Genomic DNA, 144179 nt, shown 5'->3' on the forward strand with positions numbered 1-144179 from the left:
TTTACTGGTGTGCAGGTGGTGTGATAAATCTCCAACCCCAGTGGACATTTTAAGAGCAGCTTGGCCTGGTTTTACAGACCCTCCACATTGGGGTCTTTTTTTTTTTTTTTTATACTTATAGTTTTTATTTTCACGTTTTACAACACAATCAGTAACAAAAGAACAAAACAGTGACAGGTAAGTACACAGGTTAATACTTATTTCTATGACAAGTTCTGTATATTGACCATTTTTCCCACTTGATTTCACATTTCGGAAGCTGAAGTCTAATAATATATGTAAGTTTTTCCATGTTATGAATTTCCTCCACTATTTCTATCCAGTTCTCCCAAGTGGGAGGGTTGACATTGTACCATTTTCGGGTTATTGCTTTTTTTGAGGCTGCCAAAAGAATCTTTATCAAATATCGGTCTTTGCTTGGGTAAGTGATTCCTGATAAATGTCCCAAATACAAGACTGTACATACTTTAGGTAATTCGTATCCCAATATTTCCTTTAATTGTTTCCATATATTGTCCCAGTAATCTGTCATCCTTTTACAATACCAAAAAACATGTGCATGACCTACATCCTGCTCACCACACAATCTCCAGCAGGGTTGATGTATAGACAGAGAGCTCTTCCTAATCTTTGGTGTAATAAAAAATCTGACAATATTTTTCCAACAAAATGTCTTCCATATTTTAGAGCTTGATGTACCTTGTTGCGTCTTACAAATATCATACCACATGTCATCAGTTATTTCCACCTTTAGTTCTTTTTCCCATTTATCTCTTATATATAATGTTGAAGTTTTCCTATTTGCCATTAAACCTTGATAAAGTTTTGATGTCAGTTTCTCAGTTATGTTCTTAAATGCTTTGTCTAATATTTCTGTAATTGTGTTTATTTCACCTGGGAGGTCAGGCCTTATTTCCTTATAATAATAGTCTCTAATCTGGAGATACATATAAAAGTCCTGCTTATCCAAATTAACTTCTTTTTGTAGTGTCTGAAAACTCTTAATTTCCCCTCCTTTTATCAATTTAGATATCATAGTCAACCCTCTATTTGACCATTCCTTGAATTTTGGGTTTATAATTCCTGGTTTAAAGCTTTCATCATATGCAAACCATCTGTAGATCTTCAATTCGTTTTCAATTTTACATTTCCTGACTACTGAGGACCAGGTCTCCAAGGTGAATTTGGTAATAGAATCTAATTCCTTTACGTTGTCTTTTAACATTTTCTTATTGGCAATCATAGCCATTACATTGTGTCTTTCAACATTTAATTCTATTTCTTTCCATTTAGTAAAGTAGTCATTATTGCACCAACAAATCAAGGGCTTTAGTTGTGCTGCGTAGTAATAATTTTGGAGATTGGGTAGAGCCAGTCCTCCCTCTGCCCTTGGTATTTGAAGTGTAGAAAATTTAATTCTTGGTTTTCTTCCATTCCAGATAAATCTTGAGATTTTTTTATCCCATTCTGCAAATTGGGAGGTTGGCAATGTTATTGGTAAAGATTGAAATAGATACAAAATTCTGGGTAATATGTTCATTTTAATTATTTCTATTCTTGCGTTCATGTCTAGCAACAAAACTCCCCACCTTTCCATGTCATTGTATATTTTCTGATTCAGGGGAGTATAATTTGTTTTATATAATTCGTTTAGTTTATTTGTAATTGTTATCCCTAGGTAGTTGATTGATTTTTTCCCCCATTTAAAGTTGAATTGTTTCATGATGTCTATGGTAGGATTATAATTGAACGGTAAGATTTGAGTCTTTTCAATGTTCAATTTGTATCCCGACATGTATCCGTAATTTTCCAAAAGACTCATTAGTTTAGGTAGACATACGTTTGGTCGTTTTAAGTATATTAAGACATCATCTGCAAATAACCCAATTTTATGTTCATTACCTTTAATTTCAACTCCTTCTATCTCCTCAGCTTGCCTTATCGCCTGGGCCAAGGGCTCAATAAACATTGCAAATAAAGTAGGAGAGAGGCAGCAGCCCTGTCTTGTAGATCTTTCCAGTCTAAACCATTTGGAGAGGCTGCCATTTATTTTAATTCTTGCCCTAGGACCTTGGTACAGCGTTGTGATACATGCAATTGACTGTGAGCTTAACCCAAATCTCTCTAGACACAGATACAGAAATCTCCAGCTTACACAGTCAAAGGCTTTTTCTGCATCTAAGCTCAAAAGAATTGCACCGTCCTCCTTTTTCTGAATTTCCTCAATTACATGTAGGGTCCTCCTAATGTTATCCTGGGTCTGTCGCCCTTTAATGAAACCTGATTGATCTTCGTCTATAATCTCTGAAATAAAAGTTTGAAATCTATTGGATATGATTGCCGTATATATCTTGTAATCACAATTTAGTATTGATATTGGTCTGTAGTTTTCACAGTATTCCCTGTTTTTACCCTCCTTGGGTATGACTGTAATTATGGCTTCATTCTATGATGGAGGCAATATTCTGTTCTTAAGTGTTTGGTTGAATGATGCTAACAACATTGGTTTTAATTCTTTTTTAAAAGTCTTGTACCATTCTATAGGAAAACCATCAGTACCTGGGGCCTTATTAGTTTTCATTTTCTTGATTGCATTGTCCAATTCTTCCTCTGTAATCTGTGAACACAACACTGCATTATGCAGATTACCTATGTGTGGGAGATCTAATGAGTTTAGAAATGTTTTTATTGAGTCTTCATCTGCAGTTGTAGGCTGTTTGTATAGGTTTGTATAGTAATCTTCAAATGCTCTCTCAATCTCTTTTGGTTTATACATTAATTCTTTGGATATCGGGTCTCTAATTTTGTAGATTGTATTTGACTGTTGTTTATTCCTTAATTGTCTGGCTAAAGATTTAGTCATTTTTGGGCCCCCTTCATAATATGTTTGTTTAAGAAACCTAATCTTTTTTTCCACTTCTTTCGTTAGAATAGCATCAAGTTTGGTTTTTACCTCCTTAATCTTTACCAATATATGCGCATCATTTGTCTTCTTATGCAGTTTTTCGAGTTTTTCAAGTTCTTTTATCGTTTCCTGATATTCTTTCAGTTTTTGTTTTTTATTGTATGAAGCTATTGATATTAAGTTGCCCCGCATCACTGCCTTCATTGCGTCCCACACTATTGTAGGATCTACTCCTCCCTGATTGTTTTCAATTTTGTATGTTTCTATGCCTTTTCTCATTTCTTCCACCAATTTTTTATCGTTTAATAGGCCAATGTTCAGTCTCCAATTTGTGATCTTAGTTCTTCTGTTTAAGTTTACTTTCAAACTCAGTGCACAGTGATCTGATAGATCTGCTGTACCTATCCTGCACTCTTTTACTCTGAACCCATCCTCCTTGTTCATTAGAAAATAATCTATTCTTGTATGAACTGAATGTGGGATGGAGTAAAATGTGTAATCTCTTTCCAACTGATGACTCTCCCTCCAGGCATCTATGATTCCCAATTCTGTTAATGTTGTGTTTATATAGTGGGCTATATTGGTTTTACTACCCTTTGCTTTGCTGGTGGAGTCAAGTGAGTGGTTTAGAGCAATATTTAGATCACCTCCACAAATCAGTATTCCATCAGATTCTAGACTAATTATATCGAATATGGTCTTATAAAAAGATTTATCTGATTCAGGGGGGGCATATACAGCAAACAACGTGACCAACTCTTCTTCCAATTTCCCTTTAACCATAACATATCTTCCTTCTTTATCCTTTACTTCTTTTATACATTCGAAGTTGATTTTGTTTGAGATTAAGATTGCTACACCCCTTTTACTGCTCCCTGTAAATGAACTGTAAACTGTATTTCTAAAACCCTTTTCCTTAAATTTCTCATGTTCTTGGTCTGTAAGATGTGTTTCCTGTAGATAAATTATCTCAGCTTTTTCTTTTTTAAACTTGTTAAGAACTTTTTTTCTTTTGATTGGATTATTTAGCCCATTCACATTTAAAGATATTATTTTTACTTCACTAAGTTGCATCTATAGTCAAGTAGTTTTCCTTGTTTGTCACCTTGTCGCCTTCAACACAATTAACTGTAAGAACAATAACCAAAAAAAAACATTTATGAACTTTTACCCAGTAAGTTCGAGGACCTTCCGTCGGTCCCCAGGTCCTGTTGGTAGGGGAGGGGTAGAGCCTCCTGGAAAAGGAGGGCCCCTCAGTAGAGGTGGGATAGTACTCAGAAGTGAGTCTTCCCTTCATTCTACACTTGTCCAACGGTTCACACTTTTCTCACCAAGCTTGCATTGTTAAAGACATCAACTTTGGTAGGGAGGTAGGTTGAGGCTGTCCTTAGAATAACTATTCCAAATGAGAAACAATGTCGTACAGAACTGACCAGCTATATAAAGTTTTATCAACTCACATATAGCAATTAAGCTGGTACAAAGGAATTAAACCAACAAAAAGTCTCAAGGATTTTCCGCCTCATGGTCTTGTTTTGATCATGTTTGTACTCTCTACCTCCCATCCTTCGTACTGACACCTCCTCTCCGAAACTCCTGGAGCCTCTGTTTTGCTCTCAGACTGGCCCCTGTCGATACCGGTGGCTCCCCGATCCTCTCCCATTGGAACACTTCTTTGATCCTGTTGTATACTGCGTCCTCTTGGTCCCCTTCTCCCATCTCCACCTCGAGTCCCTTCTCCTGCATCTCCTGCGCTGCATCTTGTGGGTTGTCGTATATTTTAGTTCCGTCTTGCCAGTGGATTTTGATTTTTGTCATCGGCGTCTGAAACTTTATCCCATTTTTCTTCAACACCTTCTTTATACCGGTGTATGCTTTGCGTTTTTTGACCACCTCACTGGGATAATCATGATCAAAGAACAGTGGTTTATTATCCACTTGTACGCGTTTCTGCCACGCTTTCTTGAGTATGGACTCCTTTGTATCAAACTGTAAAAAGTTAACAATGATCGATCTGGGTGCTGCTCCGGGTCCAGGCCTCCCCACTGTTGCTCTGTGTGCTCGTTGGATTAAGAGACGGGTCTCCTCCGGTAGCTCCAATTCCCTCCGCAGCAGATTTTCCACGTAGCGGGGGGTGGAATTTCCCTCTGCACCCTCCGGTATTCCGAAGATCCTTATATTATTCCTCTGTGATCTTCCCTCTAAATCAGTCAACTTTTCTTTTAGGGCTCGCTGTTCTTCCAAAACTGTTAGGAGGGCTCGTTTCGACTCAACGTTCCACTCTTCCAGTTCTCCTATTCGTGTTTGCGCTTCTGCTAGAGCTTGTTTCTGCTCTTGAAATCCTTTCTGACTTTCCGACAGTCTCTGATCGATTTGCTCTTTGAACGCGCTTAATTCTTGCTTAAGGTCAGTCTTCACTTCATCTTTGAGTATTGCCAGATCACTTTTCATTTCTTGTTTCAGCCCTCGTATTTCCTTTGTTATGTTATCGATCCCATCTTGCCATGCGGTAGGTGCTAGCATACTCCCCTGAGCATTAGCTGTTAGCCTTCGGTCTCCAGCGATTTCTCCTTCCATTTCCAAGTCTTTTTCGGTTTTGTTTTGGGTTTGTCGTCTTTTTTTATGTCTTCCGCTCATCCCCACATATCTTCCAGTGTAGGTTTCAAGTTAAGTTATTTTGTATGGGGAAAATTATGATTTTCTGGTGAGAGCTCTGATTCAAGCTTCCATCTCACATGCTCCCAAACCGGAAGTCCCCCGCATTGGGGTCTTTGAGAAGAGGTGGGCAGGCATTACTCTGTAGGACTGCCCACAGTTTAAGTTCCAACACTGCATACATATTTACTCAAATACAATTTTAATTGTCACTTTCCTCCATTTTTCTTTCTACATAAATATATCAAACTACAGTTTAAGGCACTGTTCTACAGACTTATTACAGTGATGTAAGAATATGGCACCATTGCCACCACTAACAATAGTTGAGCAAATTTTCTTCATAGAGTTTTGGACCCTGCCTAATGTAAACAAAAACATGCAGTGGAATGAATTCAGAGAAAGGTCAAAGGAGAGGATGCTAATGGTCTTTTAGATCAATACCGGCATTTGGCTCATAAAAAACCTTAAGTATTTTATGGAATAAAGAGATATTTGCTCTTTACAAGAGCTGGAAATGCCATTTGTAAAGGTAACAGCTTGATATTTGGTAAATAAATTTATTTCTAGAATCGATACAATATCAGTCTCTTGTTTGTGCTTGAAATGCAGAACCGCAGCCAGGTTAAGTTTTGCTTAAAAGACTGGAAGCAGAGGTGAAGCCTGCCAGTAATACCGTTTTTCTTTACCTGATTGTTTTTATAACAAAATATATATAATTGGTATTATCTACTCATTTGCAGATCTGTATAAATATAATATATTTTTTCATTGTTATTAATCTGAAAAGCAGGTTTTGCCACCTGCAAAGAAACATACTCTAAAAAAAGAAAATATTGAAAATAGATGAATGAATAAATGCAAAAAGAAGAAAAAGAAAAATAATAAAATTTCTTTCTTTCTTTCTTTCTTTTTTATTCCTGTTTTTGGTAAAGCACAATTAGTGATTTTTATTTTTCTTTGTATCTGTAAAAGTTATGGTGTATGGGTTTTGGTTTGGGTTTTTGTTGGATCAGTGTCTGTTCATAAGTTCCTATCCTGGTTTCCTGTTTTATTTTTGTTGGTTATTCCTTTTGTAGGTTAGTTTCTGTTCTTGGTGAGCTTGTTTCCTGTTTTATTTTGTAAAGTTCGTCCCCTATGTATTATTTTCGATTAACTTCTTGTGACACCTGGTTTCACGTGCTCGTTTGCTTCACCTGCTCCTCGTTTGCCTAGTTTACCTTAATGTATCTATGGTTTAATTTGTTCTCCGCCAGGTCATTGCTTTTGTTTTTTCAGTCTCATCTTTGTGTTCCTTGTTTGTATTAGTCTGTGTCTTAGTTTTAGTTTTCTAGCCTTGTTCGGGCCTGTAGTGATTGTCGTTTAACCATTAATTCCTACATCCGTCTGCCTCCTGCTCCTTCATTCTGTTATTTGGTCTTCACCCTCTACGCATCCTGACATTAAATGCCTTCTTAATGTTTTTTGACCTGAAAGTTGAGGTCTTCTTATTGACCTCAATGTTGTTCTTTGCAATTTTTCACTTGATCCATGTTAAGTGAGCTACAGGCATAAAAACAACAATGTCATTCATGGGTTTTAGTAAAGCCATTGTTTTTTTTCCAGGTGATAGACTAATGTACTTTTACACACAAACACACTGCATTAAGGTCTCACACGCATGGCAGCATGTGTCCTTCTCTCTTGTTTACCTCTGTGTTCTGGACACAAGGGGTAATCAATACTGCCCTCTGACAGGTTAGTAAACAGCCCGCATTTAGTATTTACCACTGGATTCAGAAACCCCCCTCTTGCTACTGTCGGCATACACCAAACCAAATTTAGATTTCTGCCCAGAAGAGTCACTCTATCACTTGACCTCCTTGTTGACATATCCCTCCTTTCATCAGGGTGGCTGTGTCTTTAATCAGTGTGGAACCCAGTGATTCCTGGAAAAAGCCATTTAGTCTGGGTTGTTGACACCGCTGCTCAGACAAAATGGTAAAGCTTCTTGTTGGAGATAAGGGGAGTCATGGAGGCCAGCAGAGACAAGAATCAGTCAGTAGACATAATAAGGGAACTCAGGGGAGGCCTGCACAGTGTGTTTTGGGACACATATTTTATATTACAGCCGGAGTAGATGCATTTCTGTCTATTCAAAGGCACAAACGAATATGTAAACACAAATTAATCTAAATTTAGATTAAGTTACGCTTACATATTAGATTCTAAATTAAGGAAATGAGCTGTTGTAGAGGGAAGCCTGGAAGCATAATTTTGCTAAATTTATTTGTTAAATCAATTATATGTAGTATAGCAGTGTCCAAAATTCTCATTAGTCACTGTATACTTAACTGCATGGTAAGCTGTCTTAATGTAGAGCCAAATTTTATGCACCGTTTATAGTTGATACAGGTGTTCAACAATGCACCACGAAAAGTAGGTTAGCATAAAAAAAGACTGTCAGACAAGCAAAGCTGCAGCTCCTTTAAATTTAATTTTCCAACCAGATTTATAAGAATTTTTGCTTTTCTAGGAAAGGAAAATGAAATAAAAATACTTTATTAATCCGAGAGGTAAATTGCAATAATATTAATATTAAAAAAATAATTATATATAATCACTTTTAACTGCATTATGCAAATGTGAAGAAGCTTGTATGACAAATACATAAAATGAAGGAAAATGTGTTAAATCTAAAATGATTAAGTGAACAGAGCAGAACTTTACAACACAATTAGCTCATATTTATTATTATTCTGGAAAAAAAACTTCTGCTCTGTTCATTACAGAACGTGTGCTTGTTACAGTCACTCAGCCACTCATCTGCACTTCCCTGATTCTCCACACCTGGTCCTGATCTGCTCATCAGTATTAACCCAACCAGTCACACCTGTTTCCTATTGACTCTCCGGTCCTTATATACTCCACCAGTTCGGTTACTCATTGTCGGACCTTAACCCACACACCTTATGGACTCACTCCCTCTCCATTCCTGGATTCCTCACCTCTGTATCGGTAAACAATATGTTTCTCTTCAGTATACCTGTCTTCGAATAAACCTGTTACCGTTCCCTTGTCTTCCTGGAGTCCTTGTGTAACAGTGCTGCTGGTGTGTTTAATTGTGTAACTGCAGTTGCATCAATCAAACAGCACAAAGAATGACCCGGTTAGTGTCTGAAAGCGTTGATTTCACCACAGTTTTCTACTTACAACCCTATGCTCACAACTCCCTAAGTAGTGAGTAGGGATTACTGAGCGATTGTGTGATTTTGGAGTCACAAACATTTGCATCACAGTTCAACTTGCAACACTGATGTTCTTCAGTCCAGAAAAAATAATGAAAAATGATTAAATCTGACCTCTCATGCAAAAGGGAAGCTGTTGTTCCTTTAGACTAGTGTTCCTGGGAGAATATATTTGCATTTATATGTGCATCTTGTTGATTGTTATCAATTAGGTCCTGATGCAGCATGCACACTTTTTGTTGTGCTCTATTTTAAATATAAAAGCAGTATGAAAATAAAGTTAGATTCTCCAAATTGACAGGGCTGAATGCTGTCTGCAGCAGGTGAGACACTGACTGCTCATAAATATTTTACACAATCCCACTCGAAAACAAACACATCCCTTTTTTTTTTAGTCAGATCTTTCCTGCTGTAATGTTATTTCATGGTGCACAGTTGATTGTTGCGTGCACCTGTATCACCTTCTGGTTGCTTTCAACCAGCTGACACCCACAGAAATAAATAAAAATCTTTGTTCCAAGTGAAACCCTAAACAGAAAACCATTAGCCAGTCCAAGGTCTTTACTGTAAAGCAGCTGTGGAAGACTATGTGTTTGCATGATTAGTGTGTAACACCAAAATAAGAAGCGGCTGCAGGAGAGAGATGATGAAGAAAAAGGTAACTGAAGGACAAACCCAGGAAACAAACACCACAGAGATGAACCGTCTAAACAATGCCAATGATAGACATCACCTCTCTAATGACTGAAAGTTGAACTTTTAAAAATAGCACCTTCTCTCTGTGCCAACTGCCGACTTGTTGATGTTGAGCCAGTGAGGTCATTGTGACAGCAGCACTACTCATGCTGGAGAAGGATAATCAGTTTGGCTCAGTTTGGGAGGAAGTATTAGTATGGGTCAGTGGATAAACCTCTGTAGCAAGGATGTAAAATTCCAGATGACCGTTGATATTTTTATGTTAAAAATAAAAATAAAATACCTCAAGTTGCCAGCAATGATGTAGACACAATATGTACCATTTACACAAAGTCAGCATCTGTATTCAGCTCTAAATAAGCAGGTTAGTGTCCATCTTTGCTTGATGTTAATCTGTAGAACAATCACCACTGTGTACACAGAACGGCTAACAAGATCTCAGTGATGCTGAGAGAAAGAAAATCAAATTGGCATGGCAAGAGCTGATTTTGGTTGTTCACATTACTCATGCATGGAAACTGATATTGAATATATCCATGGCAATTATATCAGAAGTTGAGGGGCCAAATGGGAGAGACAGAGCAAGCAAATGCCTTACTTAGAGAGAGATAAGACACTCTGTTGGGGGAGATTTCAGCGTGAAGATGGAGCATCTGCTCTGGCCCACTGGGCCTCCCAGCTAGTGCAAGCAAACACTCACACGCTCACACACATACACACTTAGAAACCAAACTGCTGCTGAATCTAATGAGGCCGAAGCCTGCTGGGCAGCAGGACGGCTGCTCCAGCTTGTCTCTGGCTCTCTGATTCTTGTCCCAAAGCTCCTCACACGCCATCCACTGTTTCACACCATCCACACTGTTTAAGACTTGACAGTGTTTCCTCTCAGCACTGGTTCTGCAAAGTAGTGTGACATTAATAGACCAGACTTAACCGAGCAACAATAGAACACAATACAATGCAAAAACTCTAGTCAAGTAAATAATTAGCATACTGCTATATTTGTACTGTTTTGCACATGTCTCCAATTAGATAAGATTTAGACTTACTCAAGGTTCAGTTCCAAAAAAAAAAGCCAAAAATCATTAAGAATTACTATAGTAATGCCTCAATTAGCTTAAAGTAAAGGCTCTGGTGATAATACACAATACATGTCTTCTGCTGGAACTAAAGGTTGTTTTCTTGTCCAATAACATTCGAACAGCCTCCATTCCAAAAGTTAGATCTCCATTAAATAAGTGGGATGATTTAATGCTAAATTTTGATTTAAATCTAGTTGGATTTAATGTTACCCAGATTTAGAGGGAGGCAGCAGGAGGTCAACCTCTTTGTGTTACAACCCCCTACTGCTTTAAAGTACTGCATATGCTCACTATTTTAGAAGGTAAAATAGTTCAGATGTAACGTTATACTTAGATCTCAATTATTATTCAGGAAATTTAGAAATTAGGGTTTCTTTTCCCTTGTGTTGTATAGCTCTGTACATAAAAATAAAGAATTTTAAATCTGTATTCAAAAGTTGACCGTGACCTTTAATTCTTGAATTTAAATGTTGTCTTTCTGCCTGTGTGAGACTCTCTAAAGTTCTAACACAGTTTCACACACACACACACACACACACACACACACACACACACACACACACACACACACACACACACACACACACATATACATATACATTATATATATATATATATATATATATATATATATATATATATATATACACACTGCTCACAAAATAAAGGGAACACTAAAATAACACATCCTAAATTTGAATGAATGAAATATTCTTATTAAACACTTTGTTCTTTACATAGTTGAATGTGCTGACAACAAAATCACACAAAAATTATCAATGGAAATCAAATTTATTAACCCATGAAGGTCTGGATTTGGAGTCACACTCAAAATTAAAAACATTAAGAAAAACACTTACTTTGATGTAATCTCCTTAAAACAAGCCAAATGAAGCTCAGTAGTGTGTATGGCCTCCACGTGTCTGTATGACCTCCCTACAACACCTGGGCATGCTCCTGATGAGGTGGCGGATGGTCTCCTGAGGGTTCCCCTCCCATACCTGGACTAAAGCATCTTTTCAGTGTAATTACAACCCAGTTGTAATTATAGTACCCTGCTAATCATTAGCCTTTGTTTTATATTGTGTTTGATTATGTTGAACAAATGTTAACATGCTAAACATATGATATAAATTAACATGTGTTAGTAATGTCACCATATTTGTAACAAAAAAAAAAAAAAAATCTCAACTTCACGTTCTATAGACCAGTATGTATATCCAAACTCCTGCTCAGACTCAGAAAAACCTTACCCACAATTCACTCCACTTCTCTTTCCTTCTCTGTGTCAGTGACTAGTCAGGGATAAGCTTCAACAAATCTGCCTAAGCTTTTGCAGGACCGATGCTCTCATGGGAATGACACCTATTCCCTCTTATTCCAAACGACACTAAAGGCATATTGACGTGCGTGTAGATTAACAGATTATTGCAGTTCTGTTTGTATGTGTGTATGGTGGGTGTTGAACACACATTTATATGAGAGTACTTTTTTAATCCAACTTGCATCATTTAAGGTCACTGAAGATTTCCAGCTGGTCTTGTTCCCCTCCGACAACAAACTGACATGCAGGAACGTGTTCTATAAACTCAGTAAAGGTGGTTTACACTTCATCACCACTTATTTACTCAGCTTTTAAGCAGAAGCATAATCCATTACATCACTAAGAAAAGATTATACTGTTTATTTAAATATTTACTTGTGTGTTTATCATGAGTACCAAATCAACACTTTCTTTTTATGAAATTAAAAGAAGTTTAATCTTGTCTTATTTACTGTAATCATGTTTGCTATGACACCTCTGTTGTCAGAGAACCTTTCATCTGATTCCTGCAGATAGCTGACGGGGTTTGGATATTTTTGATGTGATCATTAAACCACAGAAAAAAGAAAAAAAAAAGAGCTAGCACATCAATCTGGTGAAGAGTAGTAGAGGACAAAGTCATCATTAACATCCCCAAGAAGTAATCCTATCTATTATTTTAAGTCCTGTAGCTGAACTAATATAGTGAACGATGACTTTTTTCCCCTTTGATCATACTGGTGAATGCATGTGTGTTCATGCTTTTGTGTTTTTGCAGGCCCATTCAGTTCAGCTCAGTTCAGTTCAGTTTCACACACACTCCGATATTTACAAACATTCACCTTTACATAGAAATTTAGCTATGACTTATGTGTGAATCAGATCTCCCTGAGAAGCTAAGACAAGCTTTTTAGAAGGGAGTCTGAGTACATACAAACAAAAAGACTAAAACAAATATGTAATAATAAAGAAAAAAAGATAAAGCATGACACGTTACAACTTCCTCATACAACATCAACATACCTACTTACAATATCTAATAAGCACAAAGAAAAAAAGTTCCAATATCAAATAAACCTAGGACCATAATTATTAAAGTATATATAAACTGATCAATTTAGCCTTAAACATTTTTTAAAGGTGGAGATGGATTTCAACACTTTCAAATTCTCGTTGAGCCCATTCCAAATCTGTGTGGCCCTACATACAATACTCAGATTATTCCTTGTGTGTCGTCTTCTTTTACCACTAATTAGATATTTCTTCCTGGTGTCACGAGTGTAGCAAGGGCTCCAAACTGGAAGGAGCTCTGACAGCCTGATATTAATATTATTAACAGTTTGGAGCATCATGCATGCATTTTGAAACATGTTGCACTCTGTAAGTCGAAGAGTGGGGGCACTAAAACTGGACCAAGACAGGGCTTGCAATATTTTCTTTTGTATATTTTCTAGTTTCTTGAAATGACTGGGAAATGTGTTACACCATATGACATTACAGTAGGTCAAATGAGGCTCAATCAAAGTTTTGTACAAGGTAAGAAGAGCAATTTGAGGAAGATAGTATCTTATTTTGAAAAACAATCCAACATATTTAGATAATGTTGATATTAAGTACTATATATGGCTTTTAAAATTTAAGGGCTTATCAATGAGTCCATTGATGCATGTTTGTGCACAACTGATTACTGTGAACAGGTGAGATGAAATAGTACTCTGCTTTTTAAACATTCTACATTTACTGCTTCGGCCACCACTCCAGAACATCTCCACTACAATTCAGGACTCCAGTGTGGTTAAAATCAGCTTTAATGTATTATTTTTACATTATGTCCAGAATTCCTGATAGAAGAGTTACTTGTTTAGGTTGATCATTTGTGTCTTGTTTTTAACACATTTCCAGAGTTAGGACAAAATCTGAAGAACGTGTTGTTACAATTAGGAAAAGTGAACCAACCAGCATCTGTCAAGCTTTTAAAATGAGTGAAAAGCTGAACACCAAGCTGCTGCTTGGGAAGCCAATGTTCTTGTGTTAGGTCAAACGATAATTACATTACGTGTGTTTGTGTGTGTGTTTGGCTCAGATGAAGGGCTTATTTCATGCGTCATCAGTGTGGGAGAGACTGTGTTGTATTAGTTTGATCTGTGACAGAGATAGATTGAAAGCCGTAATGTTGGTCATTAGAAATTCACATTTTCAAAGCTGATATGTTATCAGCACAATATCTGAAAGATGAAAAAAACAGAAACCAAATTCATCCCTCCTTTATCAGAGAATTTGTCATTGTATCAGGTGCTGTTTGCAATACATTTCACGCCTTCCAGCAGTGGAGTGAATTCAGATTTACTACCTTCAGTAACCGAGTGCAGCTGAGGCTTTTCAGCCTCCTCTGCTCTAGTCTGCCTTCTGAAAAATGTTTTCTACCAACAAGCATTGTTTTATCTCTCGTTCTTCAGTTACATGTGGTCTTCTGCAGACATGCATGTTAGGTGGAAACAGGCAGATATGAATGTAAGGGGAAGGTTGAGTGTATTATATATTATGGTGTTGGGTGTATTATGGCCAGACTTTGCACATTCATCTGTGCTGTCCAACAGAATTTGTTCCAGAAATGTATCTAGAAATTTATCTAAATTAAACAAACCAAACATGTCATGTTTCATTTTAGAATCAGGGATGCTTTATTTTAATTATGCATACAAATAACAATTTCTGTTCAGAGCTCTCTGTGTCAAACACAATTTATAGATAGTTAGATATACTTCATTAATCCCCAAAGGGGAAATTCAGTTATCCATCACCTCACATTAAACGGCACAAATAAACAGTGCAATCAGACAGTAAATGTATAAGTAAATAGAGGTGCAGGCAACAAATGAGATAAAAATACACAAAGTAAAAGAGGATGAGAATGACTAAGACTGAAGTGCTTGATGGCAGTACGGACAAACGAGTGTCTAAAGGACTCTGTTCTGCATCACAGATAAACAAGCTGTCCCTGTGGCTCTGTTGACCAGCAAAGATGTTGTGGAGAGGATGGTCTCTGTTGTCCAACAGTGCCTGCACCTTACTCAGTGAGCTTTTCTCCACCACAGTGCACAATAAATCTCAGATCTGCCAGTGAAGCAGCTTCTTTCCCCAAGCCTTTGTCCAGCCTCCTCTTCTCCTTCTCTTTATTGCTGCCTCCCCAGCAGACAGCAGCATATTGAGCTCACTACCACAGACCACAGACTTGCTGCAGATGTTGAAAGACCTCAATCTCCTGAGGAAATGCCGATGACTCTGTCCCTTCCTAAAGAGAGCCTCTGTATTGCTAGAACAGTCCAGGTGGTGGTCTAAGTGGACACCTAGCTCTCCATCACCTCAATATCTGCATTTAAATTACACAACGGCTGACTGTGAGACCCTGCTCTGCAAAAATCTGCAAAGTAACTCCTCCGTCTTTGCAATATTCAGGAAAAGTTCTTGTTACACCACTCACTGACAGCCTCTATCCGCTGTCTGTACTCATCTTCCTCCCCATCTTTGATACATGCCTCTATCGCTGTATCATCCAAATATAAGAATATACTAAATATACACCACTGTAAACAATGAATATATAAGCTATAAGCACACCATAAATATGTGCAATTGTGCAGCTGCTGTTCTGTAGATACAATGAAAGTGCAGAATAATGCCAGTTCTTAGACTTTAAGACATGTTTAATATTTCTTGTGAACATGCAGGTGAGAAGATGGACTTCACAGCTCTGGGGTAGAAGCTGGCATTACGTCTGGTCACTGCAAGTTTTTATATTTTTACGCACTATTTTCCAAAAGGAAGCAGTGCAAACAATCTCTAGCATTGTGCCTGGCCTTTTTCTGGACATGACCAGATCTGAGACAGGACATCCCACAATTCCCTGGGCTTTTTTAAAAACCACATCAATTTCACATGTGGTTCACACGTGATCACATGTGCAAACATGTGGTTTTGGAATGTTTTCATTTGATCCACATGTGAATTAATATGTGGATTACATGTGGATCACATGGACATGGCCAGATGGATGTGTTAACAAAAACCTGAATATTCCAAGTTGATAAAACTATTTATCAATTATTATAATGTATTTGATTAGAAGCTCCTGGCTGCTACTTAGCCCTGAAGCTGTGTTTAGGTTTTTTTTATTTATTCATTCATTCATTCTCTGTACCGCTTAGTCCATTACAGGTCGCGGGTAACCTGGAGCCTATCCCAGGTGAGAGGCAGGGTACACCCTGGACAAGTCACAACCATTCACACTCACACACACTCCTAGAGAGAATTTAGAGTAATCAATTAACCTAACATGCAGGTTTTTTTATTTATTTTATTTTTTTCTGTACGTTTTCTTTCCAGAAATTATTGTTAATGTTCCCTGTGGGGTTGTCACTACAAATCACTCCTGTCACACGTAAGTAGTAAATTAAATGCTTGTTTGAATGATTATTCGTTCTTGTAGCAATTAAAGCTGCAGAGTAAAATAGTTTCTGGAAAGTGTTTTGTGGCTCCAGAATGAGGTCCACAAATTCTAATGACCTACATGTATAATTCTTAGGATTATGTCAGATAAACTGGTTGTTCACCTTTAAAATATTTACTGCGCAGATGGAAATTCAGTGTTAAAATGGAGCAACACTATATGTTTAAATATCTCAAAAAAATACACAATACTAATCCAGGAGCCAAAGTAGTACAACCAGTGCTAAAAATTCCAGAGGCTAAGAGTTAGACAACAAGAAATCAGGTCCAAATATTATAAGTGATATAGTAGAAGGGAAAACAAACAAACAAAAAAAAAAAAAACACATCTTTTGTCTGTATAGCAGGTGTAGAATCTGCAGGTATACAGGTGTAAAGGAGGAAAATTCTAATTAACTTTTCTGTTATGTAAGACTCTCTACGGTACTAGTTAGTATAAGCACATCATAAGAAGTGATTAAAAATGTGGAAGATAGCAGATTTGACTGAAATCCCATTGCTCAACTGCACCTTTTAAGCTTCCTTTATTTGCACTGCGCACTCAGTGCAGGCCACTGATTGCATAATTGCCTGCTGCCTTTAGTAAATCAGATGCTAATCACACACAGATTGCAACTGCACATAAATTGAATACTCTCTGGCACAAGTCCTCACACATCCATCAATCAGCACACCCGTCCCTCTGTCTGTATAATCAAGACACTCAAAGCCCTTAACCATGAGTTAAAGTGATGCATTTGCTTCTATATGGTTTTTAGGTCTGATAGCTTTAATGAATGAAAGATAATATTGTTTTAATCATTGTTTGCAAACTTCAAAGCTTTGCCTGTAAACACTACATTATATGCTTGATGATGCTTGATGTAAGACCTGGAAGATTCAATTTGCTTGTTGAAATTCTAGATTTTTATTGGGGGGGGGGGGGGTATGAATGAAGTTTTTAATGAACTTACCTGGCAAAGACACTTTCTTTCTTTTTTCTTTTTTTTTTGTTTGTTTGTTTTTTATTTCTTAAATATAAATAAATTGATTGAGAACATCCTCTTCCAATGCTTGTTCACAGTTTTCTGAAAACACTATTTGTCTCAAACAGTGTGTTATTTGTGTGTAACCATAAAGGAGACAAAAATTCCTTCTGCACAAGTTCAGGTGTGTTGAGTCAGGGAAACATCTAAAACCTGTAGGACAGTCAAACCAAGAGGCTCAGAGTTGGTGATCTCTGTTGTAAAAAATCATTTTGAGGGAAGGAAGGAGTTTTGAAGTAACTAACCCGAAGAGCCTGTTCAATATTAACATTGCATCCCCATAATGAAATGAGTACTCTGCAACCACAAGGTGTATTTGAATACTTTCATAGTCATAGTAAAGGGAGCACTTGTGAGATTCAGTAATATGTGTAATTCTCAGTACATGTGTTACTGGTGAAGATTAAATAAAGATGGCACATATCACACATGATGAAGTTTCAGGCTTGCCTTAAAAACACTTTCAGGATGGATATGAATATCTTATTTGGACTAATCCAGCTGCAGATCTACACTTCTATCAAATCATAGTACAGTATGTGAACATTTTCTCTGCAAAGATCAACTCTGAAAATGTTAAGCAGAACAAAGTTGGGTTTTAACACAGACAGTTCAGGTGAGTTCTTTAAAATGTGCATTTTGGAACCATCTGCTCTTAAAGTCCCGCAACAAGTGAACTTCAGGTTTTAACAGGTTAAGCTACAAGTTAGTCTGACTCAAGAGGATACTTGCATCGAAAAAAAAAGAGAAGAAAAACTAAAGACATGATAAGAAATGACAGTAAATGTGGCAGAAAGACTATTTTAGGCTATTTCCTGTGTTCCTATTTTGTCCTGTGCAACGGAGTGTCCTACATAGTCTGTACACTTCGAAGTCCACGTAACGTTCCTGAAATGGGACAGGCTGCCTACCTTGCCAAGGAGAATTTCCCATAGCAGAAACACATTGAGGACATTGAATCACTTAAACCTCTTAAATTGCTGTTTGTATATCAAAAGAAATTTTAGTAAACCTTAAAACTGACTGGGTAATAAAGTAAAAAAACCTTCTGAGGGTCTGTTGTTTTCCAGCCACTAGACACTTCATTAACCCCATAAAAATCCATGAATATTAATTATTACAGAATTTTAATGCCACCATTTAACAAACATGTGTATAATGTACTTGGTTTTGTCATGTTTCTACTAAAGTGTAGTTTTTAAAAAATGGTCAAAGGAAGTGTGGATTTGTAGGGTGGATTCGGAGGCTCCTTCGAATTTTGACTGTGTGCTTGCTGCACCACAGCTACTATTTTGTTTTTATTGCAGGTGTTATTGGGACACTGTAGTCAGGCAAACATATTTATGTTCAAAACACAAACTGGGTCAACTGCACAGCAGATTAAACTGGTTTTTAGTTCTGAATGCTCTTAGTTATGTCTTAAACAGGTGTGGATAACATTGTATGTCATGCACTCTTCCTAAATACAGCCTCTATATAGTTTTTATTCTATTTTCTCTATCTCTGGAATGGGAGTTTTATCCAGCCACATGCTTAGTTGGTGCATTTAGAAACATTTGTTTGTGTGCAGTTGGTCACAGAAGCACTGATGCAAACAGGATCATGTTAAGGAACTCACAAACACTGCAGCTGTACATCAGATGGTGGTCTACACTAACCTGAATATGAATTCTGTCTCATTTTCAAAGCTGCAATGCTCATTTTGCAAAACAACAGAGAACTTGAGACAATAATAAAACAAAAATACAGAAAATAAATTATTTGAATGGGTTAAAGTTCATTGCTAATTTATATGTAAGCTTGAATCTCCTCAGAAAGCCATGTTTGAGTCCCAGCCTGGGGCCCCTTTGCTGCATGGCATCCTTCTCTCTGACCCCGTTTTCTATCACTGTCAGATAAAGCCCACTAGAGCCTTAAAAAGAGAAAAAAAATCCATGACAATATGACATGAGAAAACAAGAGATGGTGATAACAGTTCTTAACTGAAAAAAATGAGGCAGAGGGCAGAAACTGTGTTCTTTCTATTGTTATTTACCAAGTAATATCAGACTATCTTTAATATGGTTTTGTCAAAACCTCAACAGTGACTGTAAGAAAAAATATCAACCAACCTTAGAAATCAAAACAAACAAAAACAATAACAAATTAGAAAATTATATGTTTTTATGTATGAATTAAACAAGGATCTCTTAGTTAATGGTTTTGCAGTTATTCTGCACCAACACTGTCGCTCCAGCCCCTAAAAGCAGAACAACATGCTGCCTTTATACTTTCTACATATAGTCAGAGGAAATCTGTACATCCATCAAATTATGTTAACACATGATGAATTGTAAATGTTCCCATGTTGTAACCCTGTAATTCTTGCTCATTCTGTGCACTTAATATGTAATGCCATGGTAAAGGGGTCATGGTTTGTTTCTATGAAAGCCCCAACATCTTTACCCTGCTGTGTGTTATAATTTAACCACATATGATAGATAGATAGAAAGATAGACAGAGTATCTGTCCAAGCATGTGGCATCCTTCTTTTTGAGGTAGGCTACACTACTGCATACAGGAGGTTACCTGCTTCCACAGACTGGTGGTAGACCTGCAGCAGCTTCTTGCAGATATTGAAGGATGCTGGCCTTCTGCTATGTGCAGGAAACAACGGCTCTGTCCTTCCCTGCACAGAGCATTTGTGTTGGCAGTCCAGTCCAGCTTAACATCCAACTGCACTCTCAGGCATTTGCAGGCGTGTACCGCCTCCACACTGTCACCTCGATGAGAACAGGTTCTGGATGTGGCGTACTTCTCCTAAAACCCACCACCATCTCCCTGGTCTTGGTCCTGGATCAGTTCCTGATCACCGTACAGGCCACGTGTTAAAAATGTTACTTCACTTGTTAAATGAGAGTTTTAGTAGCTGTAACACACTCAGATTACAACACATTAGCCATCTTTTCTAGTGGAACACGTATATCTGTGGCAAATGTTCTCAAAATGAAGTTTAATACGTCCTCTATCCGAGCCAAGATATGCGCAGAGTGGTAATGACGGATCTGTTATCTCTGTTGGCCATTGCCTTTAGTGTGTGAAGTCATTAGAGGATGTAATTAACTCCTATTGTTTTAGAGACAAGTCGTTAGCAAATGAGTCAAAGACGTATGTATTAGCCACTTGATTATGCTGCTTATTTTGGTGACCTACAAGCCATGGGATGTTAAACAAGCTGTTTTGTTAGACTGCAAAGGCAGCGCTGCAGCTGGGCTCACGGCATAACGTGTCATCACACACGCTATGTTTTTATGATAACTCGCAAAATGCAGATGAAGCACAATGTGTCCTCGGTGCAGATTTGAGCACAGCAAAAAGACATATATCACTTGTTTTTGCTGAAAAAACTTAGAGATTTTATGAGTCACAGATAATGACAAACGATAAAATGCCTCCAGTTTTTACACATGTTTGCACTTATTCAGATCAGTGCAGCCTGTCATTACTGTGTGATGCTCTCTGAGCACTTTGAACAGAACATTTTATACCAGAAGGATCACTGGGATGGCACAGTTAACAAAAGTAAACAGGTTTCTTTCATGCAGAAGAAATTTGAGAGTTTGCCGTGTTACAGTAAATCGCAGTTTGTTTCCCTTCCAACTGATAAATCATTGATAGCATTATTGAGAAATCCTCCTGGTGCAGTAGTAGTGCAATAAAAGCCCAAACATCCTGGCAGATGAGCTGAGGCTTAGCGTCTACCCAACAAGCCACTCCTCATCACGAACAGCTCCCTGAAGTCATGTCCATGGTGAAAGGGAAATCATTTAGCTGTGACAATTGCAAATAGCTCTTTTTTACATTCATTCAAACTTCCAATCATTTTAAGCAGGGTAATTACCTTTGCTAAGAAAAATTGAAGAAGATGCATTTGCATGCGTTTTCAATAAGTTTCCAAATTTCCAAGATCTGAAGTTTTTCTTTTTTTTTATTTGTGGCTGACAAGAAGCAAACTTAGAGCTGGGGTTCAGTCTTAGGAGGTAAAATGTCCAAGCAAAATTTGGACACCTAGAAGGAAAAAGGAGAGAGTAGGAGGAGGAACAGATGGATGGATGAAGAAAGATGAGAAGGGGTGGGGATGAGGTAAGGATGAATGGACGAGGGAAGGTAAATGAATAATGGGGCTTGGTGGGAAATTGGTAACGGTGGGGGTGAGGATAGGAGGATGAATGGATGGTAAAAAGGCCGGTTGAGAGGGAGGGTGGGGTTGAGAAAATGACCTAGACCAGGAGTGTCCAGCTACGGTCTTTGAGAGCCACAATCCTGCAGGTTTTCCAGTAATAACAGTGCTCTATCAGAGCAATTACACCAAATTACACATTTGTTCCTGATTGACTGCAACCCAAAGATCAGGAAAATTCTCCCAAATATTTCTTATGCTTATGTTTGATTCATACAAACAGAGTAGACTGAACTCTGTTTTTCAGATGTGTGAACAATTCAGCTCACCAGATTTTTATAGTAACATTGTTTCTGTGTGATGAAAATCATCTCATCTCAGTTTTGAACCAGAACGTTTTCATTTTCAGAGCTAGTACGGCTGTTTCTTCTGTAGAAAACAGTACATGTCTTGATTTTTACCTGAAGAATCGAGAGTTCAACATTAAAAAGAGGGTATTTGTTTTTACTGACAGCATATTAACGAATTGGGTTTTGTATTAGTTTGTCTTTGTGTTTATTTGCATTTTCTCTACAAGTCATGGCAGCAACATATCAAACAATAACATTCCTCTGTCGTGATAAATCAAGATGAGGTTGTCTAAGTCATAATTCACTTGCCCCTTGACAGCTGCCATAAGTCTTCATCTTCAGCAGATGGACAAGAGCTCCCTGGTTTAAATGCCACCCTGTCTAAGTTCAGCTGCATGCGTTTGCATGCAGAATATCTAAAATGTATTTGTTCTTTTTTCTGTAAATTGCATGTGTCCTTGTTTATAGATTCTTGTTACCATGCAACCTGAGTAAAGTAATCATCAGTGCTTCTCACTGATGTTTACTTTCGTTACCAGCCGGCAGATTTGGTGTGGAGTTTACAGATTTATTCTTGCAGCGGCTGGGTATGCAGATGGGGGAGGATTGACCTGCTGTGACCTTGGAAGAGTGCCCCGGTGGAGGACGACGGCGACCTCGGGATGGGCAGGATGTGCTGCAATGCAGCAGAGCGGTACAGGGTGCTGCACGCTCTCATTCACACACACGTACATAAACACATGAACTGCAGCATTATATCATGAAACAGCAAACACAGTGTGCGTACAGATGCACACAGATCAATTTAACCACACAAACACCACATCTTCCTGGATAAGCAGGCAGGGGTGTGTCCTGCTCTACCGGCTGCTGTCTGACTGGCTGAAAGCACACACCACCTACATGACTGTGCATATTAAACAACACACGCATGCCCTTTTTACCATGCATTTACATCCCTTAATAAGCTCCGACGTGACCACTGAGAAATAAAGCTCTCAGAGGCACATTGACTAAAGGGCAGAAATAATACATGAGCTCTTGTAAACCATTTAAAAACTTAAAAGAAATGCTGTACAACTTAAATTATATTGCATTTGTAGTGCACATATATACATTATTGTAACATCCTTGTTTCCCTGCATACACACATCTATAAACAGACAGTTTATCCACCTCACTGGAGCAGCATTTACTGCATTACACATAAAAAGCTCACTGAGTTCCATGAAATGCTATAGATCCCCCAGTCAGCCCAGCAGGGCATCCCATAGGAGCACAACATGCGACATCAGTGCCAAGATGTGTGATTTAAATAACAGCACAGCACAAACCCTCATTAAAGAGATTATCTGGGGCCAACAAACAAGCCCTAATGACTCTGAGCTATCAGATCAAAGCAAATCAGCATAGTTTAATTTCACTTGCTGTAGTGCTTATAGGGGGCAACCAAACACATACGTTTTATGATCTTGTGCTGTTTTCAGTGTTAGCACACCTGACCAGCAGCTTAGAAAACTTACTTCAACACTAATATGTAAGAATAAGTCTGGTGATATATCTAATTTATTTCTTATTGTTAGTAAATTCAAGAAAAACACCAAAATCAACACATTTGATGGAACCAGCTGACAGCTATATTCATAGTGGGAGGGATGTGTGTGTGTTTCCACGGAGCTTCTCTATTGTTTATTAAGAATACAGCACTGAAAAAAACTGCTGTGATGGCTGACATTTTCCTTCTTTGAACATGAGCACTGTAGTTTATTTGTGTCAATCCCACTAATGTTGTCATTCTTTGTGGATTACATATTGACATACACAGAGAGCAGTGGACAGTAAATGCACCACTACTACAAATTCCAGTGTGCATCTTTTTCTTTTTTTTTTTTTTGTTTGTTTTGTGTGTGTGTGTGTGTGTGTGTGTGTGTGTGTGTGTGTGTGTGTGTGTGTGTGTGTGTGTGTGTGTGTGTGTGTGTGTGTGTACTGTCACAGCAATCTGTTATATAAATATCAGTTTTTTATGGGGTAATACCAAAAAAGATTATGGAAATAGACTGCACATTTACAAATCGAATATAAAATAATATAAACAGCCTTTAACTGTTACACTACAGAAATTTTCCATTTTTAAAAATATAAAATGTAATTTTATTACATGTAAAATAATGTAATTTTTTACCATCTTTGTAGGTAATCTAATTATGTAATAATTACATAATTTTTTCCATAAACATTAAAAAGACAAAATAAAACAAGAGACAAAAAAAAAAAGCAAACATAGGGTCAAATAATATTAATTGGAGCACTAGAAGATTGTTGGTTTTGGTATTTTGTAGAATTTGTTTACCATAAAAAAAAAAGCACATGCATGGTATTGGTGTAGATCCTTAATAGTGCAGCAGATGTTGGTGGATGTGAGGAAACATAATGGGAGCAGAGGAAGGAAGAAGTAGTTGGAGCTTTTCCAGCAGGAAATTCTTACAGTGTGACGCTTTTGTTTTTCATCTGACAGGATGGGATGTAGCAACATCTTGTAGGTGTTGCTGCTGAACCTCTGTTGATGTGCAGGTGTTTTTTAATGGTAACTAATTAGTTTAATTTCACAAAACTTATTTTTCTGGGCATCACACCTATACACCAGTGACTTAAAGATCGGTTTGCAACCTAATAATCTGCACAGTGCCAAATGGAGACAAAAACAACAAACAGTGTACTTTTAAATAAAGAGGTCTGTTTATTAGATATATCATATGCATTTTCATATAATTGTTATAATACCAATAAGTCAAAAATAATAATCATATAATATTTGTATATAGATATATATATAGAAAACTAATCCAATAATCTACTTTTTACTTGGACTTTACTTCCTTGTAAAAAAACAATATGGAGAAATGTACCTTCTCACCTTCTCCCCAGCTTCAGTATAGGCGCTTGAAGGGAGAAAAGAAGATAATACAAAAAAGAAAAATTACACCTGAACATTGCATCTCATACAACTATAACATCTGTCAGCAGCTAGTAATGTTGACCATCTTGGTTTAAGACACAGGAAGTTTTTTTTTGTTGTTGTTTGTTTTGTTTGATTTTCTTTTAGAAATATGTTTTTGTTTTTACGTTCAGTTGAAATGGCAGAACTTTTTACGAGGAAGGGAGACAATGGCAATCATTTGATCATCTGGATTTGGAGACTGAGAGGCAGAACATTAGATTACACCAGTCTCATTACACACTTTGAAGATAATGAATAGCTTGGATGAAAGAGAGGAGGGAGAGCAGAAAACGGGGAAGAGAGTAGGAGACGGAACAATGACTGTAGAGGAAAAGAATTTCTGTTTTGAACAGTAGGGTATAGAAAGTTTGCTGTGCTTCTTCACCAATGATCTACAATTTGTAAACACAGGGTAGCAGCACAAACAGTGCAATGTCCTCTTATCTCACCAATCCCCAGTATCCCTTCCTGTCTGTCTAATTTCTCTCTGGGAGGCAGCAACGCCATAGCTGGCAGAGACAGATATCCGCTTTGATCCATTTAGCCACGGCAGTCCTCATAAGTCTTATCAACCACACTGCTCGCATTCTACCTAAAAAACTCCCACCCCATCCGCTCAAAATCTTGATATGTAGAAATGAAAACATGGAGGCAGGCTGTTTTTAAGGACTGTGGACATGGATGAGGCCAGGGACTACAGACCATCAGGAGTTATGGAGGGTGGCTTTCAGGGACCCTGGAGTCTGTCGAGGCCAGAGACGCAGGAGGATTGCCCCAATGCTGCACCTCCTCCTTTTGAGAGGTGTGGGTTGCCAAGTTGTCAAGAGGAAGCGTCAAAGCTGCAAGAAAAGAAAAGCACAGAAACAGGAGGTGTTTTTTTTTTTGTTTGTTTGTTTTGTTGTTATTTTTTTGTTTTTTGTTTAACTAATTTTGAAATGATTTAATAAACTTGAAAAAAATGGCTGACAACAGCATCTGAGCCTGCATGTTTGGTTTGAAGGGTAGGCAGATTTCCCAGCTGTTCAGCTCACGTTTGTTGTCAAATTGTCACTGGATAGTGGATAAATTTAGTATATATGAATCTATAGACATCAGTTAACGTCAGTGACACGCTGTTTCACCAGCTAGTGAATGCAGTTTGACCGATTGCTGGTCATTGGGCATGAACTGGTTGTGTATTGCCTGATAAACGGGAGAAATTATGTGTTATTCATGTTTTTCCACTCCAATTCCCTGATAAACTTTAATCATAGAAGACACTTCCCGTCTTATGGTAGGAAAGGCACAGATGACACTGACAGCATTAATGATGGCTTCACTATATGTATCCAACACTCCCAGTAAGCCATGATGGCATAAAAGTGACATAACAGGACCCTAAAGACGAGCAAGTTAAATGGAATGAAGCTATTATTAAAGCTGCAGTAGGCAGGAACCTGAAAACCCACTAAAAAGACCAACTTCTTTATCCATGGCTTTCCTGATTAGCCAACAACACATTCTCATTCCCAAGTCATCATATACTAAAATTTCATAAAGAGCCCCTCATGAAAAACATCTGTAGTGATTGTCATAATCAACTAAAACAGACTTAAAACGGAAAAGCGTTCTGGATATGTACTAAAATATAATATAGAAATAGAATACATTTCATTGCAGTAAACTTCAACATTTTCCACATGCACATGGTACGTATACATGGTACTCCCACTTCTGGCTCCATGTGCTGCTACATGCTTCAAATTCAGGAAATGTGGCACTTTGACTGCATCCTCTGTGTTGAAAACTGAGATAGTATCTGAGTATCTGGGAGTGAGAACTAGTTGGATTATCATGAGAATATTCATGTGCTTCATATGCCCTAAAATGAGATAACAGCTAAAGTGACCTCACATTGCAAAAGTCCTCAGTTTAACCCATAAGTCAACCAAAATTCTCTCCTTCTGTACAAATAATTTGCTGGGTTTGTTTATGTTTATTCTTTTACTCCTTCCCTTCTTTTGGGACTTCATTTAGGAAAAAGACAGTAAAAAAAAATCAGATGCATGAAAATCATTTAGGGAATGTTCCCATTATAAATCCATGTTCACCTGAGAACGTGTGCATGCAGATCAGCCCAAAATATTCAGTTTCCACAACTGTGCATGTTCTCCAAGTTCCATTAGGTTTGGTTTTACACATCCTAACTTTTGTCTATGAAGCAGCGAACACCTTTTTCAAGCTCCAGTTTGAGTCAGTGTTTTTAATCACAGACCAGAATTCCCAAATCCTGGCAGCAGACCAGAACTAAGGAAAGGTGCAAAAGTCAGATTTCCTCTCAGACCACACCAAGTGAATTATACTGAAAGGTTTTTCTGAAATTGGTGCCCATGGATAACAATCAGTTACTGCCTAATTTGAGATTTTTATTTTATTTTTATTTTTCTGTCTTGTAAAAAAAAAAAAAAAAGCCTTTTCTCTTCAACTATCTTGGTTTTTGAGTCAAATGCACCGCTTTAGTCAAACTCCCAAGTCTTTCTGAACATTCTAAAGGACCAGGAGGCCTGCAGTTATAGAGCTCAGTTTATTCTTTAATAACAAATTGGAGCTCAGGCCAGTCTGCTCAAATACAATGTTATGTGCAAAAACTAAGAAAATTGTTTCAGACTTCCTTGTGAAGCTAATGCATTTCCAGGTATTGTACCTTGCATAATTTCAATTGTTTTAAAAATAGTACACCTGGGGCAACATTTAGCTCAACTGGTTGAGCGGCCGCCCTGCACACAGAGATTACAGCTGCTCACTGCAGCCAAATCCTGGCCTGGTGCCCTTTGCTGCATGTCATTCCCTGATCTCTGACCCTCTTTCTGTCAAGCTGCTGCCAAACAAACAGAATCCTTTTAAAAAAAATCTATAGTTCACCTGATTCATCATCTTCTGCTGCTTCTTTTATGCTCCCAGCATGCAAGTTACATTCAGTTATGTCTATGTTCAATAACCACTGCTTGAAACACACACACTCATAAACACACTTACCTGTATTCTTACAACTTTAAATGGTAAAAACACTGAAGTCAGTTGCACATGCGCTGCATAAAGATGATGCATGAATCAAGCTTAAATGTGAAAGAATTAATGATAAGAAGCATCTTTTTCCTAACTCCCAGCATAAATCTGTTTATTTTGGGGTTTTATTGTTTTATTTAATAGCAGTTATTAACCTGCATTATGTTGTTATTATTGTGCTGTTTTAGGCTGTGCAGCTCTTTGGTCAACTTAAGTTGTGTTAAATGTGTAAAAAAATTGATTTGACTTATTTTTGAGATATCAAGCATTGGCAAGATAACCATTTATAAAATAAATAGTTACAACTTACAGTATGTCTTCTCATACATAGGTTGATAGGTGTATGAATAAAAGAAGCTGCCAAAGTCTGCAGACAGAATCAAATGAAAGTGTGTAAGGTGTTCATCTCTGCAGGCTTTTGTGTTGCTTATCAGTGACGGATCATTTTGTTCCTCCACGCGTCTGTCCTCTACAGCCGAGAGCCGAGGGACAGTGGTGGGACTCGACTTCAGTCTGCATTGTTTGCACATTCTTGTTTCTTTTCTCTGAGCTTGCAAATCGTCTACTGACACAGAGTACACTTTCTTCCTTTCCTCACCTGAGCCACTGATATTTTTGAAGAAGTTCAGAGGGAGCAGCCTGGACATAGTAATGGACTGACTGAGAAAGAAAAACGAGAATGTGCATGTTGGAAAAGGTTACCGGGCATGAGAAAACCATTTGTATGGCTTGAGATTACATGTGGATCTGCACATGTGCGCTTTTCAATGACAGGAATGGCTACGGCTTATTCCACTATCCTCCAGGGGCAGGTATGCCTTGTCTTGCAGTCATTAAATATTAACACAGCCATCTCGCCCTCCGGCTAAGGCCTGATGAAGATGTAGGATGGCACACAGGGACAGTAAAGGGTCACCTCTAACTCTAGTCCCACTGTAAACCCACTGTGATGACACCTGGGCCAGACCAAGCATGCAAACACATTACTCATCTGGAGGCGGCACACTGGACTAAGACTTACTATAACCCTGCAATGACACTGGATCACAACAGAGTATGGTTTGTTGATTACCTGCTTATTAGCATAAGAATAACGTGCAAATATTGCTGTATTCAACATTCTCACCACTGACCATATTTTATGTGAATCCTTCCAAGCCAGCATGAGAATAGGTTTCATAACGCCAGCTGAAGGAAGCACAGTGAATGGTAAAATAGAATAATGGGAGCTAATTACTGGATTATGCACCCCTGTGGAAAGAACAGACAATGACCTTCATTGGCTGTTCTTCTTCTTTCAAAGACTCCAATTAATACAAAATGGGTTCATGTAGAAAAACAAGGTGGAGAGAGGTCCTTACCTGTCCCATAGCTTGACATTTCTACAGTTGTTGCTGCAGCAGCCGGCTGATATCAAAGCTGTGGGAAAAAGAGAGGAGGAGGGAGACACAGAGGAAGAGACGAATCTTAAATGGGTTGTTGTGACAAGGGAAGAATGCCTCGTTAATCCAATAATTTAGAGCCCACGTCTGTTTATAAAGACAAAGAAAGAGGAGAAAGACTCATAAATAAACATTTTGATGGACTACCAGCTTTTGTTGTCAAACTGAAATGTATGACAAATAAAGGAGTGAGAAAACAGCAGAAACATGTGTCACTCACAACTCTCACAAAAACATAGCTAAAGATAAAGAGCCAGAAGACAAAGCTTAACATTTTGGAAAATACCCAAAATGTATTTATTATTACTTAAGAACAAATCCAAGATAAGAAGAAATTTTGTGAATGTCACAATATTTGTAAAAAATTCCTAAGTAGGACTTGAGAACAGAAATTAATCACATATTAATGCTAAATGTGATGCAACTTTCTAACGAGAAGAGATTTACCTCCATGTCATTACTTTCTAAAGGACTACTGGACTGTAGTCAGTTTTCTACCTGTGGTGATAAATTATTCACCATCTACACCTACAGAAACGGCAACACGTAAACATCATTGTTTCTTATTGGCTTTACAATGAACTCAGACTTTATCCAACTTTCAGACTAATTTTTAACTGTTTACTAATTTGGCTTCACTACATATCTATGCTTTAAAAGTACTTGCTTAAGGTTTGACTTTAGATGTATAGTTTGGCATAAAAATATTCAATGAAATATATTCCATTGCAGAAAGTTTCACCAATGTCATACTCTGCTCTGGCAACGCATCTTATAAATGACACCAACCGAGGAAATCCTGCACGTTTAAAAATTAAACATTGGGGGCACCGTCTGCATTAAGTCCTTATCAGAGGAAGTGTCTATACACACTTTACTTTAGGCATTTTCTAACATTTTCAAGAAAACAAACATTTCCCACCACAACCACATTCTTTTAGCTTTGAATTTTCCAACTTCAGTCTCTGCTGCAGACGCTGCAGTGACAATGGCTGTATGCTTGCAAAGCAATATTCTGATCATTCTAGAAAAGACATTATTCTGATCATACTATCAAAATGTTTTCTTGACAAGTTTAAAATTAGCACACCATTCATGGTTTAATATGATTGTTTATCTACATTGGGATAACGGATTTAGAGAAGGCTTTTTCCACAGCTGTGTTTTATTCAGAATTAGGTCTTGGTTGGGTTAATATCACAGTATTGCTATTTAAATAAATGTAGCCAGTGACGCATCCCCATAAGGAGGGCTAAATCAGATTCTCTTCAGGCGCAAATCTATGTGACGAAGACTGCTTTATATAAATCTTGATCATAGATGACAAAGGGGACAGCAATTACTCTCCAGACTGAGTGACAGACAGAACAGCTTTGTGCACTCAGCTAAGTTATGCTGTCACAAACCCATTCTGACATCACTCTGATAGATGTAACTCCTTTTTTTGAGTTTTACCTTTCTTAAACACAAGGCAGGGCCTTAACTTTGTCGTGACATCTCTGACTAAAGATTTCTGCTCTGCTTCATTTCTGCCTCTCGGGAAAAATGTTACTGTCAACCAAAAAGGTGTAAACCTAAACTTTCATAGTACAGGATGTTTACTGTCATACTTTTACAGCTTTGCACGTACAACTCTTGTACTTGATTTGGTTGATGTATGCAGTGAAAAGAGTTTTTGCCTCATAGATCACAGCTTTTTTAAATGTTGTCCCTCCATACCTCCTTTGCCCTTCAAAATTCTTTTATCGTCACCACCTTGCTTGATATCTGTATCTCTTTCTCCCTGAGCCAACAATCCCCTCCTCCCCAGGAGTCCATAATCATGTTTTCAGCACATTTCCTCTCCTTGGTGCAGTAGCATCTTACATTAAAGATTCATAATACTCTTGTGACCGCCTCACTGTGCCAAAGATTCCAGCGGCCACCTTTGCTGCTTTTCCTCCTTCTTTTCTTCTTTTGTTTATCTTCACAGGGGAAAAAAGGGGAGGGTGAGGCAAAAATACAAATATATAAAAGCTCCTTTAAAACATCGGGTGAATGCAGCAGTGAGCTGGAGGATATGTTCATTCAGAGGTCGGGGCATGTGCAGTGAGACTGATTTCATGGTTTAATTTCATTGGGTTGGAAAGGCATATGCACATTGTTTCCTCTTAGCACATGAACACAAATAAACCCCAAGAAAGTGCACAGACAGATTGCTGTTTAGATAGAACCTCTAAAAGCAGCAGTTAGACCTAACATTTTCTGGTCGATCAATACAGAAAAGGATTTTGCACCGACATCTAAACACTTTATGAATCATAGTGATACTAAAATTAAAATCAGCATCTAAAAATGTACTATGTTATCCCTTTACAGATTCACTCTTTGTTACATTTATTTGGCTACATGCCCACTAAGATAATGACATCTGGGTGATTGATAATCTTATAACATAGTTGGAGCTTCTTAGGTTCCTCAGCGCATACTCTTGTCTTGGACATCTTATCTCATTCTCAAACAGCACTAACTGATACTTTGATCAAAGAGAAACTGATGTTTGTGAGCAACAGGTTTGCACTGAAAACACCTTAGATAGTTGTACTCCAAAGCAGAATGCTAAGAATATTGTTTACTTTACATACTGGCTTAAAGAAAATAAAAAGAAACAATCACCTCAATGTTCTTGCAGAGTTTTTATCCTGTTCTCTGGACGGTTTGTGCATGTCCTCAACAGAAAAGGCTGACTTCTCACCAGGAGTGTGGTGTGCAAATTCCATGTGCATAAAGTCATGATTTTAATTCCAGCCCCGAAGTTAACAGAGAAGAACATGCACGCTGTTTGCATCTCAGCTGCAGCTCAAACTGCACTGTATCTGATTGTTGTCTAAAATTCTAATATTTTGCTTTTTTGAGCCTTCAGAAATTGGTTCAAAGCTAAATATGATGCTACAACATTTTCTGATTATCGACTTCATATCAGCAACAGAACACCTTTCACCTTACAATGTGAAAAACATCCAAAAACATATCTATTATCATTTTCTTTTGAATTCTACAGTTACATGTGAATGGCCTTTTTCTGGGTGTGTATGTCATTATTTCTGGAATCATGGATTACACAAAACAGTGTATTTACAGCCATATGTATATGTGAAAAACTCATACATAGATGTTGAGCTGCAGCAATGTGGCAACATGAAAACTGTACGTGCAGCAGCTCTACGACACACACATGCACACTCCATGTAGCTGGTGTAAAGAAGGTGGTGGTGTAAGTACAACCATTAATCTACATGACACAAACATTAGACTCTCAACAGCTACAATGTGCAAGTGTAGTTGAGCTATTGCAACCACTAATGCTAATCTAATCTATATTTACTGCGTGTTTACTGCTGATCACCCCCGCTAGCTGCAGCTGTGACTTTAGGTTTTGAATAAAGAAATGTTATAACGGATTGCACTTCACCGCTTTTCTCCCACTGCTGCTTGTTTTCACTGCTTCAGTGTTCACAGGGCATAAAACTGAGGCTCAAGTTTACATGAGAACCAACTCATGAAGGTCGTTTTATGTTTCTGTGACAGCAAAAGGAAAAAAAAAAAAAAAAAAGGTAAGAAGAACATAATTGTTTCATGATCTAAGTTGTGTATGATCATTCATGCCCTCATTTATTCGCGTCTTGACTTTTGCAACTCTGTTTTTACATGTTTAAGTAAAAAATCTCTGGAACGTCTTCAGGTTGTCCAGAATGTTGCTGCAAGGCTTAAAACAAAACCTTCCAAGTATTCACGTGTCACCCCTATACTAATCCAGCCTAATCCAGCTGCACTGGCTCCCTATTCTTTAGTGCATTTCAAATGCTGGTTTTAACATATAGAGCTCTAAATGATCAAGTACCAGTTTATATCAGTGACCTTTTGCAGCCTTATGTTCCCAGCAGCTCCCTAAGATCACGTGATCAGGGTCTGCTGGTTGTGAAGCAAATGTGACTGAATACTGCCTAAAGGTAACAGAGCCTTTGCAGCAGTGGCTCCCTCCCTCTGGAACTCGCTTCCTCGCAGCCTGAGATCTGCAGACTCAGTGATCTCTTTTAAAAAGCAGCTAAAAACGCATTTTTAAACTTGCTTTTGCTTATTTTAATTTGTTTTTAAGTCTTCTGTGTTGTTTTCGTGTTTTATTGTGAAGTATTTTGTTTTTTATTGACAAAGGTGCTATATAAAAAAACACTTACTTACTTTACTTACTTTAAAAAGTACAATTTCTGTGTAATTTTATGGATGCTTTATGGTATTTACAAGAGGATCAGCTAGCTAGCATGGCTAATAGGAAGCAAGAAGTGTAATATCACTTAAATACAAGATGATTAAAAATTGTATAATTTCTTTGATTATTTATCATTTGACAAGTACAGTATAGCATTTTTGTTATTTACAAATAAAGCTTTTAACGAGTGTAATGAAAAAAAAGGGCCTACAGGCTGTTTTGATCTGCATATCTGCAACATAGATCTGTATGGAAAACAAACTTCACACTGACACTGAGAAGAATATTGGGCCATTAAAGACCAATTAAAAAATCAGATAAAACCTGTGTTGCACCAGCAAACGTGAACTGTAGAACCATTAATCAGTGGTGCAGTGTCTATCCTCCTAAAAGGAGTAGTACATTCAGAATCTGTTCGTATGCAATAAATGGATAGTGCCTCAGCTATGGCACAGGAGTTATCAGTGGAGATCTGAGTTCCTGTGGTAGCTCAGACAGAGTAAAAGACAATGCACAACATCAACATCTGCAGACTTTTTACAAGGAAAATATTTAGAAAATAACCTGATGAGTATAGGTTCACCTTTGACATAACCATACTCAGGCCAGCTGCAGTGAAATGAGATGATAAGGTGCTGGGTAAACAGCAGTCATGACTCTCTGTCAACTAGTCTGACCGTGACCAATGTCAGAACAGCTGATTACTAGTCTCCCTGCAGGGAAAGGAGAAATATTTCAGCAGGATAAAGTTTCAAAGCATGCTGCAAAAATCACACAGAGGTTTTTATAGAGGAAAAATGTGAAAACTGACCTGAACATAAAAATCACCTGAATGCAGAATGGCAGAGCATCTTGAAAGGAATTATTCGTATCTTTTAGGTTGATTAGGAGCAACGCTGTTGTCACAAATAAGTAAATTTCTGAAAATAAAAAAAAAACTTATAATCTTAGAAATGGAGTACTGACATTTACTGCACTGATTTTACATTCATCTGACATTTAAGATATATTGAACAGCGGTGCACTCATTTCCATTACATACTGGATCCCCAAGTGTAAGGGAACCCTATGTTAAAGTTGGTGCAAAATATAGGTCAATCCCCACAACACAACATGATTTATTCTAAAAATATCCATTTCAGAGACATGTTTGCTATTTACCTTAAGAATCATTTCATACATATTTGTTATTTGCTTCTCTGAATTAATGTTTGAGTCAGTCTAGGAGACAGCATGGTTATTTTAACATTTAAAAGCTTATCAAGTGCATATATCTAAACAAGTGTGCATTTTTAGAAAGTATGTCACTAAACATATAATGCATGAAAGATTTTGAATCAAAATTTGGTGGAAATCAAGCTGCATCAGTTCTGGGTCTAAAACCATTTAAGCTCAAAAATAATTAGCCTGAATTGATTTTCTGTCTTGAGCTCAGCAGACAGACACACACTCAGGTCACAGGATTAACTGCCACATTGTGATGGTGCAGTTCTGTTAACACCAAAATCCAGAAAATCCCTTTACCGAGAACTTGATCACTGTCCAATGAAACCCACTTGCTGTGAATTCTAACCAGAGTCCCTGACCCCCTACAAAGGTAATTATAAAGTGAGCAAAAATACAATACACTTGGACAGTGTTTGTTGATTTAGTTATGGGCAGGGTGTTAAAACTAAAATTGGATTGAACAGGATATGAGAGATGTGTGTAGAGGAAAAGAGAGTTTGATGTGGGTCAGAGGAAGAGTATATAGATAATGTGATTACGCGAGAATAATGTGGGTGCTAAGCTTCTTAAATTCCACCCCTGTATGCCAGCGCTCAAGCGAAAGGCTCTAAATGTCCCCACAAAGAGATCTGTGAGATTGGTTTGGGAGGAGCTGATCCCATATTGAATAAATCCCTCGGGAACCCCCTTCCCTTTGCAGCTAGACACTGATTATTAACTCTGTGTAACGTATAATCTCACACTTCATAAAGCAGATTCATTCAAAACGGTGTTCAAATTATAAAGTATCTTTTCATTTGATGAAAAAGACTGATTAAATAAAGGAAAAATGATTTGGGGCGATTGGGTAAAAAGAAGCTGCTCTAAAAAAGAAAATTCTGAATGGCTGTTCTGTATGATTTGTCAAAAGCATTGATAAAGTTGATATTGATGTCTGAATCATGCTCTTAAACACACAAACCAGCTCAGCTCAGTGCTGCTCACCTCTCAACAGTCTTTGATCTGTCAATTTTTCCCCTATCTCCCTCTCCTCTTCTCTCAGTTTACAGAATCAATACAAGGTAATTTCACATGGCCATTCACTCCGATCTTCCCAAAATCAGCTGTATAAATTATTCAGGTCGACTGTGCAGGAAAGCCTGAGGAGAAGCTCGGCAGATCATTGACCTTCCTTTGCGCTGGCAGTCAGACAGTCAAAGAGTAGGTTCATCTGACTGAGGTTACACTGAGGGCGAGATATTTCTTTTAACATCCCTTAGGTCACTGTAGTGCAAAATGTCTTGGCCATTAGGGTAAGTTAAAAAATTCTTTGCAAGCCTGCCATCATGCCTGATGGTCTGGTGTACACCCAGTACTGAAGTGCCTGAGAGCTGGGAATGAAGGCTTCATCAAAGCTGATAAATGCATGTAAAAGAATGCCGCCACAGCAAAACACTCTCTAGACGCTGCACTCATGTTAGTCCTGTGATTTTACAGCAGCGACATGAGAACAAAACTGCCTCTGTTTGATCAGTATGAGCAAGCAAAGCTAATCAAGGACAGCATTGAGAGGATGGCTTCTTAGAGTGTGAAATGTGTGAGGCCATACTCAACTGGCTGCTACGCTGGTGTTATGAGAATGTGTTCCATGGCGACAACAAGAAATAACTAAAGACAAACTGGGTGAGAGACAAAGTACTGCAGGCAGTCAAAGCAGAATAAAAGGCTTAATAAAATTCTGATCCTGAAATGAGATCCAAATACAAATGGTAACTCTTTGAGCCCTTTTTCTATTTGTAGACATCTGCTTGAAAATTGCATACCCATAATGAAATGACCACACGGCCTATTTCAATACTTTAGGAATCATAACAAAGGGAACACTTGTGACGTTTATTATGATGTATAAATATCAGTGTATGTGTTACTGGTGAAGAATAAATGAAAGTGGTGTATAGCACAAATGAAAAAAGTTTCAGGCTCACCTTAAAATGGGAGTCATGCAGCTGTGGGTCTAAACTTCAATCAAATCATAGCATAATATGAACATTATCTCGCAAAGGATAACTCTGATAAAGTGGAGTAGAGCAAAACTAGAGAGGTTTTAGTACAGTTGGTTCAGGCTCCATTTTGGCCCAGTTTGGCACTATCTGTTCTGTGTCACTCTACTGGGGGACCTCAGGTTTTAAAAAGTTTACAGAAAAAAAAAAAAAAAAACTTGTTTTGAGTAAAATAATGACTAAATCTTCATACATTTTAAGTAATTTCCACAAACAAGACAAACAAAATTAAGAAAACACACAACATCCTTAAAAGTAAAGTAAATTAGACAGATAGTAAAAATAAAAACTAATAAACAATAATATTTGCTCTGAAATTTTGCATTATACCTCTAAAAATTACAAAAATGAACATCAGTCATTGCAGAGCTCCACTAAAGCCAAATAAAAGTTAATAATAAAAAAATGTTATCACTTCTAAAATAGGCCATGCTTCACCTTTCGTAAAATTAAAAAAAAAATAATAATAATTTTTTAGTAATCTTGCAAACAAATAGACAAACTCGTAAGACTTCACAGAAAAAGCATCCTCTATCAAGTACAAATATGGTCCAGATACACTCCAAAATTTAATTTGCTCTTCTCTGGTCCAGTCACCACCTACCCACCAAGTTTCAATTAGTCTTCGTAGTTTTTGTGTCATACTCCTAAAAGCTAAATAACAAAAAGAAATAGCTATAAAAATTTCTCTGCCAAGGCCAGAACTGAGCAGTGGAGATCATATAACCTCTTTAGCAAAGGTAACGTTACGCTGTTGACTAAATGGTTTCCAACTATAATATAACATCAGAAGGTCACTTCCACTCAGGGTTTTAAAATGGAACTGAATTCAAGAAGTATTTATTTTAGCTTGTCACAAGCAATTAAAGAAGATTAAGAAAAAAAACTGCCTGCAAAATACCTCAGTATCATTCATTAATCCATACAGAACAACAGATCATCTTTTCCTCATGAACTAACTTCACTGTGCACATTATGTGTTAGTCAAACAGTTTACGGAAACTACAGGCATGTCTTTATGTAGATTTGGTGAAATAAATCTTTCAAGCTTTTGTCACCCTTAAAATTTTTACCTTTGTGTTATGGCCTAAAAATATTTACATTTTCCTTTTCTTGGCTGTGTTATAGCGAAGATAAATGGCTCATTTATGTGATAAATGAGCCACTTTTCAACAAAACTTTAAATAGTGTTGCTTTAGCAACATTTATTTAATCTGAGCTGCCATTTGTGTATAAATAATATTTTGCTGAGTGGACAATCCATGAATAAGAAAAAGGAACCCTGTCACCCTGGTGTAATTAATGGGAAGTGTCTGACTAAGTCGTAAGAACTAAAAGAATAAGTGATGACAGCAGGAAGAAAGAGCAACTTGAAGCCTGTGTGTCAGCAGCGAGGCTCACTGTGTGGCTGAAATAGACCATGGACAGATGTGACCATGAACCTCAGTGGAATACAGTAGAATAATTGCATCTGAATAGACCAATGAAGATCTCTTTCTGTTTTTGTGGACACAGGGTGAAAGATCAGCATGTCTACTTCAAAGACAGTGTCTTCTCATGCAACCACATCTAAACACATGCAGAGACGTCTCATTAAATTATTCACTGTAGGCTCAACAAAATCTTAGTGACTTATATTTAACAAAAGAAATCAAACGATGAGAGAAAAAAACTAAAGTCTGTCTAAAAGACTTCTAGATACACACGGTGTGACAATTTTTCCTTCGTTGCTTTCGTGCTTCCTATTGAAGCTTAACATCGCTGCTGCATCCATTCTGCTATGATTCTCAAAGGTAAATAAAATATTTAAGCAAACACTTGCAAGATAAACTGCTGTTGTCCTATTTTAACATGTCACTACCCATCAGTCCTCAGTGCAGATGAATAATATAACAAACTAGGCATACAATGGAGTCTTGAGGATTGGAGTGCTTGAATGCAATCAAATCTCAGATGGGTGGGAATGATCAGATGAAATATGTAAATTTCATCAGCAGTAATGAATGGTTAGACTTTCAAACATCCCACAATGCTTTGCAGTTCTGTTTGACAGTAAAAAACCCATTCATGGACTTCTGTTTTGACAACTCCCACATGCCTTTGGAGCTTGATGACCTGTGTCTTAGGGCTGAAACTTGTTTATATTTTTTAGAGGGTTTTTTTTCTCTCTATTTTCCTGAAAAAAAAAACAATGGTAACCCTTTTGTGTTTGTGCCACATTAAGGCCTTTTGTATTTAGTCTGAAACAATGCAACACATTGCATCAGATATAAAAAATGTGTGGGCAGCTAAGCGAACAATGCAACAACATACAGCATGGAAAATAAGCTTGCATTGTCTAACCCAACATCTAGGTGTGGATAAAAATTTTCATTCTAGACTTAAAATAGTGCACACAAGTCACAGAGCTTTTCTCACATAGAAGAAGTGAAAACATGATTTTCAGTACTTAATTAGAAAGGGGCAAAATAAGACTGCATGTCCAGAAAATAAAGAAATACCAGCATAAAGGTACTTGTACTGGAGAATGAAACACAAATCCACCATTTAAAGAAATCATTAAACTATCTATTGCAGTTCAAGGAAATGATTTTTCCAATGATGTGTTTCCCAATGCAAGATGAAAATGTAATTAAATGTGCCTTTTTCAGTCAGATCTCATAGAACAAGAGCTGAAAGAAACCCTGTAAGCGATAATGGCATAAATATAATTCTGATCATCTCGTGTCAGTAGGCTCAGCCAATCCATCTGCAGTAATGGGAACATCTCACGTGCCTCACTGTCACTCTCATCAGGAAAACCATTACATCAAACAATGCACAATAAGGGCAGGAGATGAATTCATGCTCCGGGAAATGGATGAGTACATCCTTTATGACATGTTGTATTCCTGATGAGTTATCTCACTTTCTATTCTTTTAGCAGATGGTTGAGCTGTAACAGCCATCACACTGAAGCAGCAAAGCAGACCATCTGCTTCCTGACCAGTGATAAAAACACAGAACTGACAGGCACCGCAGACAAGCTAGCTGAGCATCATGCAAGAGTATCCAACTTTGAAAGGAAGCATAACACAATCTTTCTCTATAGATGAAACATTAACCGAGTGTTGTCAGGAGCTTTATTAAAGGCATTTCATTATCGAGAAAAATACTGCAGCCTTTTGTTTTGACTAAAACACCCGCTTATAACATTCTAACCAACACGTTTAATGTCGCAGACACCTTATCTGTAATTCTTCAGAACAGCTACCTACACTGTTGGTTCTCAAGTGTCTTTGAAGTGTTTCTGTCCTTTAATTCAAAATAGATTCTAAAGCTTTGAAAGGGTCAACAAGCAGTACTGCTAATATATTACATTCTGCCAAATAGCTTTTCTTCATGACAATGAACAATCATTTAAAAATGATTACTTTCACATCTTCATATCATTGCTGTATTAACTGAGAATTTGCAGCCAAGACAAGATCAAAGTACGCAGTCATTAACTGGTAATTTTCTGGTTTCAGTGGAACAATAAAGTCGTGCTGTTAAAATTGTACATGATGCTCACCTGCCTAGAAAAAAAGTTACATTAAGGAGCACACATATGATCTTAATCTTAATGTATTGTGGTGGGTAATGCAGTGGAGGAATGGAGCAACCAGTGACAAAAACAAGAAGAAAAAAAAAAGAAAAAAATTGTTTATCACTAGTTTATTTTTCTTTTCTTTTAAGGCAGACATCTGAGCACACTCCAGAGTGTGGTGTAAAAAAAACACACAACTGGCAGTAAATAAGCACTTTTCCCAATAAAATCAGCAACATTAATTACTTTCACAAAACCTAAATGTCTGTAACTTCAACCAACCCAGCCGGCCAGAATCATCAGCTAAGAAATAACAAGTAACTGTCCCTCCAACTCTGAGAGAACACACTCACCAAATATTTCATAGTTTAGGATTTTCTATCCTTCTCAAAAACCCTGAATTTGTCCAGCTTTTAAAGACTATATTGAGAATTTGACTAATGGTCATTACAAGTGAGTTGTGGACTTGAGTTGATTGACTTTTACAGCAGCACAGAGGCAGGACACTTAAACACTGGTGATGAAAAGATGGAGCTTATCATACTTACGACAGTTATCTGACTATTAAAAGCCAAATAATAATAAAAAAGGGAAGTTAGACATATCTGACTGCCTGTTTATTCAATTAAAAAAGTAGTTCAGTGCAGTAAAATAGTAATTTGAGTATGGAATAGAAACTTAGATGCACCTTGTGATGTACTAAATATTTCACACATGGCTTACTATTGAAGAAGATCTTGAGGGAATTCCCTTAAAACTAACACACCTACTTTTAAGACATGAAGGGTAAATGTTCAGAGCTCCTGTAAAAAAAAGAAAAGAAAAAAAAAACCTCAATATCCAGAGAAATTCAGAAGGCACTCACTCTGAAACACCTCTAGGGTCACACTCTTATCTGCCCTCCAGTGGGAGGCCGAATATAACTGTGCAGAGGATCTGTCTGTCTTTGTGTCTAGTCTGTATGACAGATGGTTAACTGTGACTCAACTGACAGTTGAAGTTAATGACACATGTCTAACTGAGATGTCTGCATCAACTGTCCAGAGACAGCTCCAGGTAGCAGTCCGCTGCGGCAGAGGTTTTCATTTTTTTGTTTTTTAATCTAAAAACAAGAGGATGAGACCAAAGTTACATTTACTTTGCAATGCATTCATTTAGCAGATGATAAATGGTTTAGACTGTCATTTCTATGTTCATCATCAGATAATGAAAGCATGATTTCTTTCCTGCTGTGCAGCACAGAGAGGATTAGTGACAGATTGGGGTTTTTTCCAGCAGGCAAAGTGGATAATCACCCTGCCTATCAATGTCACGCTGTACTTTGGAAAACTTGTTTGGTAGATCCCAACTTTGTCATGCAGCAAGACAATACCCTCAAGCAAGGCTTTCCAAAAACTGCTCATAGACGAAAGAGAACAATGGTGATTTATCAGTCGTGTCATGTCCACTCCAGTCACCCAACAGGACCTGTATGGGATCATTCTGACCAAGAGACAAAACCTTACAACCAAGAAAAGTGCTAAATTGTACTGGGAATGTCTTCAAGCTGCAAAAGGAGAGATCACAACAACCTTGATGCCTTGATGGGAAAATTTGGAAAAGTTGGGATCAAAACCACAAGTTGCTATTCTGTCAAATAAAATATTACTTAAAATAAACATCATTTCCTCAGAACTAGTGGAAGAATATTATGAAAATAGTATTCACTGCTGAAAAATGTAAAGTTTTGGGGGGGTATCTACTTTTGGATAGTAAACAAATTATTCATCAAGTTTATGAAAGTCAAAAGAAATTTAGTCCAAATCTGCCAAGTCTTCAGCTAACAGCCTGTAAACTGAAACGTTGGTCCAACTTAGCTCTTCTCTTTCACTCCCACATATTCACCTGATACCATCACACTAGCTGTTCTCTGCATGGCACAACTATAGCTAAGGTAAATGCAACATAGTAATGTGAATGTGGTAACTGCTAGTGACTTCAGGGCTGACAGAGATTCCCTCAGGCCCAGTTCTGCACTTGTGCATGGCAGCCACTCAACTTCCAGTTAATTACCTGGCCTAGCAAGCTAATTTCCTCTCAGCTCAGTGGGCTGTTCCCCACTGAAAGGCATAAGAGTACAAAGGCTGTTCTCCAATCCAATGTGTTTGCGTGATTCCTGCATGACTGGGGCTACTGTGGAACATTTGTCACATACCTCCGGGGTTTCAGCTGGAGCAATGCTAGCACATGCCAAGCAGCCTCCATCATAACTCAAATAGCTACTTTGAAGCTGCTGATGATGGGAAATGTTCAGCCTTTTCACTAAGTGTGACTGAGTTGTTCTGCATTGTGCATTACATCTGTAAATAATAACTATATCTGTAGTAATCATTCATTTGCTCTTACACCTTTCTCCCTTTATTTAGAACTGCTAACATGAGCATTTAGCTGAATAAATGAGGCCTGGCAAAAAGAAAATAGTCAAAATTGCTTGAGTAGGATTCCAAAAAGAGGCAATGTATGACTGTGTACTCCGTTCAGGGGGAGCTATCTTTGGAAAAAGAAGCTGACGGCGGCTTGATTAAAAATGACAATGATATGCACCCGGGGTAGATAAACAAAATGCTTAATCGTGCTCAGTTAATAACAACTTTGATAGTCTATGGGCAAAGGTGTTTGGGATAATTGGTCTCAGATGTGATTTTAAATTCAAATGCCATGATAACACTTAAATGCAGCATTTTACCCTTTGTGGGATTGTAATTAAGACATTGAACTTGAGAATTACATGTCCCTGATGGCCTCATACTCAAGGTAGCACTATAATGATCAACCAGATATTTTTCTTGAGCTTAAATTTAAATGATAAAACACCAGTTGGGGGGTTAAGTAGTCATATTTGACGTATACATTAGGATCCTATGATGTGTGTCCAAACAGGTCAGTACATTCAGCATCATGCCACTTAACTAAGATTGTGAAGTCATGAGGCTTTAAGCTGGAATAGGAGCAAGTCCAATAATATTACTGAGCACCAGCCCAATGCTCCACTAAATCCTTTGACGGCGAGCAGCTGTGATAAACATTCAAGCTCTCGTGTTGCTTAGGGTGTGAGACTTCAGTTTGTCAAGGGATGCTCTCCATCCATCGTATTGGCAGACAAGTGTGGAAGAAGAGGACAGAGTGGAGTCAAAGGAAGGAAAGAATAAGCATTACAGGGAGGAAGATAGAAAAGGCAAGAGACGGAGGGGAAGAAAACAGCCAGTAATCCACTCAAATACTTCCTCAACCTTTATTCTTCGACTCAGCCTGGCAAACAGCACATCCTCCAACTTCCTCCAAAAGAGGGCTTTGTAATCACAGCTTTGTCTCTGTCCGACAGCTGGCTGTTCACAGGGCCAGCCAATTGTGATGAAAGGAAAGGAAGACAGAAAAGAGAGAAAGAAAAAGAGAAAGAGATAGTCAGGCTCTCTCAGTGTCGACGGAGAAGGAAAACATGACCTGGAGCCACAGCTTCTGTGATGATTTCCTCCTGCACTGACAGACCACAACACTTCCAAACAACAGCCGGAGGAGCTGGAGGATCTGATCTGATGCTACATTTATAAATGTCAACAGAGTCACTGAGAACAGGGGGATGATGTTTGCTAATTCAGTCAAATGTTTTATGTTTAGGGAAGGGGAATGATGAGCCCAGAATTTCTGAGATTTTTCTGGGATCACAAATAAAGGAAAAAAAATATTAAACAATACACTAATACATAAAAAATGTGTGGATGAGCTAGTTAGCTACAAGAACACAGACATTAGGTTGTTTAACTGACCTTTATGATTGCTAATGTATGATTGGGCACTGACCTGAGTCAGTGCCCAATCATACATTAGCATTTACAACTTAACACAGCAGCCAACTCAAGGCTTTACACTCCACCGCATGTTGAGACATTGATAATTGGCCTGAATTATAGAGCCACTCTGCATTAAACCGTGTGGAGTGTCCTCTATCTTTTTAATCTCCCTCACAGACAAAAACATAAACATCAAACTGAAAGGAATAAATTAAACTGTTTAAACTGCAACTGAAACATAGTTTTATTTTCACAGTCCATCCATCTATTCAATAAAATACAGTGTCAGAGTGTTGCAGGGTACACCCTGGATGGGTTGCTGGTCTAGAGTCTTTTCCATTGCCTATAATATTGTATTTGTAAAACAATGGTTAGTTCTGAACCTTTAAATAAATAATAAGGCATATTAATTAGGACTCTACAGCCATTTTCTTATCCTAGAGTCCAAACTCTATAATGGACTGCATTTGGCCCAACAGACTTGTGGCTCGAAACTGGAAGCTTCAGCCAAGTTAAGTCAACCCAGCTGCACCTAGAGGAGGTTTCTCTGATGTCAGTGAATGTCAGCATAAGTTTATGCTGTATTTCTATGTGACAGAGGCTCTAATAGGTGTAACATCAATGAAAGATTGGGGGTTGGTGTGGATAATGTTCTGACTGAACGGGTGCAATATATAATGTGACATCCTGTTATATCTGACATTTATCCAATTAAGCTCTGCAGTAGTTAATTTGTTGGCCCAACAGAAAAGAAGACCTTATTACCAAATGTTTGTTTGCTTGTTTTTTTTTTCTCACATTTGACAAATACTTTGAGATTAGAAAAAGAAAAGACCAACTTCTAGATTTCTGTCATCTGACAAAGGTCAGTGCTAGATTTTTTTTTTTTAAGTAGTAAGTTAATCTTTCTGTCTCTCTCTCTCTCTCTTTTTTTTTCCTTTGGAGGGGGGGGGGGGGTAATTATTGGTGGAGCTAAAGAGCACTTCCCTGGTAGCAGAGATTATTTAAAGTGTAGGACGAAATGTGTGAAAAATGCCATGGCATTCAATCCACTTTCAGTGTGGTGGAGAAGATACATTTTGACAAAGTGTCTTTCTGTTCAGGACAAACACTGAACAGAAAAACACCGAACAGCTTTGTTCTAGCTTGATCAACTTCAATACTAAGTATTTGGGTACTCTGAGCATTGTTATATAGTTTATTTTCAACTCTACGTAAAAATCTTGCATAACTGAGTTTAAGTGTAATCCCTAAATGCACTCACCAACTATGACATGGTTTCTCCACATTATCTGAAAACTAAACTAGTGCTACCATATACCTGGATTAGCACTGCTTCATAGCTTTATGCTAACAGCAGGTTAATAGCCTTACATAACATTAATAGCTGTACTTGCACAGGGACAAAATCTTTTCTATGAAACGAACCACCAAATTTCAATATTCTTGAAGGATGACTAATTAGGAAACTATTTTAAACGTGGTGCAGTGACACTCGCGTTCTAAGCTTATCTGGAAAGACATTTCTGTCCATCTCTGCCAGTGACCTGTCAATCACCTAGAGAACCTGGAAGATTTCAGAGATGTCTACCCTGGCCATCCTCTAGCTTTCCCCTGCTTGCCATGGGCTCCATACAGCTCCTTCATCTGTTTATCTAGTGATAATCTACAGGGTGGATGTAGCATTTAAATCATATTTAAGCATCACATGATGGATACACTGCATCAGTTTTAAACACCACATCCAAATAATTGGTTTTCAAACCATTCAGAGAATTAGGCTTATTTAGCTAATTATGCTAGTTTGGCTAATTATGTGACCTAGTTTAGGATCCAGGGACTCAACCGATCAATAAAACTTTTCACACTAAAGATTTGCAACTCAACGTGTTTTCATCATTAAAAAAAAACAAAACAATTAGAGTAAAAACAGCAATGATGAAAAATAAAACCGCATCGCAGCCATGCTTTTTTTTCCCAACCTCTGTGAAAAATCACAAATGTTTAGACTAGCAGCCATTGTCACTTTAAACTGAATCCGCCATTCAAAGTAAACACTGTGCATGTACATGTGTGTACTGCGTTCATTAATCACTGACATCACAAGGGCAAAACCATCACAATCTAGTGTCTGTCTTTTCCCACAAGGCCTATTTTTTCTCCTTCCGATCATCTGGGCAGCTTAAGCTAATATGCAGAACTTGTGATTGCTAAAGCAGAAAATATGATTAAGTCTCTTCTCTTTCTTAAAAAAGACTCAGTGAAGAGGTCCTACGCTTAGCAAATATTCGGCCCCTCAGTCTGGGTCAGGAGACTACAGGGTTCATGGCCGATTAGAGGGAATTTATTACATAGAAAGACAAAATCATTAAGCACTGGATTTAAAGTGCCATAGTAAATTTAACTCGCTATATCACATACAATTTCTAAACTGGCTTTACAGTCCTAACACATGGGTGAGGTGGTACTGAAATTTTGTGCAGAGCTGATACTTGGCGAAGGGTGGAACACTTTAGTTTGTACAAATGTTCTACAGATCACTTAATTTAAAAGTAAAAACCGGTGCTATGGTATTTGTTGTGACAATGGCTTTGACACTGTAATTGCCCTTCTAGTCAAAATCATTGATAAAAATGAGGAAATACACATTTTTGAATATTTAATTCACCATCATGTTTCTACAAAGCACAACTAGACATTCTCTCAGTCATTGTGGGGTAATTCCTTAATCCTGCTTGCAAAAATGACAGAATGTGTGAGATAAGCTTGACAAAAGATGCTAAAGCAGATAGCATTAAAAGGCTGCAGAGGTCAAAGTGTTATTTTGCTTTTCTAACAGGAATTTGAGCATCTGGTCTTCTGAGTGGCAGGTTAACGGAAAACATTGATTTGTCAAAACATAAACTCACGCTTTTACAGCGTCCCTGGATGGGACACTTAGCACATTCCACATCTGACACATACCCACATACACAAGCATATAAAAAATGAAAAAATTCTGTGCAAAGGGCTTAGAGAGGATAATCCAAGCGAGTGGAGTGTACAACATCGTAACAGAATTTAATTCCCTCTTCTTTCAAAAATGGACAAGGTTGTAAGGTTAGGTCAATGGATGTCACACACAGACATGAACACAAATCTCTGTATTTTCCAATCTGACAAATGACAATTTATAATTAACTTCCTTCCTCTTTATTTTCTTTATTTTCCTCACTGCTTGTTCAGTATTTAAAGTAGCTTTCAGTGTGTATAAATCCATCAGCCACAGACAGATATTTTTATGTTAAATTCAAAAGATGAGAAGAATTTAAAGTAAAATCTCCAACCTCAAGCTACATGATGATTAAACATCATGCAGTGATACTAGATGTTAAAATCCGTGACAGGTCAGTGGAATTCTGGAGACCCCTGTGGGGACATGCTCATGATAGGGAAAAGCAGTCATTCTGACAGATAACAAGCTATCCAAACATGACTTCATAGTAACACATACATACACAGGCTAAATGAAGTTTTTATGGCTCTGGTTAAAGGCTATCTGGTGCATGCATTTCCCTCTGAGCTAAGTTCGTAACAGTTATGCCGCAGTTGGCAAACAACCAAGCCCAAGGGCCAGTGACTGCCCTGTGCACTCACAACATTTTCCAGTTAAGGATTTGTGAGGCATTAATGTGCTGTGTCTTTTGCCAGCATCATATGGGTTTCAGTTTACATCAAGACCATGCTCTCTTATAGCCACAGGGTGCGCAGTTAGCTAAACTAGAAACAGAATGACCATCCAAATCAAAGTTGTGGCTGTCTTTAAAATAATCCAGTGCAATCCAAAGAGATTATAAAATGGCTAAATGTTTACTACTAGACTTTCATTTTTGAGGCTGCAATGATTGTCCTAAATATATATATTTTAAATGCTCCAGCCATTTAATATTCTGGTTTGATAAAAATTAGAGTAATCTCTACAGAGGCACTTTGAATGTGGATTGTGCACAGGAGCAGTGCAACAAATTTTGAGTCACAAATGAAAAAAATAAGTAAAACAAGACTGTATGTAAAGTTTGCCCCTTTACATTTCTAAACAATCACAGCAGGAAATAGGACTGTCAAATCATCCATGGTAGTCATGGTGAAAAGCAACACAGATTAAAATTTATGACAGAAATGTCCTGCTTTCAGATACCATCTAACAATAATGTCAGCTGAGACAAGTCCTTTGGTCTCCATGATTTTTCAAATAAGGTCAAAATATAACATTTTCATGATGGAACTTTGATATATCTCCAAAGGCTTTTCCACACATTCACTACAACTTCCAGGAGGGCTGCACATCAAAAGGCAAATGCCTGCATTGTATATGATGCTGATAACAACACAGAAAGCATTATTATTATGGACACGAGCAGTAGATAAACTGCTGTAAACATAACACTGTCATTTCTGCAGCATACTTCTTTTTCTTTTCTTGCAAAGTTTTCCCTTTTAGTTGACATTCCAGAGTATTTCCAGTTGTGACCACAAATATGGCTTATCCAGGGAATCTCCAGTTGTTTGGCACACACACACACACACGCATGTATATATTTATATATGTATATTTATATATATTAAGTATGTCTGTATGTCTGGTACCCATTCATGCAGTTTTTGTCCAAACCCTGTCTGGTACATGCCCACATCCTTTTTTTTTTAACTTTCTATCTCCAAATCTCAGCTGATAATGATGATTGCACCATCTTTCTAGAGGTGCTTTCTCTAGTTGCACAGCTCCAGAGTATGCGCTGAATGTGGCTTCATGTGTAAAATATGTGTCATATTTCTTTAAACTAGCAAAGTCCACTGTGTATCAGTAATTAGGCCTTCTATAATTTCTATCAATGCAACTGATAATTAAATTATTTATCATTGGATAACAAAAGTACTTGAAATCCTTCCTGCACAGTAAATGTTTAGTCGACTTTATGTGCAGGCAGTTTGTATTTCTATTGTAATTTTAGTTTCATATTGCAAAGTCAGGCTGATATTTCACCTTGAAGAATTTGTCCTTTAGCATCTGAGAGCTCCGTCCCACTCAGCACTTTTTCCCCCGGACTCCAAAAATCATTATCAGCCACTGCTGGGTATTAAAACAGCAGCCAAGTTGGTTCTTTGATTTTTCTGCCTCCTCTCTGACATCCATAACTCCCACTGATCTCCCTGAGAAGGCTGTGGCTAGAGCAAAGATTTGGGGTAAATCATTGTCTGATTAGCACATATGTCCTTGTGCTGCAAGATCTGCAATAAGGGCCACAAATCACTGCATGGATCATTTGGATAATTTGTGCCAAGTCTTTTCCTCTAAAATACATTTTCCTGAAACTTTCATTTTATCTATCATCTCTTGAGTCAACCAACATTTCTCTTGAGAAGCTAAAAGAAATCTATAGTTTTGCAGAAGTCAGAATGAGAAGTATTAACTTTCTCAATCAAATAAATGTGTTTCCCAGTCTCATACTGCCAAGCAAATCTCTTTAGAAATGTTGTTTTTTAGAGAGGAAGAAAATATTTCTGTCCTTAGAAATGACTAGTTTGGGCTTTTCTATGTTGCTTGAACCTATGTGAATATATGTGTGAAGGATGTTGCACGGCACAATTACCTGCATATAAAAGTTTACATTTTAAGCTACTTTTTGATCATATGTTGACTGAAAGCAAAAAAACAAAACAAAACAATAAAAAAAACATACACCTACCATTCATGCCATTATAGATGCTCCGATGATGTGGAGACAGCTCATCACCAGCTGGCCTCCTCTGGTTCTCTCTCATAGGGCTTCCAAACTTCACATGGTCTGGGCTCATGCTGTACTGGTGCTTATGAGTTTCAGGGCTGCCACCCTGGACCATGCAGCCCTTTTCATGGTGCTCACTGGTCCCCAAATGTGCATGCCGGGACTCAGGGCTTCCACAGCCTGTACCACTAATGCTGCTCCTCTGGTGCCTCTGATAAAGCTCCCCACTGCCTCCCTGGCCCAGGTAGTGCTGCCTCTGGCCGAGGAGGAGATCAGAGCTGTGGTGCTTGGGGTGCTGCTCTGGACTACTTCGGCTTATGTTCCTTCCATATTTTTCTGGGCTCAGGCCCCGCATGACCCTACTGTGATCAGGAACAGAAATGGAGCCACATCGGGGCCGGCAGAGCTGAGGCAGCGTGTAGGGGTACTCCAGGCTTGTGCTCCGGTGTCGGCCAGCCGGGTGCTCAGGACTGGACACCTCCCTGTCTCCTCCACTTCCTCCTCCTCCTAGTCCACTGATGCTGCTGCACCTGGGCTTGTGGACAAGTTCTGGGCTTCCTTTCCCCCCACTACTCCCAACACCCCCCACTCCAACAGTGAGGTGAGCCTGCTTATGGTGAGGGTGATCGGAGCTGTCTGCACTCCCTGCGCTAGAGGTGCTGCTCCCGTCCCCCACATCCCTCATAAGCAGCCCCTGACCTGGCACCAGCAGCAAGCTATTCTGACTGTCTATGGAGTTACGGCACCCTCCCGTCCCTATACCCCCTCCACCGCCACTTCCGCCCATCCCACCTCCTCCAAGCACCCCACCCTTCTCCTCATCCAACAGCAGGCAGAGCTCCTTTAGCTCCAGGTTCTCCCGGACCACCTCTTCTTGTCGAAACTCCAGCTCTTTCAGCTTCTGGAGATAGAGGGTCACCTCTTTGCGCATGATGCTGGCACTGTAACGTCCAAGGCGCTGCCACTCCCTGGATACACGCTTTCCTTTTTGACGATCGTCATCCAAAAAGCAGCACAAGTCCCTCAGTTCACGATTGTCCTCTTGCAGCTTCTGGTTGATATCCTGAAAAGGAGAGAGGAAAAAAAAGATAAAATAAATTAGCTAAACAGGCCATTAAACCCATGAAACATCATAAAGCAGCACCATTTTGCTTATAAATTATTACCAAATAAAACATTTCTTCTATTAATTTGATACTGAATAAAGTGCTGCAGATATTGTCCAATTTGAATCTGTTTGACTGCTCTTCCAGATATCACTCAAATGATATGCAATCATAATAAAATGAAATCCTAATCCTTTCTGTCTTTCCCATAAAAGAGCAGAGTCACCGTGTTCACTGTGAAATACATAATGTAGATTAGAATCCTCTGTGAGTGACGGAGAAGTCAGGACAGGAATGAGGCAAGATTATGAAACATAAATGACAAAACCTGAACATTTTACACAAAGAAACATTAAACACCCATTTTTCACCTTTAAAAGGCTTCCCTCATTCTTTCTGTAACATTTTAACTCGCCCTGTCTTCCCTCTCCCGCTCCCTTTCCCTGTCAAACCCTCTGGCACTTTCTTGTGTAATTAGGCCGCTTGAATGGGTGGAGGTGACAAGGTCTTTGAGAGAGGCAAATGATCCCAATGTGGTGCTGAGGCTACCTCAGGCAGGGTCTCAACTTTAACTGTAAACACTGTCGACAGTGCGCCGTATTACCCTTATTAGAGAAGGCGGTGGGTAAAGGTTACTGATAGTGAGAAAGGCTGAATGCTACTTCAAAGCAAATGCTACATTTTTCTACAGGCTAATAGTATTTCACCAGGCTGTAGATTTTTGTGGAGGTATTTTCTAAGAATGTGACATGTGTGCAGAAAGAGGGAGATCTGGGTGCCAGATAAAAGCACTATGAACAGGGGTTTGCAGAGGGATATTGGCTCATCTTTTATACTGGAGGTTAAAATGATATTTCATTAAGCTTATTTAGACTAGACTATGTGGAAATGGCACAAATTGGAATTAATTTAACTCAGAAGCTCAAACTGCCCCATTCTTGTTATTTTAAAAGCCTTATTACCTCCAAACTAAAGTTGAAATTTTGACTCTAAGGTAAGGCATTTACACCCACACCACATTCTAACCTAGGCCTTACACAATGCCTGCTGAACTTAATCTTATCTGACAATGTGGTTGCAGTGGGGCTTTCTATAAGAGCATCCCTTCTGTCTTGCGCGTTCTCAGGTGCGCTCCAAACCTATGATCTCATCCTTTTCCGATGCGCGTCCCCTCACCTTCAGCCCCCTGATCTCATTTAAGTGCAGCTGGAGGCTTCGATTGACCTCTCGGATGAGATTCCCGTGGTCCAGAATCACGCTCATCTTGTCGGCCTCAGACCGCCTCAGCCGGCGCACCAGCTCCTCCTTGGTCCACTTCAGCAGGTCCTCGTCTGTCAGACCGGAGATGTCCTCGGCTGGACTTTCAGTCTTTGCTATCGACAGCTGGAGCTGGGGCTGGGGCGGTGGAGTCGCCTTCTCCATTTGCTCGGCTCCTCCGGCACCGACAAAGAGCAGAAAATACTTGGAGGTGCGTTAACAACCTCTGCTCGCATCCGCTCCCCGGTCGACTTAGGGGTGAAATACGGTTACCGATTGGATATCAGGGGCATAGTTTGGCCTCTCTGTTGCTCCCCACTCTTCCACTCTCTTCTAGAGCAACAGCTGACGATGCCGGCGGAGAAGATGCTGCGTCCTTTATCACTGCATCATTCTCACGGCCGAGAAGGACTCTGTGCAGCCAAATGTGCAGCGAGTTGATCTATTGTTCAAATTCAGCCGGAAATGTGGCAGAAAAAAGTAAAAGAAAAAAGATTCGGTGGAAACACACCTGCCGCTCTGCTGCGGGAGAGGAGAGTCCGCTGTGCACAGTAGAAACACACCGAGAGGAAACAGCTCCTCTCCGCCTTTCTCTAGCTCTCTCTCCCTCCAGGGGTTTGCCCCTCACCAAAAAATATAGCTCGGTTGCAGCGCCACCTAATGGCCAGTTTTATTCCAAGCAGGACTTTGTATCAGTTTCAGGGAAATAGGCTACTAATAAATGCAAAAAAAAAAAAAAAAAAAATGTGTGGGGGGGGGGGGGGGGGGGGGGGATACATTAATAATAATGATAATAAAAAAACAAAAACAAAAAATTGTTGTGTTTGAGGGCTTATTAATTCACTTAAACTTATCTGATTTCATTGTCACATATTGACTATTTTAAGAACAGCATTTCAATATGCAGGGAATTTAAATGTCCAAATAAATGTATCATGATAGAATAGTTTGGCTCCAGCACCATGGACGGGTACTAAATATAAAAATGTAAGAAATACTCTTTAAAACACAGATTTTAACTCAGCACTTTTTCAGTTACCATACACTGCTATCCTTGGCTAAGTAAGATCAAGCTTATCTTGAACTTAATGAAAATACTTGAGTTGTTGACTGGTAAGGGGGGAGAAAAGTACCAAAATGAAATACATAAATACACCATTGAATAATTCATTATGTCATTAATTTATCAAAATTGGAAATAAACATGTTAAATAAATAAAGCAATTTATCAGTAACTAATAACATTAACAAAAAAATAAATTTCCTCATATATAATGGATCAAATACATAATTACTTAAACATGAGTTACATAAATAAAAATAGGAAATAAATGAATAAATAATTTATTAAATTGACAATTTTATGTTTTAATGTTATTTAAATTCGACAAATGTTAAAAACATATATATTTCTTTCACTAATTGTTTCATGTTTCCTGTAATGCAGTGCTTTAACTTTAGAACTTTAACTTTAACTTTGGAAGCCTTAACTTCAGACCATGTAATCAAAGGTTAACACTCAACTTTAGTCCTTCGTGCAAGGGTTGGTGGGTGAGGCTGACAGATGGAATTAATTCATGATGCACTGCAGCATGGGGATCATGAAATATTTAAACGTTGAACAATATTATATATGTTTTTTACGTAAAATGAAATTATGTTTTAATTATTTATTTATCATATCCATTTCCCATTTCCTACCTTTAGTTTGTTGGAATATATGTTTGTCTTTATTAGCAACTTTAAAGAGTTTTTTTTGTTTGTTTTTTGTTTGTTTTGGAGTTTACTGTTGGTGGTTGTCATTGTTTACTGTAACTGCTGATTATGTCAATAAAAAAAAGGAAAAATAAATAAATACAATTAAATCTAAATACATGTATTGTATTTAATTATTTCTTATTTATTTCAATTTTTTATTACATTAATGACACGTTCCAATAATTATCCAGTGCTGCATTCCTGTATTTCATTGTGGCGCTTTTCTCCGTCCACAGGACTCGAGAGAGTACTCTTTATGTGTCAAATTTACATGTGTGTATTTTATGACTATAGTCATAAAATAGTCATTAAGAACCACCAGGAAAACAAACACGTGCGTTCTTTTTACAATATGATTAAGTTAAAGCAAGAAAGGGAAGGAAAAAAAGATAGGAATGTTTCCCTCATCATACTGTAGAAGAAAACAACTCAGACGTCTTCCTCATTAACCACTGGAGCACACGCACACAGTACCGTTGAGCATTAACGTTATGAACTACATTTCCCATGAGTATCCATTTCCGCTGCGGATGATGCTGTTACTTTAAATTGGCGTCATAGAAAAAGGAAAATTATCCAATAGCAAACGCCTGTACTCAGAGTAACACGTCACTCTTGTAAAGTGCAGAAGCCGGCTGACAGGGAGCGATCCCCTCACAGACGCCTTTTTATCTTCTACGTCCGTCTGTTTTTACATCCAAATGCTGTAATTTGTTTTCAGCTCAACAGTCTATTTAGTTCCCGTCAAGACCTGAGGCCAACTTTATAAAAAGGTAAGAGACTGGTTTAATTTCGGTCGAAAGTAGGTCGTCCGTTTTAGCTTCCATTTAAGAAGGGACAGGAAGTAGATTAATGCTACATTCCGTTAGCTAACCCTGCCAACTGTGCGAAGTGGCGTTAGCTTGTAGATTTCTAACTAGAGAGGGTTTCCCCCGCCATTCCGGACTATTGAAAGTAATGTTTCTGTGAAATTATTTTGGCTTTTTAAACCGCAACCATTATCTAACCGCCTTTGGCATTATCGCATGGCGTGTAAATAACCAGATTTGAGTGCTGTTAGAACAAACATTTTGTTCAGGAGTTTCGTGCTACGTGATTATTTCTGGCTTGTGGATTTTATCATTACTTAGCTCAGCGTTTCTCAGTCCATGTCCTCAGGACCCACTGCCCTGTATGTTTTAGAGGTAACCCAACCTCAACACGCCCGAATTAAATGAATAGCTCGTTAAGAGGCTGTAAAGAACTTGATGAGGCAGTTCATTAATCTGAATCAGGTGTATTGGAGTAGGAGGGCAGTGGATCGTGGGGACCTGGATTGAGAAACACTGACTTAACTGTAGCCAGGTTAATTTTAATATGCGATGGCACCTCAGAAGGAGAACCACATAGTTTTCTGCACTGTTGCATTTCACAGACAACACAGGCAATTGAAAGACGGAAATTAAATAGTTTAGATAATATAATACCAACTTCATCTTCACCCTTTACTCAGCTGATTTACTGCACTATCATTTAGAACAAGTTTATAGTTAGAGGATATCTATCTATCTATCTATCTATATAAAAAAAATTATATATCAGAATCAGAAATACTTTATTAATCCCTTTGGAATTCCTCAGGGGAATTGTGTGTGTGTATATATATATATATATATATATATATATATATATATATATATATATATATATATATATATAATTAGGGCAGGGCAATATGGCCTAAAAATAAAATCTCAGATTTTTTTATAACCAAATCCGATTTCCCATTTTAATCGATTTATTTTCTTTTCTTTTACAAAACATGAACTTATTAAAAACATTTATTTGTTTATATAGATGAATGCCAGCAATAATAAAGCATATAATGTCATAACTTTCCCACCATATAAACAACTTCATATCTTATATAGAAATATGCGACACAACTGCATCCGTGATCTCTTTCCATCTGGATCATTATCATACAGGATCCACTGTAGGAATAATTCCCCTGATGAAGGTTGTCTCTTAACGAGGGTTTGTGGGTTAAGTTGACTTCTGCATCTCGTAGAGAGCAGCATTTCTCACTGCAGTTATACACACAGCTAAATCCCAGGCATGAGTGAAGGGTCACTTCACTGAAAATCTGTCAGACAAACACCGTTCTGGTGTGGAGGGAGGGCTAAGTCTGCTGCTAACTAACTATGGAAAAAAAAATCCCAAATTTCATAAAAATACATTTTTGATTACGGAACATCATAGTATAGTAATATTTCTTGATTTTCCAGCAACGGAAAAATAAAGTTCAATAATAAAGTTGAAAATAACAGTTGTTTGCATGTTTATGATGTTTGTCAATATCAGGACATTCAGATTGATTGATTGATTGATTGATGAAATAATTATAAACACAGAGTTCATAATTATCTGACTGCTTACATTCATTGATGAAGAAAGTAGCAATGTGCAGTGATAAAGAAAATTGAGGATGCAACACAGTGAGGCATACTAGGCGTACCAGGCTGTGCTGAGTTAGTAGTTAATGCGCTCGCATTTCAGGACCAGAGGGAATCGTTCCTTTCAGGCAATGGCACCTAAATTGTGGATGTGCTGCCTTTCTCTTTGAGATTCTGTTTATTCTTTTAAAAACATTTTTTTTTGAAAACATTTTATTCAAGCAGATGTTTTAGTTTTATACCTGCTTTCTTATTTCTTCTTATTCTCTTTTATGTCTTTTATTTTCAGTACTTCTATTGTAAATCATTTTGTTTTTTATCTGTGAAAGGTGCTATATAAATTTTTTTTCCTTCCCATTGCAGGCTGCTAAGTGACGCTTTTTAATAGGCGTCACTAATGTTTCATACACAAATGCTGTCAAAAGTAAAGCCTAGATAAATGGGACCAGTCAACATTTTTATACACACCCACTCATTATTTTAGGGACGTCTTTGGGCTGCTACTGTCGTCATCACAATGTGCAGATCAGGTTTTATGATGACGTTTTATGCGTCATACCTTCGGAGATCTGTGTCCTATTTTAGCACAGAAGAGAAAGGATCATCTATATAAAGGGAGGATGTTAACTGTAGGAGAGACCAGTTAGACTAAAGAGACAGAAAAAGACGCGAGGAGCAGCACAGTTTGGACTAGCAGTGCCACGGGGATCATATCTTGTTCTATTTGACTGACGACTTCATTGTGGTGAACTGCTCTCTTGTTTTTTGGTGGGTATAGCTGCACGATGTCAACCTACCAGGAGTTCATCCAACAGAATGAGGATAGGGATGGTGTGAGATTCAGCTGGAACCTCTGGCCCTCAAGCCGTCTGGAGGCCACCAGACTTGTGGTTCCTGTCTCCTGCCTCTTTACACCTCTCAAGGAGAGGCCCAACCTGCCACCTGTCCAGTATGAGCCAGTTCTGTGCAGCCGGGCCAACTGTAAAGCAGTTCTCAACCCACTATGGTAAGTTTAACAGAAATACAAAGCCCTGGCCTGCATATGCTGGGGGTTGATTTACTCCTATTGGTTAGCCTTTAAAATAATTATTAAATGTTACCGTCCATATTTACATGTTGGTTGTGACAAATCATTTATTTCCAGTTCCGCACTGGAGCTTGGTTTTTCTTCTCTCTTTATAGAGAGCATTAAACATGTTTTAATATTTTTAAATGGGTCATCTTCCAAACGTTTAATCTTATATTATTTTTTATCATTTTAATTATTTATTTTTGTCTTATGAAGTACTTTTATCTAATTTTACATATTTATTTTTCATTTCATAGACTGTGGTACATTAGAACTGCAAACATGTTTAAGACAATTCACTGTCATCGACAGTTTTATATCTAAAACTACTTACAGCGTCCCTCTTTTTCCTCCCTGTTATAGTCAGGTAGACTTTAGAGCCAAAATATGGGCATGCAACTTCTGCTTCCAGAGAAACCCCGTGAGTACAAATCAGCTTTTTCTTTTATGCCACTTACTGTAAAATGTTGTACAACCCCTTGTCTTAATGTGGACTGACTGGTTAATCTGGTTCTTTGTGTCTCTGTGTGCTCGCGCAGTTCCCTCCTTCTTATGCAGGCATATCTGAGGTGAACCAGCCAGCTGAACTCATGCCTCAGTTTTCTACCATTGAGTACATAGTACAGGTAAATACCATTTTGTGCCTGCAATCTGACCTTAGCCATGTACATGAAGTACTGAAGATATGTAGTGCATAACCTTAATAATTTCTATTTAGTAATATATAGGTGGAGCAGAGTTAAGGGCCGCCCTTTGGCTCATCAATGTACATCAATGTATTGTAGCAATTTACAGCATATGTGCATGGAAACATCATTGTAAAGTCTCCTCAGACCTCTGTTTAATGGCGAAGTAGGCTGTATATTTTCTGCTGAGATAAAAGTTATAATCAAGGACAACTGATTTCACATGTTAATGATCTGAAGTGCTATAATGCAGTATGTTAAAGTACACAGAAGGATGTAATTAGCAATATTAATATAAAGAAACGATTGACTGCTGTTGTAGTCAGCAAGTGCAACTAAGTAAATAGTGCATACAGTTTCTTAGAGTAACATGAGATTCTGAAGCTCACATGGTGGCCCTGTTAGTGGCTGTTCTCAGCTTGCAGAAAACCCAGCAGTTAACAAGCTTCCTTTTTCTTTCTTTTTCAAAAAGTATAAATTCATTGTCACTATAGTGAGAATAAAGCTTGAAATATCACTTGTATTTAACCCTACTCTTTTTTTTTTTTTTTAACAGCGTGGGGCCCCAGCCCCTCTGATCTTTCTATATGTTGTGGACACATGTTTGGAAGAAGAGGACCTCCAGGCCCTCAAGGAGTCTCTTCAGATGTCCCTGAGTCTACTGCCACCCAACGCCCTGGTGGGCCTCATCACATTTGGACGCATGGTTCAAGTTCATGAGCTGAGCTGTGAGGGGATTGCCAAGAGCTATGTGTTCAGGGGGACCAAGGACCTCTCCTCCAAACAGATCCAGGTCAGTCCAAAAATATGAGGAATAATTTAAGATGATGATACAGACAAAGAGATATTGTGGGAATTTGTGTAAATTAGTTGCAAAGCTTCAGCATGTAGTACTCATGGTGATATTAAAGACAACTGTTTGGATCAGGATGTCCATGTTAATGGGCTTAAAATGGTTGAAAATAGTTAGAAATCTGAAACAAAGTTGCTGATTTATTTATTTTGAAAAACTATGTTCCAGGAGATGCTTGGTTTGACAAAGCCAGCAGCATCAGGACAGCAAGGTCGCCCTGCGGCCCCCCAGGATGCCGCTGCCTCTTGCAGGTATGGACTGACTTTGTTTCCTACTGGTTGTCAGGAGTAACTATTTTCAAAAGGGCCAGCAACAGTGTGTTTCTGTTTTTCTGAGATCTTTGTGTGTTACTGTCAGGTTCCTTCAGCCTGTGCACCGAGTGGACATGAATCTGACAGACTTGCTTGGAGAGCTTCAGAGAGACCCTTGGCCTGTCCCTCAGGGCAAACGGCCACTCCGCTCCACTGGTGTTGCCTTGTCAGTTGCTGTGGGCCTTTTGGAGGTACAACAAACACCCATACTGTGTGATAAGGGGATATAGATAATACTGGACAGTAAAATAAATTCTTTACACACTTTGAGTTTTATTTCTGTGAACAGAGATTTACTCATCAAGTGCATACAAATAAATGATCAGCCATTAAAGTGCTTTGTGGTGACTTGAACTTTATCCTCTTCGAGGCAGCCACGCCACATGTTAACTGTTCAGAAAGTCACACACAGCCTGATAATCATCTTCTGTGGTAACAGTAGATTTGCTCTGTCAGTTCAAAGGCTGGTTACTGTTGGCCTTCTGTCTCTTCCCTCCAACATCATTATCCTCTCACTTCTCCTCATGATAATCTGTGTGCTTATATAACTGCTAGTGCAGAAGGTCATTTCCATGCTTTACTTTTCCTCAGCCAACACAAGATGATTTTTATTCTTTCACCGACTCCAGATTTAGCTTGTGAAATTAGTTTTATACAGACAGAAGAGCAGCAAAAAACTTTCACCATCCAGTAAACGTTAGCTTATTCTGCAGTTGTGGACAATTTATCCCTTTGAATCACTGCTTACAGAGTACTTATTATTAGAGGGTTAAATAATATTTAAAGTTTGTTGTAGCTGTTTTGTTGGTAAATCGCTGTTTCCACATTTTCCATTGTGTTCTGGACTTTCCCAGACCTTTGGACTTTGGATTTGACTGATGGGTTGGATTGTGATGTGTACCCTTTGCCTAAACTGATTTGCTAAACACTTATCCTGACTTGTTGAGATATACACAGTTAAATGACATTTTTTCTTTAAAACAGTAATGGCAGGATGGAAATTATTTCAAGTTCACTGGATGAAGAAAGTTGGAGATAAATTTGTTTAATTATGCTTATTTTCTAATGTTAAATCCTTATTCCTTAACTTATTTATGTAAAACCACATTTATTCATTTTATTTGCTTTAACTGGTTTAATTACAGTTTTATGAGGATAAATTTTCATAAGTGAGATTGAGTTTTGATGTTTTAAACTACCAGGCTATTGCCTTCTTTCTCCCAACTTTACTGTTCAGTGAACATATTTAAGGTGTTTAATTGTCTGTTAATGCTCTTATCTGTATCTGGAAAATACAAGTATCATTAACACACATGCTATTTACAGATGTATGTTATTACCACAAATCAATATGAAAAGAAATTTGGTCTTTCTTACTTGGAAAGAAATAGCTACATGAACACCAAAAAAATTAAACCTTTTTTAAATGGTTTCTCCTCAGGGCACATTTCCCAACACAGGGGCTCGTGTGATGCTTTTCATTGGTGGACCGCCAACCCAGGGCCCAGGCATGGTGGTGGGAGACGAGTTAAAAACCCCCATCCGCTCCTGGCACGACATCCAGAAGGACAATGCACGGCATTTGAAGAAAGCCACAAAGGTGACAAATACATGAACTTCATCAAATCTTTGTATAAGTCCTCATGCCTGTGTGAAATATAAAATCTTCTTCATGGCTGTTTCCCTCCCAAATGTCTGTTAGCAGAGACGTGTATAATGTGCCAGGGTATATACAGATTTTTATTAACGTCTTTTAATCTCCTTATTTCCACAGTACTATGAAGCTTTGGCCAATCGATCTGCAGTAAATGGCCACAGTATTGACATCTACGCCTGTGCCCTGGACCAGACGGGACTGCTGGAAATGAAGTGCTTATCTAATCTCACAGGGTACGTCAGCAACATTCTGTTGATTTGGTTGAGGTTGTGATTTTTATTTGTTCAAACCTAATATGCATTAACTACATTTTGTAATGCTTTGCTGTGTTTCAGGGGACACATAGTGATGGGAGACTCTTTCAATACTTCCCTGTTTAAGCAAACTTTCCAAAGAGTTTTTAGTAAGGACTACAACGGAGACTTCCGCATGGCTTTTGGGGGTGTCCTGGAGGTCAAGGTAAAGAAATTTCATTCACTGGAGCACCAGGTTATGAGTTTAATTACTGTCTGGTGATTATCGGTTCTATTAAACTTGTCAAGTGTTAGTATGAGATTGTCTTTCTCTTTATCTGTAGACCTCAAGGGAGGTGAAGGTTTGTGGTGCCATTGGACCATGTGTTTCTCTCAACTCAAAGGGAACCTGTGTTTCAGAGAACGTGAGTCACTGTCCCAGATAAAACTGGGAAACTCAGATTAATTTCTCTCACGACTGGTAATCTGAACTATCATTCACTGGCATTCCTCACAATGTGTTCTCTGTTTGTAGGAGATGGGTATTGGTGGCACATGCCAGTGGAAAATCTGCAGTCTCAACCCCTCCACTACTCTGGGAGTTTACTTTGAGGTTGTGAATCAGGTAAAAGACAATTTTCTTTTAACTTAAATAGGAGCACAGAAAATCAACTAAATCAACTCAAACGAGTCATTATAATGGAGAAATAATGATGCAAATATTTAACAGAAACACCTAAAAGAATGGTTTATTGTGTTGTGGTTTGTTCAGCAAATGTAGAGTATGAATGAATGTTTTGTTTGTGTGCAGCACAATGCACCAGTTCCCCAGGGTGGCCGAGGGGCGATCCAGTTTGTGACCCAGTACCAGCACTCCAACACACAGAGGAGGATACGGGTCACTACCATTGCCAGGAAGTAAGCCTGATTTTATTGTTGATGTAGAAGTTGTGCAGTGATTTGAAACATCCTGATTTACTGGTTTCTTTTGCTTAAAAGATCTTGATGTGAAAATATTCTCATAGAGGAGTTCCTAAAGTAAACAAGTGAGCGTGACTTCAATCAATATTAGCTTCACTAGTGCGGATGTTTGCTTACCTGCAATTTAGGTTGACATCTTCAGAGACCTTTTAAATTATGTGTATGCGTCATTCACACCACACCCACACTCAGTTGCACTTCTAATCCTTTCCTCATTCTTTTTTTTTCCCCTTTTATCTTTCTTTCTTTGACTACTGAAGTTGGGCAGATGCCCAGTCTCAGATTCAGCACATCGAGTCTTCATTTGACCAAGAAGCCGCCGCAGTGCTCATGGCTCGCCTGGGAGTCTTCAGGGCAGAGTCAGAGGAAGGACCAGACGTGCTGCGTTGGCTTGACAGGCAGCTCATCCGCCTGGTGAGTGACAAGCTAATCCCCTGTTATATTTGTGACAACAATGGCCATCTGTAAGTGGTATTTTTAGGATTGTGTGATAAACAAAGTTCATGCGGCATTTTGTCTTCTCTTATTGTGACGTATTGAAATTCCATGTTGTGAAAGGTTCATACAGTGGTATGTTCAGTATTTAAAGAATGTTTTTTCCACCCATGTTTTCAGTGTCAGAAGTTTGGCCAGTTCAACAAGGACGATCCTACATCCTTCAAATTGTCGGAGTCTCTGTCCCTCTATCCACAGGTAAACCCGCCACCTAGTGTAAACATAATAAAAGTACAATTTACCTTTTACTTGTTTGACCAAATGGAATTAATTTCTAATTGTTATAATTTGTATGTGATAGATTTGTATATTTTTACATGTTTTTTATTATTATTATTATTATTACAAATTAAGCTGCATTCAACATGTTTTCTACAACTTTCAACAATTTCACAGGAACGGTAATGTGCTGCACTGTGGGGTAAATTGTGATCGGTAGCTTACTCTTTTGGTGATTTATGAAAGTTTTCCAGGCATTTATATACCATCAGGAGGCTTACAATCCTGCCGCAACATGTTGCATTTATTCAAAGACCCTGTAGATGGTAAATCCTCAATGAGTGACCCATGATAACACCATTATTTATTACGTTTTTATAATTTATTAAAAAACAGAAAAAGCTCACTATCGCTATGTTGCTAAGGTCTCTGTTTTGTCATGGAAATTCTGATGAAGCCACTAATTGCCAAACTTTTGACAAATTAGATTAAATTGTCAGTAATGTCCCATAAGGAGCAGCCAAAGATCAACAGGTGTTCAGAAAGTGGTTTCTGTCTAAAAAGAACAAAAATAATGGTCCTATATGGCTGGAATAAAACAAGGAAGACATTTTTGGCACCACTGTGTGGTTTTGTGAGGATAGTAGCCAAAAAATAAAAAATAGATATGCACATGAAAAAAGGCTTGGTCGCTGTTGATCGGTGTGTTATTTCTTCAAAGTACTGTTAGTAATATTTCTGTTTTGTGTTATTGGTCGGCCTTTATGCTGTTATATCTATCGATAAATTAATTTTACATCATTTTAGCTTCATAATGTGACAACTGGGGCTGGCCATGAAAAAAACATCTGTATGTTGACAGTTCTTAAAAGGTTAAGGCCTCTACATACAGTTTACTTTAAAAAAACAAAAACAAAAAAAAAACAAGGTGTTAATCAGAATTTTCTCCTTCACTTGCAGTTTATGTTCCACCTGCGGCGATCACCGTTCCTTCAGGTGTTTAACAACAGCCCAGATGAGTCATCCTATTACAGGCACCACTTTGTCAGGCAGGACTTGACCCAGTCTCTGATCATGGTCCAGCCCATCCTCTACGCATACTCCTTCCACGGACCACCAGAGGTCAGCCTTATTCCCTGCAGCCTGTTGTGTGTCACCCTGCTAGTACACCAGCTGTGCCTCTCCTAGAAGCTTTTGCAAAGCTCTTTTGATGCTGAAGTGAAGAAAGATGTGTCCTGAATGTTTGGTTTGTTACTCACAGCCCGTGCTCCTGGATAGCAGCAGTATCCTGCCAGATCGAATCCTACTGATGGACACTTTCTTCCAGCTGGTCATCTACCATGGAGAGGTAAGACAGCAGACCACTAGCAAGGAATGCTGTGAAAGAAGATGATGCATATCTATTTCAAAACCTAATTCTCAATATTGTAACTGTTGTAAAGGCAATATCACCTCCTTAACTGCTTTTGCTGGAGGTAAAACATTTATGTCTTTATTTTCAGACCATAGCCCAGTGGCGAAAGGCGGGCTACCAGGACATGACAGAGTATGAGAACTTCAAACAGCTGCTCCAGGCTCCGCTGGATGATGCTCAAGAGATCCTGCAGACCCGCTTCCCCATGCCGCGCTACGTAGACACCGAGCATGGAGGCTCTCAGGCTCGCTTCCTGCTCTCCAAAGTCAACCCATCTCAGACCCACAACAACCTCTATGCATGGGGACAGGTACAGTATTACAACTTGCTGTCTTTTTTTAATTTCATTTTATTTTTTTATTGTCTTTTGTATCATGTAAAGGACTATAATTAGTTAATTTGCATTTTCTAAGTGGCAGTATAAATTCAGGATGCATTCAAGTATATGATCAAATTTAGTAACCTTTTGTAACCTTCTTTCTGCAGTTATGGCACATACTGTCGTTCTAAAAATGGGATTAACAACTGAGGGGTTTTAGTGGTGCCTGCAATGAAGTTATCGTAGTTCAGAGTTACATCATAAAAAGATCTGTTTGTAAACTGAGTAAATCTTTTAATCATTGTTTTGTGTTGGCCCTTGTGTCCTCTGTGACTGTAGGAGACAGGAGCCCCGATCTTGACCGATGACGTCAGCTTACAGGTCTTCATGGACCACCTGAAAAAACTGGCTGTTTCCAGCTCGGCGTAGATGTTTCAGCTCTACCACGAAAAGGAAAGGAGGGTTACAACATTCCTGTAAAGCCACCGAGATCCATTAACATTTCTCATGTTTTTGTAAAAGAGCCAGACCCTTACAGTCTACTGCTTGTGTTTTCCTTTCTTTCTTTTCTTTTTCTTTTTATTATTTTCTTTTTTTTTATTTTGCTGTCTTGATTTGACATTTCCATTTAACAAAAATCTGCAGGGAGCAGCATGTTCCTGAAATTTTAACAAGTAGTGGTCATTTATGAGAAATGACTTCTTTAGATGATTTTTGTATTAGAAATGTCAACATTTCTATTGTTTGTTTTATATTAGGTATTAGCTCTGAAATGCAGAGTGATTAGACTAATTTAATTTGTTGTTTGTCCTAAAATGTGTCTACTGCGTCAGACTCAGTTGATGGTGCTGTGTAATACCATGCCTATATATACATGTTTGCTTTGTCCATAGCTAAAGATGACGTGTTAAGAATGTTTCACATAAATAACTTATAATGGTACCACAAATGCCTGCTATGAGAGGGGGTGGGGATTGCATGGCGAATCCGACTTACTGCTGATGGATTATTGATCAGTTTTACAAAGACTCCTACAAGGATTATGCCTCAAATGTTTTCCAAGAAAATTCCTCTTGTTAAAGATTGAGGATCAACGTTCTGAGGAGCGGAAGTCAATCACATCAGCTCAGCTGAGACTGGCTCTGTTTTCAATGATGAACAGTTTGCTTTATTTTTAACTTTGTAGGACACTATGGTTCTCATCTCGATTGTTGACCATCTGGTGTTTTTGCTGCCAATGGCTGCTCAAGTGTCAATGATCAAACTTTGATATGGTAGGAGACCGTTTAGAAGGGATGGTTGTGTGGTTTGAAACCTGTCTGGATTCCTAATACTATACATATAAAATATCTGTCAACAATGAACACTCTTTGTTGTCTGTCCTTGCTCCAGTATTCTATACAGATACTATTTTCACAGGAGATTTTTATAGTGTTTACACATTTGCTAAAACCTGTTTGCTCCATTTCACACATAAGCTGCTGAGACTTTAGCTGAGTTTGGTTAGTTTATATCAGTTTGGCTCCGTATAAGAAAAATTATAGGTAATATGAATGCAAACCACTGATCAGAACACTATGTCCTCGTTGCGTATTGTACTCGGCAACAATTATGTTTTTTTCCTCATTCATCACTATTGATGTAACAGTACACAAACCCAATCATAAAACCTCCCAGTCACCATCTACTGTTGCTGTAAGCTGATTTCAGAGCAGACAGTATGATTTCGAGGATCAGTGAATGGCGGATTATGAAGACTAATCTTCAGGGGCTACGTGTTAAGAGGCAAATTCTTATCAGCTTTAAGCAGACTTGCCATTAAAATACAAATGAGGTCTGGGTCTATCAAGCTTAGGGCGTACTGTGCTGCACTCTGAAGCCACATTTGCTCCAAAGGTATTCAAGGCTAAATAAACAAAAAAGGCTGTGCAAAAGTTGTTAATCTCTTCTGACATGGATACTCGAGCATGAATTTAGCTGTTTATAGTAGAGCTGGGACCTGGGATTTCAGGTCATGTAGGTGGTTATGATCCCTTGAAAAAAAAAAAAAATTGCACCTCCATTTAATCATTGTTTACTTGCATGGCCTTTGTGATTATGGAAAAGCTTTACATCCTTAATGAGGTTCTAAAAAACAACACATCCAAATTTCACTACTTAAAGAATAACAGTTTAGGGCCCAAATTTATAAAAGAAAAGAGCACAAAAAGGCCTAAAGAAGGAATTTAAGGCAAGGCTGTCCTGTAGGTTTTAGTTGTTTCCCTGCTCCAACACACCTGATTCAAATCAAATGGATCCAACAGCTTCTTGTCGACTTCTTCACAATGACCCATTGACTTCAGTCAGTTGTGTTAGAGCAGGAAAAGAACAAAAACCTGCAGGATAGCAGCTCTTGAGAACCGAAGTTTCACACGTTACATTACACTGAGGGTACAAAACGGAAGAAAATCATTTGCACTCCTTAGTTGTTCTCCACCAGTTTATTTTATCTCAAGTGATAAGAGTACAATACACATCCTGAAACCAAAAAGCACACTCAAAGAATTTCCTTTTCCTGAGAAGACACAACTTGGCCTGAAAACCACCACAGAGTATTATTATATTTTTAAGAAGCTTACATTAACTGCAGCACTTACAATATTCACTCAAAATCAGTAGATGGAGAAGATTAAACTGCTCAGTTTACAGAACTCTAACCTCTTTGATTCTCTTTAGCTTTGAGTAAAAAAATGTAATTACAGTAATGAAAAACAATGTGCAGACAGTGACAAGAATTAGGCTACACTTTATGGGAGTAACACTGATGCAAAAACAGACTGTTGTCAATATTTGACACAGTCTCCAAGGAACCTCAAATCATGTTTTCTGATACGCTTCATTTACTGTACACACCATGACATCAAGGTAAAAGACTCTTTGCTGGCCTGACTCTGGAAATGTACACATATCATTTCCCTGAAAGCGATAAAGAAAGTATTTTTTATGTAATTTCATTTGTTCCTTGACGCACAAATGAGCAAAAGGGTGCAAATTAAAGGGATCTTGAGCACTCAATATTATAAAACATGCCTTAGAAATATTCTGTCCTGTCTGTAGCTATAAATAAAGCTAGGCTGTTTGTATCCGATTAAGTTGTGCTTTTGCATCTGATGGCTGTGACCTCATAATCATGTTCAATATACTGCCTAAGCCAAGTTGCTTTCACTTACAACACCAACCCACAGGCTTCACTCCGTCCTTCGTCATGCCTGTCTATGTGCTCCCACCTAATAATACACCATGTTCATCCTCTCCAGGCTCTACAACATATTGTGTTGCATAGCTGACTTAGAAACTTAAGTCACTTTAAGTCAGCTTCCAGTTCTGCCATATGGAACAGAGACTAAGCTTTCAATCAGCAGAAACAACAGTATGACAAAGGTATCAGAAACACACTTCCTATGTTTCGAGAGGCCTTGAACTGAAGACCTCTGCAATAAAGGAAAATGAACAACATTAACTGGATAGTTCAACAGTACAATAATTCCTTTTATATCCTGAGAGCACTTAAACTTTTTTTGCTTCTGCTGGCATTTATTTCCGAGTGTGTTGTGTTTTCAGTAGTGTTGGCAAATCGATCCAAATAATGGTAACAGTATCAATCGATACCAGTGTGATGAGATTGATATTTTTCTTACAGAGTGCTTTGGGGGTTAAAAGCCAAAGATGTGAATGAGAGCAAACCAGTAGTAGGTTTTGCATTTGTTTAGCTAATTTGCACTCTTGACTTTATTTTTCTCAATTGTGTGTGATAAAAGGAAATAACAGAGCTATTTCATTTTGTTACGTTGCTGATGATGTTATTATGTTATATTGTTAACAAATAAAAAAGCTTAAATTTAAAATTTTCAGATCTGCCATTCAGTTTGGTAATAAAAATGTTTTATTTGAGAATAATCTTTATACTGTGTTTGATTCTGATCATAATAATCATCAATAATTAAAAGCAAAATCAGTAAATGATTTTGAAATTTCAAGCAAATAGTATCATATCAGTATCAGTGATACTTGCCCTGGATTTACTTGGTATCAGCTCGATACCAAAAATTGCAGTACCGCCTAGCCTGAGGTTTTCGTGAATCTGACCTGTGACCTGTTGTGTGTAGAGAGTAACTGTCAAAGAGGGGGGATGGGCCGGCTGTTCACCAAAGTGACGGTGGCCTGCTGAGTTGACTTTAAATTGTGAGTCCATGTTTTTCTGTTTAAATTGTGCTGCAACACATTCGTTCCATCTGAACCTAAAAGCGCAAATCATCTGAGTCTGAGGGTGAACAGTGTTTACAGTCCCAAAATAAATAGGGTCAGACAGGTCTGACATCTCAGCTACCACAGTAGCTTATATCTTCCACCCCGAGGACAAAACCATACTTTAACACGATTTTACAAACTAAATCAGGTCAAGGCTTTCTACCAAGGTGCCCCAAATCCTGAGGAAATAGCTTGTGGAAGAACTACAGGTATTAAAGACTCTGCCAAGTTAGAGCTGAATGCTCTTGCATTCATTTGATTATATCCCCAGAATGGTTTTTAAAATGTAAATGGCTAAATCATCATTCTCTTGTCCCAAGAAGAGCTTTGTGTCTTTAAATCTCCCAGTAGTTGTTCCCAACCGCTGACAAAAGTCTTATTGAATATCAACGTGGATGTCCAATGACTTTACCACGGTTTGGTAAATAGTACTTATGGCATCCATATGGATGGTCAACAGTTGTCTCCTGAGTTTATAGTAGGGCAGGGTATCGCCACTAATTCACTGAATTTGTTTGATTCGATTCACAACAGCCTGTTTCAATTCATTTACAGCCAATTATGGAACAATACCTATTTTTCTTGACTATTAAAGACTTTCTCAGATAACTTTTTTTTTTTTTTTTTTTTTTACATAAAACAGTTAATTTACTTCACAATCAAAATCAGTTTTCTGGGAGTACTCAGATTACTGTAATAATCTGATCTGACACGTCTACATTAATTCCTGAAGTACCGTAACATATAGTGTTGCTCCAGATTCAGAGCCAAAATAAACTCGACTTTATTTATTTAACACTTCATCATTTATTTACTGAGAGCTAAAGAAGTGGTCAAACAGAACTTATAACTGCAGGAGTCAATTTTAGAAAAAAAAATCCCTGACTGCACACAAAATTAGTCATGTTTATATAAATTACTGCAAACAAACAAACAACTTTAAATTAGAGAAGATAAGCCTATAGTTATCCATAATGTAAAGCATTTACAGTATTGTGAAGATTATTTAAGGTAGATTGTCTGAAGGATGGTTTAAAATGATGGCTACAGGACGTCATGAGAATGAAAATGAGAGGATATTTGAATCAACTTAAACTTTAAGAGAATTAAAATTCTTCCATTTGGTGATAACAGGCAACAATAACAATATTTATCCTGATGTGAAGTGAAATCAGTCTGCAGAGAGAACTGAAGGAATGCGTATTTACGCACATCCACGGCCTGGTAATCGCATGTTGCATGTGTGTGATGGATGGAGGGTGGGGATGCGTCTTAATAATAAAAACAGAAAAAGAGAGCGTCATAAGAAAATCCAATGCTTAATGGGAACGAGCATCAAATCCTCTGACAACGTGACGCACGGCTGGCACGTCGCTCATGGGTCACCGCGTGTGAATTGAATGGAAATGTTTCCTTTTTGAGCAAAGCTGAGTTCTGTGTTGGAGATGCTGTCTGTCAAAGGAGGTTTTTAAAAACTGAAGAGGTGGGGTGCCAAATGGGACCCCATTCTCACCTGGTGTGCTTGGACATAAGTCGCGGCTTGTGCGTCTCTTCCACTTTCCATCAATGAACTTTTCGGTACTCGGCGTGCTGCTGCAGCATCCTTCACGCGGACAATGAAGGCATCCCGCAGATCCAGGACCCTCCTGTCGGTCGGCTTGAACTTCCTCGCCCTCTTTTTCGCCATAACCGCATTTATAACGACGTACTGGTGCGTGGGGACACAGAGAGTTCCCAAACCGAAGTGCAGTAAGCTGCGGACGCACCAGTGCATCGACTACGGAGTGAACGAAACGGACCCCAACAAAGTGGTTTACAGCTGGGAGACCGGGGACGACAGGTTCTTGTTCCGACAGTTCCACACTGGCATCTGGTTCTCATGCGAGGAAAATATCCACGATGAAAGTAAGGGAAGGTGTGTGCGTTTGGTGCGTGTATGTGGCCCTTACTCTTACTGCCCTGTTAGTAAGTTAGTAAGTCATCTCCTAAAGAAGTGTTTTAAGAATAACCCAGTGTTTCTTTTATAATTTCTTTTTCAAAATATTTTCACTATATTTATTGGTACAGCTGTTTCTTTTAAATTTGTCTCAAATCTTAGGTTATATTAGAATATGTTGCTTTTAACTTAAGTTTTTTTTATTATTATTATCTTTAAGTCACGACTATTGCTATAATCACAATAACTGTAACAGACAGCAGGCTGTTGTATAAGCCTCAGCAACTGAGATACCAGTCAGAATAAATAAACTAAATGTATGGTCTGAACATATCTCAATTGATTCCCTTTACCTAAATTGTTGTGTTTTCTTTTGAATGACATTTCAAAACACTTACTTTGCTTTCACCATCTGGTTTATGCAATTTTAACTGGAATGAAAAAAGAAAAAAAGAAACCAGTGCTATTTATTATTAAATCAGTATTTCTGAGTGTTTCTACCAAAAATTAAATTCTGACACAAGCACATCTCAATCTGCTTTATGAGGACAACAAAACTAAAGTCTGGCAGAGGGTGAAAGCAACTTTGAAATCAAAGGATGGCCACAAACTCATCACTCAAGGCTGGAATGAGGCAGATGTTTCTTTGTGAATAATGCAATAAAAAAAAGCCACATACACGATTATCCTAGAAAGATATTTACTTTGTTATGCTAAAACTGTGCTCCCCAATTCAGAGGATCACAGCAGGACAAGCCGTCATGCCCCACAGCCAGGAGAACCAAGATCTGGATGGAGGATAACAACAATCTCCAGATGTGAACCCTGTTAAAAAAAAAACCTCTGCAAAAACATCAGAAGAAAGATGGATGGTCATAAACCATCAAGCAAATCTGAACAGTGTGATTTTTTTGACAAAAGAGTGGTAGAAAGTTACAAAACAGTAGTTTTGAGCAGTGGTCTCTTTTTTTTTTTATTTTTTCAAGAGCTGTATATATGAGAAAAAATGTGTATGAGAACAAAAGAACACAATAAAGTAAGATGAAGAAATGAAAATATTATACTTACAACATTAAATCAGTTATTAATAATAACGGCTGCATTGTACTTTACATGACATCACAGTCATTACTTAATTTGATTACGTTGGATTTTTGCTAACTTATTACCACCATATGCAACATGCTTGTCATGGGAAGGTAAAGTCAGAGGTGTGAATTAGCCATGCATGGTGCGTTAACTAGAGGCTGATAGTGCAACATTCATCATTCAGCCTGCTGAGCTAAAAATACTCGTTTCATAAGAAGAGACACAAATCACAGATTCTGATTTTCAAGGACTTGTTTAACATCACTATCTTATCAAGTGGTTGCACTTTGGGTAGGGGGATGGACTGAACGGCTTGAGTTAATATGGATTATGTAACTGGGGACTTGATGAGTTTTTCCTCAAAGCAGCTGTTGCCATCCTGCTTCCACCTGATTAAAGATTTCCAGTCACAGCTAATCCAGCAACAAGCAATGCTTGACAGATGACAGGAGCATTATTTATCAAGGGTCATTTTTCTGTCCAGTTGGGTAAACTGACACATGCGCTGAGTGCATGTAACAGCTTTTGGTGAGCATGACTGGTTTTAATGCATCAGTTTTGTTGTTGTTTTTTTTTTTTTAACCAGATGTTTTATCAGATTTACCAACTCAACATCTGGGGACTGTGTGAGTGGTCAGGCAAAGCGTATTTCTGGCATATGTCTCATATTCAGCATTGAATGTATTCATTTTTGAACTTATGAACGTTGCGTTTTGTGTTGCTGTGAGGATTAACCAGGTCATGCTAGGCTGATTCTGTTAAACACACCTGGAAACTGGGAATTAGTTAGAGATTACGGCTTGGACTGAAGCTTGTACAGTATCAATTAAGCACTTAGCATGTTTATCAGTTTTCTAAGGTAACCACAAATGGATATTCTTTAGCTATAATGAATTCCTTCACATAAAAACCCTCACACGTGTGAATGTTTGCATACAGAATTCCAAAGATAATGTGCCCTACTACCTTATAGCATCATTCTTTTTTCTGCTTTGCTCATAGGTGAGAGATGCCGAAGTTTTATAGATTTGGCCCCTGCATCAGAGAAAGGTGAGTATCATCACCTGGAGGCTCAAACATGATCAAAAGTTCTTCCACAAGCACACTGACAACATTTAATGTGGTAGTTTGTTGTTTGGTCCTGACAGTAAACCTCTCATTTCCCCTGATAAGCTCATCCAGTCCAGTCTCATCAGGAAAGTATAAGTAATATGTTTGTTTACTGGTCTAAGACTAACATGAGATCCGAAGGTAGTATTCATGTGACAAAAATCTCTGTGCATTATTTTTAAAAAATTGTTTTTTGCAAAAACATAGTAAATTATGAGTCTCAAACCAATTATTTCTTAGGACATAAACTGTAATCTCCATAAGCATTTGGCCAAGTAAACACTAGCAACATGTGGAAAGTGGTTATCTTTAAACAGGACATGTTTGGTGATGTCAGATGGTGATGTGTTTTTTTTCTTTTTTAAATTTAAAACTTAGAATAGTAGAATAGCGTGAGAAAAATGTACTTACACAAATAAAAATAAAATAAAATAAAAAATAATGTGCTATTTACTGTCAGTGTGCCCCATTAACAATTAGCTTTGAGATAAACCGGCAAACAAAATTGCATTAAAAAAGCTCTACATCATAATGCTTTAAGAAATATTACAAATAAGACTTCCTGATGTGTTTGTAAAATTTAAAGCCTGCTTCTCTCACTCTCTTCTGATGAGATCGAGATTTTAAGCTTTCTGAGGTGCTAAAGAACATATCAGATTTATTATGACCCCTGGCAGCCAATCCTTCGAACTTGTGTGGTCAACCTCCAAACTGACCTTCAAGGAAAAGTTCCCCTACACTGAAAAAACAAAACAAAAAAAACACATTTAATACTAAAATTTGGCTTCTGTCTGTAATTTAAAGAGACACCATTCACTTCCACATCAAATTACTCTAAAATGTCATCTACAGTACGTTATTCTTCACTGAGACTACATTAATTAAGTTTTAGTTTGAGATTGCCTCCAGGGATGAAAAAAAACTAAGAAATGACTTTTATTAGCAAGTCATGCTGATCACTAACTGCAGTCCAAAAATATTTAAGAAAAACCTATCGGAGCTTATTAGAGAGTCCCCTAGTGGTCAAATAATACAAAATCGCCTCCTTTAAATGGATCCTGAGTCAGCTAATGTGCCACTTGATACAACACATCCAATAATACCAGATTTGTTTGGGTTCCTGCATCCTAGGTTCCTGGATGGATGGATGGATGGATGGATGGATGGATGGTTGGATGGATGGATGGATGGATGGATGGATGGATGGATGGATGGATGGATGGATGGATGGATGGATGGATGGATGGATAGATGGATGGATGGATGGATAGATGGATGGATGGATGGATAGATAGATGGATGATGGATGGATGGATGAATGGATGGTTGGATGGATAGATAGATAGATAGATAGATAGATAGATAGATAGATAGATAGATAGATAGATGGATGGATGGATGGATGGATGGATGGATGGATGGATGGATGGTTGGATGGATGGATGGATGGATGGATGGATGGATGGATAGATGGATGGATGGATGGATGGATGGATGGATGGATAGATGGATGGATGGATGGATAGAAAGATGGATGATGGATGGATGGATGATGGATGGATGGATGGATGGATGAATGGATGGTTGGATGGATAGATAGATAGATGGATGATGGATGGATGGATGGATGGATGGATGGATGGATGGATGGATGGATGGATGGATGGATGATGGATGGATGGATGGATGGATGAATGGATGGTTGGATGGATAGATAGATAGATAGATAGATAGATGGATGGATGGATGGATGGATGGATGGATGGATGGATGGATGGATGGATGGATGGTTGGATGGATGGATGGATGGATGGATGGATGGATAGATAGACAGACAGACAGACAGACAGACAGACAGACAGACAGACAGACAGACAGACAGACAGATAGATAGATAGATAGATAGATAGATAGATAGATAGATAGATAGATAGATAGATAGATGGATGGATGGATGATGGATGGATGGATGGATGGATGGATGGATAGGCGTCAGTGCTGACCCGCTGTAGTGGTGCCAGTGTACGTACTGTAAGGTTCAGAAATGTATCTTTGCGTATAGAAGTCGGATGCCGTGCCATAATCAATATATCAAATATAAGATCATGTGGTGTTAACAGCCATCCTTTGAGTGTTTCAGTAGACTGCAAACCTGAAACAGAATCTTTATTGGAGACATAAATAAATTATGTGTGATTGCCAAAGTTAACTTAAACTAACATGACACAGCTTGTAGTCTATAAAGGAAAGTAGGGCAGTGGTACCACACACACTAAAATGAATGAACACAGATTTAATTGCTTTTGTGGAACAATATTATAATTTAATCTTTTTTTCAGGGATGCTGTGGCTGTCGCTCGTTTCTGAGATGCTGTACATTGTTTTGCTGGTGGTGGGCTTCAGCCTCATGTGTTTGGAGTTGGTCCACTCCAGTAATGTCATTGATGGACTCAAGCTAAATGCCTTTGCTGCTATCTTCACAGTCCTCTCAGGTAGCCTGATTTTATTAACTATGATAAAACAGGGCTCTAGCTGGTCATGATGTAGATTCTCATGCCTATTTTCTGCATTATTTTCAGGTCTTCTTGGTATGGTGGCTCATGTAATGTACACACAGGTCTTCCAGGTCACTGTCAGCCTTGGCCCACCTGACTGGAGGCCCTACAACTGGGACTATGGTTGGTCTTTCTGGTAAGATTCTACACACACACTCAGATCAACAGGAAATCATATGCTTTCCATCCTACATATTGCAGCTGAACGTCCAGCATCACTGTCAGTAATGAAAGAGGTCCAAAGCTCTCATGTTATGGTGGGATTACGCTTTGGGGTCCAAAGCACGAATGCAGATTTGATTAGAATTGCATAAGGGGATAATATTTCTCTTCAATAAAAGATGCTCAGTATGTAGAAATTCAATTTAAAGGATGTAAAACTCTTAAGATTTTGTTGAGGACATGTGTGAAATATACACAATGTTTTGATTGTCTGACCTGGTGTATTCACTCAGATGGCTTCATGGTCAATATGCACATTGAGTGATTGTAATTTGACTTTCATGTTATTCACAGCAGAATAACTACATTTGTTTAATCGAATAGTGAATCCTTTATTATTATTTACTTTATTGTGTTGTGTGTTATATCAGCATGGCGTGGGCGTCCTTCACCTGCTGCATGGGCGCATCTGTCACCACCCTCAACTCCTACACGAAGACCGTCATCGAGTTCAGACACAAACGCAAGACTTTTGAGCAAACTATTCGAGAGGAGCATGCTCGGGAGGCTTATGGATATTTCCGGGATCACTCCTTGCATTCAATCTCTAAATCTGTGGAGGTTTACACCAGCCAGTCCCTAAAATGTGGCAGGAAGACTCCCATACCCACTGATTCCTTGGATTTGAGTGACTTTGCAGCGTCTTTGGGGGAAGAACAGTGCTGAGTGAACCAGAACAGTAATGTTTCTCATGGTGTGGCATTTTGAAGGCCATGGATGCTTTTAATCATATTCACCTTTGCAGACTACAAGCCACATTGTCAGCTCCATTGGATGCTTTTCTATATTTGCCTTAACTGAAACTGGTTTTGGGGCGTCAAGCCACTGAGGTTCAAAGTTGGATGGTCAACTTGAGAACTGGAAAAAGTGGACATTCAATGACATGGATGGATTGCTGTTGTCTGTTTGTATAAGTTAACCACAGTGTAGAATTAAAAGAAAATGCTGAGTATACCCATATAAACAGAATGAGTGTGTCAGTTGCTCACAGCCTGATGAAGCGTTCAGTCAATCAGAAAATCAAAGCAGAAACAAAGTGATAGTTTAACAGCATTTTCATTGTTGTATAATAAAGCAACACATTTACTTCAATTGTTTGCCTAATATAAATTACAAATAAGCTGTGGAGAAGGTTTGTATGGTTGGGATAAATAGTGAAAAAGTGCATCCTGTTCTTTTTAATGTCAAAAGTGTTATTGTAAGACTAACTTATGACACAACAATGTGATACAAATCTACAAATAATTGATAAAATCTACAAATAGTTGTTACACAAAATGTTTTAGCATGAAAATGACAGAAAAAAAGAGAAAATGAAAATGCACATTGCATAACTAGAAAGATAAAGAGTTAACATATTGGCTCACACAATGTGTGTCTTTTTAGATGTTTCTGTCTTTATTGGAGTAAAAGGGAAACCAGCGCTGTCAAAGTTATCTTTTTAGTGTTTCAGACACAAAAATGTAATATTTAAAGGCCCTTTTGTTAGAAATGTGGTTTAATAGATTTGTACTTCATCGATCATGAGATGGCAGCACTTTAGCAAATCTCATGTCTCATCTTAAACCCCAGAACCCAAAATCAGTGAGTTTGTTTTTAACCAGGGAAAAATGTAGGTTGTTATGAAACCTTCTATAAAAGTACAAAAAACTAAAGTCAGACCTCAAATCTCTCGTCTCATTTCCCAATTCGCACAAATAATTCCCCTCTTTGTCTCCTCTCCTCACACCACCAGTAAAAGCGTAGAGAACAGACATGAAGCCAGAGGATACTAGATTATTTAACAACAATTTACTTCAGGGTGGTCATTTTAAACCAAATTTATTTAAATATGACACGTTATTGCCTCAGTCTTCTCTCATTCAGATGCATTTTAATAATTATGAAGATGCTCTTTTAAAATATTTAGCTGGAAATAATGGATGGGTCGCAGACAGGAGGACTGGGGAGGGAAAAGACTCAAAATGTGAAACATAATGTCAGCAGAGGGCAGCATTGCCTCATCAGAACATGTTTGCGAAATCACAGTCCCATTCGTTATTGGTAAAGAATATTTCATGTGTGTTTTTGTAACATTTTCTATCTATTAACGTTTTACAGAGATTACATAGTTTTGTTGTCTGTATTTCTTTTTTTTCCTTTTCCTGAAAAGTATCAGTGACAGGTTGCAACTAAGCCTCTGAGACGATGTCTGACTTCATTTTAATTTATTAACGTCGACAACGCAGCATTCAATTATTTTTCTATACAGTGTTTAAACTGATTTTACATGAAAGAAGCCTTTTAATTAGTAAACTTATAAAGTTTCTACACAATAGAAAAATAATATAAAATTAGATATATAAAAGATTGTTAAAGAGGTGTACCAGCACTCTCTTATCTCCTTGTTAATGCAATTCTTATCTCTTTTGTATGTACAGCAGAACTAAACGTGTGCAGTCAGAAAAAACACATATTTGAACAATGCAAATTAACTATAAGTGACAAAGTTTGATTTCAGTCTAAAACATCCCCCTCTCTTCAATAACCATCATCATATTCATTTTGTGCCTGCTGCCGGGCCAACATGGCCTGGATGAGAGCGCTGGATTGAGGTGGAGCTTGGGTTTGTGATGGAGCAGAGACCCACTGGATCCCATCCTCTTGTTCTGCTTTCCGCCTGGCTTCCATGACTTGAATCACGGTGCTCGACACTGGTGATGGTAGGTCATATGAATCATTTTCTCCATCCTTCTCTGCTTTTAGTCTGGCCTGCATGGCCTGTGTGACAGCACTGGATCTGTTTTCAGAGAAATTTGTTGTACTATAGTATTCATTCCTCTCTTCACCCTCAGCACTCTGCCTGGCTGCCATGGCCTGTGCAAAGGCACTGTGGGATAAAGGGTGTTCCTCAGGCCGCTGGTGAAACTCTTCATTTTCTCTTTCAGCTCTCTGACGAGCCAACATGGCCTGCATCAGAGCGCTGGAAGTGGAAATGTCAGAGGGACCAGGCACTCCACTGATGCTGAATCTCTCCTCCTCTTCCTCAAACTGTTGGCGAGCCAGTAAAGCCTGGATCATGGCATTTGAGGTGGACTGACCCCCTGAAGAGTGGTCATTAGACTGTGAATTTGTGTGCTGGAAAAAAAAGGAGGGTAATCAGAAGCGTTGCCAAGAAACTCAAAGACGCAAACATACATAACAACGCTTTGACAACATACCACTCTTTGTTTTGTCTGCTTGGGATACTTAGGGTGAGATTTCTGGAGGTTCTGTAGCTTGTCTAACAAGAAGGACTTATCTTTCTCCTCCTGATCAGAGAAGACATATCGAGAAGCAAAATGCAGATGGAAATATTAATCCAAGGTTAAAAAGGAAGGACAAAAGAGCGACAAAATGAGCTTAAAAAAGGCAAACAGATATTTAGGGCCTGTTTTCTGAACACACTCACATTAACAATCTGCTGCCTCAGGAGGAGAATAAGCTTTTTGCGACCATGAGTGATTTGCCAGAAGATGTATATGATGACACTGTGCACCACAAACATAAAGAGGGTTAAAGTTTATGGAACAAAAGTGCAAAAAGAGAAGTGTGAATTGTATGTATTCACATGACATTTCCTCAGCTTCATTGTGTGTGACATGAAGTGACGGTCAGTCTAGCTCACTGCAAACCAGAGTTAATGCGGCCAACTTTTTTCTGATTACTGGAAGCTTACATGTTAGTTTTTTACTGTTCCAATCATTCAAATCATAAAAACTGATTGAAGTCACTTTAAGTTTCCTTGTAAAGCCATAAAACGGGCGAATAAATAAAAAAATATCAAGAAAAGTATCATGTGAACCATTAGTTGGGCTCAAAAGACTGTCAGCCTGCAAAAGTCATGTGATTGAATACAAGCAATACAAACATCAAGAAACAAAACGTGGTTTTTAAGTGGATTTATCTGAGCAGCACAGTATTCTACAAACTAGTCGTACTATTTACACTTACAGGATGATGATTGTGATAAGAAAGTAGAAGATTTCACTCCTGATGACATTTTGGTAGATCCACACCACCCACTGAGAACCTGGAATATTTTCAAGATGATCTATCCAGACTCCGACCACACTGAAGGTGTTGTTGAGTCCCCGAAAAGGACCACACTGCTCTGAAGGAGTCAGACTAAAAGGAGTGGAGCACAACATGGTAGAAAAAAACAAATCTGAGGTCTGGTTTAGGGGGGATTGTTTAGCTATTGATAAAGAGTGCAGCATATATGAATAGATTTAGTTATAAATGTGTTAAAAAGAAGTCATTCTGTTAGCAAATTTAATTGCCTCTATGCTGTTAAAGTCATGTCTTGTTACCTCCAGGCAGTGAATGCAACAATTGACAGGGCTCCCACAAAGAAAGGGAAGAAGAGGAGAAAGATGAAGATTGTTTGCATCTGAGCTGCCCTGCCTGATCGCCGTGGAGGTTGGCAGTTCCGGGTCAGGCTGACCTGGGGCATGTGCAGAAAGACACCTATGAGTAATCCAATATGCACACATACAGACACCTGCTTTTCCAGACATTGTTCTTGTAATAACTCGTGTTATTAAATTGTCAGCTTACAAAACCACTTGCAGCCTAAAATCATATGTATTTCAGCCCACAATTGAAAAAAAATGTCAAAGCTCTGAATAGCTTTGCTTTGAAGGTCATTCAAGATGTTCATGAAACATTCAGCAACACCAGATCCACCCTGGATCACCTTACAAATCATACTGAGGTCATTTCATTTTCTAAGATTGACGGACCTCGTACAATTCAACCATAATGATTGCCCCATAAATCTGAAACCCCTTTCCATGACACAAAATAGAGAACTTGGTCTATGTAATGAAAGGATTTTAATTAATTATTGACAGAACTGCACAAATAGAGTAACATGAGCCTTAAAGAGTATTTGGAGCAGCTCAGGCAGTAACTAAATTATATTTGCCTGTGTCTCTATTATCAGGATGTTAGTCAGGCTGCAAACCCACATTTACCTTTTTTAAGTAAAACAAGATGAAGAATTTGAGAATCTGGATGGCTGGTAGCAGAGGAGAGAAGTAGATTCCAATCCTACAAAGGACAAAAAAGGAAAACAATCTAACTTTAAAATAATTGATTTCAATACCACTGAGCTGATCTTGAAATATGCGGTGAAGGAATTGTTTTTACCAGGCCAGAGTCTGTGCGTAGATAAGTTCAAGAACATTTCTGGCTATATCAAACTCTGGCAACCCAAGACGTGGTTGTATTGTGGTCCCAATCACACTATTATAGAGAAACACTGATTAATAACTGAGGTTATTTTACCACATTGTAGTGATTGTGGAAAATATTTTAAAAAACTAAAACTGTGGAACTGACTTGTGAAGAAACTCTCCAATGAAGGATCCCAACATCAGAAAAAGGAAATCAACAATGACCAGGCGGTACAAAGCCTGCCCCACCATGGACTCCCAGCACTGACAGGAAAACAAGCTTATCAATCAACTTATATTAGTGTATATAGAAAGGTGATGGGGTTATAAAATAAAATAAAATAAAATAAAATAAGTTACCGAATATTTCTGAGGCATCACATTCATCCAATAGTAACACAAAGCACCCAGAATGGACATCCTGAGGTAGACGTTTCTGCAGTTGAAAAAAAAAAGTAAAGTAAGGTCATTGAATATTTATTGACATAATAGTTTTTCATTTCTGTAAGAACTATGTAAGATCATCAATCTCCATAAATGTGAGAGCCCTTAGACCACTGAGTTAGGATTATATTTGCCACTGATTAAACTTCTGACATTGAACTTGTTGCCATCTCCATACAAATGACCTTTATTTTTTAAGTTGATAATTTGTCACTTAAACATACAGCCCTTTAAAATACACTATAAGCTGAATAATAAAGACACTAAGAACCCATAGTTCAAAGCTCGGAACGGCTTTCCTTCACATATTACAGTCCAGTTGTTTCTCCATATTTCGTGCCTTTCTGCGACTAAGCTGAGCTAAGCTAAGTGGGTATGTGCTCCAGTCAGATATGAATCTGTTCTCTTTTAAATAACAATATAATCTAAAAGTTAGTTATATAGATACTTAAATAATGATAATAATAATAAAAAAACAAAATCTGAAACCTTATGTATTAACTCTAAAGCTATTTTACCTGCCGACCAGGGCATAAATCTGCCTGCGCTGGCTGGAGTAGTGTTCAAAATTGTTGAAGAGGGAATACAAGAGTGGAATGACCAGGTTCATCAGAGACACCACAAAGGGAATGAGAAGAGTTTCTGCTTCCTGTTGCAGAGACCAGCTGGCACTGTCTGATGTCCTCTATAAAGATAACAGAGAATTAACATTGTGCCTATTGACGGCGTGTTTGCCATGACATAGTCAAATGCTGTACGGCTTGTAAATGACAATACGTTCAGGTTTATGACATATGCCCATAAAGATGAAATACTCTAACATGCCATAAAGTATAATGTACCATTTTTCTACAAATATTGTTCATTAAAATGCATCTGAAATTGTGCAAATTATTCTATTTTTCCTATAATATGGGTACAGCAAGAGGCAGAAATACATTTTCCAGTTCAATATTAAGTCTTGATTTGTGTACCTGCTCTTCATACTGGCAGAGATAGAATATGCTGGCTCCACAGCCAACAGCCAAGCTAGTGGAGAGAACCCAGGCGCCCAAATGAACCCCAAAGTAGCTCAGTTTTTTAGAACACGTCAGCTGTTCTCTCTGGGCTTTATCTGATAAAGACTCCTAGAGTGGCAGCACAAGATCAGACATGGTACTAACAAATATTTCAAACAAAAATCAAACTTTTAAAACTATCTGAAATTTGTTTACTAGTGTTTTGAGAAAGTGTTATCGACTTACCTTGAGTTGGACACCGAGGTTGCTCTTGCGCTGTCTTACTGCTTTCTCATTGGTAACACTGAAATCCCAGCTGCATAGAAGCTGCCATGAGCTGTGCGAAGCTGGATCTACCAGTACATAGTTTTTCTTAAATGAGCTTGCCATGCTGCAGAAGAATTAATACAGGTTTTAAAAATGACTACATACCAGGGAGAAAATTGTAAACTGGAGGTAAAAAAAAAAGTTACACAGAAAACTAAACTAACCTGAAAATAAGTGTGACTCCACACAGCAACATATAGACTACAATGGTGAAGAAATAGGCCAGTTGCATGTCGTATTCCATCAGACCCCCAAGAGTTTCATTGCTGTAGCCACCATAGTACATGACAGTATAGTTGAAGTAGCCCTAAAGAAGAAATTGTTGTTATGGCAAATAATTTTGTTGTTAATTAAAAAATCTGCCCTAATTAGAACATTTTAACTAGAATTGGAGATTAAAATCTTTTAAGGCCCCAGGACCTAAATTCTAAATTCTACAGTCATTTGGCAGATTCAGTCATTTGTAAGTGAAAAGCATCTTGCATATGAGAGTAAGAACAACACAAGCAACGGACATCATAGTTAGCTGGTAGTCAGACTGCTGTGAGTCCAGTTGGACCCAGGTGCTGTGGTGTCGTGCTAGAGGCAGTGCTTTTTTGTTTTCTCTCTCTATAATAGTCTTTTGTTTAGTTACGAGATCATCACTTCAACACGCAATTTTATCTTGGGTGTAAGTGCACGCAGCTTATTCAGTGATGAGTTGTGCCAAAGAGGTGGACAAATCTATATGATAACCAAGATGCCACCCCAAGAATAGACAATCAAATTTTAACAAAAAAAAACAGAACTTTACCTGAGTAAACCTCAGATATCCAAGTAAGAGTGAATGCACCATGCAATGTACTTCTATTTGTTGTTCTACATCAATGTGGCCATGTCAGTGATCATCATACAGCATTACAGACCACTTACTTTTTATAAAGAGGATTTTAAAAGTCATCAGACCACCAGAAATGACAGCTGAAGTTAACCTTCTAACCCTGAGGTTCATGGATTGGGAACGTTGAAAACAGATGGACAAACTGTGCTTCTCCTGAACTGTCTGTGCTAAAACCTCTTTAATTTAGTTATGCTTCACTTTATCAGAGATAATGTTCACATCTCCTACTATATTTTAATAAAGGTTGAGAGCAACAGCTGAATCATTCCCAAGAGATATTCACACTCATCCTGAAAGTATTTTTTTCTTTTATAGGCAAGTCTGAAACATTTTTCTTTGTCCTGTGTGCCAAATTCATTTATTCCTCACTGGTAATACTGATATTTACACATCTTAACAAATCTCCTTTTACTATGACTCCCAAAGTATTAAAATAGACCTTGTGGTTGCAGAGGTATACTCATTTCATTATTGAAATTCATTATTGAATTTCATATGCAATTTTCAAGCAAAGGCCTATAAACAGACACAGGGATCAAATTAAACAGTCAGTTATACTGAATAAACACTAATATAATTGTTGATATGGTTTAAAATTATGTGCAGCAGTGATTAAAGTCATACACACAGGGTCTCCCTAAGTAAACAATTTGTGATGAAGAAAAACTGGCTATTCCTTTCCTGTACAAGTTTTTTTTAAATTACTTTTAACATTGAATGACCAATTTAGTTCTAATATTCAGTTAAATATTTACTGATCTCTAAAAGAATCACTTACAACTCCAGTTAGTAGCTCCAGTCCTCTGAAGCTTACATCTGAAGGTATATTTGGTAACGGGTTGTGCACAAGCAACGGTATGGTGATGAAGCCAAAGTTGACCAGGAAGGAGAAAATGTTGAAAAACAGAAGCCACTTGAGAAACACAAAGTAGGTGAGAACACTGGAGCCAAACTTCCCACCAATGTCTTTCATGGTGCCATGCCACAGTTCCAGGGTCTGCCTGGTTGATCTTACACTGTAACCGCACCTTCGTAAAAACTGAGACAACAGATTGCAACATTTATATGGCATACACATATTTAGCATACAATAACAGCTTGTGAATTAGCTGAATAAACTCAATAAGAGTTGCTGCATATCATTGCCCCCCATTTATGGAACACTTACCAGTGATACATTTTCAGAGCATTCTGTAAAACATGTGAACTGGCGAGATCTTTTGGAGGACATGAATGCCTGTACTTGGCTCCTGTGGAGATAATTTATAAGATAAAGGAGTTTGATAATGACTTTATCCTTTAAAATCCACAGGTTAAGAGAAACATCTGTAACAATGACGGGACGCTTTAGTTTGCATGAAAACCTTTGGACTTTCATTTCACTATTTCTTGTGTGACGTCTTGAAAAAAGAGACCAGTGTGTGTGTGTTTTATCTTAAATATCACTGAGCAAAAATATTAAATCCACAGGTGACATTACTCGATGCAATTTTCTGCTAGAAAAAAAACAGAGTTCTGGCACCCATGTGAGTGAAGTACAAGAGTGGCTGCACTTTTGCAGATGATGCAATCTTGTTTTTCTCATAAAGCACTGGCTGCCAATTATATTAGACACAGCTAAGTGTTAAGCTACTGGGATAAGAATTAGCACCTTGTTTTTTTTTACTTGGTAGCCATGGCTCTTTACTGGGAAAGAGTTAAATGCCCACACTGGGTATAAGATTTTGCAAGTTGAAAAGTGTAAGAGATGGTTTAATAGTGGAGCTAGAGACTGTGAGGAAGATTAGTGCAATGTTTGCAGTGATGAGGATGTTTGATAAAATGGTTTTGATGAAAAGAGAATTGAATTTCTACCAAGGAATACACATTACAAAGAATAAGATTGGAGATAAGGGTGGTAGAGATGAATTTCCTCTAACTGGATGCAGATCTTTTGAGATAGTATGAGGACCTCAGTCATTTGAGAGGAGCTTAGAGGATAAGCACTGCTTTTCTGCATCAAAATAAATCAGCTGAGGATTCAGCCATCTGGTGAGGTTGTCTCATAGGACTTTCTTATTGTAGAAATGCTCCCAACATTTCTGCTATGACCAAAAAAAAAAAAAAAAAAACTATTAAAAAAAGGTCAAAAAAAGGCAGAGGCAGAATAGGACTAATCTTCAGACTGGAAGTTTCAGTGTGGAGGAAACTGAAAAAATTAAACAACAGTTTAGTTCTTATTGTCCTGTGGTTTGTTGTTGAATTTTAGTTGAGAAAACTTGCTTGAAGACCTCCCAGTACCAATTCACACACTACAAAAACAAAAGCACACTTAAACTGACAAGATTCAGGCCATAAACAAGTGAAATAATCTGCCAGTGCAGTAAGATAATTACACTGAGTAAAATTTCCTCAAAAATCTAAGCTTTAGACAACACACATTCAGTGTCTTTTAAAATGAAAATAAAGCAAAAAACTAGCCTGTCAATGTTTCTTTCAGTGGTGTGTCTCTCTCATGTGAAGAGAAAAGATCTTAAAACAAGAATAACTAAACAAGATGAGTCTTCTGAATTAAATAATAAATAGTTTTTTATGAGTGAAAAAGAAACACTAAAAGAAGCGTTAACAAGCTACTTCACCAAACTTTAATAATCAGACTGCAATGGCAGATTATTTCATTTGATTAGTGTCTCAGTTTTCTCAAGTTAAGTGTGTTTTTTCTTATATTAAGATAGCCTATTTTTGCAGTGGAAGTGTTACTCAAGTAGGTGAAAATTTGACCGTATATAAGATGTGCTGGTTTCTGCAACTTGTTGTTTACGGGCTCATTGTCAGACATGAGGATTTCCTTTTTAGAAGTCATTAGCATGAAGGCTTCTTGAGCCAGTAGGTCACTGAGAATAAGCAACAAGACCAATTGAGAGCTATATAAATAAAGTCTGGCTGATTGTCTATATGTACAATGGCTGATTCTTTAATAATCTATTTTGCTTGAACACTAGGTCACGCTATATATAACTCCAAATCTTTGCATAACACTTAATTTATGGTTCCTGGCAGGGTGTAATGAGTAACTACATGCTTTGGAATGACTCTAGGAAGGGATTGCTCATCACCTTTTACTATACCTCTCAACTTACCTGATATGTTTCTTTGCTTCAAAACTCATCGGAAGGTCACGGATGGCCTGGATTTGGTCCCGTGTTGACAAAGCAACAAGTTCCTTGACCAACTGTTGTTCCTCTGTCAGACACAAGAAGAATGACATGACAAGAATTTGCTTTTATCTCTCCGAGAGCTACCATCCAGAATGCATAATCAGTGTCACACTTCACACTGCATGATTTTAACAGCTTTAATCCGGCACCAGCGGGCACTTACCATTTTCCATTTCACTCCTGATTGCAACCTCTGTGAAAGCTGCACGGGCAGGATCTGCATTAGGGAACATACTCATCCTCCTCATTGATATTCCTCTCCATCTCATAGTCATGTTGCCTGGATAAACACAGATGAAATTGCCAGTGTGTTTTGATGCAAGTTGTGATTATAACAGCTTTTCTTTACTTAAAGAGCAAATGGGAAACACATGAGATGTGTGACAGATGTGAAACCCAGCTGGGTTTTCATGTCCTGTAGCAGTTTGATAGAGATAAGGTGGTTTTATTTAATACTTTCTGTTCACATTACTTGAGATATGAGTCTCATGAATAGTGAATAATTTCTGGATATTTCTTGGTAATAGATTATTTTTAACTTTGAACATTATTTGGATTGTTTGATATTCCACAATATCAGTAAATTTTATTAATTTTGACTGAAGGAATAATGAGTTTGTGTGTTCCCGATAACCAACATTATGAATTATCCATATTGCTCTTTTTATATTTTATATACCATAATGTGTCATATCTCAGAAGACACATTGTTATCACATCAGGTGATTATCAAAGGTAAGATGTGTGCTTTGGGTTATTTTCTCAGCCAGCTTCCTTGTTGTAGTTTCCAGTACATGTTTGGAGATTCCATTAATAATTATCTAATGAGATTTTCTAAGGGCTGCATGCTCATTACCCAAGACTGTCTTTTCATGCACTTTGGAATTTTATGTGTATTGACAGCAACATTCAAAGAAAGACTGCAAAGGGACAAAGATTTGCAGTCTTTCGCTTATGAGAGATCTGTTCAACCAATACCTGTCATTGAGGAAGGAAGTCGAACAGATGGTAATTGATCATGCTGGGAGTCGGGGTCGATCTGTAATGTGCTCTGATCTGAATTTAAAAAGTCAGGAAGAGAAAGAGAGGAAGTATCAAAACAAGTGCTATAAAGCAACTATAATGGACACTGTGTAACGACGAGTGTGATTGTATATGAGTCTGAGTCAGAGTAACCCTCCATTATTAAGTCTGACATCTTGTACTGCCACAGAGAAGAGAGAAACCAAATTCCGCCTCAAGAGTCAGAACCAGTCCATAGAGATCTGTTCAGCAATCATAGTTTCTTCTCCTGGCCTGGAGAATTCATTTAACTGTAATCTGCAACTTCAGAACTGTTAACTAATTCTCACCGCTCCTTAAAGTTAAATTTGCACTCTAAATGCCTCCTCATTCCCTAAAGATATCATGTTTAAATAGTCAGTAAAATTGAAAACACCTGCTAAAACAAGTCAATTAAAGTCTTTAATATTGTGTAGTAGTGGGTTAACCATCAGTGCTTTGTGGGCTAAAACTTAGTGGGCTAATGCATCTCTGCGTCCCTGATTTGCATGTCACTAGACAGCATGATGAGAAGGAGTTACTCTGTATTCTACAGGCTGTTTCTGATAATCATAATTAAAATAATCAAGCTAGCTAGTTTTTACTGGATCACAGATGCCAGCATCACACAGCAGGACAGACCACATCTTGACTACAGGTTAAAAAAGAAATAAAGAAAAAAAAACTCAGTCTCATTTTTGTCCACGAGTTATCAGTCTCAGAGCCCTCAGGTCAGATCTAACAATATATTTGTGTTTCTCTGGAGAAAAAGTAAGCTGTGTCCATTTTTGTTTCCCTAACCACGGCATCATCAGGAAAACTTAGCATGTACACCTGGTTTCTCATGTTCCCTTTAAAGCCAGGCTAAGCTGGAGCAGATTAAAACCCGCAGCTACTGGACAGTCATTTAATATAAGTCCGTAAAACAGTTAACATTTTTCCCGTTGCACTCAAACGCCAGATGTTATCTATTTTCAGTCCAAATGAACAAATCCTCCAGCTTTCACTATTTTAAATCGACATTAAAATCTGGAAAAGTTAAGAGTTACTCGAATAAATAAATACATAAGCTATATGAGCTTATGTCTCCTAGTTATGGTCATCTCACCGAGGTTATGCTGCCACGAAGGACTCCCTGGGCGTGTGGTGATGAGGTCCATGGGGATGCTCTCTCTTCCTCTCCCGCTTGCATCCTCCCATCCACCTCGAGGTGCTCCCAGTGCAGCATCATGTCTCAACTCCAGTCTCTCACCCGACAAGGCTGGACCCTCCCTGGCGTATGGATTTATGTGGTTGGTTTTGCTAGAAGACCTGAAAGCCAAAAAGACTAAATATTATCAGATTCAAAAGAACTTTGTGAAGGAGATCTTTCTGGATTCAGCACAACATTTATCTGAAGTGCACGTTGCAAAAACTTAAATGCAAAGATAAAAAAATCCAAGGTACTCTCCTTTAAAGACAACTTAAAATGACTCAGTTTGAGCCGTAGTGACTCCTTAAACACCACTAAGGCTTGTTAGCCTTCTTCAGTGAATCAGACAAGCTTAATGGAGTCCAAGCTTCTATTTATAGTAGAATTCCAGCAATAGGAATTCTCTCTCTGTAAGGAATTTCTCATCAGTAGCACTCCTCCCTTACTTAACTCATAAAACTACAAAGAACTACACAAAAATGGGTGCATAAATAAGCAGGAGATGGCATCTTTTGACCCACAACATCCCCACACTAGTAATCAATGACCGAATGTTGTGAATGTCAAATTACAAAACTTATCATAACTGACTACAAAAAACAAACAGTAAAACCTAAGTTCACTATTAGGTCTGAATACCCTAAAAATGCATAAAAATACACACCTGGGTGTTTATTTTACTTCACTTTATACCTGTATGTAATACTTTCAATATAAGTCATCAGCTGAAAAACAAAATAGTTGTTTATTTTTCTTTGCTCAGTTCACTTCTAAGTGAACTGGGAATAAAACAAGCAAAGCTGCTGTGGACTCGTCATTCTCTAATGGGTCATGTTAGGAACTCACAAACCTGCAGGGAGGTGCAGGATTAATTTTGTGAGTAAAGTGCAGAAACCGCTTAATTAAAGGCTAAGACTTTAAAGTATACACTGCACACAAAACATTTAACATCAAAATGTGCCAGCATGGTACAAGCCAGGATAAAAAGCACATCTATAGTTGTTTCAGTTCCTTGCGGATATTCTGTTCATTCTTTCAGAGTCTTCATATGCAAACAGGAGACAAACATCCTATTAAAACTATACTGATTTATCAGATAAAATGTTGCTCTGATGCACATTAAAATAACTGAACAACTGGTACCACAAACCTTCTATCAATTTCCAGCGTATCACTGTCATGGTAAGCAGGGTTGAAGAATCCTCCATTACTGTAAGTTGCCATGAAGTCCTTTAAGTTGATCCTTTTGCTCTTCTCTGAAGATGACTATGATATTTCAGCTCACTCTGCTTCGGTCTCTTTTAAAAGTCGACCTCTCAGTCCACGTCTAACTCACTGTGAAAAAAAAGAATAGACAGTTTTGACTGCATGAACAAAAACTTGTTTGTGCCTAAAATTGACCTTAGAAGTGTTTAACCTTCAATGATTTGCCCTTTCATTCAGCTTTGCTAGAGCCCAAACATTGTGTGTAGGCAAAGTGGGTTTCAGTAGAATGATAGCTCTATTGTTACAGGGAAGCAGGTGTAATTTAATCTCTTGCTCTCATCCTCACGGGTTCATCATTAATTTATTAAAAAGATTTGGTTTCAACCACATGTAGTAGCAAACATAGCTTTGTGGGTCCCTCAAAAAGTCAGTAGAGTCTAACAATAAACACAGAAAATCAATCTTTCATTTAAGCTAAACACAAAGAAAAAAAGTCAAATAGCCTGGATCTTTGTCAGATAGTTTCACATGCCATGTTACTATTAAACTGCTTACCTTACTGTGTTGAAATGAAGAGACAAAATAAAGATAGATGTCCTGATTAAATATTAGAGGACTTGTTGTTCATATAGACCAAGTGTGATAAGCAGCTGTGAATCGGTCTGAGACATACTGTGCCAGTGAGATAACTCAAAGGGTTGTCAGCCTACGAGGAAGTAGGAGCTAAGCTCATAAGGTAAAAGTCCACTTCTTCAGAATGAGTCCACAGTGTAGACTTCACAGTGAACACGGCCACTATTATATCCTTGTTAAGATTGAAGGAGGGTATGTGAGACTTTATGCTGTGCTAAATGGATAGTCACCAGTAGTGACGCAGACTGATAAGACTGCTTTACAGATAAAGAAAATTAATTAATGAAGAAATAGCAACAAAACACTCTACAGAAAGTGGACGTCAGATTGTGCAGTTTGTTTTATCCAATACATATATCAAAATCCCATAGTTCTTTATATTTTCATATATCTTAATTTCTTTTATATTACTAAACTGCTTGAACTAACAATTAAGTGGTTTATCTTTCCCCTTTGAAGAACTGGTTTTAATAAACGCAGTCTTTTTACTGGCTTGTTTCCAAGGGGTTCCAACAGTTTTAAGTTTGTGATTTATTTATTTATTTATTTTTTAACTTGTCCTGTCCAACATGGTGGCAGCAGAATGATGGTCTGGCTGCTGTACTGTGCTGCACAAATTTGCTTTGTCAAGAGAAGCTTCATGGCTATAAAGCTCCTCTTGATAATCTTTTTTTTATTATTTATTTCTTTATTTAAATATATTGTTTTATCTTATTTATTTGGTATTATGGAATTTATGTAACCTTGCTGGACCTAACCAGAGGAACAGAAAAAAAGGACAGTAATAGAGAATAGTAAAATATAAAAATTAAAACATGATGCTGTCACTAAATTCAAATGTCCTGATTACTCATAGAATATTGACCATTTTGACAACCTGACAATTTTCACGCTGCCAAAAAGTTTTTTTTTTTTTTACCAATTAGGTTAAATTAAAATGTGCTGTCTGAACTTTGATATGGGTTTTGTTTTGCCTTAAATCAAATGAAGAGTTTATATTATTTTCAAGTGACTCCACCTAAATTTTCTGTACATTAAAAAAAAAACACTAATACTTTGTGTGAAACTGGGCTGGTATTGAGACTATAGGCAGTCTTGGCCTGAACAGCGTAAACTTTTAAAGTCATTTCTAAAACACAGGCTTAAGCTTTTATTGCTAAATAATGTTTAAAAATTAATTATCATTCTTACTTCTACTTCATTATACTCAAACCTATACATGAATTACTTAAAATGATCAATTTTATCATTAATAGTCATGAAAAAATTTGCTTTCTGCTGTTTAAAATCTACATGACTGCAAGTTTAAAGTTATATGTATGTCAAGAAATGTGCATCAACTTTCTTATCAAAGTTACAAAGTTGCCCACATTCAGATTAAATACAAACATTTTTTTTTTTTTTGGTGCATGCCTGTAAGTTTGGACACGCTTTCCCATTAAATCAGATGGGAAAGCGTTTCAGAATCACCCTGTCGTTGGGCTGTGCTGTACAAATAAACTTGCCTTGCCTTCATAATTTTGACTGGTTGTATATTATACGAACATATATCTATAGTTCTATGAACACACGGGTTGTGGCTGGCTGCTTCTTTGGATCCTCTTTCAGGAAGTGGTTTGTGGAAACAGGCTGTTGTCTTCCTGACTGCTGGAGTTTCACCTCCAGGATACTTTTATATTCTGCTGGTTTATAGTTAGCAGCAACTATAATCTTATAAATTGTTCAGTTTTTTCCATCGGATAAGGACACGATGGAGGCCGACTCAGGTAACTCTGAAAGTCTGTTTAGTTGTCAACTTGGAAACAAACTCTGCCTACTTCGGCACTAGCTCACCGGCTAAAAACGCTAGCTTGTGGTTTGAGTCCAGGCTAACAACAACAAGCTAAGTTTGTTCTGCTAGTTAATGATTTAGTAAAAACTTTGACAGACAGCACGGGGTTTGCAGTTTTTTCCCCCCATTGATTTGCTGTTGTGTCAGGTAATGGAACAAATACAAGTAAACAAAAATACTCTTTTTTTCTTTTGTCAGTTTATGTTGCTCCTTGGAATAATGATTGGCTGCAGTTTCATCCTGACATGTATGATTATGCATAATAATTCTAAATGATAATTAGGAGCAAATGACAGGAAATACGAAGAAGAAGAAATTATTGCCGACTACTATGTACTTCTTTCTAGACCAGGGGCCGCAACAGGCTCTTTGGACCTTTCACAATGGCTCTTAATACATGGCTAAAAATTATAAAGATCCACCTAATGTTTTTAAATATATAATAACAAATGCAGGTTTTTAGCCATTTTTCTTTCTTTTTTTTTCATGGAATAATTGCATTGACTCCTCAAATCATGACATTAAAAAAACAGTTTAAATATATATATATATATATATATATATATATATATACACAAATATGTCCATCCCATAGAAGAAAGTCTGTCTGTCCTCTTTTAGGAAAAGTTAGATGTTTTTCTTTATTTTAAAACTTAGAAATAGAAATAAAAATGTGGTTCTTCAAAAATGACAACAAATTTATAGCAGATATTTATAAAAAAATATAAGTTGTCTTTTTTTTAAAATGAACACACAAGTAGTTTTCAGAAAATAAATTCTGTTAAATTTTAGTTGAGCGCAGACCACAATGTTATTTTATAAAATTAAAGATTAAGCAGTACTTATATTGGGTGAAGCTGCATTTTGTTGTAAAAAAAAAAAAAAAAAGGTTTCAGAAATACATAACAGCCACAACTACACTAAACCAGATGGAAAGGGGCAGGCCATGTAGAGGACCTGGGCCTCAGTGGAACTTTTTTTTTGACACCTATAAAGCTTAATACATATTGACATAGCAATTATTTAGATGTAAGAATTACCACAAACAGTTGCCTCAACATTTTCAAACTTTATTTTGTCTGTCTTTCTAAGTGTTCTTCACTGATCGGAGCGGACGAATCACCTGTAACCCACTTCTGGACCAGCTCCCCAGCTACCAGTCCCTCCTCTACCGCAGGAAGTCTTCAACCAGTGGCTCCAAACGGAGAAACAGCTCCAGATCAAGGCTTGGCTCCTCAGGCAGTTGGGGATGGGGCATTAGCACATTCAGGAGACATAAGGACAGACAAAACAGTCAGCTGGAACAGCGAGCCATCAGAGAGCTACCCAGGCCCATGGCTGAGAAACGTAGAAACAAGTAGGAACCAGAACTGTTAACATGCTAGTTACACTTCATGATTGCTGTGTATCATGAGTGTGTTTGACTGTATCACGTCTTAGAGAGCAGCGTCTGGAGGAGGCCCAAGAGCTCAGCAGCTGGAGACAGTGGAGGAAAAACACCGGCAGGTATCTGAGGAGGCTGAGGGATGATGCTCAGGAATGCCTGAGGTCTTTGGAGCTCTGGAGGGGGGACATCCACCAGATAGAGGGTAAAAGAATGAAACTTTATTATTTAGACCAGTGGTTCTCATGTTTTTTTGCATCATACCACCCCACAAGATATCAGGCTCTCCAAGTACAATTTTTATGACGAGTATTACAATAAAATAGAAGAGACTTATCCTTTTTCCATCAGACACACTTAAGCGGTACAGTAGTTCCTAATGAAAATATTACTTGTTGAGTGGTGGCAACCATCATTGTTTAACTCAAAGGTAACCACTCAGTATAGACCTGACTAAACAAATATTCACCACATCCTGTTTGATATCTTTTCCCTTTTCAGCACAATCTTGCCTGTATGATGATACAGTATATATGATCATCATAGGTGAGATATCACATCAGAGGAGTGGTGGTCTAGTCCTTACAGAGGTTGACTAGGGTCTGGAGGATCTGGGTTGAAGTCCCTGGGCTGTATGGTTAAGAGATTAAATCAGATCTGATACTTATTTTTCTCTTTAATCTATTTTTATTAACATATTGGCCCCAAATGCTCAAAAATGATCAAAGCTAAATTGAAAAAAACGCCTATTCATCCCACTTTAACCATAATTTTTGTATCATCAAATAAAAACCATCATATCCATATAGCGCGAGTACTACCAGTGGTATGCGTTCCACAGATGGAGAACTGTAGACTTAGACATTTAGAAACTATAATAATTGTAATATTACCATCAGTGTTAACCTCTCCCTGTTTCCCTTCTATTTTCTTTCTTTAGGGATGTTTGGAACAGGGATCCTGTCTTACTTCTCCTTCCTGCGCTTCTTGGTCCTGCTCAACCTGATCATTTTCCTGCTCATGTTTAGCTTTGTCATGTTGCCCATCATCATTACCCCTTACGCTTCGGGAAATGCTACCTTCAACCAGGATGATGGTACGAGGATGACGTTTTTTTTTTTTTCTTCAGTTTGAAATGTCAAGTAATGCAAACTGTATCTTTCTGTGCTTTACTACAGGACGCGTGTGCAGCCAGTATCGTAGCAGTGCTCGTCAAGGTCTTGTCGTCTTTCATGAGCACATTACAGATCTGCTTTCTGGGGAAGTAGGTCCTTATTTATTTGATGGCCTGTAAAGCTAATCCATATTTTTTCTGAGCTCAACTTTTGTGGTTAATTTGCAGGGCTTTCTGGAACAAACCTACCTTTTCTATGGATTCTACAAGGTGGAAAAAATCCACTTTCCGAACTTAACATATAACCTGGCGCTGGCCTACCTGCTCGCAACCATAGCGTACCTCTTCCTCAGTCTTATATGGATTGTTAAAAGGTAATGAAAAGGTACATTTCTGAGAAATTGAATGTGGCATGTGTAAGCTATGTGTAAGTGTATGGCATCTTTAAGGTCTGCTACGGGATTTAAACGTAACCTGGTTAAGGATGAAGATCGTTTTCAGAGTTTTTGCAACAAGATCTTTGCTGGCTGGGATTTCTGCATCACCAACGAGAACGCAGCCAAGCTGAAGAGGAGCAGTCTGCTCTATGAGCTCAAGGTTAGTGTGCCAATCTTGTCTAGACCAGGCCATTCAGCCAGCAGAAGACCGCTGACCAGAAAAAAGGGCGGCACGAATGAGACCTTTTATTAGGTCTTGATTTTATGAAATATTTAACTGATTATTAAAACTGAAGTGATCCTCTAATGTAAAAAAATGGGTAAAATAAACAGCCAGTGTTCTATATTATCAACAGGTGTTTACTTTGGGTGATGCTGCTGTAGGACTTTTATCACTGCTGCACAAACACTCAAACTTCAATGATAAAAGGAAAATCGTGTTTTTTATCTAGACCATCAGTTTTATCAGAATTTCTTCATCAGTGTTGACTGTTTAACTTCACATCTGCTGCTTTTATGACAAAAATTATCACCATGGAGATGGTTGGTGAGATGATGCTGTAGGATTTATGAATTATGATCTAGACCAGTGGTTCCAACCTGGCGTCGGGGTCCCCCAAAGAGCAAAGGGGATCCCTGAGGCCTTGAACATTAGAGTCATTGTGACTAAAGTCCACAAATTGTTTCACATTTTTAGGAAAAAAGAGTAAGGTTGTATGTTGTTAATTTAACTTTGGCTTTATCCAAGGACAGGACTCAACCACAATACATTACATATGGTGAGAATCTAACTTTTAAAAGCCTAAAACCAGCATGGTTTAAGCACAGGGTGGAGCAGGGGGTCCATGGCATTTTGGTATATGCATGAAGGGCGTCCCCGAGGGAAAAAAGTTTGGGAACCACTGATCTAGAACATGGTAGAGACGATGCAGAGCAACATATAGAAGTAAATTACGTGCTGCATTTACTGACCCTTGGACATCTGAAATTTACCCAAGGGAAGGTCAGTTAACACTAAATATTGGCTCGTTCTGTTGATAGAATACAGTTAAAAATGTGCAAATTTCAGGCATATAAAAACTCGCCAGTGGTGATTAATCATGATTAATTAGTAAGCTGTGATTAATCTTATTAAAATTTTTAATTATTTGACAGTCCTAATTTTTATCTAAACTAAAAGTTGGATATCTTTACATCCTCAGACTGATTTGGAGGAGGAGAGGATCAAAAAGAAAATAGCTCATCGCACTCGGAAGGAGCGCTGTCGGATTTACCTCATCCGCCTCATCCTCAACCTTTTCGTCATCGCTGTGCTGGCTGCTTGCTTCTACAGCATTTACGTAGCCACCATCTTCTCCCAGGATGCCCAAATGAAAAAGATAAAGGTACTGGTGTGTTTCTAAAGCACTCTCTGTTGCAGGTGTGCCATTTCCTATTATTGAAAAAGGATTTAATCTCATTTAAAAAATCTTTTCCCCCATGTGACACCTACCATTATGTTTTTATTTTTTGTCCACTCTTCACTGTTAGATATCTTCATTCTTTTTTAAAAAGCCTCATGAAAACTCCACTGATGATACTTTTCCCACTTTGCAGATTAATTTTGTTTTGGATCTCATCTATGAATATCTGCCCTCCATCGTTATCACTTTGGCCAACTTCATCACCCCCCTTCTCTTTTCTGTCATCATCAACTATGAGGACTACTCACCTGCATTTGAGATCCGTTTTACTCTCATGAGGTACAGTGGCCCATCCTGTTTACAGATGCTGATATTAACTTGAAAGATGGCTGTAATCCCTTCCTTTTTCCTATTTTGTCCTCACAGGTGTGTCTTCATGCGACTGACCAGTATTGGAGTTTTGCTCTTCTCTCTCTGGTCTCGGATCACTGAATGTGAAGGCACGGAGTCCTGTGTCTGCGGCTACAACCACGAGCTTTACTCTGTAAGTTCGTTTCTTACACTCACCAAAGAGGCTTGTTCTCCGAGCAAAGTAGGATGTAGACCACAGGACATCCTGTTTCAGAAATTACAAAAGATCTATTCTGAACTTGCTTTGTTTAAACATTTCCATGCCTTTAATGTTGTCTGCAGTGCTGGGAGACCCGCGTGGGTCAGGAGATGTACAAACTCACCATTTTTGACTTCATCATCATCTTTGCAGTCACAATCTTCGTAGAGTTTCCTCGAAAGTAAGACGCCACTTTTCCAAAGTAAATTAAAAAAAATCGGACTCTGTAGAAACTTGTTTAGGGTGGTGTTAACTTTGCAGTTCTCTGTTACATAATACTTCAACACATTTCAGAGGTAATTACTTTTCTCTCAGCTACATTTATTTGTTCAAACAGCATCAGTTGAATTTAATTGAATATAGTTAAATGCAATTTATATTACTAATGTAATAAATATAATTTAACAGTTCTCAAGAAGTTGCATTAACCAGTAAATTATAAAAACAGAACATCATCACTAACAGTAGCATCATCATTAACCAAGACATCGTCATATCTGATAGGCTGCTATCATCATGTGACATGGAAGGAATGCACTGCAATTGATTTTTTGCATGTAATTTTATTGTCTAAAAATCTCAGGAATAAAAATAAATAGCATGTTTTGTATCAGCACACTGGTGTCTTATGTTCATAATAAGTTTTAGATCCGATATTTTGACTGATAAAATATTGAAGTATCAACTCCAGGATGTCGATACGCCCATCCCTAGCATGCTTGGAAAACAGGGGTTTGTGTTTGTTTAATGAGCTACTGCGTGTGTCAGAGGGCCATTACTACCTTCTCCTTGAGTTGAATTTCCTCCTTGTAATGTGATTTTTGATCGGTTGCATTGTCTTTTCCTCTTCAGGTTGATTGTGAAGTACTGCAACTGTGGGATGGCTAAGATGTGGGGCCAGCAAGAGTTTGCTATTCCTCAGAATGTGCTGGAGATCGTCTACGGTCAGACCATCTGCTGGATCGGCACTTTCTACTGTCCGATTCTGCCCGCCATCTGCACCATCAAGTATTTCTTCATCTTCTACATCAAAAAGGTGAGTTCTGTACATTTTCGTTATTAAAATCATTTTAAAAGCCTTCAGTTGAAGTATTTTCTGAATCTTTGCTAGGTATCATTAATTCACAACTGCCGCCCGGCAACGCGTCCTTTCCGAGCATCCAGCTCCAACTTCTTCTTCCTCGCTGTGTTGCTGATTGGTCTGGTTCTCGCTTGTGTGCCTGTTTCAGTCAGTGTGGCACAGTGAGTTGTAACATCAAGTCATTTTTATGTATGCATTGCAGTCCTGGAATTCTCTGGAGGAACTGCTTGTTGGAAAACAGATATTCCTTAAATTTGATCTGGAGTATGTGGAGTTTTCTCTGTCTCCGGTGATCATTTGGGAAAATGTTAATAACAATAATATCTTTCTCAAAACTGATATCTAATCGAGTTCAGAGGGCTTGTTGCTTCATATTGATAATTATCTTTTTGCACAGGATCAGCTGTTCCCAGGCGTGTGGACCGTTTGTTAATTACAGCACCCACTGGGCAGTGGTACCATCTACAGTGGAGCAGCTGTCACCTGGAGTCAAAACCTTCCTTTGGGCTCTCTCATCAGAGGCATTTGCTGTCTCTTTCTTTGTTGTTACATGGTGTGTTGCCAGTTTGGTATTTTAGTCCTCAACACATTTCCAATTCTCTTGTCTTGCTGCATTTTATATCTTCATTTACATTTTTCTTTCTACAGCTTGGCCATGTTTTATGTGATTGCACTGGCTGGGGCTCATAAGCGCGTCATTAACCAACTAAGGGACCAGCTAGCCATGGTGTGTTCACTCCTAACAGTCTGCACATTTGATTGAAATCATGTTTTACCCCCCCAAAGCAGTGCGAAATTAAATCTACTTATCTTGTTGCCATTTTGTTTCTCAGGAGGGACGGGACAAACGCTTTTTGATCCGGAAGCTGTACCAGGCCCAACAGCACTTATCACCTAGATCCCAAGTGTCCAATTCCCAGTCCCGCAGAGGTGGCAGCAGAAGCAGCCCGAGCTACCACACCAGCTTCTCCAATAACTTCGATGACGCTGTGTTCCTGGCACATTCACCTCCACACTCCTCCACACACGTGTGAGGCAGAGACCTAATATTCCAGCACAAAACTCAGATGAAAGACTGGAAAAGTAAAAAGAATATCTGTAAATTATTATTGTTTTCTCTTTTTTCCCCTATGTTTTGTTAAATGTGCAAACACTACAACTTGTGAGCTCCTTTGGACATCTTGCCTTTGACGTGTGGACAATGGAAATATTGCTAAACTAAACAAAATTCTTTGTTTTAGGTCAGATGTCGTGTTTTTCTACTTTTCCTTCTAAGAAGGGCTTCAATTACTTAAACTACTGGACATAAAAAATGTTTATGCACTTTTATTGTATTAACACTATCTTTTTTTTCTTATTATAGTAACTATTTGCATTGGCATGTATTTACTGGTTTTACATTTTATAATAATGCTGATATTAATACTTTTTCCACTACCAAACTGTAACCATGGCTTTTGAGTAACACTGTGAAAGGAAGCTTTAAAATATCGTTTTGTTGATGGATTAATATAACTAATGATTATATTTTAGTCATATTTGAGAGGAAATGCTGTTTTACATTATTATACTTTTATATAACTTCGGTGGCTTATTTTAATAGGAAACGTTGCATTGAAATAAATAATCACTTCTATCGGCCCCCCAGTTTGTTGTGTGTTGGTCCACCTCCGATCCACCAGAGGGCGCTGCTGTCGGCGTTTTTGACAGTTCGATGACAACCGGACACAGCGTGCTGTGCTCGGTTCAGCGATAGATCAGTCATTCAAAATGTTGAGAATTACGATCCGGACAGACGTAGGATCCCTTTGGATATTACTCTGTATTGTATATTCACAGTTCCTAGCTGTGTCATCCGATGACATTGTGGTGGCATGTGGCGGATTCGTAAAATCCGACGTTGAAATCAATTACTCTCTGATCGAGGTGAGTGCTAACGTTCCGGTTAGCCAGCTGGCTAACAGCTAGCTGGTTGATCACAGTGAGCCAAAGGTTAGATGGGGGTACTTTGTGAATGACAATTTGAATGTAACCTCATAAAACATTTTTGACTTAAGTCTGTAATTGCTTGTGAATGAAATCTGGTACATTTTATGTGGTTTGATTATGATTTAGTAAATTGCCATTTAGCTAATTTAGCTTTTTTCGTTTCAAAATATACATATATAAATATAGGGGGATTACTTACGATTACTGATCACTGATTGTAAAGTTAGCGTTGCATTAACATACATGTATTTTACACGTGGCAGTCACCCCTAATCCTAATATCTGCGTTGATGAGGAAGCCCTTAAGTGTTCCTCCCCACCAGTCTTAATCCTGTCTCATTCAAGGCTCCAGGAGATTAGCCATTTGGTTACTTATACAAGCAATATGAACAGTCCCAAGAAGACTGCTGTGTTATTTTATTTATTTTTCATTTATTTATTTTTTTTAATTATATGAGTTAACTAGTTAGCCAAATAAGTCTGTTCGAATGAATGACACAAACTAAATTATATCTCAGCTATGGTAGCCATAAATATATTTACTCCATGTGTGTTCCACTTCTTTGTCACCAGATTAAACTGTACACAAAACAAGGTTCGTTGAAATATCAAACAGACTGTGCTCCCATCAATGGTTACTTCATGATCCCTCTCTATGATAAGGTATGATAGCCACCTACATGAGTATTTCTGAACACATTTTTTTACAGATTGTAATGTACAAATATGCCTTCTTCCCCCCCACAGGGAGACTTTGTTTTGAAAATTGAGCCCCCTCTTGGGTGGAGCTTTGGTAAGACTCAGAAACACCATCAAGATCCACAATCCATCATTTAGGTGTTAAAATATAAAAACTGACTGTAAATTTTCTTTATCAGAACCTACCAGCGTTGACCTGCATGTGGATGGAGTCAGTGACATCTGCACCAAGGAAGAAGACATCAACTTTGTTTTTACTGGGTTCTCAGTTTCTGGAACGGTAAGAACTGACTAGCTCAAATCTGTGGTGTGTAGATGCTGAAATCCTATATGAAAAAACACTTTGCTTGAGTTACAACCAAACCTGAAGCCTTAAAGAGAACTTGAGGAGCCTTTTAAAACTTATTTTGCTTGTGAAACGACAGTCTGACTCACTCGATGCCGATTGTTGGTAGAAGTCTACAGTTGGTTGTAAATTTCTTTAAGGCAACCCTCTGGTGGTAGTGTATGGCTGTTTTTTAAAATCCTCCTCACTGTGGGTAATAAAACATTTTTTTTCTCTAAAAGCTGTATGTTTTGATCAAAATCTGAATTGTGTGATATTTCTGATGTGCTTAGCTCTTTACAGTATGTGCTGACTAACAGAGATGATTTTCTATACTTTCTCAATATTTTTATCAAAACAAGCTCCTTCCCGTCATTTCTCAGGAAAAAGAACTACTGCTACATCTTGGTCTTGAAGAACCACTGTTGAACTTCGGCAGAGTTTTTCAGTAAAGCTTCCCCAAACGATCGCTAATTTGTTATCCATTTTGATCCCACCTGTCCTCTCCAGCGAGTATAAATTAGTCTGATGTTGACCCTTGTCTTCGCTTTTGCTGTCTTTCTTTTACTTAATTCCTTCAATAATGTTTTCTTGTGTTTCTTTGATGAATCAGCCAGTGTGCATTCAAAATAGCCCGTGTTTATGTTGACTTGCTGGTGTGTGACGTGGTGCATAAAGCCAAAAACAGCTGAAAAGTGATGCAGTGTCCCAGAAGACAAGGTTGTGAAGTGTGGTTTCTCAGCCTCAGGACACTGCTGGGCAATTACAGCTTCAGAAATGTTCACAATATACGTCACTGTGCAACCAAAATGAGTCAGAAACATGTTGTCAAGGTTGGAAAGTTACATAGTGCTACTTGAACTCTGCCTGAGAAGATTGTGCATTTCTTTTTGTTTCTGTCTTGACTCCCCATTAAAAAAAACAACAGCTTTACCACACTATGCAAGACTTGCTACATGGATGTGGTGTCTTTCATGTTTATTCGTTTCATATAATGTGGATTTTCCAGGTTCTGAGTAAGGGCCATCTCCTGGGCCCAGCAGGAGTTGAAGTCAGGCTGAGCCGAGCGGGAACGGAGGAGAAGCTCCAGAGTGTGGTCACTCAGCCTGGAGGAAAGTAAGTGGCTCTTCTCTGTTCTGGAAAGTCTCAAACTGGTGCCTCTGCAGAATCATGTGGTTGAAATTGGTCGCTGGTGAAACGTTTTCTTCCTCCTCACACAGGTACACCTTCTTCAAAGTGCTACCTGGAAGTTACGATATCACAGCCTCCCACCCGTCTTGGACTCTGGAACAGGTTTGTTTATTTGTCAGAAACATGACACGGTTCACACTGCTGTAAGGGAATGTTTGGACTCTGTTTTGATTCCTGTCATTTATTAAAGCAGGAACGTGTTGGAAACGTGTTGGAAAAGTAGCATTAAATCTGCGTTGTGTAAATGAGATAAGACAGTTTTTTTGTGTGTGTGACTTTTGAAATTCTAGAGTGACAAAACTGGGTTGAGACAATTTTTCTCCTTGTGTTTGTCTAAAGTTGTGACTTTGCAAGATGGGATTAGAATGTAACTCATTATTTCTTAAACAGACAGCTTAGATATATATTCAAAAACTCATTTTGATCAATTTCCATTAGCAAGATGAAACAACACATAACTATTTTAAAGGTAAAGACTGTGTTGTTGTAGATAAAAAGTCAAAATAAAGAGTAGATTTTGATGAGTGGGGGCTTCTAAAACAGAGGTGGGAATGATCAGCAGGTTTGTAATTAATGATCAGAGGTGTGTGAAATCATTGTCACCCTCATTACAAAGCATAAAAATCCTGAATGCCGTCACAGTTCCCCTCCCAGTTACAGTCATCAGTACTTCAGGATCTCAGAGGTCTTATTAATTCTGTGTCACTTGAGGATAAAAAACTTCATTATTCACTTACTTGCTCAGCTGATAAGGTACCTTGTCAGGTCAGCAGGGTTAGAACTCATAATCTCTGGCAGTAATCACATTGCTCCTGGTAGGGCAGTTATTCCCGCCCTCGCGGCAGCTTTCACAGAAACCTTTGCTGTCTTCCTGCAGAGCACCACCTCAGTGCAGGTCTCCAACGCCAACGCCCCGGCCGCCGACCATCTGGTGGTTGGAGGCTATGATGTCTCAGGGGAAGTTCGCAGTGATGGAGAGCCCATGAAGGAGGTCACCTTCCTACTGTACTCCGCTGCAGTCAAGAAAGAGGTAAAGCAACTATCTTTTGGAACAGCGAGGAGATCCAAACGTCTCGAGGTTTCAAAGGCTCCAAACATTTCACCTAAAATGCTCCTGTATCCCTTCTAAAACTATTTACATAATTCCTTTTTGCATTTCCCGTTACAGTGATTAGGAAAAATGAGCAGGTGAAGTTGTTTGTTCTTTTTTTTATTTGCAGGACATCAGTGGCTGTAACACATCCCCTGTGGAGGGTACGGACCCCGGGGACAGCTCCCTCGTCTACCTGTGCAGCGCTCTGTCCAGGGATGATGGCAGCTTCACCTTTCCCTCTCTGGCCAGTGGCGAGTACACTGTTGTAAGTTGGAAAATCCATACGGAGATCTCTATTTGTATTCTCACTGAAAAGTTCATTTTTCAGATTTCACTTCTGGTTTATTTAACAGTGCCTCAAGTTACCATGGTAACAGCAAATTATTTCTTTTCTATACATACTATAGTTCATCAAAGCTGTGAAAACCTCTAGTATGTAAGACTAAACGTAGTCTAATAAATAAATGCCAAAAAAAACTTTAATAGTATGTTTTTTTCCTTTTAAAATATTTTTTTATGAGTTTTTATGACTTCTCATGATTGTGGGTTTCTTTGTCATATATTTTTTTTTTATTTTACCACCGTGTACTGCAGAATCCCAGAATGGCCAAACCAAACACTAGACCAAAGGGGAGGGGTAGGGCCCTGTGATTTCTGTGAAAATACATAAACGGAATCGAGGGATTTGACAATGAAACTGGAATCAGTTATAAAACATGGAATATGATGGAATTTGCTCATATGTGGGTGTGATCTGCTACCCTCACCAATCCTAAGAGTTTTACACGGAGCCTGAGCCAAATAAACAAGGAAGGCTGGATGAAAGTTGAATGAGTTTTGACACCCCCACCCCATCTTTGTGACATCACCTAAAGTGATGAGGATCAAATCTCCTCCAGATGTTCAGCAGTGGCTACGAGCTGGCAGAAACACAGAAGCTGTCGAAAGAAATGAAGAAATTCAGCGTTACGCGGTTCTAGGAAATGTGACAGCTGTTGCTGGAGAAGCATCAGGATGAGAATATACTGGCTGCCAAACGAGGAGGAGTGTCAGCAGAAAACAGGATTAACCTCCATCAAACTTACCCTGTGTGTTTGAGCTGCACCTGGAGGCTGCCCTGAAGAAGGACTGTATAAAAAAAAATAACCAATGCCGACAAATATGAGCAGCTAGTGTGTATTTACAAAGAAAGAAAGAGAACGGCTGGTTGAGCAGCCCACTCGTATACAGAGGCTACAGCTCCACGATACAGCCGGCCTGGGACCTTCTCTGATCCCCCTTTCCTGTCAAGCAGCTGTCTAACAAAGACCTCTAGAGCCAAAAAACAAAAAAAAACATTAGATAAAATATTCAGTATCTTTCCTTATGAAACTGTATAGGTTTTATACACCAAACACATAAGACATCCTCCCCTGAGGGGAAAAAATAGCTCAAATATTAAAACAGTAATTTCAGAGGAAAAAATGGAAAACACAGAATTTGGGAAAAATATAATTGGACTCTGGGGGGAAAGGAAACATGTCATGAAGCCTAAGAGGGAGCGGTGTTGGGGATTGAACTTATTATAATGTGCTGCTAAAACCACTAGATGCCACCACATGCCAGACCCATGAAAAACTGTAGATATGACACCAAAGAACATGGTCAGAAACTGGGTTTGATTGGATCATATTCTAGCTCCACATCAGAATAACTTGACTCTCATTTTATTGCTGTTCTATTCATAATAAATTCTACTTCCTTTGCTCCAGGTGCCTTTCTATCGGGGGGAAAGGATCACTTTTGACGTTGCTCCTTCTAGGATGAATTTCAAGGTGGAACACAACAGCTTGAAACTTGAGGTAAAGAGTTAAATATTAAATTTAATTGTTAGGTAACACGCTCCATTGTCTTGACATGTAAAGTTGTTTCTGTTTCTCTGTTCAGCCCATCTTCCGTGTGATGGGTTTCTCTGTGACGGGCCGGGTTCTCAACAGTGCTGGTGGGGAGGGTGTGCCTGACGCCGCCGTCTCCCTCAACAATCAGATCAAAGGTTAGCAAACCAGAAGGCTGCGAGTTTTCTATGAAGTGTGCTTGAAAAGCACCGCGGTGGAAGTGTTTCTATTATAAACACATTCTGTACTTACAGTTGTCAGCAAGGAGGATGGTTCTTTCCGGTTAGAGAACATGACAGCTGGTACCTACACCATCCGTGTCAACAAGGAGCTCATGTTTTTCGAGCCAGTAACTGTGAAGATTGCCCCGAACACGCCTCAGCTTCCAGACATCATCACCGCAGGGTATGTTTACTTTTTAAGTAAGTTACAAATATGTAGCATGAGTGTGGGGAGCTTGGTCTTACGGTACATTTGGCCTGATAAATTCCTAATGTTGGTCCATCACAGGTTTAGCGTATGTGGTCAGATCTCCATTAGTCGCCTCCCTGAAGGAATGAAGCAGCAGGGCCGCTACAAGGTGACTCTGATAAACCAGAACCAAGACAAGGCTTCCAGTCGGACCGTCGAGTCAGACCCTCAGGGGTCTTTCTGCTTCCAGGCCAAACCTGGAGACTACACCGTCCATGTGAGTCCCCCGCAGCATTTAGTTGTTTTTAAACCTTTAAAAGGTTATGAAAAAATACAGAAATGATCATCTATTAATGAAATTGATTAATTTGCATTTAGAAATATTCACCCAACACATATTTATCCAGGTGGGACATGTCTTAAAACAAAGTGTTTAACCAGCAAAAACAATTAATAAAATAAAGTAAAATTAAATCTAATTAAATTAACTATGGTCCAGAATAGTTATCATCAGCTAATATAAAAGATATTTATACTCTACGTAATAAATAAACCAGCAGGATTATAACTGACGTGGCTCGCTGGCTGCTTCTGGTCTGAGTCAACAAACACTTTTCCACATTCCCATTTATTTAATTTCTACAAGCTAACTACCATTTTACCTCTACATGTTTAGGTATCGCTTCCTGAAGCGGAGGTCAGTGCAGGCCTGGCTCTGCAGCCTCAGGCCCTCCAGGTCTCCCTTGTGGACCAGCCCCTTACAGACCTCCTTTTCACCCAGTTCATGGCCTCCGTCTCCGGAAAAGTCTACTGTCTCTGTAAAGACTTAATCAGCTAAACTTCATAATCTATGATAATACAGTTTTCTCTGTATTTTCTGTTATTTGCTGATATCTACGCTTACCTTGTGTTACAGCTTCCTGTGATGAGCTGTCTGTAACTCTGCAACCGGTGAATCGGCAGGGAGAGAGGAAGATGGCGGCTTTGTCTGGCAGCAGCGACGTCCTCAGCTTCTCTTTTGACGACGTTTTGCCCGGGAAATACAAAGGTTCCATATGATGTATTTGTTTTTCTGTGTGATGGGTCCTTTCTTACTTTTTTAAGCTCTAAAACTAGCAGAGTTTTAAGGGTTAAATCAACATTTCTGAGGAGCAAAGTTTGCATTTCTTGAAAAAAATCAGTGCTTCACTGTGTGTAAGCTGTTTTAGTCATAGTATAATAAAATATTCTAAGGATTGGAGGACTAAATTTGTGATTATCAGTTGGTGGTTAATCATAACTCATATATAGTGCCTGCTGCCTTTTTACAGACAGTGTTTCTGTGCCTTCTGCTGCTTCATCTATCTACATCCTTGCTTGGTACTCACAGTCTGTTAGTTTACTGCCAGCTGTCCAACCAAACAGCATCTCAGAGGCATCTTTCTTCAGCCTGTTGAGCTGGTCCAAGATATTTCTGTTTTTAAGCTTAGAAAATATAAAGGTCCCTTTGTACCTTTTTATTTTTAATCTTTCATTATTCTCCCATCTCATCCCATCAGTGGCTATTTCTCACGAGGAGTGGTGTTGGAAACATAAGTCTGTGGAAGTGGAGGTTCTAGACTCGGATGTCTTGGGGGTGGAGTTCAGACAGATTGGCTACATCCTCCGCTGCTCCCTCTCCCACGCCATCACTTTGGTTAGTCATCACTTAATACCCAGTTATCTACTTTATAAGCTGCATTTCGTTGCAGATGGTGGCCCTTCAATGATTATTTCGCATGTGATGACAGGTTTTTAACCGAACAAGTTCTTCTGTGCAGGAATTCTTCCAAGATGGCAGCAAACCCGAGAATGTTGGCGTGTACAACCTCTCTAAGGGAGTCAACCGCTTCTGTCTGTCCAAACCTGGTGAGTTTCACACTCTTGACCTTCTCATTAGCTAAACACTATCAATTAGCATATTGAGCAAATATCAGAGTGTAACAGTTATTCTCTTGTGAATGTTTGGAGTACAGCGTTAGTGAGTACAGTGAGTAAAAGGTCTGTGTCAGACTTGGCTAAATATAAAAGTAGGACAGACTAATTAATCAACTAAAACTGGCTTGTCCAGGTGTTTACAAGGTCACCCCGCGCTCCTGCCATCAGTTTGAGCAGGACTTCTACACCTACGATACGTAAGTAATGAGGTGGAGTGTGTGCATCGTTCCAGGGTTAAAATAAAGTTATCCTCTATCCAAGTCATTCTAATGACTCTCTGTGTGGTACAGCTCGGCCCCCAGCATCCTGACCCTCACTGCGGTGCGGCATCACATGACAGGACTCATCACCACCGACAAGATTCTAGACGTCACAGTCACAATCAAGTAATTAAGACTCAGCGTGGCTGGGCTCATTCAAGCCCCAGTAAAGCTCGTTCAGGCTCATTCAGATGATCTTCTCACCCATCAGGTCGTCCATAGAGAGCGAGCCAGCGCTGGTTTTGGGTCCCCTACGAAGTCTGGAAGAACAGAGGCAGGAGCAACAGCTGCAGGAGATTCAGCTGCGCCGTCAGGAACGAGAGCGTCGTGCAGCCGAAGAGGAAGGAGGTGCCAAAGACGACAGCCCTCCAATCCAAGAGAAGGCTGACGAACTGACAGGCCCCTTCCACTATGAGTTCTCCTACTGGGCCAGGTTGGTTACACCACTTTTTATTTGAGCTGCCCTGCAGCAGAAAAGCTGCAGTGCTCAGATTCTGGTTGCATCAGCTGCTGGTTTCCATTAGTTTGTTTTAGAATTTATGAAAATGTGATTGTAGAGACTTCCACAATGTTTCAGGTCATTGAAATGATTTTTTTGTTTATTTTAAATGAGCCAAAGCTTGAATTTTCTTTTTTTGTGCTTGTTATACAGTATATTGAATCGGACGCTCGTTACTGAGAAAACATCTGTTTGAAAGTTTAGTTAAACTTATCAGGACATTTTAAAAAAGGAGCAGATATTTTGATGACTTAATCAATTGTTAATTGTTAATCAATCTAATTGTTTCTTTGTGCTGAACTCAGATTTTTTTTTATTAATTTTATTTAATAATAATGGCCAGATTTCAGGAGCTTGTTAAATGGTGAACCCATGTTTTCGAGCAGTTAGTTGATCTTTCCAGTGTGTCTGTACAGGGCTGGTGAGAAGATCACAGTGACTCCTTCCTCCAAAGAACTGCTGTTTTACCCTCCTGAAGTGGAAGCAACTATCACAGGAGGTAGGAACCTTCTCCCACTCTGCACTTTTACATAAATATCCAGTCTGTTAGTTTAGACCCACAGACCCTAACATTTGGAATGAGGAGGTAGATGCAAAGTCTTGATTGCTTGTGTGTTAATATTTGATTTTTTTATAGCTACTCCATGCACTCTTATTTGCCTGTGAGTGAGTCATAGGAGGGGAAAAAAGGAAAAAATCTGTATGAAATCTACAATAATCAGAGATAAACTCTAGACTTTCTCTCCTCACAGAATCGTGTCCAGGTCGGCTGGTGGACATTGTTGGCCGTGCGGGTCTATTCTTAGAGGGTAAGGTGTCACCGGAGCTACAGGATGTGGAGATATCCATCACTGAGAGAGGAGCTGCTGCACCGTTCATTACCGTGGCAACTAATGAGTTGGGAGCCTATAGGTATGAAAACCCAGATACAAGAATAGCGTTCATAGAAGTTGCTCAAAGAATAATCATGACTTATTCATTTCGGGTGATTAAGCCTTTGGGTTTGGGTTCTAAAAGTTATGATCTCACATGGAGAGGTTAGTACCAGGTCAGTGAGTGTGTAAAGCTCAGGTGGGGTCTGCATAATGTAAATGCCTTCATTGAAGGTATGCATGAGGCGCTGCGCTGATAGTCGCTTACCTGGAAATTTGATCACATATACTTGTGTGTTTAGTATAAACGGGTTGCTATCCAGCCTGGGTCTGCCTGGGTCTGCCTGGGTCTGGAAGGTTTCCTAAGTAGACGCTCAGGCTCCTTCCAATGTGTGTCTCAGCTTCTCCTGATGACCAAGCTCCTCAACCTTTCCCTAAGGGTCAGCCTATCCACCCTTCAGAGGAGACTAATTTTGACCATTTGCGATCTCATTATTTTAGTCACTACCCAGAGTGTGTGACAGTCGAGGAACTGGTAAGTCACCAACTTTGCCTTTCAGCTTAGTTCTCTCCACCACACCAGACCCCCTGCCAGCTCCTTCACTGTTCTACTGCGTGTAACAAGACCCCCAGATACTATAACTCTCTCTTACAACTAATAATTATAAGCAGCTGGTATCCTCTTTGCACCGACAGAATAAAACATCACATTGGGGAAGTTTAACGAGCTCAGTGCAGATCAGAGAAAGATGATTGTAGATTTGCACGAGTGTCTCACAGCCATTTCTAAACGACTGCAAACGGAAATGTCATTTATTGCAAGTTGTAGTCATTTTTGTCAGCTGCAGCATCCCAGTTGTCAGCTTAGCTGAGAGGAAGCTGGTTTGGAGGCTCAGGAGCAACCCAGGAACCGGTGATGCTCAGGTCTGCCATGAAGTGAAAGCTGCTGTAGTACCAGCGTGAAACGAGAGGAAGTCAGAGAAACTCTAGATGCACTTAGACGCTGTCAAAGAAAGAATCTCCCACTCCTGAACATTTTCTGCTCAGATGAGACAGTAACTTGAGTTCCCAAAGTGACCAGAGGTTTATTTGGAAGAGTAACTATTAGTCATGAAGGTAGTGGAAGGAACCATGTTCAGAAACATAACTGCAGTCAGTGGAAGGTAGGCTACTTCAGCATCCCACATAACCTCAAACTACTGGTTAGAAACTTGGAAACTGTTTGTTCCAACAAGCCAATGACTCCAAAAATCCACAAAAACTGATTGTGGAATAGATAAAAGAATCTAAGTATTAAGCTTCCCAAAGTCCCGACTTTATCCAAGCCCCTGCCAACAAACCAAGAACTATAAACAGACTCTACCAGTTCTGCCAAGAAAAGATGTGAACTATCCAACCAGAATTCTGGAAGCATCCCAGAACCATATTTGTATTTGTCACCTTGTGCTGATGGCAGGAAAACCAAAATAGATTTAAAGCTAAGCACTGAATTCTTGTTTTTGTTTTTTTGCGTGGAGGATTGTACAGTGATTGGAAAGGGAATTAAAGATGGCCCAGATCCATTAGATGTCTCAAGAGGGTCAGGACTGTAAACCAGCAGGTGCAAATGCAGCAGCACCATCAAATGAAAGCAAATTTTGCCATGAAGCATACCGGTTTTTCAGTAAAGACAGTTGCCTTTGTATGTCAAAAGTGTACATGTATTTCTTTAAGATAATAAGTTTTAATGTTAAATGCTAACTTAGAGTTGAGGCGTAATATTATTATAAGATCATCAGCTTTCATCTGGCCTTATTTTTTCTAAGTTTCTAAGTTTTGATCCCAAAAAGACTTGACCTGCACCTCATTTCTCCTCTCTTTCCCTCAGCGTTGGGCCACTCCACAGCGACCGGCAGTACGACATCAGTGCCAGTAAAGAGGGTTTTGTCCTGAGTCCAGTGGAGGGGACCCAGGGAGATTTCAAGGCGTTCGCTCTGGCCGGTGTCACCTTCAAGGTACACGTGACTGTCGTCCTCACATGCCCACTCGCAGCATCACACCCCAGTCATTAACAGCCCCTTTTATATTCACACTATTTAGCTAACTTTTTTATCTTCAGCACACTTCACTGATGATGATAGTTTAAAGGGAATATAAAATGACATGATAACAAGCTTTTTGGTTCCTACTGAATGTATTTTGTAAAGTGTAATTAGAGGAGAAATCATTCATGGAGTCAGTTCTGAGCTTTTCTGCTGCTCTCATCCTTTTGTTCTGCCTTCATTAAAAGGTTATGCTTTCACCTACTGTATCATCAGAACTTTGCACAAATTAATCTTAGTCTTCCTTTCAGACTGAGCGATAATTTGCTTTGAAGTTTTTAGCAGAACATTTACGTGTCGCTTTCTGCCCTTGTTTATCCTTCACGAATCTGAAATGGAACATTAGAGACCCCAAACTCGCCTGCCAGTCTGAGTACCCCACATTATTCCAGTTTCTGGTCACTTCTGACAGATTTTTTTGGAGTTCATAGACTTGGATGTGAAAGGATTACCGGGTGGGGGGAGGGGTTATCTGCTTGTCCAAACAAAAACACAAGCATTCTGTGTGTGCGGTAGATTAAATCAGAAGATGGCCAGCCGCTGTCAGGCGTCCTGCTGTCTCTGAGTGGAGGACATTTTCGTTCAAACCTTTTGACTCAGGACACTGGCCTCCTCACCTTCAATAACCTGGTAAGAAAGCAACAACCCTACAAACAGTCAGCTTGACATTTGTGCATGCTTTGACATTTGTTTGCTTTAGATGATATAAATGTTTTTTCTTTCTTAAATAATAAATATTAATAATCTCTGCAGAGTCCTGGTCAGTACTATTTCAAGCCCATGATGAAGGAGTTTCGCTTTGAGCCGGCATCTCAGATGATCACAGTGGAGGAGGGTCAAAGCCTCAGTATTGATATAACCGGCATTAAGACTGCATACAGGTAAGGAGTATGTCTTGTACCCTGTTGCATAAAATAATCTAGTTTCGTGCTGATTGGAAGCACTGTTGAACAAACAACAAGCTCTACATGTGTCTGTCGTACGTGAGCGTTTTGCACCTTTTGTCCTCAGCTGCTATGGAGCGGTGCAGTCCCTGAGCGGTGATGCAGAGAGGGATGTTGCTGTGGAGGCGGTGGGACAGGGGGAATGCAGCCTCTACAGCGAGGACACCGTCACTGATGAAGAGGGCCGATTCAGACTCAGGGGTCTGCTGGTGAGATGCTAATCTGTTAAAACAGGATTCAGAGCTTTTAAATGATCACATAAAACACACACTAGATGCTGCGCTGCATCACAGAGACACGTGACCTGAGCTCCCAAAGCATAATGTGGAGGTTGCATTTGAGCCAGCATGGACTATATGATTGTACACTATTTTATCTGTATTTTATCTTAAATTAATTCTTAATTAAATTCTCCTGATCCTTTCTTGCAGCCGGGTTGCAAATATCTGATTCAGCTGCGAGCTGAAGGCAATGACCACATAGAGAGAGCTTTGCCACAGCACAGAGCTATAGAGGTGGGTAACATCTAGATTCCAATAAAGGTAGTTATGGATTCTGAATCAGAAGCTTTGAGCAACATGTCAAAGTGTACAGAAATCTACAGACTAAACAGCAGTGTGTATAAGTCCTGAGTCCTCTTTTATTTCTTTATACATTACCAGGAAACGGGGGCAGTGATTTATGTAGAACTTAAAAGAGGAACACCTTCAGTTCTGTTTCTGCTGTAATGAGGGGGGGCTTATTTATACAAAGTCTAACATGACCTGCTTTTGTAACCAACCTCAGGCCTCCAGTTAGCAAGTGCAGTTTTTTAGCATTTGTTCATTCATGTTTTTTTCTCAGCCTGCTGTTTGAGAAACACTGTGGCTGGGATGTAACTGGGCAGATCTCAGATTTCAGTCGGAGTCTGTTTAACATGAAGTCAAGCTTACTTTTTAAAAAAAAAATGTATGTATATATATATATATATATATATATATATATCCTTCAAATTTTTAGTTCTTGTTTTTGAGCTAGTGTTACCTTTTTGTTTTACAAGAAAAATATACAAGAGAAAAGGATTCATTAAAGCATTTAAACTAGTCTTTATCTAATTATAAATAGATATTTATTAAAAGCTTTCATTCTACCACAATGAATGCAATACAATGCAACACGCTTACTTGTTTAATATGAATTTTTATGTCAAAATGACAAAAGAAAACTGTAACTTGAAGGACTTGCAGAGATTTGAGCAGCTTCTTTTCTAAAAGCATTGGTCAACTGCTGATAAATGAAAGTTAGCTTGAGCCAGCTAACATCGTGCCAAAATGATTTGTAGCAAAGAAGCACAGGTTAGAAAAACAGCCGCTCTGATCAGTATTTATTATCTGAACCTTCCACACTACAGAGCCAACAGATAGCTCAGATAATTCTCAGTCTGCCCCATGGTGGCAGCAAAATCCTACAACGTGCTGACATGTGTCTGGAAGATGCCAACAGAGAACATACAGGAGCTATTTTAGCTTTATGGAACAGCAGTGACCGCGCTGGAAACATTTCCTCAGATCAGCTAAACGTCACATATTTCTTGAGTTACTGTTGTGCCAGTACATCCACAGATGTATGACACTGACTGTTGGAGGCTTGAACATGTTGTGGAGTTATCTTTTCAGCTTCACCAGTTAGCTTGAGATGCAAAGATGATGCGTTATTTTAATATGACTTATGAGAAACTGACCTAAGGAATTCAGTGGTGCGCCTAACTTAGTTGCCAATCTTCTTTGCTTTTATTGGCAAATGCACACAACACACTGCATCCTTTTGTCACTTTCAGAGGAATGTTGGAATGAAACGTTGAGGAACTTGATGGAAAGGTGACCAGTGTGTGACTGTCTAAAATCCTTGGCTTTAACGGAATGACGAGGCCTGAAATGTTTGGCATCTCATGCCCGAAAGAGTATTTGTGTCCACGGTTTAAAGCTCAGTCTTTTCAGGGTCAAGCTGTTCGAACTCATTCTCTTGTCATCCTTTTCTTCCATTTATTTCCCCCCCCCACTGTAACACAGTTATGGAAACCTAAAATGAAAGTACAGAAATCTTCTGTAACTGAATTGTTGAGACGGCTGTGAGAACCCTGTTATTATGACTTACAGCAGCCTCATCACATGATTCCGCTCTATACAAAGAACAAAAGCAGCGATAATCCCAGCACCAAAGTGTAAACCTCTCTGTTCATAATTTGAGCTCGTCTGAAAAGTTCACTCCCCTTAATCTCTCTAGCGAAGCTGGAAATGCTTTAATTCTACTAAATTCCCTGTTATTATCACACCGTGTGACTTGAACCAAGGCAACTCCTCATTTGGTATTTTCATCACCAGGCTGGGCTTGTGTTGTCAGATTAAACTCTGGTTTCCCTCTCAGGTTGGCAGTAGTGACATTGAAGGGGTCAACATCATCGCCTTTAGGCAGATCAATCAGTTCGACCTCAGCGGAAACATCATCACGTCTCCTGAACATCTCCCAACATTATCGGTATGACGTATCCTGCAGTTTTTACTGAATTAATCTACTGTAAACCTGCTCAGTTAAACTGTAATGAAATGACCACTTACTACTCTTTCTTCCTTCCTTTTTTGCAGGTGAAATTGTACAAGATTGATAATCTGGACAATCCGATCAACAGTGTCTCTATGGGACAGTCTCTTTTCTTCCATTTCCCTCCTCTGGACAGGGACAGCGAGGTGTCTGAACTGAACTTCTAGTCTGAAATAAGATTTTAAAGCAAATTTCTAAATGAATGTTTATTTAGTTTAGTATTTAGTTGCTGTTGTTGTCCCTGCAGTCACATGCTACTTGTGTGTCCTCCAGAACTACGTGCTGATACTGCACTCCACGTTGTCCCGCTCCCAGTATGATTACACCCTGCCTCAGGTCTCCTTCTCCTCCACCGGCTACCACAAGCACGTTACTCTCACCTTCAACCCCACCGTAAGATGCTTTTATGTTTGGGTTTTTGTTATTTCTGATATTCAAAAAGGAAAGATTAGCTTATTTCTCTGAAAATCGTCTCATAGAGCACATGTTTGTTTCCCACAGCGTAAAGTGCCTGACCAGGATGTCGCACAAGGCTCCTACATCGCTCTGCCTCTCACCTTACTCCTACTACTAGCAGCATACAACCATGAGAAGGTACATAACAAGCTCCAGCTAATCCAGACAAGACATATAAAGAGATTTTCTTGCTCAACTTTTAAATTTCTGAATCCTTTTAGTTGAGATAAACCTCACTGAAGTTTGGCCTTGTCAGAACCAAGCCTCAAAGTCTGATTGGCATTAAGAAGCAGTCTTTATATTCTGTATTTAAAGCCATTAATCATATTATATGTTGCATGGATGGTTTTAATACTTCACATTTATTTGACACGTCCTGCTGACTTGTTTTGCAGGTGTTTCCGCTGGTGTTGCAGCTGTTCAACCGCATCCAAGGAGTGAGGAGCATGGCCCAAACCAGCAGCGACAGCGCTGCTTTAGATGAAGCCAAACGTCAGGCCAAGAGACAGAAAGCCAGGCGTACATGAGGCACAGTTCACATCTTCGTACACTAAGCTGAACGCTATGATGACCTCAGCCTCGGAGAAACTGGGGTTCCATGTCATCGAGGGTTACAGCTGTGTGTTTTGAGTGTTTTCAAAGCGTGTTTGAAGCCCAACACAGACCACTCGACATGCATTAACACCACCTCATCAGCCATTCTTTTTCATTGGACTGATAGCTGGTATTTTATAGATGAATTCTTTTTCTTTCCATAACAGTCATGTCCAAGATATATGTTAAGATTTGTAATAGATTGTTTTTTTATACATTTGTAATTTATCAAGGTCAACTTAAAGGTTTTTTGATTGCACTTACATGCCTCATATGTCAGTCTTAACACTGCACATCATGCCAATCAGGACTGGGGTCAGTTAAAAATACAAAATACAGGATTTTTATCAGGCTGTGGTCTGAATGTGATCAAACGTCACCAATCAAGTGTTTCTAAAATGCCTACCAGAGTTTCAATGACCTGACATCATTGTGACCCCATGTGTTATTAAACCAGTCTCATAATTCCATCAGAAACATGGGATTCACTGTCACTGTCACTGGAAGGCAGCCAAAGACACTTAATAACTGCATTTTATTGTAATAAGTCATCCTCTTACTTAAACATATGTTACTGTAACACACCCCTCTTCTGATGGTCTTTTACAATCTGTAAGTGTGATGTAAGACTGACAATGTCAGTTTATTGGCCGAGGAAGGTGGTGATGAATAGGATGCTGGAAATTTGGGTTTGAATTCTGTCAGGACATTTTTTGTTTTCTTTAAAGGGTGGGCAGGGGCAGTGGGGTCGAGAGGTAGAGGACTAATAGCTGATTAATTTATTAATATGTTTAATCAGATGTGAATGATTACCTAGTTTGTGTATGCAGTTTTAATTTACTTTAATTTGTCAAAGTGTGATAAACTATGCAGAATGGAAAAAGTTAGAATAATTCATGGGAATCAAAGGGTCTGTTATGACCCTGAGCCAAATTTAGAAAGATAAGGCAGCATTGTAATTTCACAAGCTCAGCGTCTTCCCACAGAGCTGTGGAAATATACTGTGAAAGATATGGAGCCGGATTATTTTTCTGTGTTTAATCTAAATGCTCTCAGTTGTAACACACTTTAACTGGACTGAAATCTGTCCTAGTTAGGACACAATTAGATAATTCAATAGTTTTGTTGGGGTGGGGGGTGGTTTGTCCATGTCATCTGGTCCCAACCTGTTTTTGACTAAATAAAGTTTGAGTGGAAGGACATTGAGTGTTTTATGGCTTTGCCTGTTGGGGGCAGTGTTATTCTAGACATTGATATGAAAAAATAAAAATGATAGCTTCCTCTCCTCATCGAGTTAAAGATGCATACATTATTAAATGAATTTTGAAAAGGAAAGCATGAGCGACTTTGTAAAGGTAAAATTCCTTAGGAAAAGCAAAGGCAGGACAAGCTGATTTAAAAAAAAAAAAAATCTGTGATGGCAAAATAGTTTTTTAGGGTTCGTTCTGCTGATTATTAGTCTGAAACCCAAAATTCCTCAAGTCTGCACCTTCTCCATTCATTCCCTTTTTCTCTGCTGTCCAACAGCTTCGTGTAAAATCTGCCAGCAAAGATCTTCATAAACTATGCTTGAAAACAGTAGAACCAAAAAAGAAGGGAGAAGTATTCCAGAAATGTTCCTGACTTGGATACTGCTGCATTCAATCAGAAACAGACATCAAATCCCCCTCGTCAGTGCTACGTAATATGAGGTGGTGCTCAACTTAGCTCATTGTAGACCAGAGCTTTTTATGGTGAACTTGTTACAGTTTTGTAAATCATTTTACTTTAGTTGGTTACGATCCTCTGTTGCTGATATACTGGAGCTCCATTAAAGCTCTCCAAGGAGTGCTCTCCAACATTCCATCCAAGGAGTCCATAAGGGTAGGTATTCTGAACTGATGTTTGGTGCACAAACAACAGTAAAGTCAAAGCCGTGCTTTGTCTGATCCCTCCCCTTGAGACCTGTTTGCACGGGTAACCCTACCAGGGGCATAAAGCCCCCGACAACATAGCGCCTAGGATCATTGGGACAAGCAAACCTCTCCAAAATAATTTTTAGCTCTATTTATCTGTTAGATGTACATTACAACTTATGGATCACAGAATCTACAAAATCTCAAAACATTAAATCAGAGGCATTTGCAAGTGAAAAATACAGAATTTCACATTATGATTAAAACAACTTTTAGAACTAGAAGTTGTTTTAAATATACATCCCTGTATATACACCTCATAATACAAACTAAGGTCAGATCTGTTAATAAACATATAAAATAAGCGACCCCCTTGCCTTGTAAATGGTTTATAATTAAACATAAAAAAATTGCAATTTCATTCGGACAAATTAGGAATTGCAGTTATTTTTTTTCACAAAATTGCAGTTCAAGTCTTCATTGTCATTTTCACATTTACTAAATTCATCCCATGGGCCAAATTGGACACTCATGCAGGCCAGTTTTGGTCCCCAAGCCATACATTTCACCCCCCCTGGTTTAAAGAGTGGCTTTAAATGAAAGTGGTTCCCTTCTGCTGTAAATAAAACTCAGATCCACAGCATGACTTCGCAGCTGTTTCGACCAGCAAGAGCAAAAAAAAAAAAAAAAAAAAAATTCTTCTGGTATCTCAAATCAAAAACGCATTAAATTGCAACTCAAACTGTGTAATATTAGAGTCACACACAAAGACATGAACATAAATGTAGTAACATATTTTCACTCCTGCCTGCATGACAAGAATAGACAGAGCAATGCCACGCTGCCTGATCTGTCCTCATCATGTTTTTTTTTTGTTTCCTTCTTCACCAGAGTGACATCAGTCATGAACTGGTTTTTACTTTCCAAGAGAACTTTTCCTCCATTGAGAACTTCTCATTTCTACAGTGAAATCCTCTCAAAGTTTTGGGTTTGGCAGCTTGGCGAGGTTGGCTAATGCTGGCTCACAATCAGCATTTCAGGGAGTGATTACAGTCGTTTAGCAAAACCAAAACTCTGCTCCTCCATAAGAGATAAAAGGGATGCAGTTGTACCTCTGGCTCCATAGCTCAGACACTAGTGGATGGAACAATATTTGTCTCCATTATACTGCAGTGGAACAGCTCCAAGGCTTTGGGTAATCTCCATGTTGGCTTGGTTACAGGAGCACTAAAATTAGCAACTCCTGTACCTTTTCTTATTTTAGAATGAAGGGAAAACAGCCACCTCTTAGTCACATGTGTTGAAATATTTAAAGATGCACAAGCAAGTCCATGAAGCCTGTAAGTTATGGTTTCAAATTAGTGATTTTTATATATTTATTCTTTATAAGCTGTTTAAACAACATAGAACTTGTTAGTGAGAAGTACCGCACACACACAAGTACTATTCACATTTCACTGACTGCACATGCCATCATCTCATCAATTTTCTGTCCAGATACAGATACAAGCTAAAGGATAAAGTGTGTGTGCACATGAAAATAAAATGTTTTTCAGTTAAAATAATAAATCTTATATACTCTATATTGGCCCTTTATTTTGCTCTTGTGTTTATCAACCGTTTGAAACAAGGTGTTAAGTTCTGAAAGTTCTTGATTTAAGGTGGCAACTCAAAATCCATCCTTGCAAGTTTGAAACAGTGTCTGATGCAGAACATGACTGGGCAATGCAAACGCATACAGCCGAACAGATTGCACAGTGACTTATGAAATATAAAACATATAGCCCGGTTGATATGATACTTAATTTTTCAGCTAGAAGCCGTATATAGGCCATACAAGTTTATTTTGTACATAAAAGCAATTCAATCTACTTTACATAAAAGAAAATGTTGGCAATGCAGAAAAAAAAAAAATCAAAATCATGTTAAGAAATAATTAAAAGGGTGACAAAAAAAAATAAAAAATAAAAATATAAGAATCATGTAAATCAGCTACTAAAATTATAAAAAGCAAAAAAAAAAAAAAAAAAGTGTCAACACTTGAAAGTTTAATTTCCACTGACAACTTGTTTACAGCATAACAACTAAATGCTGTTTCTCCATGTTTAGTGTGGACTCTGCTCTCGACTTTGTTGATCTGGACACTGGTCCAGAATACCTGACCTGAGGCCTTGGATCTAAGAACCCTAATAGGTTTATAATATCTGAACATATCACAGATTTATTCTGGGCCTAAACTGTTCTGAGATTTGATCAGAAGAAATACATTTAGACTGGAAATCAGTCTAAATATATTAAAACTGGTATGATGTGCTTAGATCTTTTAGTCCTGATTAAAACTCTTGCAGCAGCGTTCTGGATGAGCTGCAGCTGTTCAATAATCCTTTAGGTAAGTTCTATATAAAGACCAATTCAGTAATCGAGTGTAATTGAGATGAATGCATAGATGAGTTTCTCCTGGTCTTTCTTGGAGATAAAACTTTTTATTGCGTTGATGCTTTTGAGTTGGTAAGAAGCTGCCTTGCTTTTTGATGTTGCTGCTGAAAGTCAGATCTTCGTCTATTAACACACCAAGGTTACCAACTTGATCGTGATTTTTAGAGCCCAAGTCTCAAGGTGTTTACCAATGCGAGAAAACTGAGAATAATCTCAGTTTTCGCCTCATTAAGTTGAAAACAATTCTCTCTTATCCAGTTGTTTATTTGTTCCAGACACTGACACAGTAAGTCTACTGTGCTGCAGTAGTCTGGGGACAGAAACACATAAAGCTGTGTATCATCTGCATAACTTTGATAATTGATGTTTAAGTTCTGTAATATTTGACCCAAAGGGAGCATATACAAGGCAAATAAAACAGGATCAAGAACTGACTTCTGAGAGATGTCACAGGTCATAGCCAATCGATCAGATTCAAAGATTCCTATCAAACAAAATAACTCCAGCCTTTTGATTAGGACCAGATCCAATTGAGAATCTCTCCAGAAAGTTCAACCCAGTTTCCAGCCTGTGCAACAGTGTTCTGTGAAGGTTTGTCATGTGTGCATTTTTGATAAATATCCTATTTCATTTTTAGTTTATCCGAAGGCTGCAGGTCTAACCTAATGCTGTGCCATTAGAACATGATCAAATGTCAGCAAAAAGGTGGAGAAATTTTTTGGTAATTTGTTTAAGCCATATTTTCTTTTTCTTTTTTTTAATTTTTATGCTAACCACATTTTGATTGTTTAGACAAAAGCATATTGTCCTTTTTTGTTAGTATTTGTGCTACAGCCAGTTTGAGCTCTAATCATTGAACTTTTGTTGATCCTCATTATTTTGTATTCTTGTCAGAACTGTCCATTGTTTCCTTTTTCCTACACAGACACATATGACATAGTGCTTATGTGAATCTCACACAGCAAAGGCTTCCTCCATGTCTACTGTCCGTTGTGTTGAAACAGAATGTCGGTGTTGTTTCGTGTTGCACAGCCTGTTTGACATTAGCTGAGACACCACACTGGGATCTTCTGCTGGCATTTTGACTTGATACGATTGAGATATAGCCAATTAGTGTGAGCCACGCTGCTCTGCGTCTGTCATGAGCAGCCAGGGGAATGGAGGTTGCAACAACAATGCACACCGGTGTCAGCAGCTTGATCAGATAACCTTGTCGCTCAAGTTCATGGCACATGGCAGTATCTTGTAGAAATGAGACATAGTTGTCCTTTTTTCTCTAAAAAAATGTCTTGGAAAATTTGTGTTACTGGCAGACAATTCTGCAGGAATGCCAGGAATCATTATAATGCAGTCTGTTGACATTCTGATTTTATCTGCTGTTTTGATTCATATCACTCACTGTCATTACCTGCATTCATAAATAATTGGATGTGTATGGCACTCATCAAATTACCTTCCAGGAATTCTCATTAATCCCCGACATCCTTGGTTACTTAAACTAAATTTTTATCAGAAACCGGCAAATGAAGATCTCTTTTCTTAATCTGAGTGAATCTGAGTAGAGAAAATACTTATTCAAAATCGTCACACAATCCCAAATGGTCATATATCTACTGTATTTTTGTCACCCAACATAACCCTCCCCAATGATGTTCCCGACAGTCTGAGTCACACCACTGATAAAGCATGGACTAGGAGACAAATCATTGCCAATCAGAGGACAAAGGGAGGCAGTGATGGGCAAAGCACATCGTCTGTGGTGCATTAATACCAGACATTTGATGGGAAACAAGGGGAGGAGTCCTATTAAATATTAGATAAGAGGATGATGACAACAAGCACAACAGTAAAGACAATGTGTAATAGTATCTGTTGAATGATTATTTTGGGAACTAACATATATGTGTATGTTTGAACCTAACCCATGCTGACTCTAAGTGCCAGCTTCCATCAGCGTAGGATGTGTGTCATGTCATCCTTTTATCAAGCATAATGCCTAAGTAATGTTTGCCAGATGTGATGACAGCTGACATGGATGTCTCATTACTTATGTAATCAGAGAGAGCAGGAGTTTGTAAAAGCATTAAAAATTAAAAGTCATTCATAATTTATATATATATATATATATATATATATATATATATATATATATATATATATATATATATATATATATATTGTATTAAACTAGAATAAGGTAATGAGGATTCAAATAAGATAAGGTGAAGTGCACACCAACACTGTCTATTATACCTTTTTAAATCTTTCCTATATGAACCTGTGAGCAATGACCAATGCCATTGGATGTCCTCAACATATTGCCCATTCCTCTTACCTTTATCCTGCAGCAGTGATGCTTCAGTGCTTAGTGGATCAAATCAGTGTTCAAACCCAGCCACCATTCAGCAAGGTCTCTTCACACCTGCTGCCCCATTGGCTCTAAGTGTTTTTTGGTGGCGAGAGTGGTGACAAAAGCACAGACATCATCGTAATGAAGAGGATGACAGGCCCAGGTAAGGACTAATGCTCTCACCTCCCCTTTATCCGTCTAGCATTGTCTCATGTCTTCAGTTCGTTCCAATACACTGCCGTTGTACTTAATACTGGCATATGTCTAGTCTTCAGAGCTTGACAAAAGGGAGGAGGGGTGAGACAGATGGGGCACAGAGAGTAGTTGAAGGATGTCTGGTGTGTAAACACCAAAGAGGTTGATCGGAGTGCAGTTGTAGAAGTCCTTGAAAGTAATAAGAGAAGGACAAAAAGAGGAGGGCACGGCTGCTGACACCCTGGAGAAAGCTTCGACCGAAAGGCTTCCATATTAAGATTTTTGTTTAGCCCATCAGTGGGACGAGCACTGAATTTTAAAGATGTAACATCAGCTCACAGCACCACAAGTATCGATTAGTCCCCAACTTGTCATTAAAGTTGCTCCTGCAGGACAAGTGTGGGCTGGACTTAATTTGTACATCAGCAGGCTGCATTTTGAATGAAAAGTTTATATAAAAGGTTTGCTTCTATATGTAAAGCATTCATTATATTCAGCTGCGTTACACTTTACCTTTAGACTCTCAGTAATGTCCTCTGAAATTTGATTGTCCACAGAGTGTTTCACACAGCCCTTGAACATGAAAATATTATTCTGATGAGGTTTTTATTAATTACCTTCAACATAAAGCTACGTCTCATGTTAAACAGAAAATGTATTCGTGCAACTCTTGGGAATGATTGAGGTTGAAAATGTCTTATTATCCTTCACACTTTGCTGAGTAATAGTGGCAGGATACTGCTGACACTGTCAGATATGGCACATGTTTTGATAAGGCTGATAAACTTTTTCTTATTGATTAGATTAATTAAGTGTGTGAACAGTTTGCAAAGTAATCACAATGGAGTGTTATGAGTACAAATTTAATTAGATAGGTTTTCTGTCCAAACAATTAAAATAGCATGTAGATGTGGGTGTGCAGCAGAGAGGCGGTTGGGAACTAAGAGTGAAACATTGATAGTGTCTGTACATAGTAAATGTTATGTTGGAGTTTAAATAGGGTTCTGCTGCCTGGTAAGAGATTACTTTACAGTATAAAAGGGAGAGGTATAACAGCAGATGGGGAAATATTGGAAAATCCCTGTTGACGCATGTTCAGTGGGGCGAGGGTTGTTAAAATACTGAGACTTAATAAAGAATTTGGCAATCACACACAGTTAAAAATGAGGCATCTTCATTAAGCAATGGCCCAATAGGACAGGATTTCCCATGGCAAAACACAAACATTCAGCAAAGTGTCATTGTGAGTAATTACACCACATTACAGTTTTAAAAGAACAGTTTGGAAATGTTTACTCACTTTCAATTAAAGATCAATATAGTGTGTGCTAATAAGCTACAGATATTAGACAGCTAAGAAATGCTTCGGTAAGCCAGACAGGTAGCCAGATAGAAGGTATAAACTTCATTTGCAGAGAAGTTGGGAAGAAAAAAATAAAATAAATACATAAAAAAGATCTATAATTTGTTTATTGTTTGAAACCATATTTAACAAACACAAGCAGAAATGAAATAATTATTATTGTCTTCACTGACCAGTTTAGTTAGGCTTTGTTTCTCAGGACATTATTACAGAGAATTTGGTCTTTCAACATTAACTGTGTACAACATGATGAAATAATTTTGAGAGCCTCAGGAAATCTTAGTGTGTAAAAGCTGACAGGAACCACTTCAGGTTGAAGACTTTGAATCTCAGGTGGCATGGTATAGATCCATCATGCCACCATTATCAATACAAACATCCATAGTCAGTGTGTGTGTGTGTGTGTGTGTGTGTGCGCTTTACTAATAATTCAAAATATATTTTAATTCCAGATTGAGTATTGACTACGAGAGAATGCACCCAGATAACTGACTCCAAATACAATGATTAAAATATCAAGACAAGCTAGATTATTTTAATAAATCAATTCCCGACATTTCACATAAAATCTTTGTCAGTCACCAAACTTTTGATTATTAGCCTCTTTCTTTTTTTTCCACTTTAAAGAAGCACTAGTGAACTTTGACAGATTTTCACACTGTGGCAATTTCTTTGATGCATCAGTCACAGTGTTTGATCAAAACAGCCATTGTGTTGATACCCAGTTGCTAGCATGAAATGAAATAAAAATGCTGCTTCACAGTGGTGCAGGATCTTTGGGGAAAGAAAGGTGTGAAGTGTGGTTTTTCTCAGTCTTGGGATGCCTCTTCACAAAATCCCCCTCATGAGCACCTGAGGGGGATTTTATTTTGATGTTCAGTGCACCAATGACATGGGGAAACACAAGCAACGAGTCACCTACGATGACTGTTAACACTTATCCTGTAATGGTAATTTTAATCTTAGATGTTGCCATGGTAGATCAAAACAGAAATGTTTCTGCTTGACGAGAATATTTCCCATAAAAAGTACTTTGCTCCAATATTTCCATGTTGCATCATTAGTTTTAATAACATTATTTAACATGTTGAGCGCTCAACCCTGCAAGGCACATTGCAAATGAGCAGAAGAGAGAGAGAGAGGGAGAGCAATTTTTAACGTCTCTCCAGAAATTACCCCCAATTAAATTTATTTACCTTGTTTGTCCATGTTCCTGTGTCCTACAAGACTGAGCAACACATCATGCATGATGTGGCTACAAGGAGGAAACATCGTTATGCTAGCTACTAACAACTAATGCAAAAAGTCTACAAACAGAAATAAGTGTAATGTTTTGATTATTAACGAAACTTGGGTTCGATTTAACAAACTTTATTTGTTAGCATGAGCAGAGGTAACAGCACTGTACACGTCCACATTAGGATCTAACATCTCCCATTTACAGTGTGACCTGGACGTTAAATCTCGCTTAGAAGATGTAACTGGTTCTTATGACGTCAATAAAGGCGGATTTATACTTGTGCGGCGGCTGCGTCACCTCCATGGGCGCCGCGTAGGTCCACAGAGGCTTGATGCACACCTCTGCCAGACCTGACGTGCACCCCTGCTACGCAGATGGTTATGCAGAGATACTTTCTTGTAATTGGTCAGTTTGGGATCACGTGTTACTGGATTTCTGCATCTTCTCCCTGAATTTGTGTGATAACCACCATTTTCAAAAACAATAACCAGTGGATCAAGTTGATGAGAGGCTGATCGAATTATTTCTTTCTTTTTATCCACAAGCTAATAAAGAAACTGAACCATACTGGACGCCATTGCTATTTTAAAACATAAAATACCCACCGAACTGAGATGAGCCATTAAAAGAACTCCCACCTGGTGAGTTTACAGGCCGATACCACCCCTGCTGCCACCTTTAGATTAGAAGGAGAAACTGTAACATGACACCAAAACGACACGTACCCCCTACGCTCAAGTGCGAAAGCACACTCACCAGTGTCAGCTTTGCCATAACCGACCGCACGCAGAACCCACGCGAGTATAAATCCGTCTTAAGCATGCACAAAGAGCTCCCCTTCTTGATCCCTGCAGGCATAACCAGTCCAATCTGAATCATGACTCAGACTAAATCAATAGATCACTGATGCCATCAACATGATTTACTGTAACAGATATATCAAATGACAGTTTTACTGATCAAACAAACATGAATTACTTTTAGGCCCTGTTTACATGACGACTCTCATTTACACAGTAACAATTTTGGGTGGACAAAATCGCAAATGTTTGACAATGGGTTTGAGAGTGAAATTTTTTTCAAAGACAAGGCAAATCTTGTCCATTTAAACATGAACTGGAATCTATTGACAGCGATTATGTCCATTTTGCATTTGCACACTCGTGCACTGGTTACTTAATGGAGGTTAATGGAGACAGTTTTCATTCTGCTGTTGTGTAAATGTAAATCTTTTTGAATACACAATGGAAAAAATTTGGGGATTTGCATAGAAATGTCTTGTTTATAAAGGTGAGGTATCAATCTTGGCTCTTCCTGATGCAGCTGGGTATAATCATACCCCTTCCCCCTAACATGTGCAGACATTTTGTTATACTTTTTAATAATATTGTTATCAGCGCCACTGTATCAGGGGCGGCGTGGCTCAGTGGTCGTCTTGTAACCTGAGGGTTGCCGGTTCGATCCTCGGCCTGTCGAGCTCTTGTCGAGGTGTCCCTGAGCAAGACACTGAACCCCTAATTGCTCCTGATGGGTTGTGGCTAGCGCCTTGCATGGCAGCTTCCACTATCAGTGTGTGAATGTGTGTGTGAATGGGTGAATGTGATGTATAATATAAAGTGCTTTGTGTATCATTCCAGGTACAGAAAAGCGCTATATAAATACAGACCATTTACCATTTTATCATTTAAAATGTAACTGAGCAGCAGCATAAACAAAAAGAAAAAAAAGTTGGTTTCATGTTAGTGTTTCATGTTTAGAGCTGAGTCTGTGTTGTTACACAAGATTTTGTTAGAGCAGATGATTCATCTGTTCCTCTCATCTTACTGAAGTAATGCTTATCAGTGACAGCAAGCACTCGTGTTCTATATGTGTGGCTCTCAGCAGCACACAACTTGTTGTACCATCAAGCTATTTCCATCACATTTTTTTTATCTTGTGATTAATTTTCTATCTGCTATACCATCAGTTTATCTCTTCCTCACATGTTTCTGTCCCCCAAGTGCTGTTATCTTCACATCTTGCCTGATACTGTCCCTCCCTTCATCTTTTCCTCTCTTTATTCTTGCCATCCCTCATGCTGAGTTACATCCCCTTGTCTTCTTATGTGAATAATACATGGCTTCTGAGGCTTTGGTTGGGGAAAGAGAACTAGATCCCTGGTCTGAGCTGCTTTTCTGTCTGCTCACCGCCCAGGACCTCATGCCCACCCTGCTGCTGAGAGGAATACTGAGAGATCTAACACACTGTTATCAGCAGGTTACAAGCATATACAATAACACAGAGGTAAAACGTTTTGTGCACACAGAGTGTGAATAAAGGTGAGAACAGAAAACATTATTCTATAATAAATTCTGGACCCTTTATTGAATACAAAATAACTAATTTATACATAGTTCCCTTTACAAAAATAGTGTCTTAATGGGATCACCTGTATAAAAAAGGTTAAATAAAAACATCATAAAGCCTTTTTAAACACAAAATTATTCATCTCCCACTAACTGATGACCTAATTACCTGACATCTACCAAGCTATTAACAGCCCCCTGCTTTGTCACCGTGTCACTACTGGGACTCTCAGATGAGGATGAGAACAGCAAGCATTGAATTCGCACATGCTGGCTTTATCTGTAGTGGTCTGCTGTCCAACAGCACCAAAGGAGGGACATACATCTCGACGGGACGTGGCCTGCCATCAGCTGCTCTTTGATGATGCAAACAGAGAAAAAGACTCACGGGAACGTAGGATGGAAGGATTTGGCCATGAAAGTGTTAGGTGTCTGAGACTGTCATCACCAAAGCTGGCAAAGTTTCTGTTCTTCCACCTTGTGGGATTCTGATGTGTTTCGGGGAAACGTTTGAAAAATAAGATTTCATTAAACCCTGCTTTAATTTATTTATTTACTCAGACTACAGGAGGATGATGAGGATGAGGGTTTTAGTTCAATGCACTAAGCCTATAGACCACTGGGGATGCATGCAGTGGCACAACTAAAGGGATAACTAAGGGTCACCCAACAAGATGGTCCTAACTTTAAGCTTTATCAAATAGGAAGGTTTTAATTTATAGGTAAAGATGGTGTCTGTTTCCTGAAAACTGAGAGCTATTTGTAGAACCTCTAGGAACCACAAGTAAACCCACAGTATGAGTGAAACGCTCTGTTGTTTAGATCCAATAGGGCTTGGCCAATAAGAGCTTTATCTGTGAGGAAAGGGATTTTTAAATTCTATGCTGCATTACCAGGAAGCAATGAGCATTTTTGGGACAGAAAAATAATAATGATATGAAAATATCTATAGAGAAAAGGATAGAAAGAAGCTTGCAATCAAATTCATCATGAATGCATGTTTTGTTTAGTTTTTTTTTTTTTTTTGTAATACTTTTGTTTGCTTCTTTTTTTAACCAATCATACTTAAAATGTGAATGCAGAGAGGTGTTGTTAACAACACAAAAAGAACAAAGAAGACTCGTACTTTGTGGAATGTGAAAAGGTAAACTACTGAGCCATTTAAACAGAAATTCTAAATGTCTATCTGCAATACAGTATCAGGTAAAACAATGTCACTTGTGTGGAGCCCATTTAGTGTTGGAGGAATTGTTATCACTCAGGGACTGTCCTCTCTGAAATTATAAAGGGCGTTGTATCCTTTCCCAGGAAGTAGGGCAATGATTTAGTGATCTTGCTATGCAACATCCATGTCTGCTTTTCTTTTATTCATTGTTTCAAACAACATTAACTGACCTGAATTTCAGGCTCCTGCTTGCTCATTTGCCTCATGCATAACTAGTGGAAAGACACTATAGTGCTTTCCACTAGTGCTATGATACACTGAATGACATAAGAGATGCAAATGTAACACTTCCTTTTTCAGGGTTGGCAAATGAACTTCACTTTACTTGCTCTGCTGTTGAGAAGTTTCGCAGGATAATAGCTGCAGAGGTGGATCACCAAGTTGGAGGTGCTGCTTAGCTGTTCTAATGTGCAAACTTTAAGAAAATGTGTTTGTTTTGTATTTTCTCTAATAGTTTCTGAAATAAGCTTTGGAAAAAGAAAAAAAATGCTGATTTTATTTTAGAAACCTTAAACAAATAGGTTTTTAATTTTCCATTTTCAGAAATGGCTGCTGTTGTCTAAAAAGGATATAACAGACAGGGAGAACTTGCTAACAGGGCTAGTCCCTTCAACATTCACTCAGACATGCAGGTAAAAGGTGTTAGTAGATACCGTATATCCAAATGAACTGATCAACAGGATGCTTTGCGAGTGTTTCCTGATGGAAGGCCACAGGGAGGTGGACGTGAGTGACAGCTTGGCAGCTCGCTCTGGAGAAATCCATCATGTAATGACAGGGGGGGATAGGGCTCTGACGTCTTGCCCTGCCCTGACAGGCCACGGCCTGTCAGCTTAATGAGGCTCCCAGTGACAGGTGATGTGGCTGTTAGATTGTTTATGTGAACGTACGTGCATGGGTGTGGATTTTCACAGACTTTGAACAAGTGCCTTGTTAGCAACCCACTTCTTGAAGGTGTTACTCTAGCCATTTTATTTCCAACAGCCTTAGTACATTTGCTTTTGATTTGATTCCCCACTAATATATTTTGATTTATGCCATTTATACTAATTATATTTCATACATTTAAGACATGAGCAGGGCTGTATTTCCCTCTGCATTTCAGGAAAATAAAGGTTTCCAGAAACCAGAGATTGTGTGGGCAATCTGAACTGGGTATTTTTTCTTTTTACCTTACCTTTTTATATCTCCCAGCAAATGGACTTATGGTTAATTACGTTATACCTAACCTGACTAGACCAAATATATTATTACTTAACTTAAAAAAAAAGACACATATTATTTTTCCAATGTAACCAAGTAGTTGTAACAGATGGGTTAAAGAAAAAAGTAACTCACCACAGGTTTGAAAAAGAATAATGAAACAAAAGAACAAGAACACATTTATGCAGGATTCAAACTAAGTTTTCTTAAGGCGGATTTATGCTCGTGCGGCTTCTGCATGCAGTCGGTTACGCCGTAGCTGATGCTGGTGAGCTCTCGTTTTGGTGTCTTGCTACGTAGTTTCTGTTTTAAAAAACAACAATGGCTAGTATGGTTCAGTGTCTTTATTAGCTTGTGGAAGAAAACAAAGAAATAATTCGATCAACCTCTCATCAAATTGATCCATTGGGTGTTTTTTTTTTTTTTTAAAAATGTCGATTACTGTAACAGTTCACTCCAGATGACCCTGGAAAGCCGCCACGCACACTAGAATAAAGGTAAGACCAAAAAGAGGGTTTATTGAGCAACAGGGATGCAGATGCAGTCTTTTAGTGGTTACGCAGAGAGGGGTAGAGTCCTGTCAGTACTGGAGGGCATGCAATCCAGAATCAGGGGGATCCCAGGAGGAAACAGTGGTGGTCCACAATCCACAGAAAGGCGAGGGTCAGGCAGGCAATGGTCATAACAGTGAGGCAAGAGGCAGATACTTATCAGGGCAGGCAGTGTTCAGTAGTCAGTCCGAAACAGAGGTTGTATCCAATAAAGCAGCAGGCAAAAAGATCTAACAGGGGAACAGGCGACAGGAGGTCCAAGGTACGTATCAGGGTCGGCAACAGGAATCTAGAACAAGACAAGAGGAAGGCTGGATATCAAGAGGGCAAGAGTAGTGGACCATCTGGCAAGGAAGCCTGAACAGGAGAGGGTTTAAAAGGAGTGGGGAACAGGCGACAATGGTTTAGCAATCAGGGCGGCTCCAGGTGGAGCAGATGAGCCTGATTAGTAGGGAAGTGCAGGCAGCAACCATGACAGATTACTACACAAATTCAATAAGAAGATCCAGAAATCCGGAAACTCGTAACTGTCTGCGTCTGTGATGCAGACACAGACGCTGCGCGAGTATAAATCCACCTTTAGGTGAAAGCATCAGACATGTTTGATGGATTAATGCTATCTGTCACCACATCTGTCTCCTAATAAGTGCTTGTTTGTTGGTTGATAAGCATTCATATGAATTGAAAGTCATTTGTGCATTTATTCCAGGAATAAATAAGGATGCCTATCCATACAACATACTTGTTGCATGTAACTGGGTTCCAGAAACATAAAATTTCAAAGCATATTCCTGTGGTATGGATTGTTACTAGTGCACCAAAATTATATGCATAAATAATCCTCTGTCCTCTCCATTCCAAACTTCATTTTTCCCTTTAGTGCATCTCCCTGCAAGTCCCTCACCTCCTACCCGCAAACCACCCGCTCATCTTCCTAACCCCATGTGAGCGTATAATGTTCACACAGCAGAATATAGATAAATCCAGAATGGACACCTTTATCGATTTTTCCCTCACCACAGACACAGGAGATAATGAAAGGGTTTTCCTGGCTTGCCCCAAATAGCATTGCGTCATCTTTCTTCAGGTGGTCTGGAAGTGAAAGACAAATTGAAAGAAGTGGACTCTGTCCCACTGATGCAATCGCCAATACAGTGCTTGTCTGATATCTTCAGTGTAATCAGTATATATGGGAAGTTGTGTCGTTTATGTTACAAAGGTCAGTGGAGAAGCAGATGATGAAACTTTACAAGAGAATCCATCTTGCCAGGATTCCACACTCCTAACAAAAATGGAGTCCATGGTGTACCCGTCCTTTCACCTAGCAGCTGCTGCAGGCGTCTTGAAAGTGATTCGTTTGTTTGTCCAAGTTCTCAAAACAATGGTTGTCTTTTTAAACCAGCTGTTCATGAATCAGTTAGGTTAAACAGACGGCAGATTCCCAAAAGAATAAAAACTATTCACCCATTTTAATTATCTTATTAATTTATTTGTATTCCAACCATTCTAGCTGAACTCATATGCTGCTGGATGTCTGGAATTTAATCAAGTATAATGTTTTACAGGAGCTGGATGTTTTCATATAAAAATTTAAATTTTGTTTCAAGTTGTAGAATTTTGGAATTTTTTTATTTCCTGTAGAAGGATAAATTGATGTGGAAAAATAACATTGACATATAGTCCTTAAAGCTTTTACTTAGATTATGACTAATGTTATAATGCAGTCTATTCATTCTGTTTTTAGCCTCACAAGTAATGCTGTAAATAATAAATAAATAAATAATACTGCTGGGGTAATGCATCATAGTTTGTTCATGTATAGATAATGGCATATAATGAACCGAATTTTATATCTTTGGCTTTTAAAAGTTAAAAATACATTACCCAGAAATTAGAGTCTAAGCATTGTTCTCTAAAGACACCCTTGATGATGCAATATGTTTTCTAATATATTTATCACCACATGAAATCGACCCTAAAGTTGATAAAATACATTTCCAGGTAAATTTATGGACAGCTTGGTGTAAATACAGTTTTATGACTGTTGCTTAGCAGCCAGCTAGGAACTCTTTGTCACTTTTATACTGAATGGAGGCTGATTCAAGTTGTATGCTGTAGACTGATGGGCTGCCCAAAGCAACAGTGGCCAGAAGCAGCAAGGGGCAGATATCCCCTCTTTCAATCCTGCTACACAATTTCTCCTCATTTGGTTGCTCAGAGGTCTAATGGCTCCAGCACTCTCAAAAACTTAATTACTACCAAGGCAGCATTAGGAGACATGGTTGGACCTGTTAAAGAGATTCTCCTTTTATTTGCAGCCATTCTTTCCCCTTTAAAAAAATAGAATGATTTAAATCTTCCATTTAAATATAAACAATCTCACAGTTAGTCTTAGATCTGTGAGAACATTTAATTTCATTTCCTGGATTTTGAGAGTGCTATTATGTTAGTGAATGATAGATATCACTTGAAATTTCCCTAGTTTGTTTAAATAGCATTTTTACTTCACTATGCTCTGTTTTTATTGATTTTCTCTGAGACTCAGCCCAGATGGAATAATGAACTATTCAGCCTGAGTCTGTATTTTCTCTGCAACCAGAGGGGTGCCTAAATTTCTCAGCTTTAGAGGAAAAGAATATGGTAAAGAGCTACCTTGAGAGGGGGGCTGTACAGTCCTAGTCATGCTATTTATGTCAGCTTCTACAAAACATCCCATACATGGGCATATGCAATACTTTGAAGAGGTGTGGATAGTGGTCACTTTCTACCCTCAAAATGGACATTCATGCTATTCTACTATCCCTTGTCCTCTTTGTCTGGTTTAGTTGTTTTCTGAATGGAGACACATCCCAGTGAATGTGTTGTTGATGCATTCGATGCAGTTTCAAATGGTTAGGCAGCAGAGGGACTCGGTGGACCCTCATCGACTGGTGATGATGACAGAATTTGCATCACAGGTCTCTCACAAAAACAGGTGCAGAAACCATGATTTGCCTTTAACTGTTTGGTAACACCTCTTCACAAAGGTTGCAGGTTATGAATAACATAGCTGGGCAAGGCCATCGATATGGGCATTAATACTAACCACATGGGTGGAAAGGTTGAGACATTTAGTCAGCATAGTTACCAGTGAACAGATGTCGACAGCCTACACCCCAACACAATTTTCTAATGTAAAATAGTAGAAAACCACAGGGGCTTTAAAATAAAGGCTTGGTACATCTGAGGTGTTGGAAGTAGGCTATGTATTTATCCATCCATAGAAAGGCTGCAAGTTCCATGCTACCGTGGAATATATATATATATATATATATATATATATATATATATAAAGAAGAAGAATTAAAGAGTAGTAATACTCTTACGAGGGTTGCCCAAAATCATTTCTTTGAAAGTACTTAATAAAGGGTTGCCACATTGAGTGGAATATATGTTCTTTCTGTCTTAAAGAGTATTTAATCTTTTCCAAATAAAGGCATTGCATTATATCAATAAGGACGTTGTGATGGGACGGAGGGGTCCTACTTTTCCAATTCAGTAAAATCAAGCGTCTAGCTAATAACAGTACAAAGCACAAGGCTTCAGTTTTTATAGGTTATCTAGATGCATATCTGAGGGTATGACACCGAACAGGGACATCATGGGATCAGTCGGTAGCTCAACTTTCAGAATGTCTGACAAAGTTTTTATAGTTTGGGAACAGTAAGGTGCGATACTAGGACAGTCCCAAAAGGTATGAGTTAGAGTGGTCTGAGCATAGCCACAGTAATCGCAGGAAGTATTGACACCAGAAAACATCTTAGACAATTTGTATTTAGATAGATGCAGTTGGTCAATAACTGTTTAACAGATTTTCCAACTTGCCTGATAGTAGGCCACTCTTGTTTATCTTCTCTCACGTCTCAGTCACTGTGCGGTGGCTGGTAGGGAAAACGCATAGTTGGTGCTATTTGTACCTTGTTGGTGGCTGTAGTGACAAGGTGCTGCCTTACTGGCATACCCATCATATGTATGAACAAATCTAAAATTCTTTGCTTACAAGAATGTATCAGATCATTGCGGAGGTAAAAAAAAAAAAAAAAAAAAACTCCAATGATAACCTAAATACAAGCTGACATCAAGTTTGGCCAGTAAACAACAAATGTTACATAATGTCCCTTTAAGCTGCTGTCATGCCCTTTTAAATTGCCCTGTAGTTGAATTGGGTTGACTGGAATACCCTTAGACACCAAGATGAAGCAAATATGTATTGAAGTTATTCAATAAATTTGCATTGGGTCAGCTATTAGTGTATTTAACATCTACCATGATGTCTCTCTATTGGAGAGAGGATTTGAACCAGGAATCAGCAAAATGAGAATCCCAGATGGTTGAGAAGAAGGATGTGGTTGATGGTGTTGAAAGCTGAAGTGAGGTAGAAGATTCTTTGATATTCAAAAAGCATGTAAATGAGTGTAATGTGATTATTGCTGTCAGTGCCTGCAGGATTTTGGGGCCTAGGCAGATTCTACCTTCCTCTGTCTGGTTCTACTAGATAATTTCCTTCCTGTTAAAAGAGATTTTTTCCCTCTCCACTGTCACCCACCACCCCATGCTGATAATGGAGGATTGAATTAAATTTTTAAGATTATTTGAACACACATTAAAGGGGTAATGCACCCTAAAATGTGTTTTGTAAGCCGTAAACAACACAGTATTATTTAATAGTAATGTAAACCACCTATACTGTTGATAGAATTTTTTGTTTTTTCATTTGATTAAAAATGTGATTTTGTGGGTAACAAATGGCTCAAAACGCCCCCTACAGGGTAAAAGCGGGTTTTTCATTATGTAGAGCTGTACTTTGGCTGTACTTGTGGCTTCTCTGTGTCATGAGAATTTTTAAAAACCTCACAGCCTTTCCCTCCAGATGCAGATAGGGGAAAAGTCTTCCACCTCAAAGACTGCTCTGTAGCGTATATAGGTGCTTTGTGAAGTTTGCTTTCCATCTTGCTAGTGGCCGCTGCGCTGCTGTCTGTCAATCATTTCTACCTGTGCATCCCGATCCGCCCACTCTTCACTCCCTGATCACTCCACACCTCCCACCCCAACCCTGCAGTTTCTTGGAATTTTTTGAAATTTGGCAGTGGGTGGAGTGATTTGTTTTGTTTTTGCCAGATTTATGAAGGTGTTTATGCATGGTTCTTTTGTCTGGAAAAAATCTCAGTCATCTTGAAACTGTAAGTTTCACTGTTAACCATGAGTGCAAACACTCTCCTAATTAGTCACATATCAAGACACTGTTTGCACAACATTTAAGAGGGAAGGATAATGGAAGCAGCAGTCTTATTTTTAAAACCGAGACACTCATTAGTGAGGTGGAAAAAAAGACGAAGACTGTTTTATTTAAAACGAGTGCTGAATTAAAAAAGAAAAAAAAATCTGACATGAAGAAAAAAGAAAAAAGAAATGATCAGATTATCAACCAGCAGTGACGCCTGTACAGTTTACAAGGGACACGCAAATACTTTGATAAAACAAATCATGGTAGGGTTGCTGTTTCTTGAATTGCACTGTGGAAGTGTGAGAAGCAATTATATGCCAGAAAGTCTGCAAATATTTTTTCTTTGTGAAAATCTCATTAGAGAAGTCTTCTGCAGCCATTATGGATGTTGCAATGCTGCAGTTATTTATAGCACAAACATTTGCTGTAAATACGAATATATTGTGAAAAATGTCGATGAAGTAAAATAAATAAATAATGATCATAATGAATAATGTTATGGTATTTTCTGTTTTGTTTCATGATGCATTGTTAACCCTCTTTTTGCTCCCACCTTGTATCAGGATTGCATTGCTATTAAAGTTTGTGTGTATATGATCTAACAAATGCATAAGTTGTAAACATTCTCAACCTATACTAGTCCCTCAGTGGGGAAATCCAGCTCATACTGTCTCTTTTGCCATAACTCTGCATCAAGCCCCCAGAAATGCGCTAATCAGCCCTAGCAATGATAATGCTGATCTGCTCAGATTAAATTATCTGATGCACATTAAATCTCTTAATCACCTGGTTATTAGTCAGGGTTCAGGGTCCACAGAGGTGTAGACCAGAACAAGTTGAACCTGTTGTTTCTTCTTACCTGACTGCGCTGCATTTCAAGGAGAACCAGAAACTTCCATCCATCCATCAATTTTCTGCCGCTTATCCGGAATTGGGTCGCGGGGGTAGCTGCCTAAGCAGGGAAACCCAGACTTCCCTCTCCCTGGCCACATTCACCAGCTCATCCGGAGGGATCCCGAGGCATTCCCAGGCCAGCCGAGAGATGTAGTCCATCCAGCGCGTCCTAGGTCTTTCAGTCACTACCCACAGCTCATGACCATAGGTGAGGGTAGGAACGTGGATCGACCGGTAAATCGAGAGCTTTGCCTTTTGGCTCAGCTCCCTTTTCACCACGACAGACTGATGCAGAGTCCGCATCACTGCAGACGCCGCACCGATCTGCCTGTCGATCTCCCGCTCCATCCTTCCCTCAGTCGTGAATAAGACCCCGAGATACGTGAACTCCTTCACTTGGGGCAGGACCCTATTGCAGACCCGGAGAGAGCCCTCCACCCTTTTCCGGCTGAGGACCATGGTCTCGGACTTGGAGTTGCTGATTCTCATCCCAGCCGCTTCACACTCGGCTGCCAATCGCTCCAGTGTGAGCTGAAGATCACGGCCCGATGAAGCCAACAGAACACATCATCCGCAAAGAGCAGAGACCCAATCCTGAGACCCAATCCTGAGGCCACCAGAATCGTCCGGAAGTCATTCTCCATGGCCTTGCCAAACTCCTCCCATGCCCGAGTTTTTTCCTTTTTCCAACCGCCGAAGCTGCGCTCCGCTTATCCCGCCAATATCCATCAGCTGCCTCTGGAGTCCCACAGGCCAAAAAGGCCCGGTAGGATTCCTTCTTCAGCTTGACGGCATCCCTTACTGCCAGTGTCCACCAACGAGTTCAGGGGTTACCGCCACGACAGGCACCCACGACCTTATGGCCACAGCTGCGGCTGGCCGCCTCGACAATAGAGGCACGGAACACAGCCCATTCGGACTCAATGTCCCCCACCTCACCCAGGACATGGTTGAAGCTCTGCCAGAGATGGGAGTTGAAACTCTTTCTGACAGGGGACTCTGCCAGACGTTCCCAGCAGACCCTCACAACACGCTTGGGTCTGCCAGGCCTGACCGGCATCCTCCCCCACCATCAGAGCAAACTCACCACCAGGTGGTGATCAGTTGACAGCTCCGCCCCTCTCTTCACCCGAGTGTCCAGGACATGTGGCTGCAAGTCTGATGACAAGACTACGAAGTCGATCATCGAACTACGGCCTAGAGTGTCCTGGTGCCAAGTGCACATGTGGACACTCTTATGTCTGAACAAGGTGTTCGTTATGGACAGTGCATGACGAGTGCAGAAGTCCAACAACAAAGCACCACATGGATTTAGACTAGAGGGGGCTGTTCCTCCCAACCAAGCCCCTCCAGGTCTCACTGTCATTGCCCACGTGAGCATTGAAGTCCCCCAGCAGAACGAGGGAGTCCCCGGAAGGAGTGCTCTCCAACACCCCCCCCCAAGGACTCCAAAAAGGGTGGGTACTCTGAACTGCTATTTGGTGGCACAAATAACAGTCAGGCTCATTGCGCCAAGTCAGGGGGAAATGAGCATGCCCACACCTGCTCGGCGCCTCTCACCGGGAGCACCTCCAGAATGGAAGAGGGTCCAGCCCCTCTCAATGACAGTGGTTCCAGAGCCCAAGCTGTGCGTCAAGGTGAGTTTAACTATATCTAGCTGGAACCGCTCAACCTCGCGCACCAGCTCAGGCTCCCTCCCCGCCAGAGAGGTGACATTCCACGTCCCTAGAGCTAGCTTTTGCAGCTGAGGATCAGACCGCCAGGGTCCCCACCTCTGGCAGCCACCCAGCTCACAATGCACCCGACCCTTATGGCCCCTCCTGCAGGTGGTGAGCCCAAGGGAGGAGAGGCCCATGTCACCCTTTTGGACTGAGCCCGACCGGGCCCCATGGGGCCCGGCCACCAGGCGCTCGCCTCCGTTCCCCACCTCCAGGCCTGGCTCCAGAGGGGGGCCCGGTGACCCATGTCCGGGCAAGGGAAACCTTGGTCCTTGTTTTCTCATCATCATAGGGGTGATTTGAGCCACACTTTGTCTGGTCCCTCCCCCAGACACCTGTTTGCCATGGATGACCCTACCAGGGGCATGAGCCCCCGACAACATAGCCGCTAGGATCGTCAGGACGCACAAACTCCTCCACCACGATAATGTGGCGGCTCAGGGAGAAGAACTAGAAACTTATCCTCCACATTTAAAAATAACATCAAACTGTGGATGTACCCTAATTTTAAACTGTCCCCATGGGCATCATCCAATGAGTTGGCACATCATTCTATTCTATTCTTTTCTATTCTACAGTCATTTAGCAGACGCTTTTATCCAAAGAGACTTACATTTGAAAATAAGAACAACACAAGCAAGAACTCAAACAAGATGGGGCATCATAATTAAGTGGTAGTCAGATTGCTGTGAGTCCAGTTGGACCCAGGTGCTGTCATGTAGTGCTAGAGGCAGTGCATATATATTTTTTTATTTTATTTTTTTAAAGCTTTTACAGTTTTTGTGAGTCATTTTGTTTAAATATCATACGATCATATTGGTTGTACTCACCAGTTATTCTAAATATATTTTTGGTCATAAGATTCTCCTCTGGTTCAAGCCTTGGCTGGGAAGAGGTTTGATCAGTGCAGAGTTTGCCGTGTATGCGTGGGTTCTCTCCGGGTACTCAGGCTTCCTGCAACAGTCCAAAGACATGCGTGTTAGGTTAATTGATCACTCTAAATTCTCCTAGCAGTTAGTGTGAGTGGTTGTTAGTCTTTCTGTGTTGGCCCTGTGATGGACTGGCAACCTGTCCAGGGTGTACCCTGCCTCTTGCCTGCTAATTACTGGGATAGGCTCCAACTTCAGCGTGACCCTGAATAAGAATAAGTGGTATAGGAAATGGATAAATGGATGGATTTTCCTATAAATGATGTCATAGATGTAAATGATGACAAATGAACTCCAATAACGTTCTCACTTTAAATGAGTCAGGCACATTTACCATTTTAGCTTTGAAAATTAGTAATAATAATAACAAAAAAAAGACATATCCATTATTGAACTTTGTAAATAATCTTCAGATGTGATTAACCATTCAGTAGAGCAAAGTGACCCCATCATTCAGTCCACCTACTCATTTGAGCTACTACTTTACATCGTTATTCAGACTGCCACTAATGCAATCATACCACAGTATTATTAGTGTTATTCAAAAGTCTTTTGACATTCTAAGGGCATTTGGCATATGTATGTGACAAGCTCAATGAAACCTAAAATAATTTCAATGCTGAAGTCTCAGTTTTTCAAAGTTATACAAGAAACTGAAATGAAAGAACAATCTTTTTTTGCTTTGCTGTTTTTCTATGTTGATAGAATGTAAAGGTTACAGACGTTAATTTCCATAATTGTTGTTGGTCAGCTTCATTGGAAATCAGATTTCACCGCCACAGGATTTGCAAATCCTCATCCATATTGTCAGAAATGTGGGATTTTGCCAGAAGGATCTTTTGGCATTTTCTCAAAATGTCCCATGAGCTATTTACTGTTTAGATATACTGTCATATTTTAGAGAATGTTCTTTCACTAATATGTTTGATAATATTGGGCTTTATAGGTGAACTGAGTCCTCAAGTGCTACAGCTATTGATTGCAGGTAATCTGTCAGGCTGTGGCATTTCAAAGCTGCTGAGCTTAAGCTAGATACACAAACCAAATTTAGTGCTCTACACTTTGTACCTAAAGAAGTCAACAGGGGACATGCAGATATTTTCTTTACTCCATTTTCACACTTTAATCTCTATGTGGCATACTGGCTATGTTCCCAGTCAGTGGACATTCTTTTTGGGCCAACACAGTTTATTTATTGATCTTACTGGTCCACAAAACTCAGTTGATTGGCAGCCCAACTAACACTGGGCAAGCTTGCTCTATTATTTAAACTACTTTTCTTAGTGCACCTTTAGATTAAAGCCCCGTTTCCACCAACGGGTGCGGGGCAGGTTGGGGCGTATTATTTTGTTTCCACATGCAAAAACTACAAAGTTTACCCTAATATCCGCCCAACTAGTTCTACTTTGTTGGGTCTCTTCTGCTGAGGTACCAAACTAACCAACCCGACCCAAAAGGGTGGAGTTTGACGCACTGCAATCCGCTGATTCGTTGAGAAAAAAAAGTCACTTTGCATGTGAAAACAAAGCAGGATGCAGATTGAAGTAGGTGGGGAGTGGGGGGAGGGGGCCAATAGCACCCTGGTTCCCGGGGTGTGCGGCTGCAACATCGGGGTGTGTGCTGGCCTACGCCGGGTGGCTGTCTGGGGGGGCCTGGTCCTCCTAGGCATGTTGCGGGCCCTCTGACTTTGAGGGGTGGGGCGGCCGCCTCTGGGCTCCTGGGGCCCTGGGCCCTTCGCTTGGGCTACCCTGGGTGGCCGGTCCCTTGCGGGGCCGGCGGCTGCTGATCTTTGCCCACTGGGGCCTGTGCCCCGGGACTGTGGGGGGCTCTTGCTGGGGCTCTCCTCTGCCGCCCTTCGGGTGGGGCTGGAGTCGTCTTTGTGGTGGGGTGGCTTGGGTTGGTGCTCCGGGTTTGCTGCTGAGGGCCCGGCCCAGGCCCTGGTCTGCCTCTGGCCTCCGTGGAGGCGAGGTCACATTTGCACGATCTCACTCACCACTCTTCATCACTGATCACTCCTTGTTTCTCATGCTCTGCATGCTGACACAGTCACTGAGTTGTCTAGTGGGTTTTTAATATAAGCGATAATTATAAAAAAAATTTTTTTTGTATTTTTCCTGTGAGTTAGTACCTGGTCGCTGTTATGTCTTTTTGATTTGGTTATTATTTAAAATCTCTTAATGACTGGCAGCCCTGTTTTTTTTTTTTTTTTTTTTTCTGTGTGTGTGTTTCTGCTTTTGTAAAAGTTGTAGGAAATTTTCTGGTGTGTTCATGTACAGGTGTAACAGTTTGTTGTCTGGTGATGGTATGGATTGAAGGGTCGTTTCCTTCTGTCTGTGATCTTTTTGTCTCCTTTCTTCTTTCCCTTTTGCTCTTTTTGCTATTAAAAAAATAAATAAAAAAAAAAAACAAAGCAGGAACAGCTCCTTGTTTAGAGCAACATATTTTCTTTTTGTTGTTTAAATCTCTGTTTAAAATTATCACAATTTTCCTTCTTTGTTTCTAAGTCGTGTTTTGGTTATACTTTAAGGAAGGTGCTGCATTGGCGTTGTGCTATTACGTAGCTGAGGCATCTATCACTATCTGGCTGATACTCCACCTCTAAAGTAAGGTTACAGTTGACTGTGGAAAAGCAATGAGATTACAGTTTACACACCATATCTGCACCCTAACTGCACTGTACTGTCCTGTCCCGACCCGAACCCATTGGTGGAAATGAGGATTAAGTGTGTCCCCTGGCCTTGACAAAAGGTCAGTAATGTATTACTTCAGTTAGGCTCCAACAGATATTGTGTCTGTTGACATCTTTGGATAATGACTCTGTCTGGATCTGACCTTTTTGTTAATACCAGCTTTTTATCCTTCAACACACTTTTACTAATTTGCTGCCCAGACAAAAAACAAAACAAAAAAAAAAAACAAGAGTAGTCCTTAGAAATGTTTTGTTCAATTGAACGTACGTGCATGTGGGAGAGAGAAAGGCTGCATGTCTGCCTGCTTATGTGCAAATACTCTGCTGGACTCATAACATGTGAGATCAGTCCCATAAATGTCAGTTTGTGCGCACATGAATGAGTGCACTCAGAAATAATTGGTTTGGTCTGCAGAATCACCAGCGGAACAGCAGAGGACAAGAGGAGAGAAGAGAGAAGGAAGAGAGACGGTGCTTTGCTTCAGCTCATTAACCAACGCCTGTTAGCTTGGAAATAAATTGGGTGAGATTCCACCACTGGAGAAGCTGATTAGTTCATTTTTCTCCTCCCCCGTCCGACTGATCTGTCGTAGGTGTAGTGAGGCACGGCCACGCTCTCCCCCTCACTCTGTCTCACTTACACTCACACCATATGAAACCAAGCACACATACATTAAAAATCAGTGGCCCATGAGTCCTGGAACAGATGTGAATGAGACAGGTGTCAGATGACTTAAAGCCTACCACAACTCAAAGGTCACCTACACCTACTGTGTCTCTGTCTGGCTGGGTTCGCAGCCAATGGTCCAGGCTCCCTCCAGTGGGACTGATGGTTGACAGAATGCTTCAAGAAGTGGGCAGACTGATTGAGACTGCTCTGAACTCTAGGTGGAAAACATGAAAAAAACAAAAAAGAAAAAGAAAAATTCAGCAGTGCTGGTGTTTCTGCAAAGGCATGGAGGGCTTTGCCAGTGTTGCTTTTGGTCTACTGATTGCTACTATATGATTCTGACATATAATCTCACATCT

At 38.9% G+C, this 144179-nt stretch overlaps 6 protein-coding genes and 1 long non-coding RNA gene across 7 annotated transcripts in view; 5 read left to right on the forward strand and 2 right to left on the reverse strand.

Annotated features, from left to right (window-relative positions):
- Positions 1-24275: 24275 nt before the first annotated feature.
- ccdc85al (coiled-coil domain containing 85A, like) lies at positions 24276-52974 on the reverse strand. The gene is made up of 4 exons (XM_041984163.1): positions 52348-52974; positions 50027-51128; positions 29313-29370; positions 24276-25745 (listed from the first exon to the last, which is right to left on the reverse strand). Exons 1-4 carry the CDS (start codon positions 52591-52593, stop codon positions 25727-25729), a joined length of 1425 nt encoding a protein of 474 aa, XP_041840097.1. The 5' UTR covers positions 52594-52974; the 3' UTR covers positions 24276-25726.
- Positions 52975-54786: 1812 nt separating this feature from the next.
- Positions 54787-66215, forward strand: sec23b (SEC23 homolog B, coat complex II component). Its single transcript, XM_041984152.1, has 19 exons — positions 54787-54959; positions 57400-57627; positions 58054-58111; positions 58230-58316; positions 58933-59169; positions 59398-59480; positions 59587-59731; positions 60982-61140; positions 61315-61430; positions 61533-61656; positions 61775-61855; positions 61966-62055; positions 62242-62348; positions 62672-62825; positions 63027-63104; positions 64086-64247; positions 64387-64473; positions 64628-64849; positions 65198-66215. The coding sequence occupies exons 2-19, from the start codon at positions 57407-57409 to the stop codon at positions 65285-65287; spliced, it is 2301 nt and encodes a 766-aa protein (XP_041840086.1). The 5' UTR covers positions 54787-54959; positions 57400-57406; the 3' UTR covers positions 65288-66215.
- Positions 66216-70719: 4504 nt separating this feature from the next.
- On the forward strand, positions 70720-77077 carry LOC121639023 (germ cell-specific gene 1-like protein). The gene is made up of 5 exons (XM_041984173.1): positions 70720-71050; positions 73173-73220; positions 75620-75772; positions 75860-75971; positions 76429-77077. Exons 1-5 carry the CDS (start codon positions 70762-70764, stop codon positions 76721-76723), a joined length of 897 nt encoding a protein of 298 aa, XP_041840107.1. The 5' UTR covers positions 70720-70761; the 3' UTR covers positions 76724-77077.
- Positions 77078-77912: 835 nt separating this feature from the next.
- tmc5 (transmembrane channel like 5) lies at positions 77913-91116 on the reverse strand. The gene is made up of 21 exons (XM_041984147.1): positions 91096-91116; positions 90485-90669; positions 89251-89453; positions 88080-88157; positions 87265-87381; positions 87024-87126; positions 85073-85154; positions 84683-84943; positions 83189-83331; positions 82944-83088; positions 82674-82826; positions 82218-82384; positions 81616-81691; positions 81422-81519; positions 81230-81325; positions 81055-81130; positions 80389-80522; positions 80030-80203; positions 79488-79566; positions 79258-79347; positions 77913-79174 (listed from the first exon to the last, which is right to left on the reverse strand). Exons 2-21 carry the CDS (start codon positions 90556-90558, stop codon positions 78578-78580), a joined length of 2946 nt encoding a protein of 981 aa, XP_041840081.1. The 5' UTR covers positions 90559-90669; positions 91096-91116; the 3' UTR covers positions 77913-78577.
- A 1257-nt stretch (positions 91117-92373) lies between these two features.
- Positions 92374-100669, forward strand: LOC121639005 (transmembrane channel-like protein 7). The gene is made up of 16 exons (XM_041984153.1): positions 92374-92939; positions 94097-94361; positions 94445-94593; positions 95329-95484; positions 95567-95652; positions 95731-95876; positions 95952-96099; positions 97142-97324; positions 97536-97681; positions 97769-97886; positions 98036-98133; positions 98805-98988; positions 99064-99194; positions 99431-99586; positions 99682-99760; positions 99867-100669. Exons 1-16 carry the CDS (start codon positions 92924-92926, stop codon positions 100065-100067), a joined length of 2262 nt encoding a protein of 753 aa, XP_041840087.1. The 5' UTR covers positions 92374-92923; the 3' UTR covers positions 100068-100669.
- Positions 100670-100750: 81 nt separating this feature from the next.
- Positions 100751-118047, forward strand: nomo (nodal modulator). The gene is made up of 31 exons (XM_041984146.1): positions 100751-100959; positions 101596-101685; positions 101770-101815; positions 101901-102001; positions 103056-103162; positions 103267-103339; positions 104115-104267; positions 104458-104595; positions 106082-106171; positions 106257-106362; positions 106459-106609; positions 106715-106892; positions 107292-107433; positions 107532-107663; positions 108154-108290; positions 108415-108502; positions 108705-108768; positions 108862-108957; positions 109043-109264; positions 109747-109829; positions 110083-110242; positions 112070-112196; positions 112800-112913; positions 113037-113164; positions 113295-113436; positions 113659-113742; positions 115631-115741; positions 115849-115950; positions 116078-116197; positions 116306-116398; positions 116656-118047. Exons 1-31 carry the CDS (start codon positions 100804-100806, stop codon positions 116785-116787), a joined length of 3666 nt encoding a protein of 1221 aa, XP_041840080.1. The 5' UTR covers positions 100751-100803; the 3' UTR covers positions 116788-118047.
- A 22833-nt stretch (positions 118048-140880) lies between these two features.
- LOC121639033 overlaps positions 140881-144179 on the forward strand; it is an 8750-nt gene continuing 5451 nt past the window's right edge. Inside the window, exon 1 of the long non-coding RNA XR_006010119.1 lies at positions 140881-140891. This is a non-coding gene — a long non-coding RNA (uncharacterized LOC121639033). The remainder of the gene's footprint in view (positions 140892-144179) is intronic.

The sequence above is a fragment of the Melanotaenia boesemani genome, chromosome 4 (assembly GCF_017639745.1).
Source record: "Melanotaenia boesemani isolate fMelBoe1 chromosome 4, fMelBoe1.pri, whole genome shotgun sequence".
Lineage (NCBI taxonomy): Eukaryota > Metazoa > Chordata > Actinopteri > Atheriniformes > Melanotaeniidae > Melanotaenia > Melanotaenia boesemani.

What these genes read in the sequence shown, in the direction of transcription:
- ccdc85al (XM_041984163.1), bottom strand. Translation starts at nt 52,593, where the DNA reads ATGGAGAAGGCGACTCCACCGCCCCAGCCCCAGCTCCAGCTGTCGATA. An exon ending in ATGAGATCAGGGGGCTGAAG is followed by an intron (nt 51,129 to 52,347) that starts GTGAGGGGACGC and finishes TCTCCTTTTCAG; the next exon opens with GATATCAACCAGAAGCTGCA. An exon ending in CATCTATAATGGCATGAATG is followed by an intron (nt 29,371 to 50,026) that starts GTAGGTGTATGT and finishes TTTTTCCCACAG; the next exon opens with CTTTGATATCAGCCGGCTGC.
- sec23b (XM_041984152.1), top strand. Translation starts at nt 57,407, where the DNA reads ATGTCAACCTACCAGGAGTTCATCCAACAGAATGAGGATAGGGATGGT. An exon ending in GCAGTTCTCAACCCACTATG is followed by an intron (nt 57,628 to 58,053) that starts GTAAGTTTAACA and finishes TCCCTGTTATAG; the next exon opens with TCAGGTAGACTTTAGAGCCA. An exon ending in ACAGGCAGCTCATCCGCCTG is followed by an intron (nt 62,826 to 63,026) that starts GTGAGTGACAAG and finishes CCATGTTTTCAG; the next exon opens with TGTCAGAAGTTTGGCCAGTT.
- LOC121639023 (XM_041984173.1), top strand. Translation starts at nt 70,762, where the DNA reads ATGAAGGCATCCCGCAGATCCAGGACCCTCCTGTCGGTCGGCTTGAAC. An exon ending in GGAAAATATCCACGATGAAA is followed by an intron (nt 71,051 to 73,172) that starts GTAAGGGAAGGT and finishes CTTTGCTCATAG; the next exon opens with GTGAGAGATGCCGAAGTTTT. An exon ending in GACTATGGTTGGTCTTTCTG is followed by an intron (nt 75,972 to 76,428) that starts GTAAGATTCTAC and finishes GTGTTATATCAG; the next exon opens with CATGGCGTGGGCGTCCTTCA.
- tmc5 (XM_041984147.1), bottom strand. Translation starts at nt 90,558, where the DNA reads ATGGCAACTTACAGTAATGGAGGATTCTTCAACCCTGCTTACCATGAC. An exon ending in ACGCTGGAAATTGATAGAAG is followed by an intron (nt 89,454 to 90,484) that starts GTTTGTGGTACC and finishes TTTGGCTTTCAG; the next exon opens with GTCTTCTAGCAAAACCAACC. An exon ending in ATTTATGCCCTGGTCGGCAG is followed by an intron (nt 81,692 to 82,217) that starts GTAAAATAGCTT and finishes TTTCAACTGCAG; the next exon opens with AAACGTCTACCTCAGGATGT.
- LOC121639005 (XM_041984153.1), top strand. An exon ending in GTTTCAGTCAGTGTGGCACA is followed by an intron (nt 99,195 to 99,430) that starts GTGAGTTGTAAC and finishes CTTTTTGCACAG; the next exon opens with GATCAGCTGTTCCCAGGCGT. An exon ending in TCTTTCTTTGTTGTTACATG is followed by an intron (nt 99,587 to 99,681) that starts GTGTGTTGCCAG and finishes TTCTTTCTACAG; the next exon opens with CTTGGCCATGTTTTATGTGA.
- nomo (XM_041984146.1), top strand. Translation starts at nt 100,804, where the DNA reads ATGTTGAGAATTACGATCCGGACAGACGTAGGATCCCTTTGGATATTA. An exon ending in CCAGACATCATCACCGCAGG is followed by an intron (nt 106,610 to 106,714) that starts GTATGTTTACTT and finishes GGTCCATCACAG; the next exon opens with GTTTAGCGTATGTGGTCAGA. An exon ending in GACGTCACAGTCACAATCAA is followed by an intron (nt 108,958 to 109,042) that starts GTAATTAAGACT and finishes CTCACCCATCAG; the next exon opens with GTCGTCCATAGAGAGCGAGC.